Here is a 141,864-nt window from a genome sequence, read left to right on the forward strand (position 1 = left end):
TTAGTTTTAAAAAACTCAAAGTGATTTTGATACATTGCATATTTGAAAACTGTTGTGGGATAGCCACAAAGACTGCTCAGATATGGGTTTAAGCAAATAGAAAGTCTTTACTAGCTGGTCAGCAACTACACTGGGTGGGTCAAGTGAACTTTTAAGCACCAAATCCATATTTTGGGTTGACATAATTCAGTTAACAAGAACAATGAGCCAGAAGGCACTACAGATGCCCAAAGGCAAGGTTAGTACATTTAGAGACATTCCCAGAACTACAGACTATGATGATCAGTTCTTTGTTTTTATGTTGGCAGGTGGTACTGTCTACATGCTGAGTCTAATGGCCTGAATGGTACTCCCATCATGGAGTCAGTTGTGCTAAGGTCTGGGAGCCTATTAAACTCTGGGACCCTGTTACAAAAACCAAAGGATCTGATGACTCCCAAGATTGCCTTCAAATTAAAGTACTGGGCCTTAGATAAATACTCCAAATTCAATGCCTGTAGGGGCCAGGTGGTGGCTCAAGTGACTGAGATAGGGATAAGTTGTTTGGAGAAGTTGGGGTATAAGTGCCTGATTGTGGTTTGAATGTATTTAGCCCCCATAGGCACATAGGGAGTGGTACTATCAGATGTGGCTTTTTTGGAGTAGGTGTGGCTTTGTTGGAGGAACTATGTCACTGTGGGTGGGCTCTGAGGTCTTACGTCATGGAATATTAAGATGTGTTACATTCATTTATGCTGTGAAATAATTTGTTTAATGACGCAAAGATGTGTTGCATTTGTTTGATTAAATAAAATTAACTTGGGGTTAGGAGGCTGAGTCAGCAACTAGCTGACATGAAGTGATAGGGAGGAACTAAGTGTAGCAAGGGTTCTTTTGTGGGGGCTGAGCAGGAAGCCCTGTTTTTCGGGAGATGTGAGTTAGAGGAGAAAGTTAGATACTTGTTCTTCAGCCCCTCTGATTGAGCAGAACTTCACCTCAACGTTTGAACGTTTGAACCCTGAGTTCTATAGAGGGATAGAGATCTAAAAAAAGTTTGTTTTGGCTGCCATAATAGAGCTGGTGCCTGAAGGAACAGAATTCTCACCTGGCCAGTCACCACTGCTGGTAGCTGCAGAGCTACAATTGGCAATTAGGAGAGCAGTTGCTTAAGGGGTGACTGCTGAATTTAATGAAAAACAACAGTCTCATATATACTCAAGTTACATCCAGTGTGCCAGACCATTGGCTGTTGCATGTGGGATCAAGATGTAGTTCCTTCTCCACTCTCAGCTCCTTCTCCATCACCATGTCTGCCATCTTGCCACCATATTCTGCCATGATAATGGACTAAACCTCTGAAACTATAAGCCACCCAATTAAATGTTTTCCTTTATAACAGTTGTCATGTTCATGGTGTCTCTTCACAGCGATTGAAACCCTAAGACAGCAACCTAGAGCTTTGGAGATTAAAAACAAATACCTTTTCTGGTCAGACAAAACACCATCCAGCAGGAAGAGTTTGGAATTTGTCTGTTTATCCAGTATTTATTTTTGCTGTACTTGAAGTTGACCCTATAAAATTTGGAGGCTAATTTGAGTGCAACAGTGAGTTCCTAAAAGGCTTTAAACAAGAAAAAAAAGGCTTGTTTTAAAGAATTGGTGGCAGAGAAAAACATAAGAATGCTAGAGTTTAGAGTTTAGCTCCATAGCAGGGAACACGTACAAGGTCCTGAACTCAACCACAAGTACCAGCTGGGGGCAGGGTTAAGGGTCAAGATCAGATATGGAAAGCTGGATTAGAGAAAATGGTGAGAGGTAGTCGGGTAGGGCTGTTACTGTGAGCTGGGTGTGAAGCCAAAGTGGAAAGGATAACTCACAGATTTCTGGTTTGAGTGTTGAACAATCCAGTGGATGCTACTGTAATTTACTGAGCTGGGAACAAATCACGGAGGATATACTCTGTGAAGCACTCTCTATGATTAATACAGCTTCCTTGGAGCAGGGCACGTGTGATGTTCCAAATTGTTAACTCCAAAGGAAACTCCAGTTCCCAAAAACCCAAAAGGCAGTCAGTCCAAATACCCACAAATGGGCTCAACCTGAATACAGGAGGATTTCTGGTGGTTAGATAAAAGCTAGTATTCCTCAGGGACTTGCAATGCCAGTTCCCCTCTACCTATCACTGGCAGAAGGGACAAATGGCTTTCTGTGGTGCCTCTTAGCATATTAAAGCTCAAGCTGGCCTGGCTCCCTCAGTATCACAAATATGTGTTACACATTTCAAAAGTCCACCCTAACTCTTTTCATCTCCTCCCCTCCTTAAATTCCCTCCAGCTCTTGGGCTTCCCTCTTCAGATACTCAATTCTCCTTATAACCCTGCTAGTTTTGTGCTCCCTCCTCTTCCCCTTGTATAAACGGATGGTATAACCACTCTGTGGCACTGTTAAGGGGAAGGTTTTAATTGTAGAGATGAGAGAGTAGCAGAGTCTAGAGCCGATAGAGAAAGCAGCAGACTGAACAGCAGCAGCAGACTGGACCTGGCCAGGGGAGATACAGTAGAGCAGAGAGATGGGTGGGGGAGCAAGCATATCATAGCAGGGTTATGGGTAACTGAATGAGTAACTGTGGGACGGATGGAAGGAGTTTAAGGATAAGGGAGGCGGTGGTAAGAGCTACAAGACTAGCATGGACTTTGAAATATTTAACAGGTACTTGTAATACTGAGGGAGCCTGGAGGCTAGCATGTGCTTTGGTATGCTAATGGGCACCACAGATAGCCATTTGTGTTCCCCGCCTTTTGAAATTTGGGGGAATGAAGCTTCCTCTGGACTGGACACTTCTTTCACCCAGCTCCAGTCTGTTTGGCCATGTTCAGTCTACTTCTTTCTCTCTCTGCTCTGAACTCTTTCAGATTCTTCTGGCTGTTCTCTCTCTCATATCTATAATTTAAACCTCCCCGTTAACATATCATGGAAGTCATGTTGTCAGGTTATATACTAACGTCATAACTTGTTTTGAAAACTACTGATATTGACAGTAGACATGGGACGATGAGAATACAAATTTTTTGGTTTGGTCAAACTATTATGTTTGAAAAAAATTGTCTTGGGGATTGAACTCAAGGCTAAGCACAGGCTAGGGAAGCCCTCTACCACCAAGCTACATTCCTAGACTCAAAGACAAGACACCTGATGAGTGCAAACGGACCAATCTGCTGTGTTGACTGTAGAGATCAGAGTGACGGTGAGAAGAACCGGCAGACGTAGCTTGAGAAGGTGGTGACCGTGGCAGGTGGAAAATAGGAAAGACTAGCACTACATGTGCAAGCGGTCTTTCAGGAACGTGTTTAAATGTGGCACAACCTATGACGTGAAAATCTAATCCAGCCCTTCGTTCCCAGAGCTCTACATTCCAAAAAGTCTCTATTGTTACTGCTCACCGGAGCGAGGAGGGAAGCTTGAAGCAACATTAAGTATCATCTTCAACCTGAAGGAGTGAGACAGTTCTGAAAGGTGAGGTCGAGCTCGGTTAGAGCTCCGCCCTGTTACCTGACAGTCCCACATCCCTATCCCGAGCCTCTTAGCTTTCTGGTTTTGCAACCTCAGCCCCTACTTCCGGCTCCGGTGAGCTTGGCCGGAAGCAGTCCGTCCACCTCAGCGGATCCCCTTCCACCCTCCAGCCCCTAAGCCTCCAATCGGTTCCAACAGAGGACCCGCCGGTTGCGCTTGCGCGGGGGTCTCACGCAATCACGCGCGCCGTCCGCTTCCGGTGCGCCGCGCGGGCCGCCGGGACGGATCTCCCTGGCGATCCGTGGTGTGCTGTCGCCGCTGCCAGCAGCGCGCCGGTGCCGAGTAGACGCTCGCGTCCTTGCTGTCTTCCTCGGGCTTCCCGGGGCCTGACCCCCCGGGGCCCTCGGCAGGCGTCGGCCGAGCCTGTGCGCTAACCTGCGGTTTTCCGCTCGCTCTTCATACCCCGCAGCGCAACTCGGAGGGAGAGCGAGAGGGGCTTTGGCGACTCCGCGCCGTGTGTCGCCGGGCGGGGCCGCGGGGCCGGGGTTCCTCCAGCCCCCGGGATGCGTGCGCGAGCTCTCGCCTCCACTTTCTTTTTACCACTGTCACGACTGGAGCCGCCTCTCGCCTACAGCGGGGAGCGCGAGTGCACCGACCGGCACCCCTGTCCAGCCCGGTGGCCGGGTACCCTCGGGAATGTGAGCCGCCAGGCTCACAAACTCCTCCGGGTAAGTCCCGCCCACTAGGCTCACGCCGCGGGGCCGAACTGCCCAGCCACCTGAGTGCGGATCCTGCGGCTGCCTCTTCACCTTCTGTTGCCTCGTGCTACCCGGTGCACCATTTTCTTTAGTCTGTACCTCAGGGACAGCCCAGAGAGGGAAAGAAGGTAGCTCGTGGCTGAGCCGCCAGAAACCATCATCTGAGGTTCACGAAAGGTTTGGTAGGGTAGTGAAAGTGTCTCATTTCAAGAGTTACAGTTAAGATCTGTAAGAGTGCTTTTAGGTCTCACATCTTATATCCTCAAAAGACGCCCCACCCCTGCTCATCTTTTTTTGGTGTTTGAGACAGGGTTTCATGCGTCCCAGGCTGACTTCAAACTCATCAGTAGGTGAGATTAGCTTTCAACCACTCTGTTTTCCTGCATCCATCTCCTAAACCCTGGGGCTATAGGCACACCACCACACCCTGTTGTTTCTGACCTTCATATTTTTCTACACCTCTTTGCTTTGCTTTACCAAGGCCTAGGATCTGAAAACAAACTTGGACCCAGGTGTAGGACACTGTAGTCAAACAAACAGAAATCCAAGATAATCCTTTCATGCCCCAAGGTGTAACTAACTTGGTTAGTTCTGGCCGCTAAAACATGTTGTCCATTCTTTCCATACAGGCGCTCCGCTGGAGTAATACTGCTTTCTTCACAAGGCTGTTAAGGGCCAAGGAGTCGATTATATATAGGACAAAAAGTTTGACCCCCATATGCCCTTGACATGAACTGCCCCTGCCGTTAACCAATCTGCCGTTTGTTTATAGAGCCACAGTGTGGACTGCCTTGTTAGGTTTCACTATGACTGTTAGGAAGTGAGCTCCCCCCACCTCATTACATTTTTAGGGAAGAATGGAGGAAGAGAAGTCACAAGAATAAAACACCTTAGGAGTATGTTTGTAACCTGCCGTGTACCTTTAAGAGTGGGGCTGGAGAAATGTCTCAGCAGTTCAGAGAACTAGCTGTTCTAGAGGCCCCAGGTTCATTTCCCAGCACCCACACGGTAGCTCACAATTATCTGTAACCCAGGTCCCAGGGGACCTGATGAAGTCATCTGGACTTTGTGGGCCCCAGGCAGACGTGAGGTGCACAGACATACATGATGCAGGCAAAACCACCCATGCACATAAATAGTAATTTTTTAAAAGTGGGGTGAAATGTGTATTTAGGGGTAGCAGAAGAGGGGGGTTTAGTTTTTACATCAGAAGTATTGCTTGGCTGCTAGGAACATGGCAGGCAAAGCTCTTGTACAAGAGTGAGAGCTCGGATCCTAGAACCACATGTGTGTTGGGTGGGTGTGATGACCTATCTGTAATAGTAGCCCCGGGAAGCTAGTCATGGCCATCTCTGGTTTTGGGTGAGAGACCCTGCTTCAAAGAAAAGAAAGAGTGATTTGGTAAGATTTTGGACATTAATTTTGGGTCACCACATACTGCATACTTTCTTTCACTCACACCATGAACATGCATGCACACAGCACACACACACACCCCATTAAAAATAAGAAAAAGACCAAAAGGGGGGAGGGGCTCTTAACTCCCAGGGTTAGGCACACTTTATTCATCTTCAGCTCCTGAAAAAACAGCTGACATTTAAGGTATGGAACACACGTATCTCTGTTCAAGTGGTAGGAATTTCAGCTCGCATCCAGGTCTCCTGGATTCCCCTTTATCTTTATTCTCAGTTTTCTTTTGTGAGGGCTAAATTGTGTGTGAGCTTCATGCCACTCATGTGGGTCCTGTTCGTATTTACTGCCACAGCTCTATTTCCTGATATCTGTTTGGGAGATTTTCAAGAACAACTATGCTCCTCTCTCATAAAATTCAGGTGATTCTGGGATCTTTCTCCCTCTAAGGATTGAGAGGTGAAATTGCAATCTAGTGCTTGACCCCAGTGAACTATTCATTCAGATTTTTAGGCCTGTTTTTTTTTTTCTAGACAAAAGGAAATTCATTCTGCTTTGGTTTTGTTTGTTTGTTTGTTTTATTTTATTTTAGGCTAACAGCAGAGAGCTATGTTGTCAGATTACTGTTTATTTTTTGTCTTTGGTTTTTGAGGCAGTATCTGATTACCATGGTTTGGTCTTTAACTCCTGATCCTCCTGTCTCTACTTGCCAGGTGCTGGGATTACAAGTGTGCTCCAACATGTCAGTAAGATTTCTGATCTGTGTTGTCCTACACTATAGCCACTAGCCATACAGTTGCAGTTCATCATATTGAAAATTAGTTCATTTTTGGCTGCTAGTCCTATTCCAAGTGCCTAATAATGATCTGTGACTACTGGCTACAATATTGGACAAGATTAATAGACCATTTCCATTTATTGAGTTGTCCTTGTGTAAGAAACTGCTCGTCAAGTTTAGTGACAGCACAACGTTAAGAAAAAGACCAGGAGCTGAATTTTTTTTTTTTTAAATTACAAACCCATTTTCAATATTTGGGCCTCATGGCCCCGGGCAGGTTGCTAACTGTCTCACTACAGATGATAGTCTTTAATAATGAACTCTTTCATTAGTACAGTAGTTGGCCGTTCTCCAACAGTTATGTGACTTAAATTCTTTTGAGTCTTGCCTTGTGAATCTGTGGGAATGGGTCTGGTTGGTGAAAGGCTTATTGTGGGTCAGCATAGGAATCTGAGTTAAGAAAGTGCTGGGATCAAGAGCCGGCTGGCCTGGACAGTTTGGGGGGTTCCACATGCACACTCTTGCACCCACTCCCTTGCATGTCCTGCCGGCTAGTTTTTAATGTCAGCTCAAGAAAAGCTAGAGTTGTTTTGGAACCTCAATTGAGAAAATATCCCCACCAGGTCGTCCTGTGGACAAGTCTCCATTTTCTTGACTAATGAAGGATGTAGGAGGGCCCAGCTCACTGTGGGCAGGACTGCCGCTGGTGGTCCTGGGTGCTATAAGAAAACAGACTGAAGCAGTGGTGGCGCACGCCTTTAATCCCAGCACTCAAGAGGCAGAGGCAGGACGATCTCTGTGAGTTTGAGGCCAGCCTGGTCTACAGAGCAAATTCCAGGACTGCCAGAGAAAACTTGTCTCAAAAAAAAAAAAAGAAAAAGAAAGAAAGAAAGAAAGAAAGAAAGAAAAAGAAAACCTGAAGAAGAAAATAGAGTGAGCAATCTACGAGGAGCAAGCCAGTAAACCAGTAAGCAGTCCTCATCCATGGCTCTGTCTCAGTTTTTGTCCTGACTTCCATTAGTGATGGACTGTGATACAGAACTAAAAGCTAAAGTAAACTCTTCCTTCCCAAGTTGCTTTTGGTATTGATGTTATATTATACCAATAAATTCTTTAGTTAGGAACCCTAAGCCTTATGTGTACCCACAGGAAAACCCCCCAACATATACACAAGTCTGGGAAGATGAGACCTCTTGTAAATTTTTTAAATTGGATTTATTTATTGTATTTATTTTAGTGTTTCGCCTGCTATGTATGTGCGCCACGTGCATGCCTAATGCCTGTGGTGGAGGCCAGTCAGAAGAAAACATGACATCACTTGGAAATGAAGGTGTGGACGTTTGTGAGCTGCCACACAGATGCCAGGAACTGAATAACTGCTCTTAACCACTGAGCAGTCTTTCCAACCCCTACCCACTTTTTTAACATGCAGGAAAGGGGTAACAGAATCTAAAGTAGTTCGAAGACCTGCCTCAAATCACACAAGCTGGCAGAGTAATCTCTTCCATATAAAGTTCCTTAATAGACATTTAGTTGAAGCTGTTATTTAAAGTGATAAAACTATAAGGGTAGGGCCAGAATTTCTAACTCTTGGCCAGGTATTCTTTAAAAAAAAAGTTTGGTTTCTTAAGAAATTTTCATCAAAGACTCTCAAAAACCTGTGGTCCCTGATTTGCCTGAAGAAAAGATTAACTGAAAACATTCAATTTCCTGCCTTTTAGAGTCTCACCCAAGGCTGAAATGGAGCCCTCAAATCTGTGCTTGTTACCACATGTGCTTGTTAGATCTTTTGAACTGGGGAGATATCTAAACCTTTAGACCCTGGCAGAGTTGATTCGCCCTGCAGACTGCAGTTCCTTTTGCCTTGGATAACTAAAGCTTTCTGTTGGCTTCCCTCTTCTCTAGCCATGGATGCGCCGTATGATGGTGCTGAGGTAACTGTTGTGATGGAAGAAATCGAGGAAGCTTATTACACTTCCCCTGGGCCACCTAAGAAGAAGAAAAAGTACAAAATACAAGGAGAAAAGGCCAAGAAACCCAGGTTAGCTTTAATATTTTGGTTGTTGATGTTATTTCTCAACAGGTCAGCTTGGAGGACTGAGTTGAAGAAGATAAAGATTCATTTAGAATGCAGTTGTCAGAGTCTGAGTGCGCATGTTGTGGGGGAGAGAGAGACTGGGGGTGCAGAGGGACAGACTTTGCTTATCTTTCCAGACTGTTAGAGGAACTTGTACTTTGTAATGCTAGAATCTGTGGATTCTTTTTCGTGTTATTTTTTGCTCTGTCATTGTTTAAATATTTAAAATAAGCTTTAGTAACCTTGCAGTTATAAGTAATGCCAGCAGTTTCTACAGATATTATCCACTTTAATTTTCCTCTTCACTTTAAATACTAAAAGCTTCTGACTGATGTTACTAGCACTGGACCATTTCTGGCAATTACTTGCTTTCTTCTCTCAGCCTTGTTGAGATTTTTGATCAAAGACAGAAGAGTGATGTATGTGTGCAATAAACCTGGGTAGTCAGCTTCTGCTGTAACCTTGGCCTGCGAGTGGAATTACAGGACCCTGCATCTTTGACTACATTAGATTATATGACTGGGGGTGATACAGAGGTTTTTTGCTTGTCTAGAGACAGTGCTTTGAATTGAGAGGTTTGACTTTGCTTTACTTTGTTGGCCTTTGACTAACACTCCAACCAGCAAGTGCTAGATGAAGTAAGGGTCGTTCTTGCTTCTGCAGGTCTGCTTACCTTCTATACTACTATGACATCTACTTGAAAGTACAGCAGGAGCTCCCCCACCTACCACAGTCCGAGATCAATAAGAAGATAAGTGAGAGCTGGAGGCTCCTCAGTGTGGCCGAGAGAAGTTACTACTTGGAGAAAGCCAAACTAGAGAAAGAAGGTTTGGATCCTGTAAGTATTTTTTTTTCTTAGCGCCCCCCCCCCATTGTTTTAATGGGTAAAGACCTGGTGAGACCAGCTCCCCTGTTCTCATGACTCTTATTAGCTTCTTCAGAAGCTTTTAAATTATCTTTCTTGAGTCAGGTTTTGTGTCTGTTTTCATGATGCTCTGCATTCTTTTTAAATGCAACAGTACAGAAAGCTGACATTTTCTGAGTTCTGTATAATGAGCCTCTGATTCCTTTTCTGATCTTTACCATAACCTGAAGCTCCTTTTCCTCATACTAATATCTTTTCCTTGATACAGTGGCTTAGATAGGCATTTCTTCTATACTGTGTTTTTATATTACTAATTGAATGTAGTATAGTCCATCTGTTGTTTTGCCTGGCATAACAATCAGGAATTAGGTTTGTGTGAAAAGCAGTAAAGTAAAACTGCTTTGTGTGGTACCATGTGGTTTTGAACTATGCAGAGGAGACATGCAGGGTTAAAGCCAAGGTTGATGGTGGTGACTGGGGCTTTGAGTCCTTGAACTAAAGAACAAGTGAGGATGAATTTAGGTTGATGTCTATCTGCCATTTGTTATCTCTAATTCACAGTGACAGAATACACCTGTTTTGATGGTGCTGGTGGCAGAATCCAGGATTTCATTCATAGTAGACAAACTTCATGCCAGTGAGCTCTATGCCTCCCCCAACTGGATTTTTGGTTTTTGATTTTTTTTTTTTTTCCCAGTTTTTTGAGACAGCGTTTCTCTGTAGCTTTGGAGCCTGTCCTGGAACTAGCTCTTATAGACCAGGCTGGCCTGCAACTCAAAGGGATCTGTTTGCCTCTGCCTCCCGAGTGCTGGGATTAAAGGCTTGCGCCATCACCGCCTGGCCCCAACTGGGTTTTTTTAACATTGAAATTCTCATAGTAACTCTATCATGATTGCAGATCAAAACTTTTTAACCTAAACTTTTATTTATTATTTATTTTAAACTTAGACAATTGTTTCCTATTTCTTTTTTGGAAATGTAAAGATTAAAGATTTCAACAGTTATTCTGTAGTAGAACTGGACTTTTTCTTAACTGAATCTGTCACTGCCTGTCAGATTATTTTGTCTTTACTGTCTAGATATTCTTCTTCCTCCTTCTCCAGTAGCTTTGTGTTAACCTACTGTCCAGAAGATGCTAGTATATATTTCTGCTGCTAGATGATTTGTTTATAACAAGTTTAGGAAATAACCCCAGCAAAGGTAAGACTCAGAAGGTAAAATATAAGGAAAGTATACCTATTCCTTATGGCTTTCATAGTCTAAAATATGCAGTCTTAGGAGTTGGGAATTGAACTCAGTGGCAGAGCATATGCTTAGCATAATTGCCATGGGTTCCATCCTTAGAGCCAGCCTCTTTTAAAACAGTAAATAAAGGCAGCAAAACTTTTTTGTCTAATAATCTCAACTAACTCTGTAATGATTTTTTTTTTATCAAGACTGAATTTTTTACATCATTTGCGGTGATTTTTTTCCCAACTTATTTGTGTGCTTGTTTATATTTACTCATTTCCACCACTACCATCAGTAAATAATTTTGTAAGAATCACTTAAATTTTTGAACTGATAAGTTTTCTCATCTGCTAAATGGAACTCGTAGGCAATCATAATATTTAAAATGTATAATATAGGGCTGAAGTGATAGTCAAGAGTATGTGTTGTGCTTACAAAAGACCTGGGTTTGGGTCCCAGTACCCAGTGGTAGCTCACAGCATCTCTAACTTCAGTTCCAGGTGGATTAATCCTCCTACCCTTTTTTTTCTTTAAACTCTCTGAAGACATTAGGCACACATGTACTGCATAGACATCTAGGCAAAACACTCATAAAACTAAATAGATAAAGTTAAACTATATAATGCAAATCATTTATCTGAGTTCTTGGCAGATTTTGATCTAATCCATAAGTGTTACTCTTCAGTAGATTAAAAAAAAAATCCAGTACTAGGGGTGGTGAGATGGTGCAACAGTTAAGAATACCTGGCTATTTCTGTGGAGGATCCTGGTCTGCCCACATGGCAACTTATAACCATCTGTAGCTCCATTTTCAGGGGAGCTGATGCCCTTTTCTGACCTTGGACACCAAGCATACATGTGGTCACATACATACATGCCTGCAAAACACTTACACATGTAAAATAACTAAATATAAAATATAAATATAAAACATTTTTTAAAGATCCAGCCAGGCTGTGGTGGCACACATCTTTAATCCTAGCACCTAGGAAGCAGAGGGAGGCGAATCTCTTGAGTATGAGGCCAACCTGATCTACGGAGTGAGTTCCAGGATAGCCAGGGCTACACAGAGAAACCCTGTCTCGAAAAACAAAACAAAGAACCAGACAAACAACAAAAATCCAGTACCATGTAAGAAGAAAAAGTGCTGGTTAATGAGCACTGGGATGCAGTGAGACTTGGCAAAGTTTCTGTGTTGAGCTGTCCTCTATTGCCTGGTGTGCGGATTGGACTTTGCAGGATCAGACTTTGCATCTTGAGAGACTGATGGCCCTTCCCGCTCAATGCAGGACCTGTGATTTTTGCATTAGTCCTTCAAGTCTGTATAGTTTTGTCATGTAGTCCTGTTCTGTCTCTTTTAGTCCAGACAATTCTGTATTACTTGCCACCACTTAATCTTGTTACCCTAATGTGTCTTCTGAAGGTGTTTTGAAAATGCCATTTTCCTTTACCTCTGCAGTTCTATAAAGGACCCAGTTCTGTCTACCTTCACATTTCGTCTGAGTGCCTCTTTAACTCTTACCTTTGAGTGCTGCCTTTGAGCCTTAAGTAGTCCCATCGACCCTCCCTTTTGAGATCTCCAAAGATGTTCTTGTAATTGATTTTAGTGTGTCTTTAAAAGGTACTTTGGAATTTTTTTTCCCATTAAACTTGGGTTTTTATTTAACCATTCACTTTGTTCTGTTTCTCTTACTGGATGACTTTTAGTTTAAGTTCAAAAAAAAAATCAAACATTAATTTCCCTTTTGAGTATGGATTTGCTTTGTGGGGCTGTTTCTAGGAACTGGTCTTTATCTTTTAAAAGAAAAATAAAAAGCAGAGTTCAGGTTTTTACTTATTACTAATTTTATGTCTTGGACTTTTAGCCTCATGAATTTTGACTTTGATTTTCTCATGTATTAGCTGATAATACTAATAGTATTATTTTGGAGAAAAATTAAGTCACAAATTTCTGAGTTTTAAGATGTTAGGTCTCCTCCCTGCACCTCGTTAACATATTCAGGGCCTTACCATATAGTCCTCATCATACATAATTCATTTCTCTCACAAAGCTTTCTTAGCTTTGTGGCCTGCTCATCCTTGTAAGTTTGGAAGAATTACTGAGGTCAGAATCCTGATGTGCCATCTTGAGTTCCATCTCAATCTTCTGTATAGTTGCTTTTCATACTTATTTAAACCATCTGCTACTCTACTAATACTTGTTTTGTTTTGTTTTTTCCTTAAAAAGAAAACTTCTAAAAAACAGACAGGTGGTTGCTGAGGCTTCAAGAAGGAAAAGAATTTGCTCAAGACTGTGTAGACTCGGTGTTCATGCTCCCAGTTTTGGAAGCTGAGATCTGTGCCCTACCCAGAGTTCAGTGCCATAGATGTAGCGCATTTTCTCAGGATGTGCAAGCCCCTCAATTCAATCCCTAGAACTTTGAAAAGACCTACCAACAGAGTCTAATCCATTCTACAGTTTCTTGAGCAAGTGAAGTACATTCATTCCCATGAAGATGACACTGCTGTTGACAGCAACTGATCTTCTGAGATAGGGCAGGCAGTAGAGTCTGGTTCCTTTTGAAAAAAAGAAAAAGGGGCTAATATAAACAACTTGGTGAGCTCCTCATCCATTCATCTCTGGTTATTTCTCTCATTCTCAGAACTCTAAGCTCTCTGCACTGACTGCTGTGGTTCCGGACATCCCAGGTTTCCGAAAGATCCTTCCCCGATCGGATTACATCATCATTCCCAAGAGCACCCTGCAGGAAGACAGGAGCTGCCCTCAGCTAGAGCTGTGTGTGGCTCAGAACCAGATGTCCCCTAAAGGATCTGCTCTCATGTCTCATGCTTCCCCGGATATAGTAACCAGCCATGCAGGCATGGCCGAGCAGTGCCTCGCTGTGGAGGCCCTGACTGAGGAGGTGGGAGCCCTCTCCCAGCCAGGTGCTGTGCAGGAGATTGCCACCTCAGAGATCCTCAGCCAGGATATGCTCCTGGAGGAGGCATCCTTGGAGGTAGGAGAGAGCCACCAACCTTACCAGACAAGCCTGGTAATTGAAGAGACCTTAGTAAATGGCTCACCAGATGTCTCCACTGGAAGCCTGACTGTGCCACACTCCCAGGTTGGAGAGAGCTTGTCAGTGGTAACAGTCATGAGGGTAAGTGGCTTTACACGAATGTCTTTTGCTTTGCTGGCATTCTTATAATGGAGGGTATAGGTGTAGTAGTAACTCAATGTTTCTAGGCCTTGGGCTTGCTCCAGAGTTCTCAGCTTCTCAGGCATCTTACCACCTCTCAGTCTAACCCAATGAGAGTTTTCCTCACATAAGATAGTGTGTGAGGTACATTAGCAAGAGAGCTGGAAATGGATTTAAGCTGTCTGTGAGTCAAAACCAAGAACTGCATGCTGTTAGTGCCATTCAGGATTTTGTGCCCTGAAGTCTCTTTCAAAAAAAAAAAAAGGCTGGAGAGATGACTCAGTGATTAAGAGCACTGGCTGCTCTTCCAGAGGTCCTGAGTTCAATTCCCAGCAACCACATGGTGGCTCACAACCATCTATAATGAGATCTGGTGCCCTCCTCTGGCATGCGGGTATACATGGAGGCAGAATGTTGTATACATAATAAACAAATCTTTTAAAAAAAAAAAACCCACAATGGCATCTTGAACCATATGTGAGAATTACTGGAGGAAACTTTGGATTTAGATGGGAATAAGAAGAAAAGTTCTCTTTAAGGACAAGGTTATGGAACTAAGACCTGAGAAAGTCAGACAACTCTGGGGCTAGTGAGATGGCTCAGTGGATAAAGGTGCTTATTGCCCAAATTTTTAATTAAAAAGGAGAAAAAAATAAGTTCTTCTCCACTATACCAAGGGATTCTTGATTAAGATGAAAGCAAAAATCTCATTGATTCTGGGAAAACTGCCACAATGTCCTAATTACAGTGTCCCTCTTCTTCCCTCGATAGGATAGCATCGTAGAGGAGTGGCAGTCCCCTTCAGGATAAGGGGACAGTGTGTTGTAGCATCCATGATGACGTGGGCACAAGAGAACAGGTGTCCTAAAGAGCTCTATCCTAGATCTATTATATCTGTTTTATTTGTTGCGTGGTGCTATTTTATGATTGTAAATCATTGTCTCTGATCTGGTGGAGGCACTAAAGAATGATTTTGAGCTACCTTGTGGGTTCTGGGAACAAATCCAGGTCCGCTGGAAGAGCAGCCAGCTCTTTACCACAGAGCCATGGTTCCAGTACCACTATTAGAATATGTTAATAGGGTCAGAAGAACTGGATTTTTTTACTAAGTGCTTATGAGGTCTTGGGGGTCCCTAAGCCATCACTGCTCTAGTTTTCTCACCTGTGAAATGATCATAGCACATCTTCTGTGGTAGTAATTTTCTCTTCGTTTCAGTGTTATCTTATTTTGAGATAACTGTGCTTGTTTATTTTGCTGAGCATGCTGGATGAGCACATTGTCGGCGCTTTGTGCGTGATGCAGCCTTCCAGTACTGTGGATGCCCTTGGGTGTTCTGCACACTTAATTGTCCTCTCCATTGTGCACAGGATTCCAGTGAGAATAGCTCCTCTGCTCCAACCACTCAGTTCATCATGCTGCCTCTGCCTGCTTACTCGGTTGTGGAGAACCCTTCCTCCATCAAACTGGTCAGTAGTGGGGAATTAGGGCTCTAGGCATTCTCTACTACTAAAAATAGTTTTCCAAGGTCTTAAAGCCTTAGAACATGGAAGCCAGCAGTTTGGAATTCCCCGGGCCACATGTTGACGGTCAGGAGCCCTGTAGGTACAGCTCCCCAGTACCTGTGAACTCCCCGAAGTATATAGACTTCTTGAAACACCCTGAGGGTAGGTTTCAGAATCCTGTGGAACCACTGATCTAGTTAAGCATTATCACTGCACAGATGCTAAAGCAGCCCTGCTAAAGCAGCCCAGAGAAAGAGGAGTTGAAATCCTCGAGAACATAAACTAGGGCTCTGGCTTCTTGACTCAGTTGGTGTTTTCCCATCACATGCTGCAACTTCTGGGCTGAGATGTATCCCTAAATATATCATAATTTTGATGCTATTATAAATGTTATTCTGAACCTCTTAGTCCCTGGCAGTATGTAGTAAAAAGGGGGACTTTTTAGAAATTAATTTTGTTTTGTTTTGAGACAAGGTCTCATTGTGTTGTCATGGATCTCATTTTGTAGACCAGGCCTCCACCTGTCTCTACCTCCCAATGCTAGGATTAAAGACATGTGATGCCACACCTGGCTGAAGTGGTAGATTTCATTGTTTATTTAGTAGAATGTTGCGTTCATATCAGATTAGGTCAGGATAATTGATAATATTATTCAACTCCTTTATATCCATGCTGATCTTTGATCTGTCTGTCCTGTCAGCTATTGGGAGAAGGCATTCAACTGCCACTGTGGATGTTCTGTTTCTTCTTAAAGCCCTGTTAGTTTTTATTCCATACCTTTGGACTTTATTTACATAAATATTAGGATTTTTATGTCATCTGCATAAATTGCCACTTCATTATTATGAAATGACCTTGAGTAATGTTATTTGCTCTGAAGCCTACTGTGCTCTTTAGTTTGGGTTTTATTAGTTACTATTAGCAACTAGTTTGTTTCCATTCTTTTTTAGCCATTTTGTAACTTTATATTTAAGGTTTTGTTCTGTTTTATAGGCAGCATGTAGTTAGATGTAAAACAAAGACAGTCTGATGAAAAGCATTTATATTTGATATGGTTAGGTGTTTTTGTTTTTTTGCCTCAGTCATGGTGGGAAAGCATGGCAGCAAGAGTGTGAGGCTACTGGTCATACGCCATCGCTAGTCAGAATACAGACAGCTGAATGATGGTCCTCAGCTCAGTTTCTTCTTTTTCCCTTTGTATTCAGCAGGACTCCAGTCCTTGGGATGGTGCTGCCCACATTTAAGTTGGGTCTTCCTCTAGTTAAATCTGTCCAGAAATGTTCCTACCGCCATGCCCAGAGGTGTCTCCTATTTGATTATGAATCTAGCCAAGTTGACATGAAAATTAATGTTCCCAAGTCTACCTCTTGCCACTGTGACACCGAGACACAGTCACTGTTTTTTTGTTTTGTTTTGTTTTTCAAGACAGAGTTTCTCCTTGTAGCTCTGACTGTCCTGGAACTTGCTCTGTAGACTCGACTGACTTCCAGCTCAGAGATCCATCTGCCTCTGCTTCCCGAGTGCTGAGATTAAAGGCATGCACAACCACCCAGCTCACAACCACTTAAGAAATTTTTGTTTTTGTTGTTATTTTTGAGACAGAATATCTCTATGTAGATTTGACTGGGGCTGGCCTCTTAATTCAGAGAGATCCCCCTGCCTCTGCCTTCCCAAGTGCTGTGATTAAAGGTGTGTGCCACTCTACTGGGCCCTCAGTCATCTTTAAATCATAACATTCTACCCCAGCCCTCAAAAGGTTTATGGCCATCTGATAATGCAGAATGCATTTGGTTTATCTCCCAGGAGTCCCAGAGTCTTACCCATTCTAACACGGAGTCCAGAGTCTGTTCCAAGAGCTCAGGGCGGTCTCTTAACTATGGGCCCTTGCAAAACCAAAGGTATTTCCAGCATATAGTGGTGCAGAGTAAAGTGGCAGGAGGAGTGGCAGGATAGCAAGGACAGGTTCGGTGAAAACCAAGCAGGACAAACACTGTACCCTGTAGCTCCATGTCCAAGAGCTAGGATTTATCTTGGCATCATTATGGCTCCAACAGGCTTGGGCAGACCTTCTCTTCAGTTCTACTGCCTGCAGAGCATGTGGCCTTTCTCCTAGGCAAGTGCCAGTCTGTGCCAGAAGTCTTAGCAGGCATCCCACAATCCTAGCATCTCCAGCATTCTGAGGTCTCCATTGCATCTTTACCTTCACACAGGAGTTTCTGGGCCTCCTTGCAGGGACTCTGGTCTTGCTACATGTTACCTGGCAACAGAGGCGTTCAGGAACCTTGGTGCAGGCCTCTATGACCCCATAAATCTTTGATTTTGCATGTCTACAAAACCATGTAGAAAGTGTTGCTACATTGTCTTGCTCAGTCAAGATGTAGTCCTGCCTACATAATGCCAAAGCTTTAGTGGCCTCTATGTGTCTTGGCAGCAGGACCTGGGAAAACTTCTCCAGGTGATTATTTTTGAGTAGAGAACTCTTTTAGCCTATCTCCCAGTCTAGACTGACTCCTGAATTTGCATTTTTCGGAGTTTGAGCCTTTGAGGTAGGGTCTTGCCTTCAGGCCACTTTGCCTGTGTCCCAGTTTAGAGCTAAAGGTTTCTCATTAAGAGTTACAGCTACTTTCTCTATCCCTGCCTAGCTCATTTCCTCTCCATTTGTATATTCATATCTTTGCTCCCCCTCACTGTAGATCTGAATCAGAGCTGTGGGCAATAGCTATGCTGCAGCCTGAATGCTGTGGTGTCCTGAGATTTCCTCTGCTAAAGAAATGGTCCATTATGTTTAATTCAGCCTTATTCAAGTTACCAGGACAAAGGCAGACTGCAGATGTATTTTCTGACTATAACAGAATGGACTCTAGCCCAGTTCTCATAGCCCTTGGTCTTCTCTGAAACCTGATAGATCAGGCCATCACTGCCTGCATTTCTGTTGGCATACTGTTCTGAACTTCTACCAGAATTGCTCAGTGAGCTTCGCTTACAAGATTCTAGAGCTTTTTTGCCCATAGGTCTAAACTTCTTGATTTTTTGCATAAACCAGGCCTAAAGGCCTCTAAACCACATGGTCATATAGTCTAGAAATATTTAGCTCCATTCCTGGTACTAAAATATATATTAAGGTTCTCTAGAGCAGTGAAATCAATAGGTATGTGTGTGTGTGTATATATATATTATAAAGGGGGACTTACATGGTGGGGGGTGGATAGTCCTATAGTGACTGTCTTCATGCTGAAGAGGTAGAGAACCTGGTAGTTGTTCAATCCAAAAAGCTGAAGGTGCCTCAGCAGTCTCAGTGAGGCACTGAAGGCCTAGAGTGTCCTTGGAAAGTCTTAGCTGTTAGGCTTACATTGACAGACTAAAGTCTTGATTTCAGTGGAGATGTTGGCGTGACAGTAGACACTCACTCAAAGGCAAGTGGACATGAAGTGCTTTTCCCCTAGATCCCTTTATATCTGAGCTGCCATTTATAAGGTCCTACCACTTTGAGGGTAAACCTTACTCCCACCTCAGTTAATCCTCTGTGGGCTCACCCACCCTTTACAGAAATACCGAGATGTATCTCCTGGGTAGTTGGTTCTATGTCCTATAAAATTGATGGTCAGAGCTGGCCATCATAATCTGTTATCTTATTTGTTCCATCAGTTTTTCTGTTTTGTTCTGTTTCTTTGATTTTAATTGAATTTTTGTGATTTCCATCTTTTTTTTCCTTCCCCAACTCCTTACTCACCTTCCCCTTCTTTCCCCCTTTTTGAGATCTCTGTTTTACCTTGTAGCCCAGACTGGCCTTCAATTCATGATCCTTTGGCTTCACTTTTCTCTCCATGTAATGGTTTAGCTCTAAACTGGAACACAGTCAAGGAGTCCTGAAGGCAAAACCCCACCTCAAAGCTCTTGAAAATGCAAAATCAGGAGAAAGTGTGGACTGGGAGATATGCTGGAAGAGTTCTCTACCTTTGTTTTGGTTATTTTTGTAGTGTTGTTTTTTTTTTTAAAGAGCTAATAGTATATATTTTCACCTTAACTCCAGTCTGACTTTCAACAACCTTTGCTGTAGACAAACTGTATATTTGATATTTTCTGTCTTGAGATGAGGTTTTAACTGTGTTGCCCAGACTGATCTGGAACTCATGGACTCAAATGGTCCTCCTGTCTTAGTTTATAAGTAGCCAGGAATACAGGTATGTGCCATTGTGCCCAGCTAAGCAGTATATCCTTGGATGAGAGAGTTGCTGCAGTTGTGTGTATGTATACACATATACATGTGTGTGCAAGGAAATTAAAAGTTGATGTCACATGTCTTCCTGTCGCTTTGTACCTTACTTGCTGAGACTGAGATCTCTCTGATCCTGGAGCTCACCAATTTGCTATACTCAGTGTCAGGCTTAACCTTTGTCCTCTTCCAGCTCTGGGACGCTAGAAACACACCTTTCTGCACTGGTGCTGGAATCTAAACTCAGATCCTAATGTTTGTGTAGCAGCATCTTAAAATAGGACCTTCCACTGCAGCTTGATTGACGGAGACATTGGCTATTTTTCTGGAAACCTTATCTTCCTGGAAGTGGCTGTTCTATAAAGAGCCAGGCTCTTCTAGAAAAGTGTTTCATGGCACTTTTCTGTGTTTTAAGGCTGAAATAGCCTTAAGCATCAGCATTTTTGTTTAGTGTTACTCTTCCTTCAGGCTGCTGTTGAGGAGTGTTCCCAAGTTCACAGTAACTATTTCTAGGACTGCCTTCTGTAGGTATTTGACATGCAGAGTCTTTGTTAGTATTGGATTAGTCTGGGAAAAGATGAGAGGTTTTGTCCTGATTATAATAATCTCAGAACTGTAAAATCCTTTACAGTTTACTTACTATGCATGTTTCCCCATTCTTGACTTTTGCCCCTTGGCATACCTCTGACCAGAAGAAGATGTGCTTTTTTCCAGAGGAGAAAACCCATGTGACTTTACCTAGGTCATTCAGTGTGTCGATGGCAAAGTTGGAACCTAAAGCTTGGTGTCTTTACTAAGTGCTACTCCACCTGGCATTTATTCTTGACCTGGTGCCTCAATGATGGGCAGCTTTTCCTTATGCCTCCTGGCAGAAGTGGCTAGTGGCAGTTTAGTATTTTAGGGGAATTATTGCTTTTGGCTGGGCTAGAGAAATTATGGATTAGCAGTTTAATAAACATTTCACCATGTTTAAGGCCAAGCAGGCCTTAAACGCAGAGATCTGCCTACCAAGTGCTGGGATTACAGGTTTAAAAGGTGTACGGCACTACATCCAACTAAAATCTCCTTGATGATGTTTTTGTTGTTTTTGTGTGTTTGTGTGTATTCCCTGCGTGTATGTCTGTGTGCCACATCTGCACCTGGTGCCCAAGGAGGACAGAAGAGGGTGTCAGATCCTCTGGAATTGAAGTTATAGACAGTTGTAATCCCACCATATAGGTGCTGGGAATCAAACCTGAGTCCATGGTAGAGCAGCCAGTGCTCTTAATCACTGAGCCATTACTCCAACCCTACTATATGATTTGAGGCAAAACATCTCAACAGTATTAGCCACAATAGCAAACATTGCTAAGGGGATAGAATGAGATTCTGATACAGTGTTGAGCACTGTGTGCTACCATGTTCATTAACAGCCATCACCTGTGTAGCCCTGGGGAGTTTGTACCAAAGGACCTTTCTAACAGATCTTCTATGGTGTCATGAATGTTTAAGCTGTTGTCCTCTAGATATTGTGGTTATAGTAGTCAGTAGTCTTGGACTGGATTCTTGGTCTTAACTCTTGTTCGTTTGTTTGTTTATAGACTACTACATATACCCGCCGGGGTCATGGGGCGTGCACGAGCCCAGGTTGTTCCTTTACCTATGTCACTAGGCACAAGCCACCTAAGTGCCCAACTTGTGGTAACTTCCTGGGAGGGAAGTGGATACCAAAGGTAAGATTCATTCAGTGTTTTTGTTTGTTCATTTGTTTTTAAGTTAACCCTGACTTGTTTTCAATCTTTGTAAAGTGTGTGTACCTGTTACTTTGAGTCAGTTCAAGTTCATGCATGCTGTGCACACATGGCGGTCAGAAAACACCGTGGGTGTTGGTCCTTGCTTTTCACTTTGAGACAGGATCTCTTTTGGTGTTCACTTCTGATCTGTCAGGATAAACTGGTCCTCAAGCTTCTAGGATTTCCACTCCTCATCTGTCTATCCATAGGAACCCTAGGATTATAGATGCAAGTCCCTACACTTGGTTTATGTGGAGCTGGGCTGACAAACTCAGGTCCTCACATTTGTGCTCAAGTGCCCGGCCACCTTTTTCGTTTTTAGTATTGCAGGTAAATCATTTTGCTTATCAATAGTTTCTTCAATGAAAAGAAAAGTTAAAAAGTTAAACACAATCTTGTGTCATCAAAAGAAAAGTCATCTGTTAATATTTTAATGTGGTTTTTTTTGTTAGTCATTTTCTTGTGTTTAAGTTATATAGCTTTTTTCCCATTTATTTTATGCCACTAAGTTGGTTGTTTTTTCAGCATATTTATATATCTTATGTGTAAGTGTGAGGGCCTAGCCATTACACACACATGGAGGAAGGGGGCAACTTCTGGAAGTTGGGTCTCTCCTTTTCCCATGTGTATGCAGTGGATCAGATTCATCAAACATGGTGACAAGTAACCTAAGCAATCTTCTTGGCCCACCATTAAGCATTCTTAAAACTATTATCTTTAGCCAGGTATAGTGGTGCATACCTGCAATCCCAGCACTAGGGAGATAGGCAGTGGTTGGAAACCACTTTGGGCTACATAGTGAGTTCAAAGCTACCTGAGCTGCATAATTGCTGCAGAATTTTTCCACAAATGACTACAATGTGGTAATTTATTCACTTCCAATTAAATTAATTTTGAATTTTAACAGTGTACACTCACTACATAGTTCTCTCTGATGATGGCTTGCTTGTATCTTTTCATTCTTTAGCTCAAGATCCCCCCCTTTCTCTCTCTCTCTCTCTCTCTCTCTCTCTCTCTCTCTCTCTTTGTTTTGTTTTGTTTTTTGTTTTTGTTTTTGAAGACAGGGTTTCCCTGTAGCTTTGGACCTTGGATCCTGTCCTGGAATCCCTCTGTAGACCAGTCTGGCCTCAAACTCACAGAGATCAGCCTGCCTCTGCCTCTTGAGTGCTGGGATTAAAAACTGCATCACCACTGTCCTGCTCAAGATCTTTTTAAATAGCTGCTATTGAAAATGAAAGTCCTTAAGCTGATATTCAGAGTCCATTCTGGGTATGCTTGCTCTCTCCCTGCACCCCATACCCCCCACTCCACACCCTCCACTAGCCTTCTTTCTTTCTTCCTCCTCCTCCTCTTCCTCCTTCCTCCTTTCATTTTTTTTTTTTTTGAGAGAGAGTTTGGCTTCAAACTGGTGAACATCTAAACTTTGTACCTCTGCCTCAAGTACTGAGGTTACAAGTGTTCACCATCGTGCTCAGTTTCCATGGTGCTGGGGATTAAGCCCAGGGCCTTTCATATGCCAGGCAAGCACTCTGACAACTGAGTTATATCCTCAGCACCTACTATTCCATACTTTCTGTAATCAAATTCTGACTTTACAGTGTACACCCTTCCCGCCATCCCTTCTTCCTCCTATCTCTCTGTCTGTTTCTGTAGCCAGAAACAGGTTTTGTATGCTTAAGAAGAGTGCACAGTGATGAATGTCAGTCTTGCATGAAGCACCTTGGCTTCCTGAGGGAAGAATAAGTGGCTGTCTCTATAGGCCCTTAACGCATTTATTCAACAGTTGTCACAGTTTAAAAAAAAAAAAAAGATTATTATTATTTTTTAAATTTTCTCTGCATGAGTGTTTTGCCTGCATGTATGTAAGTATACTACATGTATGCAGTGCTGAAGGAGACCAGAGGAGGGAACTGGAGTTGTGAGCCATTGTTGGGTGCTGGGAATCAAACCCTGGTTCTCTGGAAGCACAGCCAGTGCTCTTAACTGCCAAGCCATCTCTCTAGCACACTTTTATTTTCTTTAAATTATATGCATATGTATGTGTTAGTATGTGGGTATGTACCCTTAGAGGTCATAATATGGGTTTCTGATCCTCTGGAGCTGGACTTCCAGGCATCTGCATGATCAGTGAGCATCATAGGTCAGTACTGTGTGTTTGTTGTTGTTTTAAGATTTATTTATTTCATGTACGTGAGTGCTCTATCTTCATGTACACCTGCATGCCAGAAGAGGGCATCAGATCCCTTCATGGATGGCTGAGAGCCACCATATGGTTGCTGGGAATTGAAGTCAGGACCTCTGGAAGAACAACTGGTCCTTTTCACCACTGAGCCATTCCTCCAACCCCCAGAAAGGTTTTTTATAGAAGCATTAATGCCATTATGTAGGTAAAAAAGGAAAGAGGACTTGTGAACCATTTCTCTTATGGCCAGGAAGCAAGAAAGGATCCCACAGTCCCTTCAACAGCATGTTTCTAGTGGCCTAAAACTTCCCTCTAGACCTCACCTGGTAGGGTTCACCACCTCCTAATAGTGGCCTCCCTTGGACCTTTGGGAGACACCTGAGATAGAAATAATGCAAAAATGTAGTTCTAGAGTTTACTCCTAGAGTTCAAACTTCTGCTTTCCCAGTTTTTAGCTATGTAACTGTCTTAGGGTTTTTATTACTGTGAAGAGATACCAATACCGTGACAACTCTTATAAAGAAACCATTTAATTGAGTGGACTTGCTTACAGTTTCAGAGGTTCATCAGTTCATTCATGGCGGGGAGCTTGACTGCATGCAGGCATACACAGTGATAGAGCTGAGAGTCCTTCATCTTGACTGAGAGTCCTATATGTAAGAGTTTGAGGCCAAACTAGTATATGAATCTATATAGCAAGTTTTAGACTAGCTTAGGGTACATAGTGAGACCCTATTTAACTTATAAGATAATTAATGTGTGTGGATTAATTTGAGTTTTAGAAATGTGTAAGTCATTCATATATGACTTACCTGAAAAATTCTGGGGCTAAAGATTTTCTCCAAGAGAGTGGAAACAATGTGAACCTGGGCACATTGGGATGAACTGAGTCTCATAAAAGGGCTACCAAGGTAAACCACTTAGGACTACAAGATAACAGCTTCTTTCTAGATGGGAGAAGTGGACATGGAATAGTCAGAGCCAATACATGATGAAAAGGAAAGTTTAGATTAGTTCCTGAGATGTCCAACACTCTAGTGAACAGAAACCGTAAAGTCAATTTTATCCTGACTCTTCACTGACCTGACTCAGTGTCATTATTTATTACTCATGTGTTCTTAAGGGAATCAAACTAGAGAATATTTTGAATGTCATTGTCATCTGCAAGATGCCATTATACGAATAAGGTCTTCTTGTTCTTTCTAGGAAAAGGCAGGCAAAGTCAAAGTGGAACTGGCTCCCGGTATCCCCTCCAAAGGCTCTGTGATCAAACGAGGTCAGCAGCCTGTCACCACAGAGCAAAAGCCCTCTCCGGAAAATGCCTCAAAACTGACTCTGGAGAACTCAGAGGCTGTAAGCCAGCTCTTAACTGTAGCTCCTCCAAGAGAAGTAGGCGAGGAGAATGAGTGGGAGGAAGTGATTATCTCCGATGATCATCTTTTTGTCAAGGAAGTTCCCGGGAATGGTGCAGCAGTAACTAAGACATCAATTGTCAAGAGTGGTATCCAGGCTGATGTCACGTTGGGGACAACTGAGAATGACAGTCTTGGACCAGACATACCACCATCGGCAGAGGGGACCAGCACCTCCACTTTACTTCCAGCTCAGAAAAAGTCTCCAGGGTATGCCAGTGTAATTATATATTATTGGGACTGTGTTTAGAACAGCAGCTAAGCAAGGGCCCCATGTTTGCTCTGTGAATGTCATTACAGCATTCCCGAGAGGCAGCAGGGCCCGAGAGACATGGTGTGATTTACCTTTCCCTCACACTCTGCCATCCATACGTTGCTATTATATTCCTTGCACATCTTTTCTTGTCGGTCTTCCTAAAGCAGCAGTACAAGATGTGGTCAGAGATTAAAAAGCAAAAACAAAAAAACCCACCATGTGTTACCAATCCAGAATACAGGATTAGAAAGAGGACTTATTTTGGCATCCTTTGGTAGGATTCCTTGCCTGGTGGTCAGACTCAGTGAGTCCTGACCATCTCTGGCTTCTGTTTGATCTTTGGCGTAGTCACCTGATGTCTCTTGAGTAGTACTGAAAAACCTTGAGTTGGATACTTAAAAATAAATAAATAAATAATAGTATTTCATAGAGTAGGTTAGGAAAGATTGCATTTAAAGCATTCAGGCTGGTATCTTCCAAATAGAAAGTCAGTAAGTTTGGGCTTTTTCTCTCCCCTCCTTTCTTAGAGGCTTAAGTGGCTTCCACATGTAGCCATAACAGAATCTGTTATGTTCTGTAACTGAACACTCCTTGCTCATCTCAGTAGTTCTCAGCTGGGAAGAGCTTTGCCCACCAGAGATCTTTTGGTGGTGTTGGGAGGTATTTTGATTGTCACAGCTGGGGAGAGGTTTGCTGCTAGTGCCTAAGTAGGGAAGAATTACTAAACATCCTGGCATACACAGGACAGCCTTCTCGTAGTTCCACATGTGGTTTCCTTTTTTTAATAATTTATTTATTTTTAGTTTATGTGCATTGCTGTGCATGTATATCTGTGTGAGGGTGTCCGATCTTGGAGTTACAGTTGTGAGCTGCCTTATGGGTACTGGGAATTGAACTCGAGAACTCTAGGGAAAAAAGTCAGTTCTCTTAAATGCTGAGCCATTTCTCCAACTCCCCACTTATGGTTTCTATTGGGATTTATAAAGTTTTTTTGATTGAATGACTAGAAAATTTTTTCACATAGCTCATATTTTAAAAGTATAAGAAATAAACATTTTTTAAAATCTTCTTTCTGTCCCATTATGTAGTCATTATTTCCTAGGGATAGTCAATATTTCCAGTTCTCCACTGTGTAGAGTTAATTTTAAACAAGCATGTTTATGTATGCATGTGTTTCCTACTTGCATTTTTAAAGAATTTATTTTTATTGTATGTGTGCAGATATTTGCCTGCATGTATGTCTGTGAACCATGTGTCTGCCTGGTGCCCGTGGACACCAGAATAGGGCATCAGGCCTTTGAAACTGGTGTTAGCCACCATGTGGGTGCAGGGATAGAACTTGGGGGTCCTTTTCAAGAGCAGCAAATGCTAGCTACTGGATCTCTTCAGCTCCTATACTAGCATAGTTGGTGTACTTCTAAATCCATCCCTCTTTTCCCTTAAGCAAGTCTACTTTGGAGATAGTTTAATATACTAAAGCATGAAGCTGTGGCCTTTGGACTGGTATTTGGGACGTGCATGGGACACGCATCTCTTTAGGAGCTGACTATCGGGCTTTCCATGATTCAGCCCTTGTGCTTAACACTGGCACTGCAGAAATTAAGAACAGGTGAGGTGTATTAGCCAAGATGTCTTTGCTGCCCTCATGTGGGAGCTTGATAGACTTCAAGTAGTACTGTCCTAATTAGAGGCAAATTATATGTTACAACTATATGTTACAACTATAATGCCTGTTGCTATTACATACTGTAGATGTTTCTCTATACTTTATATTATTTATTTATTTGGTTTTTGAGATAGAGTTTCATGTAGCCTAGGTTAGCCTTGGACTCATTGTGTAGCTAAAGATGACTTGAATCCCTCATCTTCTAGGATTATGTACACCACAATACTCATTTAATTTGTGTCTTTGTGGTGACTGATACAGATATTTACTTCTCATTTTGTGTTTAAAAACTGTAGGTTAACAGGAGTAAAATTGCTTGTCTAGAGCCCTACAGATTCATAAAGGCTAAGTTTGTTGGGATGTTTTTGTTGTTGTTGTTTTGTTTTTCGAGACAGGGTTTCTCTGTGTTGCTTTAGAGCGTGTTCTGGAACTAGCTTTTGTAGACCAGGCTGTCCTCGAACTCAAAGAGATCCACCTGCCTCTGCCTCCCAAGTGCTGGGATTAAAGGTGTGTGCCACCACCGCCTGACCTATAAAGGCTAAATTTGCATTCAATTTGTGTAAAGCCTACTGGCTTAGTCATTATAACTGCCTCTTAAAAAGTATTAATTTGGATATTATGCATTATACTTTGGTTTCCTTCCTTTGTTGTAGTGATGTTTCAATTGTATTTTAATAAATAAAGCTTGCCTGAAGTTCAGAGAGTAAAACAGCTGCACTGGTCAGCCTTACCGACCAGGCAGTGGTGACACACACCTTTAATTCCAATAGCCACACTAGTTTGCCATAGAAACCGGACAGTAGTGGTGCGTGCCTTTAATCCCTGCCCTAGAGAGAAATATAAAATGGGAGGAGACAGCTCTCACACACAGTCTCATTCTGAGATTCCTGGAGGCAGGATCACTATTTCAGACTGAGATAGAGGTAAGAGCCAGTGGCTGGCTGCTTTGCTTTTCTGACCTTCAGGTTGAGCCCCAATTTCTGTTTCTGGGCTTTTATTAATCATGCTGTACTTTGTCCAGATTTTCTGACTTTCTTTCATGGTTGTTTTTTTTCCTCCCTCTCTCCAGAGTTGACCTGTTCACCACTGTACCCAAAGGCAGACCACGGGGCAAACCCTCATTACTGGCTGCAGCAAGACCTATGAGAGCAATACTGCCAGCCCCAGCAAGTGTGGGACGGGGCAGCAGCATGGAACTGCCCAGGACCAGACAGGCTTTCCCCCTGGGTAAGAACTAGTTGAGACCTGGTGGGAGGGACTGTCTGACGGTAAGGATCCAGGCGGGGTAGTGGAGGATTTGAGGGGAGAGCTGGGGAAGCTGAATGGCTTTAAGTAACCAGGTTGACTTCTGGTTCTCCCAGATAAAACGCCCTCTGTGAGAACTTGTGGCCTGAAGCCAAGCACACTGAAACAGCTGGGCCAACCCATCCAACAGCCGTCTAGCACTGGTGAAGTAAAGGTAAGACCCAATCCCAAGAGGAGCACTGGAAACCTGTTCCCTGTGTTTAATGTTTCAGAGTCAAAGGGCATAGACAAAAGATAGACATCAGTTTCTACAATGATAGGTCTGAGAGATATTAATAAAAAAATAGAATTTTATTTTCTATTTTAAGCTTTTAAGCCTTTTATTTAGATAATAGATTTAAAATATACAAAAATAAAAGTAATATAATGAATACCCATAAAATCTTTACCTAGGATCACCTGTTAACATGTGACCTGGTGTCAGCAAGCTGGCTCAGCACTTGCTGTTAAACCTGAAGACTTGTTCAGTCCGCAGGACCTACATGATAGAAGGAGGGCATCAACTCTTGAATTGTCCTCTAGCCTCAACATGTCTGCTCCTGCCATATGTGCACGCATGTGCAAAAGTGTCAGGATCCCAAGCACAGACCAGTGTAGACACCTGAATACTAACACTCCTTCCTTTTGCTTATCATAAAAAGGTGAGGAATTAGAAAGGGGTAGCAGGTGAGGCAGGGATGACGATGCTGTATTCTTGAGACTCTGCTTTATGCTGGCCTGGGGACATCACAATCTTTGGGGGACCTGAGAAAGCTGGGGTGCTGGCCAAGTACAGAAATAGCTGGCTATTTCACCTCGTTCTCATTAGGATGTGTTTTGGAGACCCATTGACAGCTCCTTTCAAATCAAATCTGGCCTCAGTATTCCTTGGATCAGGCAGTCAGGAAACTGTGAAAGAGTTCTCCCCTTTCTTTTTCTGTCTGCTCTCCCTCTCTAAATATCCTGTTTGTTTGCTGCAATGTGAGGGTCAGATGGAGAAAGCAGCTTCCACTTGTTCAGCACACACCGGTTCTCCCTTTCTTTCTAGTTACTCAGCTCCCGTTTCCATCTGGCCCTGGTGATCTTTCCTCTGTCACTTTGCCTTCTCAGGAAGACAGTCTTACCAGTTTAGTACAGATCTGTTCTGTTTCACTTTTTCCTTTTGACTGCCCTCAGTCAGTAATCAGCCACCTGTGTCTCAGATACAAAGAGAGTGTCTCTTTCTCTCTTCCTCTCTTTCTCCGTCTCTGTGCTTCTCTGCCTGTCTCTCTTTCCTCCCTCTCTCTGCCTCTCTTCTGCTGTTCCTGTCCCCAGAGGCCAGTCTCTCCCCTTTTCTCTCCCCTTTTCCCCATTTCCTTTCCCCCGGTAAAAAACCCCTCCACATGACCTCTGTTGCATGATGTCTTTCTCTCTTGTGCCAGTTTTTAAATTATAACACTAACAGTATTCAATTGTGTGTCTATATGGATAGCTATTACTGTTGTATTGCCCCAAAGCAGCTGTAAATCTGATCTGAAATGTAGTGGCCCATAGACTTGAATCTGATGCTCAGTCTTTGTACTGGTGATCACCAGTAAGCATTTGGAGCATGAGTCTATAGTTTCCCTGGGAATTATTTCAGGTTATTTTAGGGGCTCAGAACCTGAGGATTTTGCCTAAGGTATAGAACAACACTGATTTGTTCTAATCCACAGCTATCAAATTGCGCAAGCAGCAGAACACCTCAGGTCAAAGTTGTGGAGGTCAAGCCGGATGTATTTCCTCCATACAAATACAGCTGCACTGTCACATTGGTAAGTGTGTGCCCTGGTGGTGGGAAGTTGTTTTGATTTTTGTGGTTGAAGGTTTGTAGGAGCCAGGAGCAAAGCAGAGGATGAGCTTAGCAAGGTCAGAAATGAATGGCTGGTACTAAATACCCTATTGCTGGTACAAATGATGGCTGCTGGGTGAATCCGCTGAGTTATATTGGTTTGTTTCAGGTAGATACGAAGTATGAGCCAGGACATTTTTGTTAAGACTAAGTAGAGATCAGAGTCCAGTCTAGAGTTGGTATGTTAGCGTAGAAAGTGGGTCCGGAGCTGGAGAGATGGCTCAGTGCTTAAGAGCACTGGCTGCTCATCCAGAGGATCCGGATTCAGTTCCCAACACTCACATGGTGACTCACAGCTGTTAGTAACTCCAGTCCCAGGGAATCTGATACCTTCTGGCCTCCGCAGGCACCAGTCACATATGCAGTGGTGCACAGACAGACATGCAGACAAAATAGTTGCATACATAAAATTAAAGAAAGAATGGGGCTGGGTGGAGGCAGAGGCAGGCAGATCTCAGTGAGTTCTAGACCAGCGTGTTCTATGAAATGAGTTCCAGGACAGCCAGGACTGTTACACAGAGAAACCTTGTCTCGAAAAACCAAGAGGGAGGGAGGGAGAGAGAGAGAGGGAGAGGGGGAGAGAGAGAGAGAGAGAGAGAGAGAGAGAGAGAGAGAGATCCACAGGTAAGTTTAGGCAGTAATGCACTTTTTTCTCTAAAGCACGAACATCAAACACAATCATCTTCATGGGTTTGAGAACTGTGCTGATAGAGCAGCTCATGTGGCTCCTGTAGCCTCCCCACAAGGGTTTCCCCATCCTCCATTTCTGTACTGTTTATGGAGCTGGGGGTTGAACCCATAACCTCACATGCTCAGCAAGTACTCCAGTACTGTCATCCCCAGCACTTTTTAAGATTTTGAGGCAAGGTCTCACTAAGCTTTTTAGCCCGGCCTTGAGCTCACTCTTTAGCCCTAGCCTAGCCAGCCTTGAAAGTGTGTTTGAGCATCCATGTGTGAGTGCATGCATGCATATGTATATGACTGCCGAACGTTGATGTTCATACTTTTCCTCAATTGCTCTCCATCTTATTCTTGAGGTAAGTTTTCAGTCAGATACTGTGATCACTGGCTAGTGAGCTTGTTCTGGGAAGTCCAGCTCTGCCTTCCATTGCTGGAATTACAGGGGAGCTGCTGTGCTTACCTGGAATTTATTTGGAAGCTGGGGTTCTGAACTTTGGTCATTTTGCTTGCAGGTGCTTTCACTGCTGAACCATCTGTCCCTCCCTTTTGTGAAGCAGGGTTTTGTGTATGAGTTTAAACATGGGTCTCCCTTTTGTAGGATTTGGGCCTGGCTACATCAAGAGGACGGGGAAAGTGCAAAAATCCTTCTTGTAGCTATGTCTACACCAACCGGCATAAACCTCGAATTTGTCCCAGCTGTGGTTTTAACCTTGCCAAAGACAGGACTGAGAAAACCACGAAGCCCGTGAGTTCCTTGCCCAAACACTTGCCTTAGACTTGAGTTGTGCTTTGGATTCTAGTACATGATTAGGTGGTTAGAGTCAGGATTGGGACCAGGTTGTATGTTCTGACTTGACAAAATGCCTCCTCTCTGGGCCTTTCCTCAGTGCTAAAGTGGGGTTGATCCATATCCTAGTCTGTTTTCTGCTTCTCTAACAAAATATCTTGGATGGATAATTTAACATAGAAGTAGGTTGTGTATTTTACAGTTTTGGAGGCCGAGAAGTCGAGAACATGGTGCTGGTTGATATCTGCTTAGCATGGAATGTATTGTGTCTCACTGTATCATGATGTGGTAGAGGGCATCTAAGACAAAATGAGGAGCTAGAGGAAACTTGTTTCATAACTAAGCCACAATTAATCCATTCATGAATTAATCCATTTGTAACCATATCCTTTCAATTTCCATTAGTATGTGATTCGGGATTACTTAATACATGACCTTTGTGGCTTGTTGACTACACATTGACCACTGAGACCCAAGAGTTCAAGCACTGAAAAGAAAGACACATCAAGGCCTTACACAGCGAGCATGAGAAACTGTCTTAGGACAGTTTTTTTGCTGTGACAAAGCTCCACCACCAGGGCAACTTATAAAAGAAAGCATTTAATTGGTTAGTCCATAACTGTCATGGCAGGGAGCATGGTAGCATGGTGTTGAAAGCTTACATGTTAGGAGAGCAACCACAAGACTGAGAGAGAGCTAACTGGGAATAATGTATACTTTTGAAACCTCAAAGCCTACCCTCAATGACATGTCCTCCAACAAGGCCACACCTCCTAGTCCTTCCCAAACAGTTCCACCAACTGCCAAACAAGCATTCAAATATTACAGAAGCCTAGCTCAGATCTGAAAGTTGGTTTATTCCTTCTGAAGTCACTACCAGCCCCAAGACAAGTGAGGGGAAATGGGAGTGTCACTTAGAGCAGGTTAAAAATTAAAGATGAAGTAGGGCCCACTCCAGGATTAAATTGTATCTCTAAAGAAGGACAAAATTTTGATGGCCAGAGAAGACATGCTCAAAAACAAGCATCTTAGGTTTGGGGTTTATTTTTTTTTTTGTTGCTGTTTTATTTTTCTTGTCATGGTGGGAATCAAATCCAGAGCTTCCCAGAGGCCAAGCAAGAGCTATTGACTAAGCTACAGCCCCAGCCAGTGACCAACATGGAAAGTAAAGAGTTTTCCATTGGCTAGAGAAGGTATTTTAGGGTGGCAGGAGTCAGATAGAAAAGCCATATTGGGACTGTTGCATGGAGAATCTTCCAGCCAAGGAGAGGCCTAGAAGAAGTTATTTGAAAAAGGAGACAGAATTTAGAGAGACATTTCAGAGTTTAGAAGTACTGAGTGCACTTGCAAAGGGTCTGAGGGCCTGAGTTCAATTCCCAGCATCCACATGACAGCTGTAACTCCAGGTCCAGCTCCAGATGCCCTTTGCAGATGCTTGCTAGTGATATATATATAAATGTGTGTGTGTGTGTGTGTGTGTGTGTGTGTGTGTGTATGGCAAAACATCTAAACACATAAAGTAAAAAGAAATAGATCTTTTTTTTAAAAAAAATCTGAAATGGTCAGGCAGTGGTGGAGTAGTGGGACATGCCTTTCTTTAATCCCAGCACTTGGGAGACAGAGGCAGGTGGATCTCTGAGTTCGAGGCCAGTCTAGTCTACAAGGGCTAGTTCCAGAACAGGCTCCAAAGCTACAGAGAAACCCTGTCTCAAAATTGAAAAAGGAAAAATTAAAAAAAAAAAAGAGAGAGAGAGAGAGACTTAACAAGATTAGGGAGTATTGGGGAGTAGTTAAGACTATAAAGATGGGGAAGCTGCTTCAGGCCTCAGTTCTTTCTGCATATGGAGGGAACCTTTATGGTGATGAGCTTTGCTCTCTGGTCTCCACATCTGTTTCCAGTCTGAGGTGTAATTCATGGTCATTGACCTTCTGAAAAGGGGAGTGGAACTAATTTGGGAATGAGATGCTATTAGGATTGGGAACTGAGAGTCCTGACTGGCAGTGCTCCTGAGTTGGAAGCTTAACTTCTGAGATTTAGTTTCCCATTAGTGAAACAAAAGAGGGAGGTGAGCTAAATTAAAAAAATCAGCATTTTACTCAGAGAACCAGAAGTCCAAGGGAATGGTTCCTTGAGCTTCCAGGAGTCTACTTTAAAGGCCTGCTGTGGGAACGTAGATTTATAGCCTTCCTCTGGTTCTCTTGCCCTACCACAATCCCTCACCAGAAGTGAGCTTTCTATCCTGGATTCTGTGAGCGTGCATTGTGCTCCTCTTCTCATGGGGCTGATTGTACCCTGTGTTGCCTGCTTCACTCAGCTCACTACAGAACATATCTCTTCTAGACAGGCATTGAAGTTTTCTCCACATCCTACTCTAGAGTCTCAATACACATATGTGTTCAGAAAAATAAAGCTGGTCAGACACTGGAACATTTATGTCTAGCCTTTGGAGCCCCAGGTGGCAGTACATTCTCTTTGCACTTTGTTTGCAGCTCTTGTAATTAAAACTGTACCCTCTCTTGGCTGCTATGGCCTTCAGTCCTTTCTGTCCTTGTCTCTGGTTCCAGAGAGATAGTGTGGCTCAATGTCATCACAGCAAGGAATACATAACCTTCCAGGACGGCCTGTCCTGATCTTACTTGTTCTTTTGTTGTTATTCATTTATTTATCAAGCATATGTTTAATGCCATATGAACCAGGTGTTCAGAAGTGACTGTATCTGGCCCTTTTCCTGAGGAGCTTACACTCTAGTGCAAGAGAAAGTCAACCGTAGATTTACAGACAGGGAGACAGAGTGCTCTTAGTCAAGAAAACACACTCTTGCTACTCTGCAGTTAGCTTCTAAAGAGGATTGTGACACAGGTCTCTTGCTGGTTTGAAGAATAAATAGGCAAGTAGGTGCCTGTCCTCACCGATGAGAGGCCAGTGACTGTATTAGTTACTTCTCTCATTGCTATGACCTGACAAGAACCAGCTTAAAGGAAGAAAGAGACCTGGTGTGGTAGGCCATGTAGGCAGATGAATCTCTGGAGTTTGAGGCTAGCCAGGGCTACAGAAGGAGTTCTAGACTAGCCAGGGTTACACAAAGAAACCCTTCTCTGTAGGCGAAGGCTGCTTGTTCTTTTCCCAGCCACCCAGCCCTGAAATAATCACACAGAAACTTTTACAACACTGTTTGGCAAGTAGTTTAAGCATATTTCTAGCTAGCTCTTACATCTTAAATTAACCCATTTCTATTATTCTGTGTATTGCCACGAGGCTCGTGGTTTATCAATAAGGTTCTGGCTGGCAACCAGGCATCTTTCTACTTAGGCAGCTACATGACGTCTCTCTTACTCCGCTTACTTTCTCCCAGCATTCAGTTTAATTTTCCCACCTAGCCCTATTCTGCCCTGCTGTAGGCCAAAGCAGCTTTATCCATTAACCAATAAAAGCAGCATATGTATAGAAGGATTTCCCACACCATTTTCCTTTTCTGCCCAAATAAAAAGGAAGGTTTTAACTTTAACATAGTAAAATTACTTATACAAAACAGGAATTAAGCAAGAATTACAGTTACAATGTATGTGTCTTCTTTATCTTTTATCATAACTAAGGAAAACTATAATTATAACTATCTATTCTTCAACCCCATCAAAGACTTCAGAAGGATATAATATTACCTAAGTAAACAGAAAGTACATCATAAGCAAATTCTAAAACTCTAGAATTGACAGAAACATCTTGCTGCCTGGACAGCCAACCAAAGTTTTTCTGTATTTTTGGAGTATCCATATTCAGCCTACAGGCTCATAGTATCTAGTAGACTTTTCCATGAAACAGGAAATTTCAAAAACAGTTTGGCCTATATTGGCAGTTTGTCAGTTACTTTCTTCTGTGTCCTGCAGAAAAATGTCTGACAGACTCTTTCATGAAGCAGGAACCCTGAAGAACTGTCTCACCTTTTGGCAAGTTCAGCAGTCATTTTTCTGTGGGTCCTGAATGTCCAGTTCATACAGCATAACGTCAAGCAGTCCAGGCAAGAGCAGTGTTTTGCCCAAATAGCTAACCAACTCTGTAAAGAGCCTCTTCAGTGTCCATCATCCTCTTGAAATAGATCAGTGCTGCCAGGAGCAGATGTGTCTAATTGTCATGAAAAGTCCTCAGTTCTTAAAACATTTAAATGTCATATTCTGTACGTCTTTGAAAGATTTGAAGAATACCCATCTGAAATATATCTCTGTACATCTAGAAAACCTAACTAGTATGACTACAAGATTGACTATTATAGATAACTATCTATTAACCTGTATTTTTTAAATATACATTTCATTTTAAAATGAGCTGCTCAACACAATACCTTAATCGAGCAGAAATATATATAACAAAATTGACCTCAAATTTGTATCATTAAACCAAGATCCATACCAATACAAAGTATTCATCTCTATAGCATATCCACCTTTAAATGTAAACAAACATTTATAGACAATCATTTTGAGAATTTGGGCGTAGTTTTCTCCAAACTGCTTCCTGCTGGTTTTTGGGCAAAGTATTTTTAGGGGTTCATGAAGACTTTTCAGGGTGTGTTGGTCCATCAAATCACATTAGTCTGGAAGGAATCCACAGGTTCACATCCTCTATGGAATCAAAAGCAAAACCTCTTTTCCAAAGCAATATATCCTTAGACCCAAATTTTGAAGTCATGATATCTTTAAAGTATATATGTTGGTTTAGTTTAGTAACCCATACAATGAAATGTCTCTTAGTACTTAGCTCATTCATAGTCAAAAAATTAACAAACAAACAAACACAATAGTATACATAATCCAGACTCTCTTGTATATATTCCATCCTTTTTTTAAAAGATTTATTTATTTATTATGTACACAATGTTCTGCCTGCTTGTGTCCCTGTAGGCCAGAAGTTGGCACTAGATCTTATTACAGGTGGTTATGAGCCACCATGTGGTTGCTGGGAATTGAACTCAGGACCTCTGGAAGAACAATCCATGCTCTTAACCGCTGAGCCATCTCTCCAGCCCTATATATTCCATCTTTATGTGGCATATTTTTCTTACTCAGTTATTTTTTTCTACAAGTTTAATATTTAATTATCTTTACTCCTTTAATCTATGACTGTCTGTACTCTTTTATATTGTAACTGTCTACTCTTTTTCCTCTCCCAAGCCTACGTACATTTATCCAGCACTGTGACCCATTCAGAGGTCTTTTTCATCTGAATGCTGTCTTTATTGCATATCTGTAATTATTTTTTGACCAGGAGTGCTCTTTTTTTTTTTTTTCAATGCTAAGCAGGCATGGCTAGGACCAAGGCTGCTTTGCCTTTTGATTCCGCCCAGTCTAACATGGCTGAGGTCCGTTTACTGTCAGCTCTACAAGCCATGCTCTCCACCCCAGCTCCAGGGATGGGGGGCGGGGGGGGGTGTCTATGTTTCCTTTAAGCAATTTGTAACATGCTGCTCATAGACCCCATTTAAGTGCAGGACCTCCTGAAAGAGCCAGAGGTCGTTCTGCCAGCACAAACCAGGAAGCCCTTTTTTAAAGAAGCCATGCAGTTTTTGCCACAAAAGATGAATCAAGAAACCTCTTAAAGGAGCCTTGGTGCTCCTGCTCACCACCAGCAAACAGAGCCCATCCCCCCCCCCCAAAAAAAAATGCGGCTGCTAAGAAGCTGTGCTAAACTCTGTTCTTTTGTGTCTAGAACTCCTTTCCAAGTTCTCGGGTTTTACATGGATGTAGTTGCCCACATTAGGTGCCATTTGTAGATGGGCACAATAAAGTAATCCCACACTAGTTTCGAATAGGGTATAATAAAGGATTCTTTATTTAGGGGGAGACTCACGGTTCAACAGTCCTGCACAAGTGGGGAACAGGAACTGAATCCAATAGCCAAGAGACTGAACGCGCAAGCTTTATGGCTGCATTTATAGTCTAAGAGATGATGCCCAAGTGGGCTGGTATCTTAAAGGCTATTGGCTGAATGAGTTCCCACAGCACTGGTCTCCCCACCACCACCACCAGCAGCGAGAGAGAGAGAGAGAGAGAGAGAGAGAGAGAGAGAGAGAGAGAGAGAAGAAAGAGGGTAGCTTTATTTTGCTCAAGGTTTGGTTTAAGGGGCATAGTTTGTCAGAGCCCATAGGCCCCAACATAGAAACTATTTTCCCTAACTGGACCAGTATGGAGGCGCGAGAAATAACCAGACACAGTTCACACAGTCATCATGGAAGGGCGTCTCAAACTTCCTCCATCCTGAAGATCTACCTGCATTTATTATACAAAACTCCTCTATCTGCTAGGTAAAACAAGGTGGATCCTCATTAATATTCTCTTTCTGGGGACATGGGGCTAGGGAAATACCTGCAACTTAATTCACCAGCTTTGGAAAACATCTCTCCCCAGGTGATCTACCTTTTAACAAAGGTGAAGGAGCCATATATCCTGGCCTTTGTTTGGTGACTGTCTTGCTTGTTTGGCAGGATTACAGCTGCCTAGTGGCCAGTGAGCCTGCCTGTAAATTATCTTATATGAAATATGGGCCCACAATAGTTTATGGCAAGAAAGGCGTGGTGACAGAGTAGCCTAAGACTGTGCTATGGGGATCTCGGCAGATCAAGATGAGTACTAGTGTTCAGCAGACTGGCACCTTGTAGCTTATGGGATCTATTTTCTCCTTCTACCATGTGGATTCCTGGGATCACACTCCAGTTGTCACAGTTAGCGTGGCAAGTGTCTTTACCCGCTGAGCCTTCTCTCTAGTCTCCTTTTCCCTTTTTCATTCAGTGTAGCACTCTAGCCTGTGGGTTGGAAGGGGAATCTAGATACACACTTTCAGATAGATATTCCCTCCAAACACCATCACATCCAGAGGTGTATCTCCTAGGTGGTTCCAATGACTGAAGAGCAACGGTGAAGGAATGCACTCAAGGAACACAGAGGAGGCATCTACCTGAGAGCCTTGTCCCAGTAGTGTAGGAGCAGGCTGCTTGTTGGTTCCTGGCTGCCTAACCCCAAAGAAATCACACAGAAACTGTTAATTAAATCACTGCTCGGCCCATTACCTCTAGCTTCTTATTGGCTAAATCTTACATATTAATTTAACCCATTTCTATTAATCTGTATATCACCACGAGGTCATGGCCTACCAGCAAAGTTTCAGCACATCTCTGCGGCAACAGCTCCATGGCTTCTCCCTGACTCTGCCTCCTTTCTCCCAACATTCTGTTTTTGTTTTCCCAGTCTAGCTCTGTTCTCCTATAGCTCTACTATAGGCCCAAAGCAGTTTCTTTATTCATTAACCAATAAAAGCAACACATAGACAGAAGGACCTCCCATACCACAGTAGTGTATGACACTCCCTTTGATCCTGAAGCCACACAGAATTAAAGACAGAGTTTTTACATATTTAGGCATCAGTAGGTTCTCACTGAGTCACAGCACTTTGCTGATTGACTTTCAGTATCTCCATTAATCTGTACAGTGGTGTTGAAAGATTACAAGATGTGTTTTGTTGATAGAAAAAATGAGCTCCAGAGTGGTGTGGGGAGTTATTAGCTGAACTTTACTGATAGGAACTTCTTTCCCACCCCAGGTGTGGGCCCATCCCTCTGCTCTTTGTAGAATGATGGTTTTGGCCTGAGGCTGTCTCTCTACCCCTGCTTAATGATTTGATCCACTCCTTTCTCAGGAGGCGAGCTCACCACACCCAGATGTGCCAAGTACCACAGAAGCTCTGAGCACAGCCCAGAGGGAGATCCAGCGTCAGTCCACGCTGCAGCTGCTGCGAAAAGTTCTGCAGATTCCTGAGAATGAGTCGGAGCTGGCTGAAGTCTTCGCCTTGATTCATGAACTAAACAGCTCTCGACTTATCCTGTCCAACGTGAGTGAGGAGACAGTCACCATCGAGCAGACCTCTTGGTCGAATTATTATGAGTCTCCATCCACGCAGTGCCTTCTCTGTAGCAGCCCATTATTCAAGGGGGGACAAAAGTAAGCACCACTTTACCCTGCCCCTAGCTGCCCCCTCCCACTTAGCACACGTTGCCTCTTTCTTCAGACAGCTTTACAGTTATAACTCGTGCTTTCCTTACGTTTTTTCCTTTACCTTCTCAATTACTAATGGTAAAATAATTAGCAATCAGCGACCGGAGAGTTTGCTCAAATATTAAGAGCAATTTTTGCTCTTGTAAAAGACCCGGGTTCATTTCCCATCACCCACATGGCAGCTCACAACTGTCTGTAACTCTAGTTCCAAAGGATCTGATGCCCTTTTCTCCATGGGGCACTAGACAGCACACATATGGTGCACATACATACATGCAGGCAAACCATACCACTTATAAATATTATAAATAAATAAATAAATCTTTTTTTTCTTCTTGAATTGGTAGTTTTAGAGATACCTAAACCTTATTGTCACCAGCCTAGGATTTAGATTATGTCTGGTCTGCACAGTGAAGCCTTGGAGTTTTCAGGCCTATAACAACTTGAGAGTCAGATCACCTTGTAAGTACAATTTCACAGCCCTGATCCCAATGAAATGGAGACGTTCAGCTAGACAGTCTTGGAAATACATATCCAGCACCTTTCGTTGGTTGCAGTAAAGTCTGGAGAATTTTGCTTCTGACTACAAGCCTGTCGCTTGCAGAAAGAGACTGACTTCTCTTCTGGTTTTTGTTCTGGCTTTTAGCTCTCTGGCTGGGCCTCAGGAATGCTGGCTCCTGACAGCTAACCGGCTGCAGGTGGTGACTGCTCAGGTGAAGATGTGTCTGAACCCTCATTGTTTGGCCCTGCACAGCTTCATGGACATCTACACGGGTAGGTGCTAGCCTTCTCTGTCCTTACCACCCCAGAACAAGTTTGAAAACACCATATTGATTGTAGCTTTGCCCCTCTTTGCACTGCATCTATTCTTAGCAGCTTCTGAAGAAACAGTCTTTTTCCTGATTACCTCAGCCCCAGTCACAGTTTCCTCAGGTGGGATCCTTCTCTGGAGTCTTTAATTTAAAAGTAGCAACTCTCAACATACTTTTAATCCCAGCATTCAGAAAGCAGACAGGTGGAGCTCTGTGAGTTTGGGTCCAGCCTGGACACATAGTGAGTTCTTGGCCAACCAGGCCTACAGAACAAGACCCTGTCTCAAAACAAAGCCCAAATCTTCGTTGTAGAAAAGCCGGTCAATGCAGACAAGTTTAAAAGACGGCAGTGCTCCCGCCTGAGGTCAAACCCTTGACACCACTCTCTGATCCTCAGACCCATTCATTGTCTATAGAACATCAGGAGCTAGAGAACATTCTAGGTTTTCTTTGAACAGAGGTGGAGCGGGCTGGGTATTGAGGAATATGCTATTGTAATTTAGCACCACACCGTCGTCATCTCTACCAGCAGGTAGAGAAGCTACCTTTTAATAAAGATGTTTGTATTCCATTTTACAGTTTTGCTTATAATTAAATAATTATGCGTGTCTTTCTTTTGGGCAAATTCTCAAAAGTGGAAATGCTGTATTTTTACTCTCCTCTTTATTCAGCACTATTAGACCATATACAGCGTTTCTTTTCCCTTTTCTAAACTTGCCTTGTCTGGTGCTTTGGACTTCCTTACTCTGCCTAAAGCTCTCCTCCACATACAGTTGCTTATCCGACTTGTAGTTGGCCAACCTCCACATCAGCTTACACAGGGGCTTGGCTTTTCCCCCTTCTTCAGTCTCTGTGGGCAGCTCTGAGATTTACAGCTTCCTGCCCTGATGTTTTTCTTTAAACACACAAATAAAACTCTTTTTGAACCTCAAAGACACAACAAAACCCATGTACCAATTTTGAGAGTGTGAATCCTGAATTGACATGTAAAATTTGTGCTGAAGATTAAGATGTAGTTGTTTTTTGTCTAGACAAGGTTTCTCTGTAGCTTTGGAGCCTGTCCTGGAACTAGCTCTTATAGACCAGGCTGGACTCAAACTCAAAGAGATCCACCTGCCTCTGCCTCCCTAGTACTGGGATTAAAGTCATGTGCCACCACCACCCACCTTGTGAAGTCTTACATTGCCCATTAGCACTTAATATTATTTTGTGTTCCTACCCAAAGTTAAAGTGCCCATTTTTCTCCAGTGTAATCTATGTAGGCCAGTGCTCAGGATTGTATATGTTTTGATTAAAATTCTTTAAATTTGCATAGAGTACCCAGCATTTAAAAGGCAAAAGCAGAGAGATCTCTGTGAGCCAACCTAGTCTGATCTACATAGTTCAGGACAATCAGAGCCACATAGAGAGAACCTGTCCTGAAAAAGAAGAAGAAAAGAGAAGTTACATAGAGTAGATGTTCTTTGTTGCCATTCTATGAGTTTCGTCTTAAACATGCACTGAGTCCCGAAATAGTCAAGCCTCTTGTTTTATTCCCTTATAGTTGAACTCACTTCATTTGATAGTGTTATGACCAAGTTTCTGGTCCTCAAATGAACTCATGGAGCCAGATTTCTGATGCAAATTACATGAGGGTTTTTTATTCAAGCTCAAGTTTGGGCCAGCACTTTTCCAGCACCCCAGCATGGTGGGTGCAGAAAGTGTGGCAGGTTAGAACTTTTTAAAGAGGAAACACCGTAATCAGGGGAGTTTGTGTCCTTTCATCTTGAGATTAGGTAAGAAGGGCATAGGATAAGGTAGTTTCTGAAACCATTGGTCAGTTTTTGGGTACAAAAACCTAACAAAGAGCTGTTAATAACTGACAAGGTATCTTCAAGGACAGGATGCCTCCTAGGAACATCTGGACTTCATTAAATTTTATGACCCTGCTCCCTATCTCCTTAATTGACTATTTTTAGCGTTTCTGTTCATATTTCTGCTGTCGCGGCACATTTCTGGAGCTGAGATCGCCCCTCCCCCAACTCATTATATGGCTTAAGATGAAGCCCCTCTTTAAAATGGAGTTTGCAAAGTCAGGTCCTCATAGTAACTGCTTCATTCTCATCCTCACAGTTCCTCTACCAAAAAATGCTGTGTAAACACAACGATAGTGTGTAGTCCTCTGACTTGTTTCCCGGGCTCTGTTGTGCGTTAGTGTATGCCTTTTCAGCAGTGACTGGTCTTCCCTGTGTGGATGTGCTAGTCTGTCCATTCATCTGCTGAAGTCACGAATAGAGCTGCTCCAAACCTTCATTTACAGGATTGTTTGTGAGCAGCCGTTTTCACTTCTAAGTGAATACATGATGATCCAAACGGTAAGTGTATGTTTAGTTTTATAATTGATTGCCAAATCATTTCCAAAGAGGCTTTATCATTTTGCATTCTTTCCATTAGTGTGTGAGAATTTTTGCCTGAGGTGATGTTTTTAGCCATCCTAATTGGTGTATGCAATGCATTATAGTTCTCCAATGACCAGTGGTGGATGCGTGATTTTGAAGAAGTATTTATTTTTAGCCTTTCTCTGTGTATTTGTGTTTGCCATGGTGCACATAGGGAAGTCAGAGGACAACCTCGGGTGTCAGTCCTCACTTTCTGCCTTGTTTGAGACAGTTTCTCGTTGGCGGCTGCCTCGGACAGGCTGGTTGGTCCAGGAATTCCCAGGAATTCATTCTCTCTGCCTCCTATCTGGGAGTGCCGAGGCCACAGATACACTGCCATACCACCTTTTCCTGGGTTGTGGGGATCCAGATTCAGGTCCTAACTCTTACATAGTATATACTTTACCCACTGAAACACCTTTCCAGTCCTTAATGTCTTTCTAGCCTGAGGTCTGTCTGTTATGTGATTTTAGGGTGGCTGGCTCACAAGCCTCAGGGTCTGCCAGTTTCTGCTTCTCCTGGGTTAACAAATGTGTAATACCATGCCCAACTTCCTGTTAGTCTACACATGGGTTCTAAGGATTTAACCCAGAACAGATAGTCACCTTATTGACTGAACTGTGTTCCCAACCCATATGATCCATATCTGTTTAACTGTTTGTTTTATGTATTTATTTTTATGTCATGTGTATATATGAGTGCCTGCATAAATGTATGTGCCCCTTATGGGTACTAGTATCAACAGAGGCCAGAGAGCATTGGATCCCCTGAAACAGAAGTTATATAAGGCAGTTGTGAGCTATAACATCGGTGCTGGGAACTAAACCCAGGTCCTCTGCCAGGGTAGTAAATGCTCTTAACTGCTGAACCATCTCCCCAGCTCCTTATTTTTTTTTAACTTTTATATAAAGTGTAAGGTTTAGATTTAACTTATTTGTTGGATATAGATGTCCATTGTCCCATTACTGAAAATTCCTAGCCTATGTATGTGAGACTGCTTTGAGACATTAGATTGTTCCATTGTTTATCTTTGCCAATATATACTGCCTTCTGTTGTTGTTTTGTCTTTTTCTTTTTCATTTTTGTGGCAGCCCTAGCTGTCATGGAATTTGCTATGTAGAACAGGTTGACCTCTAACTTAAAAGAGATCTATCTACCTGCGTCTGCTTGGATTAATGGGTCATACTGATTTTTTTTTCATTCATCAAGAGAATAGAGATTTTTTACATGACCTTAGGGGAGTAGGAGTATTACTCTATTGTGAATTATATTTGTGAATTTACTATATAGAACAGGTTGGCCTCAAACTTACAGAGATCTATCTGCCTCTGGTTTCCGTTTTTCTTGGCTTTCTGCAAGTTTTCTCTGTTTATTGTCTTTTAAGTTTGTGTGTGATGATTTGGGGGATACAAAAGGTTTTTATTTGTTTGTTTTCTCTTTTTAATTTAATACCAGAGTTTTGGTATTATGTTTTCAGCCTTTGCTGTCATACCTAGAAAGGCCCGGGAGTACACGTTCTAGAATTTGTTTTTGTCATGGTGATGCTTAAGTTGAATACATGAAAAAAAAAAAACCCTCTCATTTTACTGGTCTGGATTGCACTTAAATTCACCTTACTTTTTATCCCCAGTGTGATCTTAGAGCCTGTGCTAGACCCACGACATCCTGCGCTAAGAGGTCCCTAACATCCATGGTGCAGCTGTGTGAGAGCAGGGAAGAGTGGCTCCTCTGGGCCTGAACACTGAGACAGAGATAGAGAAAGGCTTCTTGTTTTAATTAAGATTTTTAAAAAAAATGCTATAAATTGTGTTTCATTCAACAGTGGCTTATAGACAACTTGAGAACACTTAGGTCTACTTCCCTGTTGTAAAATGTGTTGTTCAGTTTTAGGACTGTACTGTGACTTACTCCCCTGTAGTCGACATTGTTTGCAGTGTTAATGCTATAGTAATCCCTTTGCCTGTTTTCAACCTGCAGGTCTTTTTAACGTGGGGAATAAGTTGCTAGTAAGCCTGGATTTACTTTTTGCAATTCGGAACCAGATTAAGTTGGGAGAGGACCCAAGAATGTCTGTCAATGTTGTGCTGAAGTCTGTGCAGGAACAGACAGGTAAGGTCTTTCCAGGTTCAGTCCTGAACACTGAACTGAATTTTAGTGATAGGCTTCAATTAGAATGAGAGTCTGGTATTTTGGAAAGGAGATATTTCTGATTTTCTAATAATATATTCTTCCTTCAGAATTTTATAAACTGACTTTGGAAAATGTTTTATGCATATAGGGCCTTTAGCAAGAAATTACAACTGACTTTTAGAATCATATCCTTCAGTTATATGTGGATTTGGCTTTATGGTATATTAGTTGGGCTCATTCTAAGTACAGAGCTCCTTGATGTCTTCCAGTTCCAAGGCTCGTGTGGAGACCCAGGTTTAGGGATCTGGGTCTTTGCTATCTAGAAATTCTTTGCTTGTATGCATTCCTTCTGCTTGGCCTTGGTCTATCCCATTTCTACAAGCTTCACTTCTGCGCTTTGTCTTCTGTGGTGAGACAGGCGGCCATGTAGGCTTGTGTTTGAGACTTGACTCTGCCACATAGTGGCAGTTTGATTTTGAGCAACTTGTTCTGATTATCTAACCATAAAAGAAGACAGTAATAGCTCCTGACTCATAAAGAATTGAAGCCATGTAAGAATTAGTCTAAGTACTATATTCTAAACCTTCAGACTAACATCTAGTACCTAGGAGGTATTAGTTCAAAGCAACTGTCCTTTGACTGGAGCTGCCTACTGGGTTGCCACCAGAACACTTGCAGGTTGCTGTTCTTGCTGTCTTCTGGCTCATCTGGTACTTTCAGGGTCTTTTTCTGTGACCTCTTCCTGTCCTTCCAGAGAAGACACTGACCTCAGAGGAGCTGAGCCAGCTGCAGGAGCTGTTGTGCAATGGCTATTGGGCTTTTGAGTGTCTCACTGTTCGTGACTACAATGATATGATCTGTGGGATCTGCGGTGTGGCCCCCAAAGTGGAAATGGCACATAGGAATGAAGAGAATGTGCTGGCACTGAAGAGTGTGGAAGTAAGTCCCTCTCAGCCACCATAGCCACTTTCAGAACTCTCCTGTCATTGGGCAGCTTCCCTCCTGCATGCTGTTCCCAAGAATACATGGCTCCAGTCCTGTGTAGGTGAGGCCAGTGGCTTTTTCCTCCTACAGCCAGTATTTCATTTGAGAATGATCAGAAAGAAACAGGGTTGGTTGGTTTGTTTTCCTTTTTTATTCTCCCTCTCCACCCCCTTTCTTTTAATGATGCTGGAGATCAAACCCCAAGTCTCCTGTATGCTAGGCAAACACGCTCACAGGAAAATTACACCCCTGATGCTTATTTGTTTCCTTTATCTAAGAATTGAACCAGGAACTATGTACATATTAAGCATGCGTTCTGTAGCTGAGCTACAATCCTAGCCCTTACATGCACTTTTTAGGCTTCTTTGAAAGTAGTTTAAAAATGATCCCCAAAACTTCTGTCCTCATGGAGCCCTTATTAGCTGCTTTGGGAAAGATGGGTAGGGAAGAGATTATGTTCAGTAGTAATGGAACAGGATGGCGAGAAAGGGTTTCTCTTTATAGAGGGGAGTCAGGGGAGGTCTCTGACAAATGACATGAACAGAGCTGTAGAAGCAAGGAGATTGTCCAGAGCATACTATGGTGTGAGACGGAGTGAGGGTGTATCCTGGCTGTCAGGTTCTTGGTCTCCCCAAAGCCCTGCTTTCCTGATAAATAATAAAGGGTGCACACTGTATTATTCCTAATCAGTAGCTCATAAATTTTGCCCTATTTTTTTAATCTTTATTTTGTTTTTTTCTTTGCCATTTTTATCTTGACCACTTTATCTTGTAGTTTACCTGGCCAGAATTCTTGGGCTCCAGTGAAGTAAATGTGGAGGACTTTTGGACTACCATGGAGACAGAGGTGATTGAGCAGGTTGCCTTCCCCACAAGCATCCCCATCACCAAATTCGACGCCTCTGTTATCGCTCCCTTTTTCCCACCACTCATGAGAGGAACTGTGGTCGTCAACACTGAAAAAGACAAAAATCTGGATGTGCATCCAGTACCTGGTAAGACCACTTGGTTTCTCTTTGGTATTAAACATTGGCCATGGCCAGAAAGAGCAGTGGCGGAGTGCCAGACCCAACTCAGGGATTGTCTTCAGTACAAAGACCTGGCTGGGCATAGTAGTAAAACCTTTTAATTCTACCACTCGGAAGGCAGAGGCAGTTGGATCTCTGTGAGTTCAAGGCCAGCCAGCCAGGACTACAAAATAAACTCTGTCTCTAAAAAGGAAAGTTAATTTTGTGTTATAACCCAAAATGATACGTCACATCTGTAGTTAGAAACTTGCAAAGAACAGTCATTTTCCTATGCCGAGTATAATGCACCTTATTTTTGTTTTAATTTTTAAAAGCCTGGAAATGAAGTATTAATTTTGTCAGGGCTCTGTGTGATACACTGGCTGCAAATATTGTTTCTTTTTTGGCTTTTTTTTAATTGATATTTATTGAACTATACATTTTTCTCTGCTCCTCTCCCTGCCTTTCCCCTCCCCCTTCAACCCTCCCCCAAGGTCCCCATGTTCCCAATTTACTCAGGAGATCTTGTCTTTTTCTACTTTCTACTTCCCGTGTAGATTAGATCTATGTATGTCTCTCTTAGTGTCCTCATTGTTGTCTAAGTTCTCTGGGATTGTGGTTTGTAGGCTGGCTTTCTTTGCTTTATGTTTAAAAAACACCCTTGAGTGAGTACATGTGATAATTGTCTTTCTGGGTCTGGGTTACCTCACTCAAAATAATGTTTTCTAACTCCATCCATTTTCCTGCAAAATTCAAGATGTCATTATTTTTTTCTGCTGTGTAGTACTCCATTGTGTAAATGTACCACATTTTCTTTATTCATTCTTCGGTCGAGGGGCATTTAGGTTGTTTCCATGTTCTGGTTATGACAAACAAAGCTGCTGTGAACATAGTTGAGCACATGCCCTTGTGGCACGATTGAGCATCCTTTGGATATATACCCAAAAGTGGTATTACTGGGTCTTGAGGAAGGTTGTTTCCTAATTTTCTGAGAAATCACCATACCAGCTTGCATTCCCACCAGCAATGCAGAAGTGTTCCCTTTACCCCACAACCTCTCCAGCATAAGTTGTCACCAGTGTTTTTGATCTTGGCCATTCTTAGAGGTGTAAGATGGAATCTCAGAGTTGTTTTGATTTGCATTTCTCTGATGACTAAGGATGTTGAACGTTTCCTTAAGTGTCTTTCAGCCATTTTAGATTCCACTGTTGAGAGTTCTCTGTTTAGGTCTGTATTCCATTTTTTTTTATTGGATTATGTGATCTTTTGGTGTCCAGTTTCTTGAGTTCTTTGTATATTTTGGAGACCTCTGTCTGATGTGGGGTTAGTGAAGATCTTTTCCCATTCTGTAGGCTGTCGTTTTGTCTTGTTGACCGTGTCCTTTGCTTTACAGAAGCTTTTCAGTTTCAGGAGGTCCCATTTATTGTTTCTCTTAGTGTCCGTGCTGCTGGGGTTCTATTTAGGAAGTGGTCCCCTGTGCCAATACGTTGAAGTGTACTTCTCACTTTCTCTTCTGTAAGGTTCAGTGTAGCTGGCTTTATGTTGAGGTCTTTGATCCATTTGGACTTGAGTTTTGTGCATGGTGATAGACATGGGTCTATTTTCATTCTTCTACATGTTGATATACAGTTATGCCAGCACCACTTGTTAAATATGCTTTCCTTTTTCCATTTGATATTTTTTGCTTCCTTGTCAAAAATCAGGTGTTCAAAGTTGTGTGGATTGATATCCGGGTCTTCTATTCAGTTCTATTGGTCCTCCTGTCTGTTCTCATGCCAATACCAGGCTGTTTTCAGTACTGTAGCTCTGTAGTAGAGTTTGAAGTCAGGGATTGTGATACCTCCAGAAGTTCTTTTATTGTACAGGATTGTTTTGGCTATCCTGGGTTTTTTGCTTTTCCATATGAAGTTAAGTACCATTCTTTCGAGGTCTTTGAAGAATTTTGCTGGAATTTTGAGGGGGCAAATATTGTGTCTTAACATTAGATACTCCTTCCCTTCAGCTACTTCATCTCTGAGCTCTGCTCTCTTTGGGCTAGGTCAGGAGTATAGTATATAAAGAGCATTTTTTAAATGACAGCTATTGCCTAGGCCTCAGTGGTTAAGAACACTTGTTGCTCTTGTGGAGGAAACCCTCATGGTGACTCATCAGTGGTAACTCCAGTTCCAAGGGATCTTATGCCCTTTCTGACTTCTGTAAGCACCAGGCATATACATGGTTCACATATGTACATGCATGTGATGTGGGATTCCTCTCTGTATGCTGTGAATATCATGGTTAATAAAGAAACTGTTTTGGCGTATAGCAGAGCTATAGGGGAATAGAGCTAGGTGGGAAAAACCTAGACAGAATGCTGGGAGAAAGAAGGGCAGAGTCAGAGAGATGCCATGTAGCCCCACTGGAGACAGACACTGGAACTTTAGCCGGTAAGCCACAGCCACGTGGTGATACACAGATTAATAGAGATGAGTTAAATATGTAAGAGTCAGCCAATAAGAAGCTAGAGCTAATGGGCCAAGCCGTGATTTAATTAATATGGTTTCTGTATGATTATTTCAGTTCGGGGCAGCTGGGACAAACAAGTATCCTTCCAATATGCATGCACTCACAGGTAGAAAAATTTAAAGTAATAGCTTGTGTTCCTCTTGTTGCATATGAAGCATCTGTGCTCTTGGTTCTGAAAACAGTATTTGTGGGTTAAAAGGTGACTTGTTTCAGGGTTCTTGGCAATGACTTTTTCTGTTGTCAGAAGTAGGTATTTTAGGGGCACTGCCCAGTTCTGAAATTGTAGACCTGCCTACTACCCCACCTCTATGCTGGGGAGTGCTGCGTAGAGTTAGCTTTCGCTGCTTGCCTGCCACCTTTCATACCAGCACCCTGGTTCTCATTCTCAAGCATGAAGAACCAGCCATGGTATCAGGGACTGTCAGCAGCACCTTCCATCGCTTTATTATGTGTTGCAGGTAATGGCAGTGCCTTGGTGAGATTGCTGCAGGAGGGTACCTGCAAGCTTGAGGAACTTAGCTCCTATGGTGGGGAGGAACTACAGTACCTACTGGAGCAGTGTGGCATCCCATTTGGCCCGGAAGACTCCAGGGTGAGTGTCGGGAACAGCTGTGGAGACCGGCTTTGGGAACAGGAAGGATAATCTTTTTTCTGTACAAGTGATAAAGCCCATATCATTGAGCCCTTGTGCTGGACATTGGGTTTTAGAAGTGATGAAACCAAAGAAATAGAGGGAACCAGATGGTGGCATGTATGTGGTGCCTAGACTAGACTCAGGTGACTTTAAATTTGATTAACCTCATTTACAAAATCAAAACAACTGGAAATTTACAAGGCTCTTATAAAGAACACTTCACACAGAGACTGGTTTTAGGCTCAAAAATGACTGTCGTTAACATAGATTGTATGCTGTGTGTGGATTTTAGCAGTACCTTACTTGCTTTCTGTGCTATTGAAAATATGTTTTTTTTAAATCCAGATTTCTATGGTTCCTCCTCTTTCAATGTTTCTCTGACAAGATAGGCTGGCAGCAACCTGTGGCTTCCTGAAGTTTACCTGTACTTAGAGGAGGGGCTGCTGAGTCTCTAAGGCCTAGCAGCAGATCCCTGTGCCTTGGGTTTGGAGGGTTGTTTGATACTGAGTAACTTAGCATCTGTGCCTGAATTTTAGTCTTTTCCTCTCTCCAGGATCAGCTCTGCTTCTCCTTATTGGCCCTCTACGAATCTGTGCAGAATGGAGCCAGAGCTAGACCACCCCCCACTCACTTCACAGGGGGTAAAATCTACAAAGTGTGCCCCCATCAGGTAAGAAAGTAGCATGAATGAAGCATGGCTTGAGCTTGCTAATGCTGAACTACTTACGGAGGATCCAACTGATCCCTTTGGGACTAAGACTTAAGTCATTATGCACCCAGGGAATAATTGCCATTTTGGGGGCTGGAGAGGGAGCTTGGATCATTCAGTAATATATATTACACACCCTACTACGTGCTGACCTTGAGTTGCCCAGTTGTACAGTGATAAAAGACAGGGATAATTGTTCTTCTTTAGTTGACCTCCAGTTGTCATGGAGAAAGAAAGTTACCACAGCTTGTGATGTTGGCTCTGGAGGAACTGAAGAACTAAGGTAGAAAGTAGGTGCACCTGCAATCTGTAGGCAGCCAGAGAAGACCAGGCCCTGGGGATAAAGGAAGAGCCCAGAGGAGAGCCAGAGAAGTGACTCCTGAGACTTTATTAAGAGACTTTAGGATAGTGTTGAACAGGAAATAGGGCGGTGAAATCAGTCCAGATGCCCTAGAAGGAGATGGCGAGGGTAGATAGAAAAGGCTACAAGATAGGTCATGTATGGGAGAATTGGCCTGGAAAGATACCAGAATGGAAAACCCAGGACTGAGTGGGCATTGTCAACAGACAGATTCAGTTCATAATGGCATGAGTGTCAGGCTGAACTGGCCATAAAAGGAGGGTGAAGCAGCCAAGCACTGAACAAAGCTGGGGGCAGGGACTTTGAAGCTTGCTCTCTGGCAGATGAACACCACTGAGGGAGTGTGTCCAGATGTGCCCATTGTCATCTTCTGAGAAGACATGGACAGTACAGGGATTCAAGTGCTTTGTTGGGACTATGGTAGGGAGCATTTCATATGGCCATGACTGAGAAGTAAGTGTGAAGGCAGAGTTCTCCAGGATGCTCAGATCTACGCAGCACAGGAGTGACTGGGAAGTGTTGGTGGACGTGCTTACTCGGCTCCAGCAAAGGCTGCTGTTTGGGCAGCCTGTTGAGGTCTAATGGGAACCTTGCTCAGAATACTAGTGACTCAGTCCAGTGGCCCTAAGCCTTGTGTTACATTGCCAGGATGGTTGGTAGGGTGATATGGATGGTGCAGGGTTTAGAGGTGTTCTGAGGTACCTTTCAGCCTAATCTAAGTCCTAGCTGTTCTCAGGACAAGGATGAACTGGTGACTTCCTTCAGTGATAGAACTGGGGAGAGGAGGGGGGCACAGTGACTCATTGGCTAAAGGTGCTTGCCAGGCAAACCCACCAACCTGAGTTCACCTCTGAATCCAGTGTGGAAGAAGAGAACCAACTGAGCCGTCCTCGGTCTCCCTATGTGTGCTGTGGCATGCACAAGCCTGTGTTCATAGTAGTAATCCTTTTTGAGAGGAGGAGGAGGGGAGGGACCAAATGTCATAGTCCCTGGCTTCAGTCATGAGGCTAGTCTTTCTCAAAAGAAGTGAATGAGGGCCTCCTCCAGCCCCTGCGTGCCGGCCCCTTACCTCTGAACTACACTCGTCTCCCACAGGTTGTCTGCGGTTCCAAGTATCTTGTCCGAGGTGAAAGTGCTCGTGACCATGTGGATCTGCTTGCCTCTTCCCGCCACTGGCCACCTGTCTATGTGGTAGATATGGCCACACCGGTGGCCCTGTGTGCTGACCTCTGCTACCCAGAGCTGACTAGTCAGATGTGGGGGAAGAACCAGGGCTGTTTCTCCAGCCCTACAGAGCCAGCTGTGGTGAGTTCCCTCCTAAGAGCAGGTAGAAATCCTTGGCTACAGGAAGACCACCCCCAGTTATCAAGAGGGCCCGCCTGGGAACTGTCTTCTAACTTTCTTTCTCTCCATCAGTACTTTATCCTGATGCACCAGTCACCTCTACTGACTTACCACAGTAGAGGCCATAGTGTGTCGTTTGGTGTGCTTGGAGTAGTCTACACAGGCATCTTGTGTGAAAAGAGCTTGCTTTCCACAGAAACCAGGAAATTGCCACCTTGGGGAAGGTGTGGTCACTGTACATACTGATCACCCTGGAGCACGCTGTTTAATTCCACTATGAGTGTGCTATGGGGGCACTCCGGTTGAGGTGTAGATACAGTGGTCTTAGAAAACACTCACTTTGCCTCCAGAACTGTAAGCAAAATCTAATTTTTTTTTTTTTAAGATTTTTAAGAGCAGTGGGGTCTGAGGTTCAGCACTCAGCACCAATCTTCTCTGACCCTCTCCTTTGATTAGAAAAGGAAACTGAGACCCAGGGAGGGGCTCGAACTTGATCTGGTCATATAGCAGGTCAGTAACAGAGTCCTGCGTGTGTATCTTGGTGTGTTGTACCAGGACGTAGTCCCTATGAGGGGCGTGTGCACTGTAAGGCTTGCCTTTGGCCTTGATTAGAAGAGACATTAGAGCTGATACTAGGTGAGAAGAGTCACGGGAAGTGAGTGCTTCTGCACAAGTGCATTATGGGAGGTGAAAGCTTCTGGCTTGCTTTGGAGCAGACATTCTCCTCATTCTCTAGGGTTCTTGGGCTCCAAGAACTTATAGAAACCCCAAAAGTTGTCTGAAGTATCCCTCAAAGCCACTCCCTTGTGTTCCTCTGGTTCCTAAATTGTCCAGGAGCAATGAGGACAGCTGAAGCAATGCAGCATCTGTGCTGGGATGACCCGTTTCCTGTTCTCATTCCTATGAGAAGAAATGGAGGCACAAGAGACAGTATGCAAGGGCTCTGGGATTTAAACAAGGCTGCTGACTCCACGGCTCCTGCTCTCTCCCACAAGGTTCTCCCTCAATCATTCCCTCTTACAAAGTGTTTCTCTTCTCTCCTCTAGAGTGTGTCCTGCCCTGAACTGGACCAGCATTATTCTGTGGATGTGCCAGAGGCTGAAAACTCTGTCCAGCATCCAGTCACCAAGACTGCCACACGGCGTATTGTCCATGCAAACACGAAGCCCGATCCCAGTGATCCTAGTGCTGGCCACCATTCCTTATCACTGTGCCCTGAGTTGGCACCCTATGCCTCCATCATGGACTGCAAACTCCACCATGTCCGCCAGCGGCCCATTGCCTTTGATAATGCCACCCACTATTACCTCTACAACCGCCTCATGGACTTCCTCACCAGCCGAGAAATTGTCAACCGGCAGATTCATGACGTTGTGCAGACCTGCCAGCCTGGCGAGGTGGTCATTCGTGATAACCTCTATCGCCTTGGGGTTGCTCAGATCAAGACAGAGGCACAGGAGGATGGGGAGGAAGAGGAGGGAGCCTCGGTGGCACAATAAGCCAGGTTGTCATGTACTGGGCCTATACCATCTCTCTCAAGCCATAATATGGCCCTTGCCCAAGGCAGACCTATCAAGGGGACCTACAGTCCCCTGTAGGGAGGGCCTCTGACTGCTGGAACTGACCAAAGAGCTTCCATTTCATGAGCACAGTAGGGCCCTCAACCTCTGGGGCTCAGGAGAGGTGCTGGGAAACCTCTACTGGACCTGAGAGAGCATGTTAAGGGCATGATATTTTTAAGGAGAATGACTGGGAGCTGGTTGTCCAGGCCCACCACCACCTGTGGTCCCTGTACCAGGTGGGGAGGCCATTGAACTAGGCTGTCCCGTGGGGAAGAGCTCTGGCTCCAGTCATACGGGTTTCCTAGCCTGTTGCCTTTGACTAGGAGCCTTAATGGCTTCTTCATTCTTGGGGTCCCTTTGGGCTCTTCCTCCTAAAGGAGGGGTGCATTCTCTTTTCCTTTAACTCTCCCTGTTCCCACTACTTGGGATGGCTGAGGAACGAGGAACAGTCAGTTACAGCTCCCTCCAGGACTGTCCTCTGCCCTGGGTTTTGGGGAAGAGAATCCTTCCTCCTTTCTCTGGCCACTGCTACTGTACCCTACATCCTCCGGGCCCTTGGACCCTCACCGCAGAGGGGATGTGGCCCATAGTTGTGACATAGCTGGCAAGCAGTAGGAAAACTCCCTTCTGTGAAGGGGAAGCAGATAGGGCCATAAGCAAACAGCAACACTGGCTCGGGTGCCCGTGGTTTGCTCAGGGCCCAGGGAATGGCTGAGTGCTCTTTAATTTATTGAGAGGGTGGGATAGGTGGTTTTCCCTCTCGCTCTTCCCCCAACAAGAATAAAGTTTATTAAATTATCTGGTTTTGATGAAGCAAGAGCCAGTTCAATACTCATTGTGTCCTTTTGCTGTGGAAGCAGGCGCTTGTTGCTCACTTCTCGTAAGGGGTTGATGGAAGGAGGTCCCAGGGAACTGGTAGGCACTTGTGTGGTGCAAAGAACCAGACACTGCTGGCTGTGTTAATGCTATTAGTTTAATGTTGACTGTTAATGAGGACAAATCACTTGGAGAGGAGCTTGCAGTATTTGCTTGGTGTGGCCAGCCTTGCACCAAGGCCCCATGCCTTCTAGCTTAGAATAACAGGGTACTAGATAGAACACCCCTCACTTTTAGCTGCCACTTGGCTCATTCTAGCAGTACAAGATCCAGGATGAGGTGGGACTATATAGAGTAAAGGTCAAGAGTAGAGACCAGTCCTGTGAGCTTCTTAGGAAGGAGCCATCCTGCCTCAAGAAACCAGTAGTCTTTGAGCATGGCAGGGAGGCAGGCCCTCTGCTTACCTACAGCCTTGGGAGCCTTGTCTTTCTGAGACATAAAGTCAGTCTTTCCATTGAAACACAAGAGAGTTGGGAACAGGATGAAGATAGTGATCTAGGGGTGCATGAATTGGCATAGTAAATACAGGCTAGCGCTGTGGAAACCCCATTGGCAGTGATGGCCCAGGCTCTGGGAATGGGAGCCTCTGACCTCCCAAGACCCCTCATGTTCTGAAGTTTCAGAGCTGGACCAAGCTGAGGACAAAGTTCATATGTTCTCCCCATGTCGCCCGTCTATGGAGGAGGTAGAGCTGGGAAGTTAGGAGCAGCAGCGCTCCACTGTCCCGCTTTAGCAGAACTGGTAATTGTTGGGCTGCAGCAGGGGCTGGGCGATATCCCCTGGCTCACAGCAGGCCAGTTGCTCACTGGAGCTCTCCTCTGGCTCACTGCTGCTGCTGCTGCTGCTGCCACCACCTCTGTCACTGCCACTGCTGCTGCTGCTTGGCAGGTTAGCATAGTCCTGAGGAGGAAGAAAGAAGCCAGAGACAGTGAGCTGAGGACTTGGAGGAGCAGCCCAGCCTGCTCTAGCCAGCCAGGCGGCCATTCCATCCTTCTCACCTGCTCTTTCCTGTCCTGTTGGGCCTGCTCCTGAAGGAGGAAACAGATCTGCTGGAAGGTGGGTCTCTTGGTAGGCTCCAGGTCCCAGCAGGACTGCATGATGCTGTATCTGGAGACAGAACAAAGTTTGCCCATGTCAGGGCATATCACTAGGGAGATCTACCTAGTGAAGGACCCCCAAAACTAGTCAGAAGTAAGTTCGGGGCTAGAGGTATGGCCCAGTGGTACAGCACATGGTCATCTAACAAACCACCCAAACCCTAGAATCCATTTGCCTCCCTTAGGTGCCTTTGCATACATGTTCTTTGGCGCGAATACAGGCTGGGCCATTTGGTATCCATCCTTCACCAGTTTGTAGAACTTGCTGTTCACCAGGATGCCTGGGTAGGGATTCAGTCCTGCAAAGACCAGGCGTGTATAAGAGACCACACTTGCTTTCCCCTTCCCCACACACATGCATCTCAGGCAGCATGTAAAGGCCCTATCCCAGCTGTAGTCCTAGAGCAGAAACTACTCACATGCCCAGGACTTCCTAGGTGAGGTTTACGCGGTAAGCATGCTTAGGCTTTGGGAACCCACAGCCTTCAGCCCCTCATTACCAAGCACAGAGGGTCCAGCATAGACTTTGGAAGTAGATGGAACAAAGCCTGGATTGCGAATCAGCAAAGAGGTGATGCCTCATGACTTGGTAGTACAGTTACAGACTCAGCACAAGGGTGTAAATGGGAGCTAGATGGTGACTAGCTGCATGGCATCTTCAATGGCATTTGGCAGGTGGCATTCTAAATAACAGCTACTGCCAACCAAGCAGAGGAAGTGAAGGAAGGACTCAGGAAATGTGCATTGTTGGGGCGGGGGGGGGGGGGGGGGTTCTGGATTGCATACCGGTACTGGTGCGCTGGTTCAAGAGCCCTTGCCAGCCCTTGCTGTGTCTTGGACACCAGGCGTCTTTGAATAGATTTCATCCACAAGGCTCAAGACATTAGTCAAGTAGCCAAAGACAGGTGAGCTCTAGACTGCCAGAAGCAGGTTTAACAACTCACCAAGTGAGAAAATCTCCCAGAGGAGGATTCCGTAGGACCACACATCACTCTGAACTGTGTAGACGCAATCGAAGATGCTCTCTGGGGCCATCCACTTTACAGGCAGGCGTGCCTGACAAGACAGTCCCACGTCACTTTGGGCTGTGGCTCTCCACAGCCTGCCCGACCAGTCACACTAGCTCTCAGCACTCACGTTGCCCTTGACGACATAGTTGGAATCATTCATGATGTCCCTCGCCAGCCCAAAGTCCCCAATCTTGGCCACGTGTCCACTGGTCAATAGCACGTTTCGAGCTGCTACATCCCGGTGGATGCACTGAGGAAAACACAAGCCAGGAAGGGGAGCGTGAGCTCTTGGGTCTCTGATGAGGGAGTAGATGACAGGTTTTGGTAGTCTCCTCTCTACTCCTGTTCAAACTTGTGCAGGCCTGAGCTCTGAGAGAATTTAATGTGGCCAGTTGAACATTTAGAAAGCCCCACAGCCCTGTCTCCCACACTCCTCTTGCCCTCTGAGCGGCAGTAACAACTGGGCGGCTGCTGCCTCAGAAGCAACCGTCCCTATGCTGCGAGCACCGGCCCACATCATTCCTAACACCGACAGCTGCCACCTCCGAACGTACAGTACCAGGTGCTTCTCCAAGCATTTGCATACACAATAACCTATCAGACCCCCTAAACAGTTCGTGAGAGTACCCATTTTTGTAGGCACAGACCTTGAGGCTTATGGAATCTGAACTGTCACAGCAAAGAGTGGAACCAGCAGACCTTTTGCCCTCAAGTCTGCTCTGGGGGTGGCGGAATGAGCCCTTGAGTTCTGACATCCTTATAGCTCAGCCAGCAAGACTAAGTGCTTCATGAGGAAAAACAACTGTTACAGTTGTTAAGCTGTTAAGCCTGTCCGTGCTCACGTAGGGAAACCAAACAGGCTTGCAAAGGCCGGGGGCCAGGCCTCCAGGAGGAGCCTGCCTCAGCACCATTATCTCCCACCACCTTCTCAGTAAACTGCCCCCTTACTCTCTCACACTCCCACCCCTCCACTGCTTCTCCCCGGGCCCCCTCCCCTTCCCTTCTTCCTTCTCACGGTCAGAAGGAAGTTCAGCCTCTCCTCACCCAGACTCACGTTTTTAGAAGCCAGGAAAGCCATGCCCTGAGCCACTTGGCTGGAGAAGTGGAGAAGGTCCCAGAGCTCCAGTGGCCGACTGGCCTCTTTGTTCAGATCTAGGAAAAGGCATCCAGGCAACCCCGTCACACTTTGTTCCTCCTCAGCCCCAGTCCCCAGCCCCTAAACACACCCCTGTCCTGCTACCTCCGCACCTTGTTCAAAGAAGGAGTCATTTGAAGACGTAGAGACAGGCCTCATCTCCACATAGGTGTCTACGCCCTGACTGGAGAAGCCACTGTCCCTGGATGGGAAAGAGAATTGGGAAGTGATCAATGCCCAGCCCTGCAGAGCCTAGCCCAGGCATTGTCCTCCAGTTGCCCTGTGGACTCCCCTGAGTCACTCAGCAGAGGGGAAGGAACCTAAAGGTCAGCCTGAGTGTCCCTCTCTGATAAGGAAGGCCCCATGCCATATTCTACTTAAGCAATCATTGTGCCCTGCTTAGCCATCCCCAGTGCCAGAGACACCCCATCCTGTCATTGGGCAGCTCTGCCTGATGAAGGGCTTTGCTGCTGCTAATACCTACGTGCTTCTGGGAGTTCCTTCTCTCTCCTCAAAAGTTGGGAGAAGTTTCTCTGGCCGCCCTGCTGGAATATGAGTACATTCCAGGCCCCTTCCCTGATCTTGCCCTACAGTATCTCACCAGCTGGTTTCTCATTAAATATTACTCCAGGAGGGTGGCACTATGGCTCAGTGTAAAGGCACTTATGGGCTGAGCCCAATCCCAGAGACCCATATGATGGAGAGAGACCCAGCTTATATATCAACATTACAAATAAATGTAAAAAGAAAAAAATTTTAAAAATTTAAAAGTCATACAGGAAGGGGCCTGGAGAGATGGCTCAGTGTGCTTAGTTGGAGAATCTGGGTTTGGTTCATGAACCACAGAGGACTCACAACTGCCTGTAACCCCAGTTCCAGGGTATCTGACACCATCCTGGCCTCTGTGTGAACCAGAAACACATATAGTACTCACACACACACACACACACACACACACACACACACACACACACAAGCACACACACTCATACATACTTAAAACCAATTGCTTTGAGGGGTTTTAACATTACCCATGCTGCCTGGCAGCCACTAATAGCATTAAATTTGAGAGAGCAGAGCTTAAACTGGCTTAGGGCATCTGAGCCCCAGGGAGACGGTTTTGTTGTTGTTGTTGTTTTGTTTGCTTGCTTTGTGAAGACTGTGTCTGTGGGTTTGATCACCAGGCAACACCCAGGGATACCCAGGCTTTCTCCGTAGATGTTGAGCCACCTGTAGACGCACAGCCCTGTCCTGAACAGCCACTGCCGAAGCTAAGCAGCCAGCCAGATCTGGTTTGCCAGCAATCTGCTGCCCATACTCTCGGGCTTCCCGAAAGAGAAACTCGGGTCTCCATTAGGATCCTTCCATGGCAGTCAGCATCTCCTCGTTCTGGAAACCACACTGCTGTAATAGCATAACTTGGGGGCCCTAGGTAGGTCCCATTTAGATGCCACTTGCTCCGGACATGTCCCACTGTAGGGACGCTTTGATTGTCTGTACACTTAAAGAAGGAAGCTAGGGAACCTCCTTTTCCTTTGGCTCCCCCAGGCTCAGCAGCAGCCAGGGCCTTCACTATAAGCACAGAGTAGACTCCCTTGGTTCTGAGCATGGCCTGATCCCAGTACTGCTGCACTTACAGCCCCACACACCATGACCCAAAACGGAGACTCCAACGTAAAACATAGGTTTAGCCAGGTTCCCTCTCTGCCCATCATGGGCAACAGGAAACTTGTTTCTTCCTCTCTCTGCTTCCCCATGTGGCTCTGTCCATAGCCTCTGGTGGCTTCCAAAAATCACAGGAGAGCAGAAGACCCCAAGAGATTCAACACTGTTGGCTTACCAGGGGAAACTGAGGCCTGAGCGGACCAGGAACCTCACCACAGGCAGGCTGTTTTGTTACCTCCATCCCACAACTCTGTTCTCACTTCCCCATGGGGATGTGGAGACAGGTTAGCCATTCCTGAGGGGACTGACTACGTGTCCCGCAACCCCCACAGATATGCTGTGAGACAAACAGGAACACGCAATTGCCCCAAGTCTTCCATGTGAGGGCCTAGGAGAACCTTTCCACATTTAAAGGTGATGGATTCATGAACCAAGCCATCCACTTCCACATTCATGGAGCATGCTAAGTGTTCAGAATGATAAGGCTAAGTTGTTGAATGATAGGAATGTGTTGTAAGAAATCAGAGTTTCTGTAAAGCCTGGGGTAGGTACTCCTCATGATACAAACAGGCTGCGTGGGACCCCTTCCCGTCCTGGCCCACCCTTTGCCAGGAGCTACCTGCGCACGTATTTCTTCTCCAAGTGGATGTTCTTGTAGCCGGAGTCCCCCTCGGGATCCTGACCAGGACTCAGGCTGGGTCCCAGCATGGCCTCGGCTTTCCGTCGCAGGAAGTTGAGTAGGTCGCCATAGCAACAGTATTCAGTGATGACCAGCACTGGCCCTAAGGCAGCCAGAAGAGGGAGTGAGAAAGATGCACCCCAAGGTTCCACTCCCCATGTGAACAAGGGCCTCTGAGTTCTAATCCTACCTCTGGGAGCAAGCTTCTCAGTGTTTTAATAACCTTATTTGTATAAAGCCACTAAAAATTTAACAAAACTCCTCAAAAAGCCTAGCCTAGCCTAGCCTAGGGTAATGACGCTTGCTTATCATCCTGGCCCTTGCAAAGCTAAAACAAGATGGTGAGTTTAAGGCCAGCTTAGGCTACACAGCAAATTCCAAACCAGCCTGGATTAAAATGAGACCATCTCAAAAAAGTAAAAAAAAAAAAAAAAAAAATAGTTCAAAAAGTCTGTTTTTCAGAGAATGTCAGTTCTGTACAGGACAACGCTGCTATAATGAAGAGGAGAGAGATGAGTTGGACCTTGGGGGCATGGATGTCTGGGGTAGGAGCTCTTTAAAAGGTAGATCTAAACCACATGCCTTTAATCCTAGCACCCTGCTGGCAGAGGCAGGTGGATCTCTGTAAGTACAAGGCCAGCCTGGACGATAAAGTTCATTCCAGGACAACCAGGACTACACAGAAAAGCCCTGTCTCAAAAAACAAAAAACAAGCAAACAAACAAAAAAACAACGATAGTAAATCTTGAGGGGTGGGGAGAAAGGGCTTCATGATAAATTCCTTGTAAGTGGGCTTAGTGGGGGCTGTGCATAGATTTCTGCATCACCCACCCACGAGCAGCTCCTGCTCTGTCTATAAATCTAGGCTGAGACTATCAGGAATTTGGAGGCAGGAGTCCTACAGGCACTTACAGCTCAAGGGGACCTTGAAGCCAGATGTCCAGGCACCCTCAGATACCCAAGCCCATAAATATACCCCTTCCTGCCCAGCTCTCACCTCCGTGAGTGCAGGCTCCCAAGAGGTTGACTATGTTCTCATGCTGTCCCAGGTGACTCATGATCTTCAGTTCTGACATGAGGGCCTCCTTCTCATCAGCATGAGCCGTGGCTGGGAAAAGAAGCGCCCGGAGAACCAGAGGGATCAGAATCCAAAAGAAGGAGGAGAAATACAGACATACAAATGGGAGGGAGGGAGAAAGACAGAAGGAGAGGAAGGACGGGCCTGTTATTGAGCTAATCTGGAGGGGAGGAAGCCAAGCCGTGACAGGGTCATTTCCTGGGTGGCTTCTGTTCACCCTAACTTCCCTTGGGCTCAGTCAGAAGGCCCATTCCTCCTCAAAGGTTGACAGAGACCCTCAGAACCAGGAAACGCAAGGAGCCTGGAGCTCAGTCAGGAAGTCAAGTCCCAACTTAACCACCGCCCCGCCCGTCCCCGTGCCAACAGGTTGAGAGTGTGGACAGACAGCACCTCTTGGGACAGCGGTGCCAGCCCACTCCCCATCCCCCACGCTGCACCTCCTCCGACTCACACTTCAGCATCTTCACAGCCACCTTCAGCACGGCATCTTCTTTGCCCAGACCAAAGGCTGTGGCCTCCACCACCTTCCCAAAGGCGCCAGCTCCGAGCGTCTTTCCTATCACACAAACAGGCTCCTTAGGCTCCTGAGGCCAACTGGGTCCCTGCAGCCCCCATCATCAGCCCCGGGATGGAAGATCACAGAGTGCTGAGACCACTCTCACCAAATTGCAGGTTGTTCCGGGGGAATTCCCACTTCTCATTGTAGGGCAGCTGGGTGGGGTCGATGAAGGTGTAGTTGTTGCCTTCGTAGCTCTCAATGATCTTCCAGCGCACCTGGTACTTAGGCTTCTGCAGAAAGAAAGGGAAGCATGGCGGTGGGCTGATGGGCTGGCAGACGGACCTTGCATCTCACCTCCTGAGAGCACGAGAAGACAACGCTCTTCTCTCAGCCTGTTGTGAGTTGAAAGGGAGCGAGGCATCTTGTGGGCATAGTGGCAAAAGCTAGTCCATGCTGGATTCTGCCTTACTGTGTGACCTTCCCTTCTCCAAACCTCAGTTTCCTTAGCTGTTCATTCAAAGATTTGGATAAGATAATTCCTGGAGGCCTTGATGCCTCTGAATTTGATAATTCCTGGGCCAAAGTGGAGGGTGGATGTTGAGAACTATCCATTAGTTCACACACTATTCTCTCATCCAAATAGTTTATGTTGGTGGTTTTGTTCTAGGGACTGGACCAGGGCCTTATGTATACAGAAGTACATACTGTACAACTAAGCTATCCTCCTCCAGCCCTACATTTATTTTCAATCGTAATCAAATATACAGAAAATGTACCACTCCAAACATTTTCAACTATACACCTCAGTGGCATTAAGTGCATTCACGCTGATAGGAAACCAATTTCCAGAACTCTTTTGATCTTGTAAAATGAGTTCTGTACCCAGGGAATAGCAGTTTCCCACCGCCTCCCCCTTTAGAGCCCCTGGAAGACACAGCTCTACTTTGTCTCGAATCATTTTGTTTCCCTGGGTATTTCATACGGTATTTTTTTTGTGACTGAGAATCATGTTGTCATCACATCTATGCTGAGGTCAGAATCACTCTTTTTCCAGCTGAATAATACAGCCATGCAGTAAAAGAATACATTTTACTGAGCATTCACTTCTATCAAGCATGATAGATTCATTATTGAACAAGGCAGACACTTGATCCCATGAGGCTAGCATTTGCGTGGCTAAGAGAGGTGTTCAACTTAAATATATAGATAGGCAACCTTCAAATAATGCTGTGAAAGATGCTCCCATAGGTGCAAATAGTGTCAAGTCTGTTATGGGGTGATCATCCACTTTCTGATTGGAATTGGGGGTACAGGAAGGAATCCACTTCTGGTACTGTCATCTTGGTCAAAAGTTCCTGGCTAGGGAGGTTCTTAACCCTAGTGGGGAATATACAGTTGCCGTTTTGCTAAATGGATCTGATATGCCTGTCCGTTAACCTCCAAAACAATTCTATTTATCCCCGTAGCTCAGCGTTGTTCTTAGCTTTGGGCAGAGGAGCTGCTGGTTGCAATAGTCAGCAGTAACTGCAGAGACTCATGACGAGTCAAAATGCTGCGAGTAAGGGATTGGTGACTGCTCAGCCGCAAATGAGACATCTGTGTTCCTCCGAGGCCCAGAGGACACCGTAGAAAAGACAGGAAGAGCCAGAGTGGGGTGGCGTGTTACAAAGACTGTCTTCCAGGCATGGCACGGCTAATGGATTCTTGAATTCACAGCAGGTCTGAGTACCTGCATAAGACCTGGACAGTTTGGGCCTGCCAACAACCTGTCACGGAGGACAAAGAGGCTCACAAGTGCCCACTCCCTGTCAAACTTTAGGCAATTACTGGTTATGGGGGTGGAGAGACGTTTTTCTAAGTTATACAGCCCATCTCCGTAGTAACTTCTCACCTACACTTCTGTCAGAAGCCCTAACAAAACATATTGGAACACACATGCATGCAAACACACAAATATACACACATACATATGTACACATACACACATAGTCTCTCTCTCTCTCTCTCTCTCTCTCTCTCTCTCTCTCACACACACACACACACACACACACACACACACACACACTAAAGTGAAAGAGTTTGGAGAAAGAAAGGGGACCAGCAAGTATGAGAGAGGTGAACGAGAGAGAATAATGAAGGTGAAAATGATTAATAGCATCAATGTACATTATGTCCATGCTTGAAAACATCATATTGAAACTCACTATCACATATAAGTAATAGATTATAACAAACCTTTTTAAACGTTTGAAAAATAACATCATGAAGTCAGCAAAGCAGGGTGACGTGACCGAGAGTGGTGTGAGATGAGCCAGAGAGCCCATGAGGAGCCAGCCCGAGAATTGTCCAGGCAGAGAGTGCACAGATGCTGAAGAGCTTGCATGGGGTAAGATCCTGACAAACTCAGGCAGGTGACCAATGCAGCTCAGGGGATGAGAGGGGAGCTTCTACGCAGGAAGGCCAGGAGGGCTGTAAGAAGTGGGCTATCTCCTAACTCTAGGGGAAGGAAGAGGTGGTGAGGCAGAGCCCTCTGACAGAGGGGGTGCCCACATATTACACCCTATACTGGCTCCAGTTCCCTTTCGGGTTCTCTGTGCCTCCCCCCCATACATCTGGGGTCTGGATAGAAGCGGGTGATTGTTTCACCTTCTCTTGCTCCAGGGCAGCTGCTTGAGGGTACCACATCATGAATTAACCTGAGAAGTGTTGAGGGGAGGTCCCATTTATGGGAAAGTGGAAGCTGGGGTAGTGGAGGACACTGGGTCAACAGACCAACTGGATGTCCAGTCAGGTCTTGGGGACAGGGTCTAAGCCTTGGATGCTTCAGCGAGAAGAACTAAAGGATGCATGAGTGTTGGAGAAGGAAGGGCTTCCGGTTGGACATTTGAGACAAAAGTTAGACATAAAGAACACACCCGACTGGTCACGACGGCACACACTGTAATCCTAACACTTGGGAGATGGAAGCAGGAGGATGGAGTGTTCAAGGCCTTAGCTACGGAAGGAGTTTGAGGCCATCCTGGAAGCTATAAAGACCCAGTCCTCAAGCAAACAAACAACAATAACAAATAAAAACAAGCAAGCAAACACAAAAACCCAACAACAACAAAACATCTGCACATTATGGCTTGGGGAAAGAGGCTGAAAGGAGATTTCGGGAGGAAACTCTCCTGGGCTGGGAGACCCCTCCTGCCCCTTGCATCCTGCATCTCTAGGAGTCTCTGTGGCTGCGACTATTTTTCTCCCAGCCACTTCTGCTTCCCTGTTTTTCTGCAGCTGGGCTGACTCAGCCCTCCCACCTCCGCTAGGGCCTTGCTGGAAGGGATGAAGGGAAGAGAGAAGGGTGGGGGAAGGGAGGTTGCCTGAAAGCTCCCAGGGCTGAATCTATGATTTTAGTGCTGGACACCCCTCCCCGCCACCAACCTCAGGGATTTCTGCTATCCCAGAGACTTGGGAGGGGGGGGCATCCTTATAAAAGTGAGTGGCCTACAAGGTTTCTTCTTATCAGGAGCGGTGCCTGGAAGGCCAGTTGCAGGGGCTTCCTAAGCCTTTCCTGGAAACTGAGCCTGGCTAAATTCTCACTGCGTTATCAATCAATTTACCAATTGCTCATACTAGCCCTAAGTCTGGGTCCTCCCTTGATCTTCTGACGTGGACTGAAGAGAGCTTGGAAACATCAGCTCTTGGCCACTCCCCTGATCAGGCCTCTGGCTCTGTGGGATCAATTTTGAGCCTGGGGAAGGTGGAGACCTGAACACTTTCCACTGGAAGCTCTGCAGACACTCCTGCCTCAATTAGGCCTGGTCCCAGCATCTCTCCAATCCTCTTTCTGATTCTGCCCTCCCCTCCTCTGAGCCCACCTCTCTCCCTTCCTTTGTCCCTGTCCTCAGGGCCCGCTGACTCCTGCTCTTTCCTCTTCCCCTGTTTCTTCCTGGACTGTTGTGGTTTCTTTTGGTGACAGAAGGTGATGACTCAGCCCTGAGCAGAAGCAACCCTTCCACAGGCAGGCCCCTTCTCACCCAGATCTGGGCGATAGAAAAGTGGGGGATGGACAGGTGGCACCAAGTCACCTGGGCAGAATCTGTGCAGAAGAGAACTGCCTCTTGTCCTGACCCTCAGGGTGCCTCAGCCAGGGGACACCAAAGGGCGTGTGGAAGAAGGCAGCCTAGCGCTGCAGCTCTCCTGGCCTTAGATTGCTTAAGAAGCAGTTAAATTTCCTGCATGGAACATGAGAAGGTACTTGGAGCACAATACTCAAAGCATGGTGCCGTAGAGAGAGTCAGCTGAGGTGTTCTAGACCTCCATCAGGTGATGCCAGACAGCCAAGGCAGAAAGGCCTGAGGGAGCCTGTGGCTCATGGGGTACCAGAGAAAGTTTTTTTAGGTTAAAATAAGGAAGAATTTTGTATATCTCCGAGGACCCGGTAGCCGTGACAGTGACTAAGCCATGTCTGGGTGGTGAGCAGCACCCAGCAACCACTTTGGCGTGTGGTCAAGGAGATGCCAACTTTAGCCACGCTCCTATCCCAACGTGCATGAGTTGGGTCTGCAGCCAACTTCCTCCTTGCATGGAAACACAAGCTCCACCACCAAGTCCTGTCTTTCTTCAACAACCCACCCCGACTCTATACATACAGGGTAGAGGATCTTGGTGATGAACCCCAAATTACAGGTAGAGAAAGGAGCTTGAACATACCCATTGCCCTGCGGTTCCGCCCCCGGCAGAGCCAGGCAGAGCTAGGCACCTTAAAAGGTAATTTTATACCTTTTTTTATACCTTCTCCTCCCTGCCACCTCCACCCCCAATGGTCAAGCATAGGATTATGGCACCGGGAACTTCTTGGTGCTAGCCCGTGTTGACACACAGTAGACAGCTAATGAACAGCCCTGGTTGCGTGACAGCCTGTCAGAACGAGCATGAGCAGGGCTCTTCCTCCTCTGCTCTCTCAGGGGCCCGGCCCAGCTCCGTGGCCCAGCTCCGTGGCCCAGCTCCGTGGCCTAGCTCACCTGCTTGTACTTGTACAGGAGCAGCAGCAGCAGCAGCAGCAGCAGAGACATGACAGACATGCAGGCTATCACCACCGGAGTGAACAGGTACTCATCAGGGATCTGTGTTCTGGTTTTTTCTGGAAGGGGAGGGGCAGAGGAGTGAGCAAGCGGGGAGACTGTATTCAGTCCCATCCCTCTGCCAGAGCGTGAAAACTCTCTGAAGCAGGCTGGCTCTCTGGCCAGCTACCGTTTGGACCCAAATCCTAGTGTTGGGGCTTTATTGCTTGCACCTGTGGGCAGAGAGGCCTTGGCGGGGAAATCCTCCTCAGCTTTCCTGTGGCTTCCTCAGGTGCCCTGTGTGACTTCAGCAGCTTTCTGAGAGCCAGCTTAGGGCCCTCGGGTCTCCCCTCCCTGACCCCTAGTTATCTTCATGTGGTCGGAAGGACACAGTCCATTTCCACATCCAGCTAGGACTTGGGTCCCTTAGGTGATGCGTGACACCAAACTGGAACTCCTCTAAGCATTTCAGGTGTATTGTCCTTCCAAAATGAAGGAAGGAGGGACTTTGCTGCTAGTGGGTGAGGGGTCATAGAGGCAATGCCTGGTACAGTGCCAGCATTTGTCACCGTGGGGCTTCGCTCTTTAAAACTGCCCCCACCGCCAGTGACACAGCATTCCCGGATAGCAGGGCCCATGGGTCTGCCAACAGCTGCTCCAGGTTAGTGGCTGGAGGACATGAGTGACATGATCCCTGAGCCAAGCAGAAGCCAAGGATTGGGAGCTTCACCCAGGCCCCAGCACAGTAGCAGTTTAGGGGCTCGGGGAGGCTGTGGGCTTCTGAGTGAGACTAGGCCCAACTGCAGGCTCCATATCAGCACTGGGCAAATCCTCGCACTGGGGCCCTGAGTGAGGACTGTGTCTCGGCAAGGTTCGGGCAGGGCAGACAACAAGGTGGGGCTGGAGAGGAAGGGAGGAAGCATCCCTCCAGCCGTGGACTTGGGATGAACTGTCTTTCTTCACTCCGTCATTTTTCCCCTCGTGTGAGTTCAAATGCAGGGAGGAGCCAAAGGCCCAGACTAGTAGACCAGCTTGCTGGTGTCTCTCGTATCTCTCAGTCTCTCTCGGTCCTCTATAAGCCTCTGTCTGGGGTATCTTTGCCTCATTCTTTTTTGCCATTCCCTGATCCTGCCCTTTCCTCTTCAGTCCCCAGTAAGGGATGCTGGACTTCTCCATGTCGCTATGTCCAGAGTTCTGTGACCCAGAGGTGGAACTCAGGATGGCTGGGATCTCCTCCAAGTGGAAATCCCTGGGTCGGGGGTGAGGGGTCAAGTAGTCTCTACACATCGGATGCCCATGCTGACTGAGGAGGATGGATTACCTGAAGAAACAGCCCTGAAGGCCTGGGAGCTGTTCCCCACATCGTTGTGGGCCCTGCAAATATAACTTGTGTTGTGTTTCAAGGTCCCAATGGGCAGCTGGTTCTGAATGGTCACTTTGTGGAAGGGCTCCTGACTCAGGACTTCAGAGGGGACATCACTCCAAACTTGCAAGGCCTGGGCCTCATCACACCTGGAAAGAATAGATTTTGACTCAGGGCTTTGGGGGTCTCCCAGATCAACATGCCCTTCCCACTCATGGGCACCTCCCGGATGCTCAGCTTAGGGAGGGGAGTCAAGCCTGCTGACCTGTCAGTGTGGCCCCTGCATAGTATCCATGTCACATTGGGCTGAGGGTACCCAGAGACATCACAGAGCAAGACATCAGAGCCGTTCACAACGATCCACGAAACACTGACCTCTGGGAGATCTGCGGAAGAGGGGAAGGATGAACAAAGGCAGGATCAGCCTTAGGGGTGAGGTCTCTGTCTCTTGACCACCTGCCCTGAGCCTGCTACCCTCACCCTCCCTGCCCCCGCCCAGTATACCCAATCCTGGGCAGCCTCCCTGTCACTCACATCGCAGGGTGAGTTCAAAGGTCACATTGTTCCAGCCTGCCTTGTTGTGGACCATTAAGGAGTATTGGCCAGCCTCCAGGGGCTTTACACGGTTCAGGGTGAGCGTGGATGTGTACCTGCAAGACACCCAAGAGACACTACTGTTGTGAACTGGTATCCTGTGATACCAGTGATACCTTCTTGACTCAGGGTGATTCTGATGGGGTTTTTGTTTGGTTTGGTTTAATGCGCCGGACTGGTTTGAGGGTTGAAGGGATGAGCATTTAGAATGCTGAACACTCAATAATAAGCACTTAATTTAATGGTTCTCTTTACTATAGAAAAGTCTAAAAACAATGCTAAAGCAAAAAGTCACCTTTGGTTGATTCCAGGTAATTTTCTTAGTCTCTAATGGATAATTTGTCCATTATGAGTTTACTTGCTGTTGTGATTTGAGACAGGATCTGATATAGCCCAGACTGGCCTCTAAATTGCTGTGCTGCCTCTAGAGCTGGCCTTGAATCCCAATTCCTCTGCCTCTGTTGCCAAGCACTGAGATAATAGACATCTGCTAATGAACGTCCAGCTAATGAATGCAGCACTGTTTAGGTAATGAACACATTTTTAAACAGGGCTGGAGAGCTGACTCACTGGCTTAGAGCACTGTGCTCTTGCAGAGAACCCGGGATTTGGTTCCTAGCACAAACATAGTGACTCGCAGCCATCTATAAATCCACTGCTAGAGGATTTGGTGCCCTCTTCTGACTTCTGCAGGCACAAGGCACACAAGTGGTGTACAGATATACATACAAGCAAAATATACACATTGAATAAAATGAATATTTAAGATGCAGTTTTAAAGGTATATTTTTATATTTTATGTGTATAAGTGTCTTGCCTGCTTGTATGTGTGTTTACCACATGTGTGTCTGCTGCCCATGGAGGGGAGAAGAGGGCCACAGATCTGTTGGAACTTGATTTACAGACAGTTAACGCTTATGGGTGCTAGAAATAGAACCTGGGTCCTCTGCAAGAGCAGCAAGTGCTCTTTAACCCCTGATCCATCTCTCCAGCAATAATGATAGCCAAATACCAATCCTTGCTTGGACAAAAATCTATGATCACTGCTGGACTAAAGTTTGCTTCTTTGGAAAGGAGTCTCAGGTTGAGGTTTGACTCTGCGGTGGAGTGCTCAACTAGCAAACTTCAGGCCCTAGGTCAGGAGAGTAAGACCCTCACAGACACACTTCATTCAGAGACAGGCAGTATCTCTCTACATCGGTGGACCCATGACCAACCCAAGCTTTAGGAGTAGAATGGTGCCAGCAGAGTGGAGGTGGGGGGAACATGCACCCCGAAAATATCCCAGAGCCTGCAAATGCATACTGTGTCTCTCTGCCCCGACCCCATGTGGACATGGTAGGTGCTTTGCAAGGCCATAAAAAGGACAGGAGGTGAAGCTAAGAGGTCCCAAGGGACCTTGAGAACATGTACCCCCAAACGGTAGAGCAGATCCTGGGAAACAGTATAGAAACTCACTGGGCGACCCAGAGACACAGTGCAGAGACAAGGACAAATAACATAGAGGACTAATACTCTCACAGTCAGGGAAATGAGATGAAGAACAGGAAGGGGGGCGGCACGGATGGGACAGGACCCAAGCATCCCCATTTCTGGCTGAAACCCCCGACACACACACACACACACACACACACACACACTGTCTGTGGTCTGACAGGCAGTACCTGTACGAGGTGGTTTTTTGGGTGATAAAGTCAAGGTTGTGCTCGTCTTCAAAGAATGGCCCCAGGTAGGTCCAGTTATAGCTCTGGAGGCCAGGGTAGGCGTCTACGTTGACTGTGAGGGTGAGGCTCTCACCCACAGCCACCTCCTGCAAGAGGCTCTGCTCAGAGGTCAGGTTTAAGTAGGCGCTCTCTGGAAATCAACACAGAAGATCTGGGGTTAGTGGGGAGATGGCCTCCTCTTTCTGTCCACTGGACCCTCCACCCCTTGACCTGATCTGAGGGTCTGAGCACACCTCTGCTCCAGGCTCTCAGTGTCCAGCCCCTGCCAGGACTCACCTCTGTCACCTGTCTTTCCACTATTGATCCACTCAGCTGTCCAGACCCTTCCGGCCTCCTCCACTATCACTCGAGTCTGGAGTTATCACCTTGGACCACTTGAGTTCAGATCACTGGGATAGCCTCCTAACTTACTTCCTCCTCTTTCTCTCCCCATAGACGGTCCCCCACGGAGCACCAGAAAGCCCTGCTAATCTCCTGCGCCCAAATCTGACCATGATGCTGCTTTTACTCAAACCTTCTAACGGCTTCTCACCTCCTCCAAGAAAAAAAGGCCTAGTTCCCATACATGGGATCTCAGGACCATTGTACCAACTACCTGCCCGATTTACCTCTCTGATCTCATATGGTACCTCTCTCTTACACCACCCCAGCCCTACTGGCAAACTCATTCCTTGAATATGGCATGCAGACCTATCTTAATGGCACAACAGCTGCTCTATGAACCAGAACTCTCTTGCCCAAAGTATCTGAGCTTGCCCTCTGCCCTGCCACCTTCAAGTCTGAATACAGATCTGGCCAAAAGTTGAAATAGTATGCATTTCTTTTTCTTTCTTTCTTTCTTTTTAATTTATTTTTATTTTATGTGCATTGGTGTTTTGCCTACGTGTATGTCTGTGTGAGGGTGCTTGATCCCCTGGTGCTGGAGTAATAGACAGATGTGAGCTGCCATGTGGGTGCTGGGAATTGAACCCAGGTCCTCTGGAAGAGCAGCCAGTGCTCTTAACTGCTGAGCCATCTCTCCAGATCAAGTATGCATTTCTTGCATTTACTGAGCGACCACTGAATGCCCGAACTGGGAGGCAGATTGGCTAGAGCCCTAGTAGAGGGCTGACATTGCGTGAGTCATGTCACTCTGCCTCTCTTCCCTTTACCTGGCAGAGTTCTGAGGAGTTCCCTGTGTGTGTTCTGAGGCCAGTGATTCATGCTTCCCTCCTCTCCTCCCCTCTGACTCTCAACACTTTAGCAGGCCACACTGCTAGACCACACTCAGAACCCCTTCGCACACTGTAGAACTGCTTTGTTGTGGGGTACTCTGTCTGTGGAGTGCACCGCTTCCCTCTCAATGGCCAGGCAATGGGAGGGCATCTTACACCCATCCTCCTTCATCCCCATGGTTGGCACCCTCGCCACCTTCTGTAGCTTCCTACATCCCCTCTTGTGGCTGCTCCCAGCTCCCCTCCACCCACCGCCAGGACGAGTCTTCTACTGTGGTATTTGCTCACACGCTCCAGCAGTGTGAATCTGACCAGGGCTTCTTCTGGGCTGTCCAAATACAGTCATTTACTACTAATCCCTCATTTTCTTTCAGGTAAAGGAATTGAGATGTAAAGAGGTTGGTGGACACACTATTTGGCAGAGCCAGGTTTGATGACACCCAGGAGTGGGTGCTCCTGACTCTCAGTCCCCTCTGGGTAAGCTGAGTCATGCGGAGACCTCAGCTCCCCACTTTATAACCTTCACGACCTCTCAAAGAGTGGGATGCAAATTCTCCTCTTACTCTGTTAAGGCTCCTTTGCCACCTGGCTCCTGCCTCATCTCCCCTCCCCTCGAGTCATCGCTCACACCCCACTCACATCTCTGGTATTCTCAGCTGCTTTTGGTATCTCAGAGATGCTTGGGCTCTTTTCCCTTGGGGCCTGCACATGCTGTTCCTTCTTCAAGACGTCCTGTTCCCTTCCTTTCTCATTGAGGCCCAACAACTTCACTCTCATGCCTCCTGCCCCAGCTTGTAAGCCCCAGTAAGAAGGAGCGTTGGTTTTTAGAGATATAATGTTTCCTTCACAATCCCGGCAGAGAAGCGCTATCTGTGTGTCCATGTGACACAAATATCCCCCGCTCTCAGGAATGAGTGAGCCAGCATGATCTGCCCTAGGGAGCTGCTGGGCTCCAATTCCAGCCCGGATGAGACTGGGTTACAGTGAAGAACCACCCACCTCTCCAAGGGCTTGGAGGAAGTGGAGGGTCTAGGGAGTCTCCTAAGATGGGGCTCCAGGACCAAGGCATCCTATCCCCCAACAGCCACAGGCTTCTCCCACTACCTGATGCTCACCCACCACCTGGAAGGTCATGGAGGTCGTGCGTGTGCCGAAATCATTGCCGCCCACACAGGAATATTTGCCAGCATCTTGGAAGTCCACGGCACTGAGGCTGAGGGTCCGGACTTTTTTATAATAGTCATTTTGGAAGTCGCTGCTTAGGGGGATTTCAAGCTGTAGACAGAAGGAATAGAGGTGACATACCAAAATTGTTTAGGATCTGAATTCAAATCCTCCACCTTTAAAATGATGATCAGCCTGTACTTGGTAAGGGTCTAAACACTGAGTCTCAAATGCTTCATCTATAAAATGGGATGAATACTGGTCCCTTACCCCTGGGTTAAAATGAGAGTGGATAGACACACAGCAAGGGCTCACGGCTGCATCTCACACATGATGCACGTGAGGTGAAGAATCTAGGAGGCAGCCTTTCTGTTCCTTCCTGGGGATCCTCACTTTCCCTCTTACTAAAGCCTTTCTGAAATAGCCAACATAGCTCGTGCTTCTACGGGAGACAGGAATCCTCATTCTGTCGGAAGGGAGTGTCCTCTAAGCTGTAGCAAAGGGATAGGGTAATCCCTGAAAGGGACTGGATTGCCACCCCTTTCCCCAAGACCTAGCAACCTGAGCAGCTGCTGCTGGCCCGGGGTCTCAGGCCCCTCTTCTCTGTCCTTCTCTGTCCTCTGGGCCACAGCCATGTCTCCATCCCAGAAAGCCACTCTGAGGTGAGGATGCCTCTCAGTGCTGAGAAGACGGGCAGACTTCACCATGTCCTCTCCTTTCCCTGGGGACTGACCTTGGTGTCTCCACGTTTGAGATAAACATTAAATTCGGGCTCTATGTTAGTGGCAGAGCACACAATCTTGGCAGCCTCCCCGCGAATCCGCACCAGCTCTGTAGGCTCCAATTGTACATTTGGGGGCCCTGAGGGGACTGAGACCAGAAATACAACCCGTGAACACCTAGACTTGCTGGCACTGTGCCCGACACCATGGGATCAGTTATCCTGGTTAGTTCATCACAGTTGGTCTCACGGTCAGAGTCCCACCCAACACACCTCACCCCATTTACCCTGGCGAGAAATGAGTGATTGAAAGAAGAGAGAGAATTGTCTCTGCCCTCCCCACACCCATGGCTGCCAGCTCTCCTTCCCGCCTCCATGCCCGGGCAGACTTTTTCCATCCTACGTACCTTTCTCCACTTTAAGTCGGATGCCGATGGAGAGGGATTCCTTACCATCCACCATAGCTTTGCACTGATAGTCGTAGCTGTCAATAAACTTCACCTTGTGGATGGTGAACCCTTGCCACGGGGAGAAGGAGTAGGTTATTCTGCGTGGGACCGGCCTGCCCCCGGCTCGCACGAGTGAGACGTGGGACTGCAGGGTGGGGTCGGTGATCAGGCAGGGCAGCACAGCGTCCTGGCCCTCGGTCGCTGTCACCTTCTGTGCTAGCAAATTCCAGGGCCGGACTGGATCTGAGAAGAGGATTCAAGGTGACAACTGACCATTAGTGACAGGGAGGCTCAGAAGCTTGAGCATTTGCCCAAAGTCGTCCTGTAGAAGGACCATACAGAGAGTGTTCCAGGTTGGCTTCTGTACCCTCGGGCACTTGCTGCTGTGTGATTTCAGACATAAAACAAACAAACAACAACAACAAAAAAACCTTCAACCCTTGTAAACCCCTGGAAAATGGAGGTAATCATAGCAACTACCGCATAGGGTTATTGTGAGGCCTGCCCTAAATTGTAAAACTGGATAAAGTTTGTTCATGGCCAATGCTCAAACTCACAAACTCGGATCTGGCTTACTATGCATGCTAATGCCAGGAGCTAGCCCTCCTGCCCAATACAGGGAATTTGGTATCCTCACCTTTGACATACAAGTGGATGGTGGTACTGCCCCCCAGGGGGTCGTCAAGCTCAGTACAACGATAGATTCCGGTGTTTTTGAAGGTGGCATTTCTTGTGGTCAGGATGTTTCCAGGAGATTCAGGATCCAGGGTCCAGTGGGGAGAGATGGGGCCATCCCATTCCACACTGCCGTTGCTCACACACCGTAGTGTCACCGCTGCACCTGGCTCTACAACCAGCTCTGGGCCACTGGGCTCGATGACAGGGGCCCCATGACCTAAAGGAGGTGGCAGACAGAAGTGAGGCCTGGGGTGTAGCCCTGCTACCCCCCAGTTGAGCTCGACCATGCTCTGGCAGCGAGAGTTCTGGTACTGTGGAGTCTGTATCACCTAACCCTTTATTCAGCTCCCAAATCTGTAGACATCTGCCCAGGGACTCTCCTCTGAGACTGGGTTGGGAGCCACCTCAACCTCACATGTAGACGTTCCCATAGAGCCACAGGGACCCAGCCTTCTGCATCATTTCCCACCCCAGGACAGGACCTCATCAATCCCATGTACAAAGCCATCTGTGACCGCAGAGCCAAGCCCAGGGCCCCGTTCAAGCGCAACAAGTTTCAAAGAAGCAAATGGAGAAACAGATGGCCAAGTCCTGACTTCCCTCACTTGGGAAAGAAGAAAAGATGTGAGTTCTTAGCCCAGTAGAGAGAAGCTCCATATGTCTCCTGCTGGGCCCTCTCCCACCACTGCACACCAGGTCCATGCCTTGTGGGGTGACCTGAGGCCATCCATCCTCCTCACTTTGTCCCCTCGCCTACAGATGCAGACAGTGATCACGCCTCTCCAGCACGTCAGGTTGTCCAGGTGCCGGGAAGTCTTGGCAGTATCACCTGTTGCCAAGTAAAGACTCTGTGTGTCCTGCCTGTGAATGAAACTGTTCTCACTTCTCCGGACCTGCCGGGTTTCTTAGCAGCCAATCACTTTTAAGGAAAATTTGCTTGAAGGAGAAAGGAGAACTTAAAACCCTTGTCAGGTCTTAAGGAAGGAGGGTAGCTGCCTCTGTAGTGTCAGCAATTTTTCCCAGGCCTGAAATAGGGGTGAAGGAGGGAAGTGAGAACTGATTCACAGCCTCTGAGGGGCCGGCAGGCACCCTAGGCCTGTGTGGGCGGAAACACATTGCTGGCACCCGGCTGGCCCCGGTTTCCGCCCAGCCTATGGCCCCTTCTAGACTGGCGCTCTCACTTCTGCTTCCCTGCCCTCCTGGCCATTGGTCCTCTCCACACAATGAGGGAGTCCGGGAGTCCGGGGGACAGTGTGCTGGGTCTCAGAACACTCTGTACAAAGAGTGCATGTGTCACTGTCCTGTTTGCTGGCCGCCGCAAGTCAACCCCTCCAACTCCAGCTATTGATATCGACACAGTGACATGGCAGCCCCAAGGGCATCAGGCCCTCACAGTATTCCAGTGGTTCCTAAAACCACTCCTCAGAGGGTATCCCCACACACACCCAAACGTGAGCCCAGAAAAGGAATGTCTCTTCACGCAAATGATTTCAGCCTGCTTTAAGGTCTGCTCTGATTTCAAACCCATGGGAAACATGCAGCCTATATCTGCCCGAGCTTCCGATCAGCCAGATGTAGAATAGAGAGAACACTGCCACTGCTGATGTAGATTTGTGGCTTTCCTGTGCAGTGTGACTAGCAGGAAGAGGGACAAGTTATTTCACCCTGGCCTGGGCTCACGCTGACTAGGGCTAGGGACCCTGACTGTTCTTTCCAGATGGGGAAGTTGTTGACCCTTGGGGCTTCAGACTCTCCTCTGTCTGATAGGACCAATCCCAGTGTTCACCTGGAAGACGGCAGAGCCCGAGAGGCCTCCTTGAACCAGCCAGATGGTAACTAAAGAGTTTAACCCTTAAGGTCACAGGATTCGACCTTGGGTTCTATGTCCCTGATCCTGCCTTTTCTCCCGGTAGGTTTGGTTGCTTTTCCCTTTCCCTCCCCGGAGCTACTCTGCTCCCCGTATCTTGGTCTCCTGTCTTGACCTCCAGATGTACTCTGGAGGCTTCTGCCTTACTTCTTCCTAGCCTGTTTTCCTGGATATTTACGCAGAACAGGGTTGACACACTCCACGTCCACCGCACGGCTTTCTCACTTCCCGCTGGCATGGTTGGCAGGAAGGGAAGCCCACTCATCACCTCTCCCTTTCCTTGGATAAGCGCTGATGGCCACTGACCCTGTGCCTGTCCCTTCTTCATCTCACACGTCCTTGCTCAAATTCTTCCCCCGACCCAAACCTCCTCCTTTTTGTACCTACATACTAGACTCTCATCAGCAGCTCCAGCAGGCACCCCCACAACCTCCTGTACTCATGACCACCAGCCAAAGAGAAGAGGCTGATCTCTTTCTCCCTCTAAGTGCTTCGACACTATTCCTACCCCTTTAGAAGCCCCCATGGTCCCAATCACCAGTAACATGTTAGGCTAAAAACTTAGGTTTCCCACCGATGCCTCTCACCTTCTCTTCCTTCTGGAGCTGGACATTGAACTGGGACACACACACACACACACACACACAGTGCCCCATAAGCAGTACTTGAGATAAAGCCTTGAAGGGGCAGTGACTCAAATCCACAGGACTTTCTGAGGTGAGAAGGTCTTATTCTCAAGAATGTGTGTTTCCTAACGTTTAGCACTCACATTCTAATAGGAAAGTGCCAGGACACACGACAGTGAGACTCGCTGAGCCAGCAAAGTATCCTCAGCGGACTGTTATATCACCAGAGGCCAGCAGCACCAATTCCCTAGGGACCACAGTGAGCCTGTCCTTCCCCACCAAGTTCCATCCTCCCTCCAAATAAGCAGGTGGCATGAAATAAAACAGTTGTGCTAGGCCAGGTAGAGCCAGACGAGCTTGCCGGGCCACTGAGCCATGTTTGCCAGTCCTCACCCTTAGCCTGACACCCTCCGAGATGGTAGTTTCAAAGCAACTTCTGCTGCCCAAGAAGTTAAGGGGGGCAGCGTTTAGGAAGACAATGGCTGGGGAGACCCTTTCTGGCTTCCCTGGTCCCCCTCTAGCATTCTTGCTTGTTTACTCACATAACGAGTTCACGTGTGTTCTCTTCTAACCTCCTCCGAACTCCCCACCCTCAAACCCTGGGCCAGAAAGGCCAACCTCTCATCCCGCCCCCCCCGACACCTTTACCCAAGCCTTTCCATGAAAGGGCCTTTCTGAACCGGGTCCTGCCTAATCATGGCTACCTGGGCTGTCCAACTAGTGAGACCACTCAAGGAAGAACTACGGAAGCCACTGAGCAGTCGGGGACTCCTAAGATTCTCTCAGATATGCAATCTCAGTCCTGCCCAAGACCTCTCAGCATCTGCCTTGAAGGAGTTTCCCAGGTAATTTCCTGCAGGCACACCATCCGAAACCGTTGCCCTTGAGTTTCACCCATGCCCACTTTCCCACCTGCCAATGAGTGTGGGTAGCGGCCCCCAAAGTAGCAGGGACACACTGGAGATGCACTGTGAGCCAAAGGCTACACTCGGCTCCCTCACAGCGCTGGCCAGACTGGTTCCACTTCACTCTCACCTTCTTTTCTCTCCAGATAAAAACAAATGTGCGCTCCAGCACTAGGGAAGACGGAAGCAGAGAGTGGGGGCTGCTAGTGTGGGGCGGCGACACTCAGGGTCCTTTCGCGGGCCCTCTCTGTAACACCCTCACGAACACCCCCTTTTCTGCTCTTACCATGCCAAACTGTGGCCAGCAGCAGGACCAATGGAGCCCCCAGCTCCATAGTCTCCCCGGGGCAGCGTGGGCTGATGCAGGTTGGAGGGTCGGCTGAGCACAGGGCTCCTAGCTGCTAGTTGTGCGCGGATGAGGACAGCTGAACACTCTTGTCCGCTGCACTGGCTGCCGGTCTTGTTTTCCTTTTCTTCCTCCTCGTTGGCCTGGTCCTCTTCCCCTTTTTTCTTTCTCTTTTTTTTTATGAAGCTAGGCTGAAAGGGAACTACAGAGTTTGGAAATATCAGGTCTCTAGAAAAAAACAAAGCATCACCCCTAAGGGAGAGGCAGAATGAGGCAGACTCTGGAGCAGAGCTGAACTGATCCTGCAGGGAAGTGTTTAAGTGTGAGGGACTTAAGAAGCCACCTCTGAGAAAACTTGGGAGAAGAATTATGCTCCAGAGCAAGGGTCAAGGAGCCAGTAGCACAGATAGGAGTCTCCCAGAAGCCCAATGAGTCTGCCTGAGACACGCTAGGTTGATTGATACTAAATTCTTCTGGCCTTTCTCATTTGCCTTCCAGGTTGAAGGCATCAAGATAAGGGCCACTGGGGAACTGGGTTTCTATGGTATCCAGTCTCTACAGAAGTGACTGGAAGTTTCCATCTCTTGTCCTAAACCAAACTCAACCTGGGTTCTAGAAATAGCAAGCCCTGCAGACAGATGACCCCATGATGAGATTGTTCCCACTTAGTGGTAGTGGTAGGGTCGCCATATGAGAAGAAATGAGGCTGCTCCTAAGTAGGAACCAAATTGTCCACTGAAGCTTTTAAGCCAAGAAAGACCCCTCGGGGGCTGATTGGTAGAATGCAAACAGAGATGCCATCAATCCGACAGCACTGTGCCATTAGCAGGACCTCTTGCCCCCACACCAGGCCTTCTTGTATTTAATCCTGTACCCTTTCCCAGAAGACAGGCCCACAGTTGCTTAAATTTCTTTACTACCTTTAGCCGTTGCCTTTTCTATTCAATTTCTAGGTCAAGTGGTCAGACCCTGATTTGTTGAAATTTGTCCTGATTACCTAGGACTCTGGTAATGATATCATGAACTCGTATTTGCTGACGCTCAATCCCTAACATCTTTGAGAGCATCAAGACCGTATCTTTTATGAACCATTGAGTTGACTAGCAGCTGACAGCCCTCAGGCAACTTCAGGATAGGGTCTGGTTACCTGAAAGACTAAGGGAAACTAGATGTCTCTGGTTAAAATAGAGGTTCCTAGAGGAGGGCATGGCTCCTTACCCCAGATCTCCATCGGGGGACAGGGTCTCTAGTTCTTTGTCATATCCTGCATAACAAATCAGTAAACATGTTTCCCAGACTTTTCTGTGAGCTGTTCTAGTGAATTAAAGAAATCCATGGAGGAGGTTGTGATACCTCTAATCAAGGAGTGGGGTAAAGTGGAGACTGAGTCCCTAAGTCTAGATCTGAGCTCTCTCCAAGCAGATGGTGTCAGCACCAAGTAGACTTAAAAGACAAACCGGTGTCTGCTGAGAATGGGTAGTTTGTTTGACGTGTGACGTAATCCACTCCCACCACACACATTTGGTCGCAGAGTCTTCTGGGCTGATAGAGAACACAGGAGAGCTAGGGTCTGCGGGTTTCTAAATCCCCAGTGTTAAGGACTGTGACCAGTCTTATTCCGCAGCTGCAGAACCCGAGCTCAGAGAGGGCAAATACCTTTAAGCTTGTTCACGGACTCACAGCCTCCAAGGCGATAAGGGTGTAGAACTTTCTGTGATTTTTTTTTACAAGACATCTAAACATTCTTCTACTTAAAAAGAGCATTCACTTGTTCTTCTTTTTGTCTGTGTGATATATATGTGTCTGTGTTCATGTCTATACACATGGGTGTACATACATGTGCCAGTACATGGGTGTGGGTATGGTGTGAGTGGAGGTCAGAGGTCAATTCTGGGAGTCTGCCTCAGTGCCTCGTCACCTTGTTGGCTAGACTGACTGACCAGAAAGCCCCAGGGATCCTCCTGTCTTTGCTTCTCCAGTGCTGAGATTATAGGATTGTGTCACCCGGCCTGGTTTTTACATGGGTGCAGGGGATCTGAAGTCGGATCCTCTTTACTGACTGAATCACCACCCCAGAACATCCTCACTTTTTAAAGGCAATCCATTTTGTATGTTTTAGTTTATTCTTTTATGATTTTCTGTCTAAGTAATATGGTTATAAACTTATATTTGGAAACTGAAAATAATCTGAATGTAACACTGACCCAAGAAAATGGTCATTGTTCCTTTATATGCGCATGCGGATTTATGAAGCTATATGCTTTTCTCAGGAAAGTGCTAGCCAAAAAATGGCAAGAAAATAAAACTACAAGTTAAGTGTGGCGGTTCATGCCTATGATGCCAGAACTCAGCAGGGAGAAGCAAGAAGATCATCACAAATCCAACGCCAGCCTGGGCTATATAATGAGACCCTATATCAAAAATGAAAAAGAAAAAAAAAACAAGAGGGAGGGGGGCAAATGTACATGTGCACTGTATATGCAGAAAATACTAGCAAATCAAATCCAGAGACAAATGTTACTGAAGCTATGCCAGCCTCACACCGCACAAGACATGCCAAGGGGAATTTGCATGGGAATACCAAACTCACTCAGAGTGTGAGAACTCAGGGTAGCACGTTGATGGAGCGAACACACAACCCCACCTGAGCATCTCCAGGGCTGCAGAGAAAGAATCCTTGACAAAATCCAACACACATTCAAGATTTTAAAAATTTCAACAAAGATGGAGCAAAAGGGAACAGCCTCAGTGTGAGTTGGTGCTTGCATGTAAAGGGACGGTTCATTTTGTGGCCGCACAAGAAGCCCTTCCTGCTAGATCATGGCTGCCTCCTCCTCCTCCTTCTATTCAACACTGCATGAATATCTTAGCAAGAGTAACCAGGAAGGAAAAGAGACAGAAGAACTCTAAATGAAAAAGGAGAAAGCAAAATCATCTCTATTTATAGATAACATGAAAGACATATATATATATATATTCTAAAGAAGTCATAAAAATAAACTATTAGATATAACAATGAATTCAACAAAGGATTCAGAACTAAGGTGTATGCCTGTATACTAGCAATGATCAAAAAGGAAACTAAGACAATTACAATTTTAATATTTATTTTATTTTCAGTTATGCACATGTGTGTAGACCTGTGTACATGAGTGCAGGTGCCCACAGAGGCCAAAGGCATTGGCTCTCCTGCACAGCTGGAGTTAAAGGTGGCTGTGAGTCACCTGACATAGTTGCCAGGAAGTAAGCCCAGGTCTTCTGCAAAGCTCTCTTAAACACGAAGTCATCTATATCTCCAGCACACAGTTTTATCTAGTTTATAATGGTATCAAAAGTTAACTTCAAATGGGTCTGGTAAGATTGCTCATTGGATAAAGGTGCTTGCTGCCAAGCATGATGACCTGTGTTTGATGCCCAACTCCTACACAATGGATGAAGAGGATTGACTCTCACAAGTTGTGCTTTAACTTCCACACATGATGCAGCAACACCACACACACACACACACACACACATGCATGCACACGCGTGCAAATAAATAAGTATAACTAATTTTTTTCAATTAGGAATAAATGTAACCAAGGAAGTGCAGGACTTACAAACTGAATCATAAAGCTGCCCTGGGGTTCAGAATACCTTAATGGAAAGATTTTACTGTAAGTCAATCATATTGTCAAGATGGCAATTATGCATCAGTGAAATTCCTATCCAAAGTCTAGTAGTCATTTTTCTGCTCAAATAGAAAGGCTGGCTGAAATTCACGTAGAATTTTAAGGGACATAAAGTAATTAAACCATTTTGAAAAGAAGAACTAAGTTGGAGGAGTCACACATCTCAATTTCAAAACTTATTACAAACATATTGGAACCAAAGCTGTATGGTACTGGTCTAAGAGTAGACGCCAATCAGTAGAAAAAAAAAAAAAACAGGAATTGAGAAGTAAACCCTCACGAGAGTGGCAAGACCATTCAGTGGGGGAAAGAGCATTCTTTCAACAAATCTACAGAGCAACCTGGGTACCTGTGGCTCAAAGGACAAATGTGGACTCTTCTCACCATATACAAAAATTAGCCAAATTTGAAACAAATCAAAGGCAAATGATAAAACTCTTAGAATAAAGTTGGGGGGAGGGCTGGAGAGATGGCTCAGGGATTAAGAGCACTGGCTGCTCTTCTAGAGGTCTGAAATTCAATTCCCAGCACCCACATGGTGACTCACAACCATCTGTAAGAGAATCTGATGACCTCTTCTGGCCTGCAGGTGTACATGCAGAGTACTCATACGTAAAATAAAATGAAATAATAGAGTTCAGGGTAATGTTCATCACCAAACTAAGAAATGGCCCTATCTTATCCGTATCACTCAAAACACAGGCAATCTATGAAAAATTAGATAAACTGGACTTCGTCGAAACTGAACATTTTGGGACACTAAAGGACAATATCAAGGGAATGAAAAAGTGACATGGGAACAGAAGACAATGCTTGCCAATCACATGCTGAGCAAGGCTGTATGTAGAATGAACAGATACACACATACACACACACACACACACACACACACGTATATGAATAAAAGCTGTAAACTACAACTCAGTAACTAAAGGGCAAACAACTCAAATTTTAAATGGGCAAAAACATTAAGTAGACATTTCTCCAGAGACTATACACAAACGGCCAACTCTTCACATGGAAAGATACTCAGCCGCATAAGTCACTAAGGAAGTTTAGGCTAAAACCACAATGAGAGGATGTGTCACATTTACTACTTGGTCATCATTTAAAAAAAATATTCGGAGAGCCGTGTTGTACAGTGGCACATGCTTTTAATCCCAGCACTAGGGAGGCAGAGGCAGACAGGTCTCTGTGAGGGCCAAGCCAGCCAGGGCTACAAGGTAAGACCTTGTCTCAAAAACAAAACAAAATAAACCCCAGAAAGTAACAAGTATTGTTGCAGATACAGACAAACCAGAACGCCCACACGTTGCTAGTGGAAACGTAACATGGTGAGGCTTCTATGGAAATTAATTTGCTAGTTCCTCAAAAAGTTAGCAACAGAAGACAAGCTTGGTGGTGAATGCCTTTAATCCCAGTGGTTGGGAGGCCGGAGCAGGTGTATCTTTGTGAGTTCAAGGCCAGCGTGGTCTACAAAGCGAGTAAACACAGTCAGGGCTACACAGAGAAACCCTGTCTCAAACAACAACAAAGTAGCAACAGATTTACCATATGACCAAGTATTATGGTTGGTTTTAATGTCACTTGCCACATTTAAGAATCACCGAAGTAGAGAGGTTTACCAGAAGAATTGTACCAATTGCCTTAATTGATATGCCCTGGGTTGGGGAATATTATTTTGAGGTGTGTGACTTTTGTTTATGCTGCATTTGTTTAACTCTGTGAAGCTGTGTTACTGTGCCTGTCTAAAGCACCTGCTGGTCCTAAGAGCCAAACGGCCAATAGTGAGGCAGGAGCAAGGATAGGCGGGGCTGGCAGGCAGAGAGGATAACTAGAAGGAGACCCAAGGAAGAAGAAGAGCAAGAGAACAAGGAGAGGAGGACACCACGGACCAGCCACCCAGCTACACAGCAAAGACCCGGGGAAAAAAGTAAAGTAAGATATACAGACATAGAGAAAGATAAAAGTCCAGAGGCAAAAGGTAGTCAGAATAATTTAGGTTAAGAAAAACTGGTAGGAAACAAGCCAAGCTAAGGCCGGGCATTCATTACTGGAAATAAGCCTCTGTGTGTGATTTATTTGAGAGCTGGGCCCCCCAAAGAGTCAAAAGAGCTTAACATCATACAATAGCCCTGACTGTGACTGGCACCTTCTGGTCACAGTTCAGATAAAAGAGCGTGGACAGAGGAAGATTCCTCGCCCTTTGCTCCCTTGTCTTTCTCTCCGGCTGCCAGGTTGTTGATTCTGTTGTTGCGGCTGCCCAAGTTCTAAGATGTTATCAGAACCAGTGTGTCCAGGTTTTCATTGTGCATTAATGACCAGCAGCTCTCCAGGAACCTTCTAGGCACCCAGCCTTGTGAACTGAGTAACTACCAGGTTGTCCACCTCCGCAGTGAGAGACAGTTTACTCTGGGACTATTCCGATTGCTGAGGCTCCTAGCCTCCGGGACTGAGCAACTAGGGCTCTCAGCTCTCAGGTGTGTTTCGGTTGTTGTTACTGTTTTAATATGTATTTAATAAACCAAATATATTCATATATACTAATAAATCACATATAGATGACTATATGTATTAATCCCATTGGTTCTGTTCCTCTAGAGAACCTTCACTAATACACTCAGGTGTAATCAACAGAACTGAAAACAGGGACTCAAACCAATGCTTACACATGGATGTTCGACTCAGCACTATATCCGATAGCCAAAAGGTGAAATCAGCTAACAAATACATAACAGAATGTGGCACCGCCATACGTGGAATATTGCTCAGCTACAAAAGGAATGAAGTACCAACAGCTGTTCAAGATGAAGGACTCCCAGGCTGGCAAGATGACTCACCTGGTAAAGGTGCTTGCCACAAAGCCTGACAACGTGAGTTGGTCCCCAGGACCCACATGATAGAAGGAGAGGGTAGACTCCTGGGAGCTGCCCTTTGAACCCTCTGTGTTCAAATGTGCTCTCTCTCATCCTCTCTCAATAAATAACTTAAAAAGTGATGATTAAGTATGGAAAATACAGAGCCAAGTAAAAGAAGCCAGGCACAAAATGCAGCGTATGACATAACCCCATTCACCTGAAACACTCAGAATAAGCAAGTCCATAAAGACAGGCAGCCAACTGGTGGTTGCCAGGGGCCGAAGGGAGAAATGGGAAGGGACTGCTTGATGGGCAGTGGCCACTGACTTAGTGTGAGGGACGAAAAGGTCTTGGAACCATGTGGAAATGCTAGACCTAAAGTGACCACTTAGGAACAGAGCAAACAAGAAGATCTTGGACAAAAGCTGACTCTGACTCTGGTTGTTGCCAAGCTCACAAGCGCACAGTGGTGGTCGTGGTGGGGAACCCCTCAAGTGAAAGACTGGGAGACAAACCAGAAACTTCGCTATTTACCTAAAAGAATAGATGGAAAAAAATTGCTAAGAATGTAATAAGAATCGCTAAAAAACAACTCCCACTTAATTGCTGAAAAGACAATTAGCTAAGCAAACTTTGGAGCATTTTAGGTCTTCAGGCCAAATCAGCCTTCTCACAGCTACTTTGCCATGGTGGCCTCTTGGCCCATGCACGGCACAGATGATGTGTAAACCATTAAGAGTAACTGACAACTGTTTTCAAACACAAAAAACGGGAAGCAGTCTCCATTTGGTCCAAAGGCCACTGCGTGCCGATGTCTGTTAGAGCAAATCCAGCAATCACGGTGCTGGGCTTTTCTGCCCAGGCAAAAGGGAAATGAATGACAGCCGTGTCCCAAAGGGTGGAGGGGGCACTGCTGCGTGGTCTTCGGGGCTGGGGTTAATTCAACGTAATATTTAGGTAGACGTTTCGGAACTAAAGTCATACGCTTGTTTTAAACCCAAGACAACCACTGAAAACTGTCAATGTTGTAAGCCAAGAGTGAGGCAAAACTAAAACACAGTTAATACAAATGGAGACAGGCAGACAGAGAGAGAAAAGAGGGCCAGAGGGCCAGAGAGATCTGAAAAGGTGGCAGATTTAAATCTGTTGTATTAATTATCGCTGCAAGTGTAAGTAGTCTAAATGCATTCGTCGAAAGGCACAGATACTCTTTGGGTAAGAAAGTAAAAATCAAACTATTTTTTGGTCTATAAGAAATTCACTTTAGAGTCCCCCCCCCCAGGGGGGGTGTTGTCAAGGCTTCTGTAAACAACCCTAATCACCACTTGTCCACTCCTGATCTTTAAAATCTCTCATAAGACAGACATGGTGGCTCACATCTGTAATTCCAGCACTTGAGAGCTGAGGCAGGAGGATTATAAGATTTCAAGGCCAGCTACACACTGCTTCCCCCTCTCTCCTCTCTCTCTCTCCTCTCTCTCTTTCTCTCTCTCTCTCTCTCTCTCTCTCTCTCTCTCTCTCTCACACACACACACACACACACACACACACGCACACACACACCATCTGAAAAAGAACATCAAACCAAATGGTGACAGAGTGAATACTTTCCTCCTAAAAATAAGAAACAAGGCCAGACGTCTATTCTCCTTTTAAATACTATACTAGAGACCTTAGACACTGCAGTGAGGCCAAAAAATAAATAAAAGACACACACACTTGAAAAAAAAGAAATGAAATATCTCTATAAGAAAATAAAATATCCTTACAAAAAATTTAGACCTACTAAAACTAATAAGAAAGGTTAATAAAATTAAGGGCACAGAAACAAAACCAATGCACAAAAATCAATTGCATTAAAATACCCTGGTCCAGCAAGAACTAGGCCAATAGGGGTTGTATAGACAGAGAAAAATAAAAACCCTGATATTTATTTTTTAGAAAAATACTGTTTTACTTATATATGAATATATTCTTTTTAGAAACAAGCTTGCTGAGTGTATACTGCAAGAGACAGAAGCTTGAGGAAAGTAACAGGGGCACCTGCCTCCAGCCAAAGCTGCCATTTCTAACAGAGACATATTCAAACTTAACTATGTATAAAATCTGCAGATCAAATACAAACACTGAAGAAGACATAACTAAACACTGAGATGCATACCATGTTCATGGACTGCAAGCTTAGTTTTGCTCAGCATGTCAGTTCGGTCCCACTTGAAGCCCTAAAATGTATATATACACAAAGGAGGGCTGGGGACATGGCTCAGCGGATGCAGGGCTAGCTGTGCTGGTGTGAGCATCTGAGTTCAGGTTTCTAGTGCTCACATAGATGCTGAGTGGGCTTGGTGGCTCATCTGTTAATTCAGCACAGGCAAGGTGGAGACAAGCAATCCCTGCTAGATTCGTTAAGTCAGCAATCCCTGTGTCACGTGGAAAGACCGTTCCTTAGTATATAAGGTACAGAGTGATCTAGTAAAGCCCTGATGTCAACTTAATTCCACACATACACAAACATACAAACATGTACATACTCACGCCACACACAGAGATGTGTAAAAAGAGAGAAAGAAAGTGGTGGCAGACAGTGATGGCACATGCTTTTAATCCCATTACTCAGGAAACAGCGGTAGGCGGATCTTTGTGAGTTCAAAGCCAACCTGGTCTACAGAGCTAGTTCTAGGACAGCCAAGGTTACACAAAGAAACTCTATCTTGAAAAACAAAACCAAAAACAAAACAAAAAAAAAGGAAGGGAAGGAAAGACAAGACAAGAAAAGAAAAATGAAGGAGCAAGAATAGACAAGCCAGGAAGAAACCAACAAAGTTGGAAGACTTGTACTGTCATCAACAGTGGAAGTCAACTTGATGTGCAGACTGAGGACTCCCTATGGGTTCCCCAGGGGCCTCCACAGAGATGCAGACAGGATTCTTGATTTACACTAAAACAGAAAAGAAATCTGGGGCAAGGCAAACTGAAGCCCTGTCAGTGTGGCTTGTTAATTACGAGAAGGGACAGAGATGCACGCAGAGAGTCATGTTTGAACGTCAGAGCACACCTAAGGGCTTCAGCTGCAGCCCGGGAGTTACACTGTTTAAAGAGGTAACAGGTAACTGAGGTCGAGAGAAGAGAAAATGTGTTGGTTTACTCTGGTCATCTTGACCATCTTGTCTGTGGTAGTCCTGGGGAGTGCATGCTGCGGGTTCTGTCATGTGTAGGAAGAAACTTCTGGCTTGGGCAGCAAGAAGTAAGCCAAGTCCGTGTGGGGGATGGGAGGAGGATGGCTCTTTTTATTCCCCATGCCCTCCTCACTTATCCCTGTATTTCTCTCCTGCCTCAATATCACCCTGTTTATAGACTCCCAGAAAGCTGCCCTGCGGCACTGTTAAAGGAACAGACAGAAACGTGTAGGAACTCACCATAATGGAACCCGGAATCAGACGCACACACAACAATCAGCACATTTTAGAAATCTTTCCGTATCGTTATGTGGAAACTGTGGAGGAAATGTCCTGTCTTTTCTATCAAAGGGGTTCATTTAAAAAGGGATTGTAAAAATGACACTAGGCAGAAGCTCAAATTCTCCCAAGTTCAGTGTCTTAGGCTCCCATTGCTGTGACGAAACACCATGACCGAAGGCAAATTGGGGAGGAAGGGGTTTTTATTTTGCTTACACTGCCAGTCAGGGAAGGAACTCAAGGCAGGAACCTGGAGATGCAAAGACCATGGAGGAACGCTGATTACTGACTTGTTTCCCATGGCTTGTTCAGCCTACTTTCTTATAGCACCCAGGACCACCACCCCAGGGTGACACCACCCACGTGAGCTGAACCCTCCCACATGGAGTATTAATCAAGAAAAGGCACCACAGGCCAATCTGGCAGGGATATAATCTCCTCTTCGGAAATGACTCTAGCTTGGGTCACGTCTAGTAGCATCAGCTAGCCAGCAGTCAGGAGTTCTTGAAATCAAAGTATGTGTTCAAGGTTACACTCAGTGCTCAGAATGTATTCTGCTTGTCAACTGCCACATTTTTAATCACCAAATCATGTAATAACTGGAGGCTGATCTCTGATCGCTCACAGGGCACAGGACCCCTTTGTGTTAGGAATAAAAACTCAATGGGACCCTCTTGCCTTCTTGATTTGACACAGCTAGGCCACCTTCTACAGAAGCCAAGCTTTTGCATTGCCAAAATACGCTGGATGTGATGGTCATTTTCTTGAGACAAGGGACCCATTTCAGTACAGAGATTTACCTTGCTGGTCTTATTGCTTCGGTTTAGGTTTTATTCCTTGAGACAGTTTCCTGCTAGATTGCCAGGCTGGTTAAACCCGATGATCATTCTACCTCAGTCTCTGGCATGCTGGAATTATGGGAACACACCACCACATATCCAGGGTACTAGTTTCTTTACATGGCTGCATTTGAGATTTCTCTAACCCAATGGTCACTTTCATTCCTTCTGGTTTTTCTCTATTGTAAACAATACCACAGTGAATACGTGAACCTTTGGGCACAAAGGCAGTCATTTGAGCTGGACCTGTTTCTAGGAAAGTGATGTCTGGCCAGCGTAGATACTTGAGATGTGGAAATACTGTTCTCTGAAAGAGGCAGTACGCTTGTACACTTCCACAGCCGTGTGGGAAACCAGCATCACTGTATTCCTGCTGACACTGAACATTACTGGTCTTTACATTTTTTTTCCCAGGCCTGGGGGTGCTGATAACTGTTAGAGAATATGCCTAGTATGTGTGAGATCCTAGATTCCCTCCCCAGCACTATACACACACACACACACACACACACATATACAATTTTCTAAAACAAACGTTAATTTACTAGTGTCTTAATATTGTTTTCCTGGATTTGCAATGAAATAAACACTTGATTCCGTGTGTTCACTCTCCATCCTTCTACAGAGATCTTTTGTCTACTTTTCTATTTTCCCCTTTTGTCTTTCATTGATTTGCTGGGACTGTTTGTTTGTAAGCCAGACTATTAACCCTAGGGCCGCAGACGTTGAAAACGTTTTCTCGCAGTCTGCCACATCTCTTTTCGTGTTCTTTGGACAGTGTCACGCACGCAGGACTTTCTACTCTGTAGTCAAACCTCCCCATCTCTTCATCTGTGCTGAGCTTGCGTTGTTTACGAGACACTTTCATTTCCATTTTCCCATGCAGGCTGGGGACACAGGGGATCGCTGTCCTGCCTTTTAGCGGCTGTATAGATGAGAGAGGGAAAGATGGGAGGGCAGGTGTCTTATCTGGGGGTCTCACAACTGCTTTGGGAAGACTTGGGTGCAGAATTGAGTCTCCCAGGGGCTGGAGAGATGGCTCGTGGTTAAGAGCACTGGTTGCTCTTCCAAAGGACCCGGGTTCAATTCCCAGTGCCCACATGGCAGCTCACAACTGTCTGTAACTCCAGTCCCAGATCATTTAGCACCCTTACACAGATATACATGCAGGCAAAACACCAAGGCACATAAAATAAAAATAAATAAATAATAAAGAAGAATCTTCTGTGACAAGATTGGTTTAAAAAAAAAAAAAAAGAATTGCGTCTCTCAGACCCAGGTAAGGAGTTGTTGTCCCGGCTATGCAGGTGAGATTGCCGGTACATTTCTCCTACACAACTTCTACTGCTGGAAAGCTGTGGGCCTGCACGTCCTTAGTGAGGGCACACTACCTCCCCAGGGCACCCACCCGTCCCGCTGCTGTCCTGTGGATCCCCAGAAATCCTGTTTCCTGCTCTGAGACAACTCTGCAGTGTTGGAATGACAGACCCTGTGGTTATCCTGGCTGTGTCCTTAGACCCTTCGGAACAGGCTCTCCAAGCACATCCGGTCTCCGCACCCCTCATCACATCTCCAGTAATATGCTGGCTCGTCCGTGCCACACTCCCTTCTTACTGTCTGACACGCTTGGCGGCCAGCAAGTGTGGCTGTGACAGAGACAGGAGATTCTGTGGAGGTTTCCGGAGCAGCGGCGCCTGAGCTGGCATTAAGGAGGGAAGGGGTCCTCTGTTCCAGAGGGCTGTCTCAGAGAAGGGATCTTGTTGGGACAGAGTCTAGTCAGAGTAGGAGTAATGAGAGGAAGAGGAGGGTGCGGCGCACGTGCAAAGACTTCTGACCCACCTAGGATCTCAGGCTTAATCATGTAAGTGATGGCATCTCAATGGCCCAGAGGTCTCCAAGAGCATTGTGGGAACACGCATCCAAAAGCCGCAGGCACATACAGCAGACACTAGGACCAGCCAGCTCTGCGTCCTTAGAGGAGGATGGGGAGGATGCAACGTGCCCAGCCAATCTCTAGGGGTCCTTATTGCTGAGGCCACTGCCCACCCACATCTACGGGCACTTGGCACACTCACTAGTGCGAAGACCCCAGGTCACTGTGTTTCCTGGTGTTTTATCAGCACAGGCTAGCTGCCTGGTTTCAGTTAACTCTGCCATCCCCAGGAATTTGGGTAAGGGACCACACCTCTCTGGGTCTTGATTTCATTATTCACAAAGTGCTGATCACAAAAAGAAGGAGCCTTGTGGGCTGAGATTGTTGTGTGAGATAATCCCACAGAGGGCCTGGCACGGGGCCTGGCACAAAGTCTCAGTGGGTGGCCCTGGGTGAGAAGGTCTCAGTGATGCTGTTGGGAGGATGACAGACAAGGACCGTATTGTTCTTCCTGAGGTGGGGTAGAGTTGAATCTGAGTCCAAGGATTAGGAAAACCTGCTGAGAGTAAAGGGGCACACTGTGCTTCTGCACGTGTGGAGAGACCAGCCTTCACCTCCGTTTGGCTCCTAGAACCTCTAGGTGCCATGCGCCACCCCACCCCTCTGGAACCACTAGATGCCATGTGCCACTCCACCCCTCTGGAACCCTCTGGGCCAGAAACCAGACAACCAACATCAGGGTGGCTTGGCAGCTGGTTTTGTATCAGCTCCAGGCCAGAGGGGCCTAGCCACACCTGGCTCTGGGGGGGGTGAGCGTTAAGTGGGTTCCACTGGAGGATGATGGGTATCTCCAGTCTTCCAAGCCTTGGAAGGGGCCTCACAAGCACCTTTATGCCCTACCCCCTGCTGAATGGCCTCTTCATCTCCGTCCCTCCTACACACAGCCCTGAGTAGTGTATTTTCAGCTTCTTCCTGTGCCACTGCGCCTTGTTCCTGCCTCTGTCTTGACTGTGGACACCCTTCTTTCTAGATCTTCTAGCTGTGTGTCCGTCTTTGACCTCCCCGTGGCTTTTCAGCTTCAAAGTGCTCTCACCCAGCGAGCACAGTTGTGAGGGTGGTCACTGATACCCTGCGAAGGTGACACACACCTGCCCAGCAGGAGCTCCCTGGTTGGAGCTGCAACAGCTTTTGTCTTTGGCCATGTCTGGCAAAGGAGAACTCAGCCCCCACCAGATCGCATGAGTAAATGCATCAAGGGTGAACAAGCCAAGCAGAACAAGGCTTCCTCATTTCCAGTAGCCAATTCACTTAATGAATACTTCGTATGTTAGGCCTTGCTTGGGGATTGGGGAGCCCAGGGTTCAGCACTGGTCCCTGCATATAGAGCCTTTACCGACCTGGGAGATGGAAGAGCAAGTTGCTAGGTGAGGGCAGTTATGACAACAAACTGGTACCACTAAGCATCTAGATAGAAAGAGACAAATGAGACTGAGTTCCAGCCACGGAGTCTGGAGGTTCCAAGAACCAAAGGGGGAGAAGATGACTGGGCTCAACACATCTGGCGACAGATGCATCTTACCTAAATGAAGATCTTGGAGACCGAAAGGGTGATGCGAACGTTGCGCCGATGCAGAAAGAAAGAGTTCTGAGACTACGCAATGGTGCCAGTCTCTCTACTGAGCTCATTTGGTCTCTGTCTTCTGGAACTCACAGTCATTGTGGAACCGGAATGGAGGCATGGGTGTGTTGCAGGCGATCCTGAGGGCACCAGAAACTGTGTTGAGGAAGGGCTAATCAAAGCTAAACAGGTGGTGAGAGTGAGCAGGAGCGTGGAATGTTCTAGCAAAGAAAAAAAGCGTGGCAGAGGCTTGGTAGTAAGAGTGCTGAGGGCATCAGAGGTCAAAGTCACTAGAAAACAAAACAAAAACCAAAACAAAACACCAACAACAACGACAAAAACAGCCCTCAGAAGGGCCACACTCAGCACAAAGACAGGAAAGCTTGCTGCCTTAGGACTTCAGCAAGATGACCCTTTATCACAGAGGCTAGGAAGGCCAGGTGGTTGGTGACATGCAAGGGTCAGCAAGTATGTGTCTCACATAGGAAGGATAGACTTTGAAAGGACGGAGGTGGGAGAGGGAACAGCAGGGGGTGGGTTCATGGCCAGGATGGAGCTGTGAGGAGCCACTGAAGGTGTCTGAGGAAGGAGAGTAGGTGTCACCTCTGTGTCACGGGTAGATAACCAGGAAGCAGAGGAACACAGCCCTAGGAGCTCCCTCTGGCCTCTGAGGAGGGGAGGGGACGCTGACAAGCTGCAGATCTTCCACAAGCTTTGTTACTCCCCTGTGTGTGACTTTTCTGATGTCTTGCAGTGACTGCCCACAAAACCCAATCCAGGAATCTGTGGAACTGCAGTGATAGAACCAGAGAAGTTAACAAGGGGCAGCCTGCTCCACGCCTGCCAGGAAAACGGCAGGCCCTCAAGTGGACACAGAGAAGGAACTGGAGGGTATGGACCTGCATGTCATTAGACACAAGACAGGGAAATGATACTGGAAGATTGTATGGCTTCCAACTCCCCTACCCCTAAATCCCTGATCAGAGCGGGGACCCCTGACCAGGCTCTGAAGCACCTGGAAAATTATACTCTCGGTTGTTAACACACACCTCCATAGCCCAGAGTGGGCTGAGAACCCCGTCTCATAGAGGAACCACCCCTCAGCTTCATCCCAGTCGGCACCATAACCCTAGGCTCCACCCACTGTCGTTAAGGAGTTTTGGCCTGAGCTAGGAAGGTAATGACAAAGATATGGGCAACCCACCCAGACTCTAAGGTTCTAGGCCATCTGGATGTCTTTCTTCCGTTTCCCTCCTCAGCTCATGATGAGGACTGGGTAGTCCCCAGAACTTTAAAGTGTGAGATGGGGTGCCCCCTGAAACCTGGGAGGGAGGCCCAACCTGGAAGCATCAGATGCCGCAGGGGGTCATCTGCCTGGTCAGTGGCCCTGGGGCTTTGGTCAGTGAGATCTTGGTCTCTTTGCTGCTGGCTGTTTACAGTAAACCTGACAGGTTCCAGACTTCTGGTGAGGCCAGGGCACCTTGCTAGATTCAGTATTGTTCTCGTCCTCATGTTGAATTTTATTTTATTTTATTTGGTTTTTTGAGGCAGGGTTTCTCTGTGTAACAGCCCTGGCTGTTCTGGAACTCACTCTGTAGACCAGGCTGGCCTCAAACTCACAGAAATCTACCTGCCTCTGCCTCTCAAGCACTGGGATTAAAGGTGTGCACCACCATTTCCAGTGGACTTTTTTTTTTCCTTAAGCTTCCTAGAGGCACTATGACTTTGAGTATTTTAATTCTTTTTTTAAAAATACGCTTATTTATTTTTCATTTTACATGTACTCATGTCTTGTTTCATGTGTGCCATGTGCATTGCAATGCTCTGTGGGGGCCAAAAGAGAGTGTTGGATCCCTTGGACCTGGAATTACACACGGCTGTGAGCCACCATGTAGGTGCTGGAAGCCAAAGCGGGGTCCTTTTTCTGTAAGAGCAACAAGGATTCTTAACTTCAGAGCCATTCCTTGAGTTCTAACTTTGTGTATTTTAAAGGGAACTTTCAGTGGAGTGTGGTGCTTTGTGCAGCAGAAGGATCAGAAGTTCAAGGCCATTCTCAGCTACCTTGAAAGTTGTAGGCCAGCCTGAGTTACATTGGGACCCTATCTCAAAAGCCCAGGTGCTAGGAGTGTGGACTTTGGGTTCCAGTAACTCTTTGATGTTGTTGTTTACTGGAAGAAGGAGTCTTTCTATGAAGATCAGCCTAGTCTAGATTATACTATCCTGCTCTCACTTCCTGAGTGCTGGAATTACAGGTATATGCTACCATACCCAATGCCAGGAGAGAGAGAGAGAGAGAGAGAGAGAGAGAGAGAGAGAGAGAGAGAGAGAAAGAAGAAGAAGAAGAAGAAGAAGAAGAAGAAGAAGAAGAAGAAGAAGAAGAAGAAAGAGGAGGTGGAGGAGAGAGATGAAGAGAGTGAGACAGAGAGAGACAGATAGACAGAGAGATTAAGAGAGAGAGAGAGTGACAGAAAGAAAGAGACAGAGACAGACAGACAGAGACATGGTCTTACTATGATGATCCTCCTGCCTCTACTTTCTGAGTTCTTGGATTATTGGTGTGTGCCTCCTCTCCTGTATTTTTAAATAGGTTATCCTCTACTCAGTAATTCTGGCAGGAGATATATCCTACGGAAACAAACACAAATTTGTAAACGCAGCATGTTTTAAGTCAGGGTTTTTGCAGTGTAATTTATAGGTGGGAAATCAGAAATGACATAAGTGTTCATCAGTGGCTACTTGATGGCCCAGGGCTACTTTAAACCGCATGCAGCTCTAAGGATGGATGGATTTATGTCTGTATGTTTCCCTGAGTTGAACTACTGTAAAGAAAAAACCAAAAAGGTGAAAAAATGCTAGTGGTAGCTTTAAAAATGATTATAACTTAATTATTTCCAATGCAAAAATGTTAACGTGAATACAAAGAAGGAAAAATCCTAGATAAATGTAACTAAATTTTGCAACGAGAAAATAAAAGACATTCCTGTAAGATAGTTTTCTATCCCTGGGTAAGCAGAGAGAGGAAGCGTTTACAGTGTTAGCAGAATTTCAACCATGAGAACACATAAGAGGGTTCGAGGGTGGTGGTGTAAATTCTAATAGTTATAAACTTAAAGCATGTCCACAAAATGAATGAATTGATGCAAACATAAATAACATATTCAGATAAACAAGGCCTTATGGAGACAGGGCCCTAACCTGGAGAAGGGGTGCTGATGGGAAGGGGCTGAGAAGACTTCATCGGGGCACACAGGGGCCCCACAGTCACAGCCTGTTTCAGCATTTCCTTCTTTTTTCCAGGAAAAAAGGACTCCTGGCTTAGGGTAGAATTTGGAAGAACTGAATGGCCCAAGTGGCTCATTAGTCTGGGAGGAAAATTCCAGCTCACTTATTTTCCCTGTGTGGCCAGGCTAAGAAGCAGGAACCCAAACAGGCCTCGGAGATTCAAGCCGGTCTTCAAATATTTTTCATGATTTTTTTACCCAACCTCAGTGGCACTGGACAGAAACGTGGAAAAGGGCAAAGCATACACAAGGAAGAGTCGCGCCCACCCCCACTTTGACCTTTGGTGGCCTGAGTCAGGAGTTTCTACATACAGACTAGAAACTTCCCTACACAGAAACCATATGCAGAACTATACTCTCTTCCTAAGAATACCACAAACAAGGATATAAACACAGCTGACAGCACATGCTTGGGTTAAAAACACAAGTCTTCATCTCTTGCTGGAATCTGTGTAAAGCAAAACTACTTTAGTTTTTAAATTTTGATCTCCGTGGCTGGAGCGAGGGGTTAAGAGCACTGACTGCTCTTGCAGAGGACCTGAGTTCAATTCCCAGCACCCACATGGTGACTCACAACCGTCTGTCACTTCAGCTCCAGGGGAGCTAACGTCCTCTTCTGGCCTCTGCAGGCACTGCATGCACAGGCAAGCCAAACACCCTTACACATAAATGAAAAAAGTAAATGGTGGGGAGCAGAGGAAGCCCTGAGTATATGAAGGTCTGAGTGAATGTGTGTTATTGACGTGAACATAGCCATGTCAAAGGCCCTAGAGCTGCAGACCTGGCAAAGCTTGCCTCTAGTTCCTGTGTGGATGTTGACCATGTACGCAGAAAAGGACCACCATTCTTCCGTGGATGTTTACCACCTGAAGACAGTTCCATCAAGAGGCCGCTCCTACTGAAATTAGCCTAGACCACCTGATCCAAGGTATTTCTGCATGTCTGTCTGTCTTTTCTTCATTGCCTTGACTCCCCAGTCAGGTCACTTCTGGGAGCCTTGCAAGGATGAGACAATGTGTGTGTGTGTGTGTGTGTGTGTGTGTGTGTGTGTGTGTGTGTTTATGTATATATGATGGAGAGAGAGAGAGAATTTCTACTTTTTCCCAGCATCCACAGAACAGTTCAAGATGGTCCATTACTCCAGTTATTGAAGGGGGAAGGGGTTCCCGATGCCATCTTGTGGTCTCTGTAAGTATTGCATGCAAATGACGGCCATACCCCGTATACATAAAAAAGAAAAAGAAAAAAGTCAGCATTGTGGTACCTGCCTTTAATCTCAGTAGAGGCAGAAGTGGGTGGGTTTAAGTCTTTGTCTTAGCTGAAGTTCTTCCTGGAGTGTATGCCTGAGGAAGTAACCACATGAGCCACCGTGTGATTCCATTCGTCAACATAAAGATGTTTCCAGTAAAGATGTGAGGAGGACAACACACTTTTCTTCCCCCTCGCCTCAGTTCGGGGTTACCTGCCTTAAACGGTGTAACTCTAAGAGCTCAGATCCCTTACACAGCTGCTGCAGGAGCCTTGATGTGTGTTCTTCTGGCGCTCACACGGCTCTTCAAGGGTCTGTCCTTTTGCCTAGTCAATGCACTCTGATTTTGTTGCATTTTGACTTGTGCTGAAACCCTGCTGCTCTCTGGAAGTCAAGAATCCCTTCTGTGTAGAGGCCCCTGGGATCTGATGGGCACTCCTCAAGCTGTGTTTAGCTGGACTCCCCTTGGAAGCTGGTGACACTACAGGTCACTTATCTTCCCCCACCTTCTACCCAGCACTTTTGACTCATTCTTTTAGGGGACACACAGATCCAGAAAGACCTTGAGTCAGGAGATAAGAATTGGGTCCCCAGCTATCAGATATCTGTTTCCTTACCCACCTAAGTTGAGGTGGAAGGCAACCAGATCACAGTTTCTTGTCAGTCTGTCATAGCAACCGCACTGGGAAAGTCGCTTGGAATTCTCATCTCACTTGGACTAAGTAGTGTCCGTGGGGCTGAGATGGGGGCGAGAGGATAACATACAGGCTACAGTCAGCCAGCCTTGGCATACCAGCTGTTGGGTGAATGGCAGCCGAGGCTCTAGCGTGCTTCACTCTCAGTGACCTTGACAGTTCCATATCCTGTCTAGAAACTAAGGTCTGAGGGGTGTCATACACCTCCAGTCCTTAAGAAGTAGTCTGAAATGGGCAGCTGGGGCTCCTGACTTCCAAGACCAGGGCAAGGGCATCTCAGACACAGAAAGTCTCGTCTGAAATGTGAGTTTTTCTCTTTGCAAGGCAGATTGGGGTATTGCTTTATTCCATGCCTACCACAGCCAGGGGAGAAGGGTGTCACCGCCTTGGGGTGTCCTCTAGAGCTAGGAGTCCCGAGAGAGGTAGCAGTGTGTAGCTAGGTTCTCTTGTCAGGTGGTTTTCCCTGCGGTGTCTCAGCTGCCTCTGAGCCAGCAGCTGTCTGTGAGTCAGGGCTATCGCATAGCATAAGTCAACTCTTACTCACCCTGGGAGCCATGGCCCGAAGCTCCAAAATCCAGAGTTGCCCTCCCCTCAGTTCACATCGAGTGAGGGAAGGCCAGACAGACAACAAGGGATGCCTCAGGCTGAAACTTGCTCCCATCTCAAGTGACCCCGCCAAACAGCTGAGGTGGGAGGGTCTGGGAACCCCAGCCTGAGTTGGAACCCTTCCCCCATTGCCTGTCCCAGAAGCTCTAATGTCCCTGGTTCCAAACTGCTGTCAGTGTCCCACAGGCCAGTGTGCTCTAACTGAGATCAGCAGAGTAACCTAAAGCCGGGACCCAGCAGGAACCAGGTTGCTTATCTCATGCCACCGACCCCATAATCTCTGGGATGCTGAAACCACCTGGGTCTGCACCCCTCCGTCCTCAGTCAGCGTGGTTCTTCCCCTCCTGCTGCCCCACTCCACCACACTGCCCCTCAGCACGTCCTCTCTCCCCCACCCCTAATCCTTCCTTTCTTTCTCTTGCTCTCTGGGCCTCCTGGGTATTCGGTCTGAGCTGCTCCTACCTGGGTTCCAGTGAAGACTCTCAAGGACCTAGGATTCGGACTCTGGTAGGACCTCTCCATAAGCTACCCCAGCTCAAATCTGGTTGTGGGCAGCAAGAAGTGGGACAGGGAGGGTGACTCAGCTTAGTGGCCAAAGCCAGAGCACATGGCGAGGCGGCCAGGGTGGAGGGACTTGGGCATCTCTGTAAGCCCATGCTCTCCTTCCAGATACCATGGTCAAAAAAGCCTCGCTTCACACCTGCAGACCCAAGCACAAGGCCTAGGTGGTCACCCAACCACTTCCCGGGATGGGAGGAAATGAAACTCACTTTAAAAAAAAAAAAAAAAAAAAAGGTAACTGTGAGTCGGAGCCAAAGGGATGAACCTGTCTGGAACACTGTCTCCCCAATCCTCGACACATAGACCGAAACCCAAGAGAACAGTCTCTCAGTGAGAAGCACCAAGTTTAATATTACATTTTTTTTCCTTAAAAAAAGTACAGATAGGAAAACTTAACAGCATATAAAATAGCACTTCCGGTGTCTAAATGTGGGTTATTGTGAGTCCTACAAGTACTTGTAAACCTAGGGGATTACATCTTTGGTCGTTGTGAGCTGTGCTCTCCATCTCCCAGCCGCCTCTGCTGCTCCGGGCAGGGAGCTGTCAGCCAGCAACCCAGCATGGGAGGGCCCCCAGAAGGGCTGACTTCCGCTACACTGTCCCATCCCACCCCTCACTCCCCAGGGTCCTCCAGTGTCTATTGGCTCAGGGTGAGTGAGAAGCCAGTGAGGAAACATTCCCGTGTGGTGCTGCCTGAGGCCGGGGACAGCTGCCGGTCGAGATGGCAGCTCCTAGAGCGTCACGCCCACCTCAAGCCCCCCTCTGTCCTCACTCACTCTCCATCACATCTGTCCACACTCCTGGTGACAGTGGCCTGAGGTGACCTGGCTTGCCTTCTCTGACACTCTTGCTGACTCCGGAGTTTACCATGGCATAAGTAGGGTCTCGTGGTCCTTCTGTGTCCTCAGCTGTAGGGGGTTTCCCTAGGACGCTGACTGTTTGGCCAAGTCAAGGCCTGGGCAGTTACACTTGGGGACCTGAAGAAGAGGCTCAGTTCCTGAATCCCCAGATGTGGCGTGTTTCTGGAGTCTTTCCAGAGTTCAGCTGACTCCCAGAGAGGTGGCTTAGGGACTTAACCCCACTTTGCCTGGACAACTGCAAATCCCTGGGACACTCTGGAATTATAGCATTGACAGGGCACTCAGTGTCAATGAGTCCAACTTGTTCATTTTTCAAAGGGGAAAGAACACTGGTACCCAGAGAGAACAAGGCACCCTCCAAGGTCTCACTGCAAGTCCAGTGCAGAGTCAGGGCTCCCAGTGAGGCCCACTTCAGGGAGATACAGCTTACTTCAATGAGGCATATTCCAGGCGTGGGCTAGAGGGCCTGCAGACTCTGGTGGGCAGGTCGGCTGAGAGCGAGAAGGGCCATGCTCCAGGACTGAGGAGGATGAAAGATGTGGGTTCTTCTTGTGGCCAGCTGTGTCCTGAGAGATGCAGGCCAGAGCATCCTGTACTCAGCTCTACCTTCACCCCTAACCATGTTCATTAAGCATGGCTGGCCCCAGACCAGCTTGGGCCTAGGAAGCCTAAGATTGGCACCAGGGCAGGTGGGTTCTGAATGAAATGACCTTGTCCGAGACTGGCCTCTGTTTGACCAGGAGCCAGGCACCAGGTTCTTGCCCAGCTCTTGTGAAGATCGAAGAGGAGTGATCTGTGTGTTGGCTACACAGGAGGAAACGATGAACACATCGCCTCACACCCAGCACTCTCTCCAGGAATTCAGGCTCCATACCTGTCTGAGAGCCAAATCCAATTCTTCCTCTTAACATCTGGGGAAACTGAATCCCTTGGAGGAGCCCTGGCTCAGAGTCTCATGGCCTTCCAGAGGCAGAGGCTCGATCCCCACAGTTCTCTTGCCTCCTAAGCTAAATTGGTCCCTGGACCTTGGGGGCCGCACACCAGGGGCCTTCTTCAAGCAGCTGGTGGCAGTGCAACAGCTTGGTGGCCAGGCCAGGCCAGGAGGGTTGGGTGCTGGGAGGCATACGGGAGTTTTGGACAGGGTGGGGTGGGTCCAGTCCCTACAGGAAGCTGTCCTCTGCTTCGGCCAGGGGTTCCTGGCAGCCCGAACCCTGTGGCTGCTCTGGGTCTGCCTCGGGCTCTGCCTGTGGCTCTTCTTGGAGCTCCAGGGGACTGTCACAGGAGATGGTCGAGGAAGTGTTGACTTCGTTCAAGGTGGAGCTGGAGGAAGGAAGCAAGTCAGAAAGGAGCTGGGGAGAGCCCAGGGAGATACTAGCAGTATTATCTCAGAGCTTTCTGTGTATTGACTTTCCACACTGAGAGGCCTGCACCACTGGGCAGCACAGCTTTGAGAGTTTATATCATCGCTCCCCAACACACAGTGATGGAGTACAGAAGCCAGAACTTGAGGGCAGGACCACCAAGCTCTCGAGATTCTTTCTCATCCCTCACCTGCCTTCAGGGCCTGCTAAGGCCTACATGTACTGCGAGTTCCTATGGAGAAACGGAGGCTCACAGAGGCAAGGCCTGTCCACATTTCATAATGACAGGCTAGAAATGAAAACCAGCATGTCTCCTTCCACTCTTCCATGGGCTGAATCTTGATTTGGGGAGTCCCCACTCCAGCTTGACATCTGTCTAGGAAGCAATGAGGCTCCCCTACAGCCCACCCCACAATGGAATCACCACAACCCAAGGCAGACCTCGGGTCTCTTCCGCTGCCTGAATTCTAAGCTGAATTTGCGGCACCTCCATCTCCTACAACCAAGTTCTCTGGAGCCCTCTGGACATGGTCTCAAGAGCAGCCATGACCCACACTAGCAGCTAGGAAATGTTAAATGTTTCCTCTCTGTGCTCAGGACTAACACAGCACCTGAGAAGAGTCAGCTGGGTACACCTTTCAAAGGAAGAGCTATCTTGCAAATGGGTTCTTGAATATCTTATTTCGTTCTAGAATGCCCTTCCCACCTGCAGCTTCAAGGGCTGAATAAAGTCCAGCCTCTGCTGGCTACTGGGCAGGAGTTAGTCCTTACTCTAGCTAGCTGCCAGTTTTTCCGTGGCGAGTGTAATAAGTGTGCATGCATGCTCACACACACACACACACACACACACACACACACACACACACACACACACGCACGCACTATCTGCATGATGTCTGGGAACAAAGGGTTAGGGTAGCTACCTGGCAAGGCTGGGGGAACCTTCCAGGAGGCCCTCATCAGCAGCATCAGGCTTGGGGTCAGGCAAGGGGATGATGTAGTCATTGTCACCCTCGTTGGGCTGCACAGCGGTGTAGAGGACAGAGCTGGTGTCCAGGGGAGATCGGAGGCCGTGGAATCCTGGCAAGCGGGCTTGAGACCTCAGGATGGCTGGGTGGTCGCTTCTCAGAAACTCCTCATCGACCTGCTGGTACTTCTGCTCCACAGGGACAGGGAGAGAAGGAAAAAGCTGGGTGAGAGACAGGCAACGTCCTAGAGACCCTCTCCCCCGGCTGGTACACAGAGAAAGGGTTCTGCTCAAAGCCACACCAGTGAGCTGCCTTCCTGCCTGGTATCCCAAGACAAGGCACATGCTCAGAGTCCTAGGGAGGGCGGGTAGTCAGGCAGCACCATGACCCTGGCTCCTACCCTACTTCAGAGTAACTGATATGGACTCTTATCCTGTTGTAGTCTCCCATAGTCATCTGTTGGGGCTGGGAGGTCAGTGCTCCTTGCTATGAAATAGTGGTGAGTCCGTTCTGCCTTGATCTCCCCAGATGGGAAGAAGTAAGAAGCTCCACTGGCCTCGTATAAACCTGGGACAAGATTTAAGTGGTTGGTGCGAGAGCTCGGGAGAGCCTAGGGTTGCTCACACTTCAGAAGGGGGCCCCAGGGTTGTCATGGTGCACAGGTTTGACAGGGTTTCTCAACCGACTGCACCGCCCTGGCTCAAATTCATCAGTTTCTACATCTTGGTTTTACTAAAATAAATTCCTAACTCTGGCATGACTCTTTCTAGTACCAGCTAGGAAACTGAGGCCCACTGTGTGTGAAGAATATTTCCTCCCAAATACCAGCGCATCACCCCAAGCCCAGCGCACAGGGTTGGGACCAGGACTCTGTCTCCCAGCCCGCCTTGTCTCCATACCTTTTTATAACCCTCGCCCAGCAGCCTCTCCAGGAGCAGCACCAGCTGGGAGAAGGGGGGTCGAGTCTCAAACTTCTCTTCCCAGCACTTCTGCATGATCTCATAGCTAGGGGAGGCAAAGACAGGGTCAGAGTCTCTGCCTTAGAGGCAGGGCCATGCAGTAGGGTTCAGAGCAAGGTGAAGGCAGAAGATGCTGGGAAGGAGCAGCATCATTGTTAACACCATCATTGCTTCTCACCGATCCCTTGGGACGTCTTCCCAGCTTCCCTCACCCATGTGATTCTGTGTGGTCCAAGACCCCACGGTGAGCACGTGACCCAAATTCGGCTAATAGGAATTTTCATCTTCCCAGCTAAGGCCTGGATCTGATGTCATGTGACCAAACTGAGCCCTTAAAGTTCAGCTCTGGGTCAGGCTGGAGAGATGGCTCAATGGTTAAGAGTACTTGTTGTTAAAAAAAAAAAAAAAAGGTACTTGTTGTTCTTACAGAGTAGCTGGGTTCAATTCCCAGCACATGCTGGCTCACAGCCATCTGTAACTCAAGTCCCAGAGGATCTGACACCGTCTTCTGATCTCTGAGGGCATCAGACATGGATGCAATGCACACACAGGCATGCAGACAAAACACTCATACACTTAAATTTTTAAAAAAAAAAAATGGTCAGCTTTGGGTCTTTTGCTGGAGCAAGGCAAGCAGTAAGATGTTAGGGCAGTACTAACGGCAGCCACATGAACAGGACAGGCTTGAATTTGAAATCAGCCTTGAGAAAGTGGAGACCTGGGCTGGGAGAGAACTTTCTGGTGGCGTCATTTTGAACAGCTTGATCCAGTTCTAACAGGATTTGTCTAGCCTCTGAGCTGGAGATGCACACCCCCTGAACCCTCAAATTCCTCCCAAGTGCACAAGGTTCCACTCACATCTCGTCAGAGGCATGAGCAGGCTGGGCCATGCGGTAGCCCCTCTTGATGGCATTGTAGAACTGGTCATTCATAGGCAGCTCTGGATAAGGGGTGCCACCTGTCATGGAACAGAGACAGGAACATTAGTGTCTCAGCATGTGGGAAGTGGCAGGGTGTCCTCTCAGGCACACTGTCCTGGCATAGACGAGAGCACAATTCCCTTGGCATTGGAGACAGAGATGGAACTAGAGAAGCCATAGATACCCAAGCAGGATCTGTGTCTGTGCTTGCTTTGTTTGTCAAAGATGGAGTCTCTGTGTAGCCCAAGCTGGCCTAAAACGTTCCATCTTCTTGACTTCCAAGTATCGGGATTACAGATGTACACCGTTATAGCTGGCTTCAAGCATGCCTTTAGATATGTCTAACTCCTTTGATGCTTGAATGGGAAGATACTGACCCAGGATAGGCAAAGAACTTGCCAAAGCCATACAAGCGAAAGAGAGGCACAGCCTGGCCTTGCTCCTGAGTCCCTGCTCATGTTCCAGTGTCTGCCCCACAGTCCCCTGCTTCTGGCCTGAGGAGCAGTCAGGAGGGAGGTGGGAGCAGGAGGGTAGCTAGCTGCTCTGGTGTATAGCTTGGGGCCATGGGAAGAAGTGGCTCACCCAGCGTGAAGATCTCCCACAGCAGGATCCCGAAAGACCACACATCACTCAGCGTGGTGTAGAGGCTGTTGAAGATGCTCTCTGGGGCCATCCACTTTAGAGGCAGGAAGGTCTGCAAGGGCAAGGCAGGTGCTGAGCGGCTGAAGGGTCCTCATGGCCAGTCTCTCAGCCCCACCTCACCTGGGAAGGAGGAGGCCCAGCATCTCCCACACCAATTCCATTTCACTCCACTCCAAGGCTCTAAGCCCATTCCTGGCCAGAGTACTGCGAAGCTGTTTCCTAACTGACTAGCTAAAGACATGGCAGCCTGTGTTCCTGGGGGAAGCCTCTAGGGTGTGCTGTGCATAAAAGTGAGCAGTCGTGGTCATGGCCAGGAGTTCTCTTTGGTCTCTGGGGTCTGCAGCCCTTCTACCCCTGGGCTTCACGACTTAACCTATCTTATCACATCTTCTGGGCTCTTCCTCTGCTCCTCTACCTTACATCTCGTAAAAAGGGGTGTCTATACCTCCTTCCCATTAACCCCAAGCCCACTGTGGCTGGTTCCATGGTCCTGACCCTCTCGCAGTCTCTCTCCACTGTGCACAAAGCTAGGCCCCTTGTCCTGTCCCTGCTCATAGCTAGGCAGCATTGACAATTCTGCTGGTAGGATAAGCTACCAGTGGCCCCATACTGAGCTGAGGCCACATAAATCAGGAGACAACCATGTCTAGGGTGAGAGGCACCTGGGGCCAACCCCACGGATGATGAAGGCACTCACACTGCCTTTGGAGATGTAGTTTGAGTCGCGCATGATGTCTCGAGCCAGGCCAAAGTCACAGATCTTGACCAGCTTCCCTTCGCAGATAAGCACATTCCGGGCCGCCAGGTCTCGATGAACACACTGGGCAGGGAAAAGGGAAGTTGAAACTAAGGGGCAACTGTGGGAGAAGATCCTCTGGGACAGAGATTTAGGAGAAATCCATGCCTGCCTGGGTGTGAGGTTTCTCAATGTCCTGCCCACCAGAGGGTTGGGAGCTATCTCACCCATAAATGTGGGAGAGTCTAGATGGCTAGATGACCCCCTCTCCTCATAATTCTGCCTTCCCCATCAGGACCACACTTACGTTCTTAGATGCCAAGAACTCCATGCCATTGGCCACCTGGTAGCTGAAGCCCACGAGGTCTGTGTAACTAAGCACCGGTGACTCATTGATCAAGGTGGCCCGATATGTCCTTTCAGGGGCTAGAGAGCACAGAGGATTATGGGTTACTTTGTGGACACCACGGGTCTAGAAGACTCCTATCTTTAGGCTTGTAGGTGGCTGAGACTTCAATACAAATGGCTACTAATTTTCTAAGTGTTCCCTTAGAAGAATGAGTTTTGTTTTTGTTTGTTTGTTTGGTTGGTTTTTGGTTTTTTTTTTTGAGATAGGGTTTCACTGTAGCTTTGAAGAGTAGCTTGTATGAGTCCTGGCCTTCAGCTGCTCTTCCCTCCTAGAACCTTCTAATTAAAGTCACTAGAAGCTGTGCCTGGTTTAGAGGATCAGAGGATGGGATTATCACCTGTTGGCCATGGACTGCAGTGTATTTAAGCCTACATGGTGTTAATAAAAGGGGCTTTCTGAACCAGCGTTTGGTAGGTCCATGTGTCGGTCTGTCTCTGCGTGTGTCGGTTTGTCTCTGCGTGTGTATTTTCAACCTCCAGCCCCTTGCCCGGAGCTCGCGAACTGGGTTCTAGCACACAGAGTGCAGACATGGGGGCGCAGTGCGCGGCACTTGTAGACTAGGCTAGCCTCGAACTCATAGAGATCTGCCTGCTTCTGCCTCCTGAGTGCTGGGATTAAAGGTGTGTGCCACCACTGCCTGGCGAGAACGAGTTCTTAAGTGTCTAACCTGAACCTCTTCTGCTTCCACTGTCCTCACTGACAAGAAAAGCCCTAGTCCCGAAACCACGAGCTAAGGCTTGCCTGCCTTTTTCTCAGGACATTAGATGATCATGTGGCCAACCCAGAGCTCATCTGTCTTCCTCCAGGCCCTAGAAGGCCAGCTTCACCCGGCTCGCTCTCCCCTTCTTGCCAGCAGTGTGCATGCTTCTGGAATCAGTTACAGGACTCGGGCCAGGGCTCCACTGCACAGCAGCACTGGGCAGTCACCTGGCCTCAGTTTCCACATGCATGAAATGAGCTATCTTCTTTCCAGGGTTGCCACAAGACTGAGTACATGAAGGGCTTCGAAAGGAAAGCATCACCGTGCACGTGGGATGAGCCTGCACATGTGTGACAGCGCCGCATCCACTTACCAGAAGGGACATAGTTGTCATAAGGGGCCATGTAGTTGGAGGACTCGATGTCTGCATATTTGATGTCTCCTTTCATGTCCAGCATAGGCACGTAGTCTACAGATTCGTCCTTGCTCATGTCCATGTAGCCACCATCGCTGTCCCCAGTCAGGGACAAGTGGCTGTAGGTGAGAGGAAGGAGTCAGGAGAAGCCATGAATTTCTCTTCCCTCCTGCTCCTGGCCCTTGCTCAGCCTGAGCCCATGCGGCCTTGTCATCTGTAGATCTCCTCAGCCACTGGACCCACTGTCCTATGGTCTGCCACAATACACATGACTGAATCAACCCTTTCAACTAATCTGTGTGGCCCTGAACTGGACCCTGGGGCTGCCGGGATGATAGGAGACCCAGCATGTGTTCCAGGGGCCCTGAGTTCAATTCCCAGCAACCACACGGTGGCACACAACCATGTAATGACATCTGGCGCCCTCTTGAGGAAGAGACCTGGTCAGTCGTCATCATCAACTTGGACCATGAAATCCAATATGGACAAGTTCAACAGAACCCATGCATGCCTCAGCATTGCCAGGGCATAAATTTCAAATTTCGATTTCATGTGTTCTCAGAGTTCACACCCGGGAGAGATTACAGCAGCCAGGAAAAGGGTCATACATGGATGGGTCTGCAGAGTGGTTCCTTTCTGGGCCTTTCCAGCACCTGTCCATGCCTACAGACCAGCGAGGTGCATAGTCTAGGGTGGCAACAAGGCCTCGCTTGGACCTCTCAGGTACAGCCTCAGTTCCCCAGGGAATAGTGGAACCAAACACGCATAAGCAGGAACATGTCACAGTGTTAGGACGGGGTGCATTTTTATATCCTTGAGTACACTTTTGCAAAGTTATTCTCTTTGTTTTTTAACAAACAACAACAACCAAACAAAGTAAGCGGGGCTGAAAATATGGCTCAGCAGTTAAGAGCACTGACTGCTCTTCCAGAGGACCAAGGTTCAGTTCCCAGCACCCACATGGCAGCTCACAGCTGTCTGTAATTCCAGAATCCAATACCCCCACACAGATATACATACAGGCAAAACACCAATAAAATAAAAACAAATAAATTAAAAAACAAAAAAATAAACAGATGAAAAACAAAATAAGAAATGTTCTTTATGAAATAATCAGAAAAAAAAAGAGTTGAGTTGCCTGTAGGGGACTGGGGAGGCTGGCATGTGGAGGGTGGGGAGCTAAGACCCAGAGCCTAGTATGTAGAGCATCTTAGAACCTGGTTCTCAGTTTATCACTGCCTCTTCCCCTATGTGGCTAAGGAAAGTAAAAAGGACACCCATGCCACAAGAATAGCATGTGGGTTCAAGAAGTCACATCTTCAGAAGGTTTAGGATGGAGCCTGCCTCGCTGAGATGACACAGAATGACAGCCGATCCCCCTCTCCCTCCCATCATCATTGTCTGTCTGGTTACAGCCTTGTCTCCGGGAAGTGGCTCTGCCCCGACGCTCACACCGTCATCTTTGTGCTTCTGAACACCAGTGCCCATATGCTTGGCAGGTACTCACTCGGGGCTCCCTCCCTCATACCTGGGTAGGGAGAGCCCCACTGGCAGGGCATTGCTGTAGAGCTCAGCACTGGGTGGGCGTGGCTTGTTGGAATGGCGCTGCAAGAAGGTATGCTTGTTGCGGTGCAGGTAGTCCACCAGGTCACCGTAGCGGCAGTATTCGGTGATGAGGTAGATGGGCCCTGCAGAAGGACAGGCTCAGGGACGGACTCTGGGAGAGGCCTCATTCTTTCCAGCGTGGCCACAAGGCCAATCAAGAGTCTTGGGTGTGGAGACACAGATGGCAAAGAGGGCTGGCACCTTGCAAGCCTGAATCCTCTCTCTGCCCTCTGTGACTGTAAGCTATTAGTCTCCCAGGGCCTTCTTCTGCCCATCTAGCCAGGGGCTAACAACACCCACCCTTGGGGTTGACATGAAGACCCCTGAGATGATGTCTTTGAGGGCTCGGCACGGGGCAAGCCTATGACATCAGTTACTATTGCTCTTTTCAGACTCTTGGATTCTGACCTACAAAAAGTAGGTAAACGTCTCTGTCAGCACAATTTACCAGTCACACTTAAGTTCAATGCACCGAAAGCCACCCAAAAGATGAAGACACTTTTGAAATATGTTCAGGACAGGCACGGACAACGGTCTGTGTGCAATGTACTTCTGTATTTAGACTGATTACACAATACTGAGGAAAATCCCAGATCTCACAACAGGCAGCTGCAAATGGCAACAACTTCACTATTATTACTCTGTCCACAGCCCAAAGGTCCCCAAACCCTCAAGTAAACACAGTTGGCCAGAGTGACTTTCAACACCCATGTGAACAAAAGCCAGCTCCTGGTGAGCTCGCTGATGAGCTCCGCTGTCTCCAAGGTGTAGAAGCTGTTACTTTCTCACGGTTTCCAAAAAGTAGTGTGAAAATACAAAAACGGAGATTGGAGAGATGGGCAGCAGTTAGGAGCCTTGTTAAGAGCTCTACAGAGGACCCTGGTTCCATACCCCGCACCTACATGATGGCTCACAACCATCCATAACTCCAGCTCCAGAGGATCTGATGCCCTCTTCTGGCCACCTCAGGCACCAGCACACACATAGTGCACAGACATACCAGCAAACATGTACTCACATAAAACTTAAGAATCTGAAGAAAATAATGGTCTGGAGAGACTTGGGTTTGGAAGCTGCTGGAACTAGTGGCCCGAAGAATCTCTCTGCCCTGAAGATATGGTGATTCTGAGTTTCTAAAACCAACCCCAGAGGCTGGAGAGATGGCTCAGTGGTTAAGAGCACTGGCTGCTTTTCCAGAGGTCCTGGGTTCAATTTCTAGCAACCACATGGTGGCTCACAGCCATCTAGAATGAGATCTAGTGCTCTTATTTGGCATGTAAGCATACATGACAGCAGAACACTGTATGCATAATAAATAAATAAATTTTTTTTTTAAAAGCAAAAACTGAACTCATCTGGGAAGTAAAAGTAAACGTCACTATTATCACTGTATCAGCAGCCCAATGGGTAACCAATTGGCATGCTGGGTAGAAGGTGTGTGGACACTCCTGCAAGGGTGTCCTGTCGGTGGTTGACTGAGTGAGAACAGGGAAGAGAGGAGCCTTAGAGTCCCCCCGGGGTATGGCTTGAGTACCTCCTTTGGTACAGGCTCCCAGCAGGTTGACCACATTCAGGTGGGGTCCGAGGTGACTCATGATCTTCAGCTCTGACATGAGGGCTTGCTTCTCACTGCTTCGGGCTGTAGCTGAGGAGGAAAAGGGACTCAGTCTGAGTGGGCCACTAAGGCAGTGTAGCCTCCTCTGTTCCACTCTGTAGGACTAGTGTCCTAGGATGGTGAGGACCTCAGTGGAGCAGGAAGAAGGTGGAAGGAGGGGAGAGAAGAAAGAGGAATCCAAAGAGGACACAGTGAGGAGCCTTTCTGTCTCACAAATCCAAGACCAGGGCCCTTCAGAAGAAACCAAATGTACAGAGAAGGGTAAGGCAGAGTGGGACCCTAGGGGTGAGGAAGGGGTGGGCTGGCTCACATTTCAAGACTCACATTTCAGCATCTTGACAGCCACTTTCATGGTGGCGTGTGAATGGCTCAGACCATGAGCCGTGGCCTCCACCACTTGTCCGAAGGCCCCAGAGCCTAGTGTGCGTCCTGGCATGGAAAGAAACTCTCAGCTCCTGGGAACGAGGACCCTTACTCACCTTCCCACTCAGAACGGGGGACGATTCTCTTAGGTCATCCTCCATATCCTTCCAACCGCCTCATTGTGCTCCCTCTCAGGAAGCTTCCCATCCTTTGGGTCTCCTCTAGATCCTGCCTGCTGTCTGCCTCCCCTAGAGCCCCTGGAAGACCTCCTGCCTCCTCAGGAAATCACAGCTCCCCTGCACCCGCCTCAGACTCCCTAGCCTATCTCTGGTACTTCCTCTTTGGCCTGGAGGGGCCCCATATCAATCTCAGGTTCCTAGGGCTTTCATGCTATCAGGGATCATCTTGTCTTCACCATATAAAGAGGATACTGAGAGCCAGAGAAGACAAGATATCAGCTCCAGGCCTCAGCTAGAAGCAACTACGCTGGGAGCATATCTCAGGATCCCCGTTGCCACTGAAAACTTCTTAGGACTGACCGAGTACGAGCTGGTCCCGTGGCAGCTCCCAGGTGGAGTCATAAGGCAACTGTACAGGGTCCACGTAGATGTATTCGTGGCCATCAGAGCTCACAGACTCAATCACCTTCCATCGGATCTCATAGCGTGGTTTCTGCAGGACAAGACCAACAGATGAGCTGGTTGGTCAGAAGGCATCTTTGGCCTTGAGCCTATCAGGTCCAGCCCTTAGATGGCAGATGGGACGGGAGACTTTGAGACCAAGAGAGGGCAGGAACATATTTAAAGGGATACAGCGAGTGACCAGCAAAACCAAGATCTCCATGAATTCAGAAGCAACTGGTACTAAGGGGCCCCTGAAGGTGGAAAGTGTGGCTGAGCCACCCTGAGGACGCTGCCTCTGGAGAGCAGCTGACAGGGTGGCCCTCACTCACAAGAATTGCTTTATCAGCTTCTCCCTGAGCCCCAGTTACTCCTCAGATGGAAAGGGTATGACATAGGACAGATGTCAAATGTGGGGGCCCCTCCTCATGTCAGGTCTGTCTCCATGGGATCTCAAAAGGATGTGGTCTTTGAATGTGGAAATCGTAGATGCTGGAGTCACAGGATTGGAATCTTCTAATGACAGGATGAAGGGCACTAAAGTCCCAGTTCAGAAATTGTAAGCGTTTGGAGCTTACAGAACGGGAAAATGCCAGAACAGAGCATTGAAGCTTTAGATTTGTGGGGTCAGATGGCATTCTAGTGACTCATGGGTAAGAGCTGGAAGAATCATGGGGGCCAGGGTAGTCCACCCACAAAGTGCCATTTGTCCCAGGACTGGATTGAACAGGAAAGACCTAGGCAGAGGAAACAGCAGGAGTCAGCACAGCCCGCTGGGGATGGAGGGAGATGGGGACCCAGTGCTGCTCTGAGTCAGCTGAGCTCCATGCTCGGTCCTTCGTATGTGGCAGGCTGTGTGACACTCAGGGCAGACCGTGAGGAAACAGGGGCGCTACTTTGCACCGACAGGCTAGAGGCGCTTACCTTCTGCCACAGCATGATGAGGATGATGAGCGAGATGACGGTAAGGACCACCAAGGCCAGGATGGCTGAGATCACCACCACTTTGAAAGGCAGGGCTGAAGACAGAGACCAGAGGAGCCATAAGCAAACAGCGGCTGGCGGTTGCTCTCCCCCATCTTGCTGTGGGCATCACAGATCCACTGGACTTGCTCTGCCTAACACAGAAGCCCCTTACTCTCTAGATAGCTGGCCTCGGGACCCTCGCTCTGGCCTCACCTGCAACCCCCAGTGCCCCTCAATGACTCCCCTTCTTAGATCATGGCCAGGCTCAGGCTGGCCTCTGCAGCATCCTGCTAGGCTGTGAAAAGCCTCTTCTGGTTCCTGATCATTCTCTGTGCCTCTCACGGCATGAGGCACCCTGAGGACCAGGTCATGCCTTCCTTTCTTCCAGGCCGATGCCCTGGTGGGTTGACATGCCTGGGTCATAGATTTAAGTGCCATTTCTAACCCAATGGTTGAGGCATTCACTAAGTGACTGCTCGAAAGAGCCAACTCTGAACTTCAGCAGCCTGATGAATCCACACCCTGAAAGGAGTTCGTTCCTTCCAGTTCTTCCTTGGGGACCAGCTGGTGGGTGTGTTAGGGCGGTCATAGAGTGCACTATCCACGGCACTGAGGTGAACACACAGCTCTACCTGGGTCCCTGAGCCCTGAGTCTTCTCTAGCCTAAGGTTTCAGTTTTGTTGATACCTAGTCACCCTGGTTGAACCCTTGTCCTTCCCCACTTAGCAATAGCTGTTGTCTTCTGGGAATTTGTTTCCTCCTCCTAAGTCCCCTTCCTGCCCTCCTCTGTTCCCCAAGGAGCCTTCCTCTGGCTCACTCCACATCCTTTCCTTCTGAGGGTCACGGACTGACATTTTTGTCCTCTCTCCCCAACAGTCTTGCAAAGGGAGCCTGAAGCCTCCAGGGATCCATTAGAGTCATCCTCTGTGTGATAGTACACGGTGTCCTGTCCAGGCGTCACACAGTGACTTTCTTCCTGCCTTTACTCAGGCCTAGAGTGGGTCTACATGTCAGGCTGTGCACACTCTGCTGTGCCCACTTGCTCAGGGATGCATGTGCACATACAAGAGTGTGGGGAAAATAAGAGTATTTTATTTTTATGTATGTGTATATGTGTGCATTTGTATGCCTGAATGCCATGCACATGAATGCTGATGCAGGCCAGAAGAAAGCGTTAAATCCATGGGCACTGGAGCCACGGGTGGTCGTGAGCCCCCTGGCATGGGCGCTGGGAATGGAACCGAGGTCCTTTAGAAAAGCAGCAAGTGCACTTAAGCCCTGAACATCTCTCCAGCCCAATAGGATATTTACAAAGCTCACTCATCTTCTAGGGCAGGTGACAGGGATGTACATAGCCAAACCTGTACAAGGCTGTGGAGCAGGCCGTGTATGTGCATGCGTGCTTGTGTGCGTGCGTGCGTGCATGCATGCATGTGTGTGTGTGAAATGCCTTTTGAAGCTCTGATTTTTCTGACTTCTGTGTCCCGTATCCCCACTCCTTACCACTTCCTTCCCTATTACTTCCCCTGCCTCAGATCCACATACAGCTTGCCTTCCAGACGGTCTGGTTTCCTTGAACTTCTCAGAAACTAATCTACCGCTAAGCTTTTCCACAGGCCTCCTTGCCTGCAACACCAACCCTCCCAGGCTAACACCTAGCCATCTTTCAGCGTTTGATGTAAAGCTTCTTTTTCCTGGGGTACTTCCTCAACCCGACCATTGGCATAGAGCTTCTCTCTCAGGGCTGCTTCCTGAATGTAGTGATTCAGCCCGGGCTGGTTTACTCCCTTGTCGGCCTCCTCTGTACTGGCCCATTGGCCTCAGTGAGTTTGGGTCCCCATAACTTACTGAGTAGGAAATAGGTGAGTGATGAAGCGTGCACACACGTGTGCAGGCAGGGATGAGTGACACACACATCTGGACTCTGGCAAGCACTGTTCATATGTGCAATAACCATGCACATATGTGTACCTGCTGTATACATTGTCTGGAGGTGTATGTCTACAGACTTGTGCTCAATGCTTTTTTCTGTTTTATATGTTGCAATTAGTTGAGTGCAGATAAGCACAATGCCAATTTCACACATGCACAAGATTTGTGCATGCATGGTTTATACACATGTATGGGGATTACACTCCCACATGTACCTGCATAGAGATATTCATTTCATGGATTTACATACAAGTCTTAGATTTGGGCAGGCTTATATACACAGCTTTCAAAAGCATATCCTGCAGCTTTATATACACAGACAGTATTGTGCTTGCTGGAGCACATACTAACATGTGTATTCTCTGGGGATTAAGCATCCTCTGCACAGATTGTATGTGCACATGAAGAGTGTACGCCCAAGTCCCAAGATCAGTCTACTCATGTTTACATCATGCTTACAGCATGTGTCACGCATACCAGTTCATTTCCTATAGATATATCAATGTTTTTCATGTCTGTGCTGTATAGACTTGTGTTTGTGCACCTGTGCCCACATAATATGTTGTGTATGTGCATAGGAACATACACTGGTGGGTTTTGTAATGTTCCTATGGGCTTTCTGAGCATGTTGACTTGACCCAGTTTGGGCATGCAGGATCAAAGAAAGGGTGAAAGGTCATCAGAGCAACCCAAAGCTGGGGCACTCACAATGTGGTACCACGGTGACCTCCTGCGAATCTCTGCCCATCGAGTTCTGCAGCATACAGCGTACTGACAGTGGCTGATCCACGTGACGCAGGCGCAGCGTGCTCACCACCTCATATACCTGTTCTTCCTCCCAGAAAGTCACGTTAGTCTCTAGCTGGTTCTCCTCCTTGGAACCGTTCCCCAAGGGTATGGGTGACAGCTTTCGTGGACACCTGCTAGGAGACACAAGGGCAAGAGCTTTCAGCCTCTCTTAGTTCCCCTCTGCAGATGGAGAAACTGAGGCTCAAAGCAGGCTGTACACTGAGTGGTGGTATTAAGAAGGAAAGCATGCTTCCTTTCTATGATTGCTTGGTTCTTAAGCAGGTTCCTACTGTGTTGTCTAGATGGACCAGCAGGGGGCGCTAGTACTCCAGAACTGAGACTCCTAAATGGCAAAATTCACTTATTTGACCCTCAAGGTTAACCAGTGTATCCGGGTTGGAAGTAAACCCTGAACACTCTCTCTCTCTCTCTCTCTCTCTCTCTCTCTCTCTCTTTCTCTCTACTATTTCTCTCTACTTGGTCAGGGGTATAAAACAACTACTGGATGAGTTAGACACCTCTAGGGACCAGACCCTGAATCTTCCAGGGCAGAGGATGGCTCGGGGTCAAGGGCAGTGTGGTGCACGCCTTTAATCCCAGCACTCGGAAGGCAGAGGCTCTTTTGTGAGTTTGAAGCCAGCCTGGTCTACTACAAGAGCTAGTTCCAGAACAAGCTCCAAAGCTACAGAGAAACCCTGTCTCTAAAACAAACAAACAAATAAAAATTGCTGGTTGTGGTGGCGCATGCCAGTAGGATTTGTGAAGCAGGCAGAGGCAGGAGGATCACGAGTTCAAGGCCAGCCTGGGCTACACATTTTAAAAAAAAGAAAGAAAGAAAGAAAAAGAAAAGGATCTACTTAGGTTATGTACAGTATCTCCAGGAAGGCAGAGGACTGGTCTAGGATGTGGCCTGGACCTCTCAGGAGAAGAGGCTCATCTGAATTACCCTGCACTGGGTCATTCTAGGCAGCTGAGGGTATTCTGGAAGGCTGAGGCTCAGGTATGCTCACCTTTTGAGGTCTCTGCAGGTAGACCAGGTGACGTTTGGCTGAGGCATGCCCCAGCCACGACAGCGGATGGTCTGCTCCCCGTTGGCAGGGTGGCTCTCACTCAGCTCCAGCACACGGACAGGAACTGAACAGTCAGAGAGTACAGGGTCAGGGAGTGGGGTGGTCAGAGCAGACCTCGGGGGAGATGCTCCAGAGTTTCCCCAAGGCAGGGGACTGCAGGGGAAACGGTATACACCAGGAGCCACAGTGTGAAAAGTGACAGGTTCCTCTCGGGGACTTCAAAGGGCAAGGCTCAGAGTTTGTCTCTAACATCAGTCTGAGACTTGCTCTTCCCTTAATAGAGAGAGAACAGGTCCGGAGACCAGGGCCCTGGGCAGCCAGGCTCATGAAGCTAGACTTAGACAGCATTGCTTTGGTTTTTGTCTTTCTTTCTGATTTTATTTTCGTGATTGTTTTATATTTATGTCCTATGGCATTGAATTTATATCTGCAACCAAGATGCTAAATTTTGTCTTTCAAAATAGATTTATTTTTAGAAAGCTAATTGACAAAACATTAAGTCTTTACCCTGTCCTTTCTGTGCGTGAATCCTTCATTTCAGTCGCAATGGAAGCCAAAGCTGTACCAAGCCCACAAACACTCACCCAAGTACCCCCTCCATCCTTCCTTCATTTCTGCTCTGACCTCATGACCCTCCATATATGCCAGAGCCCTCTGTTTGGGTCACACCCACCTTCCCACTATTTCTCAGGCAATGTGACCCATGATCTGGAGTGCCCTTCCCTAAATATCCACTTATCTAATGCCCTCCCTTCCTCAAGTCTTCTCACAAAGGCCGACTCCAGAATGAGGTCAACCCTGATCACCACACTGGAAACTACAACCCTCACCCTCACCACCAGGCTCCTCTGTCTGTCTGTCTGTCTGTCTGTCTGTCTGTCTGTCTCCCTCCTTCCCTGCCCCCTACAGTTACTTCTTCTCTTCTAACCTTCTTCCTTTCCCCCACTAGGATGCAAGCTATAAAATGTAGAACTCTGAACAGACCACCATATTGAAATTACTCACCAAAGTATGAATCGTGTAAGCAAAGTAAAATTGTGGCATTGACTGACAAATTACTCAGATTTGGGAGAACACCAAAATAATCTGATGGTCATATTTTGCTGCTGGGGAAACTGGGGCCCAGAAAGGGGACACACCAGATCAGCTGTCTAGAATGCAGCCTCCTCGGTTCCGGGCCCTTTCCCCAGCCTCTCCCATGGGTGGATGGGCAAAGAAGGAAGGGAAAGGTTTTAATGGGGAGGGAGGGAAAGATGGAGAAGGCAGGAGCGAAAGGGAGGTGATGTTTACCATTGACCTGCAGCTTGAACGAGAGTTGGGCCTCTGCATTCTCGTGGAAGGCCCGCATAGTGTAGTAGCCAGCTTCTGTCACCTTCACACGTACCAAGGTCAGTTCGGACACGTACCTGTGGAGCGGGCCAAGCCAGGGGACTTCAGTCAGAGCTGCAGAAACCCCTACAGCATTCTCACCTTCCTATAGTCTGTCAGGGAAGGGATGTGCTTGCCAAGGCCACGTGGGAGACGGCAGCAGAGTAAGCATTCACACCGAGTCTCCTGAATCCCACCCGCAGGCAGTTCCACTAATCTAAGAGGAAAGTTTGGGGAGGATCAGTGTGTCCCTCTTTCCACAACCCACCCCCTTCAGACGGGCACCGTCTGGTCAATCTGCCCCAGGGATACCCACTTTCCACCCAGTCATTTTGCTTTTGGCTGTCACCTGCTGTCTCTTCTCATCACAAAGGTAACTAAACCTCTAAGCGGCCAAGCCACCAGTGTGTTTCCCCCTCCAGGAGGGGCAGAGCGGCTTACTCTGGTCCTGAGCATCCCTGGCAGCTGGCACGAGCCTAGCACACAGCAGATTCTCAGACAAAAAGTTCGTGGTATCTGAAGGCCCCTGAGCTGCCTGGCAGCTTTGAAAGTTGCAAAACAAGCGGACTTGCTGGTGCTCACCTGGTCTCAGACACGTTGCGGGTGGACAGAACCATCTCACCGGCGCTGGAGTCACCCAAGGTACGGTTGTCCTTGAGCCACAGGACAGTGGGTGGCGGATAAGCCTCAAACACCACCTGCAGTGTCCGGCTCCGGTGCAGCTCAGCAATTTGTACATCACCCAGTGTTCCCAGCAGCCTTACGTAGCCGTTCTCTGTGAAGGTATACAACAGTCAAGGGCGGGTCTTATGGGCGGGGCTATGCCCAGACACCAGTGAGGGTATGGATCCAGCTAGTGGGATGTTCCTGGTGGCCTGTACCAACTAAAGGTCAGAGAAGTACCTCCGAGGGGCAGGGCTTCTTGAAGTAACAGACCAGGAGTTCAAGCTTGAGCTAGAATGGGAGCAGGAATAGAATTTGGTGCTCTTAGTGTTGGGGTCAGCGCTGAGCTTGGAACTGGAGTTGAAGCTTTTCTGTTCTGGCTCTGTATCACATACAGGATACATTGGAACTTCAAACTAGCACAAGGTTGACTTTGGCAATGGGACTACCAAGGCCGGCATCGAGGGGTTGGCAATGAACTAGGAGTCTGGCTAGGTAAGAAGTCTAGGTTGGGCTCAGAGCTAAGTCTGGGGCTGACGCTACATTTTATTTGAAGCTAATGCTGAAATAGACCCAAGCCTGTGCCAGAGTCTGGTCCAGCTCAGGGTGGGGTAGGGGACTGAGCCCCAGGTACCCACCAATCACAGTGATGTTGATGGCCTTCTCATCTCCGTGGTCATTCACGCTCACGGAGACATTGCAAATATAGGTTCCCGAATCACTCAGCTCAGCAGCCGGGATGTGCAGGATGGAGCCAATTCGGGAGGGCACCCCGAAGAGGTAGTCTGTCACTGGCTCCACCAGTCGCCCACTCTGCAAGGACAAGTCCCCAGATGAGAAGCCGGGGCAAGCCGGGACATCTGTCCTGCCTTCCAACCCTGGCCCAGCGGTACCTTCATGCGGGGGTATGTCCACTGAAAGTTGACCACATCGTTGCCCATCACGATGCACTTGATGGTGATGCTCTCCCCCTGGCGGACCAGCGTCTGTGCTGCGCTCACAGAGACATTGATGGATGACACTGGAGTGGGGCGAGGACATTGAATTAGGGCCAAGGAGGTCATCAACAGCCACCAGCACTGAGCTTGGGAATGGGGAGTGGGTGGCTGTTGTGAACGATTCGTTCATGGGTCCTATCAATAGTAATTAAACACTACTATATACAAGCACTATGCTAGACACGGGGGCTAGAGGAGTGAACACCACAGACAGAATCTCTTTCTTCATGGCGCTGACATGGGATGACCATCTCAGAAACCACAATCCTCTAGAAACCCAGAGACATTCACCAAGCACCTACTACATGCTAGCACCTTAACCTCTTATTTTACCTTCCCCTAAATCTGTGTGGAAGGCAATCATAGCCACCCTCATCTTATTGGAGGAGAGGGAATCAGGCTCATGGGGACCACAAGTCTTGTGCAAAATGGTCCAAATGGGAAGTGACCAAGTTGGGATCCAAACCCAGAGGTCTGCAAGCCTGTGCCTTTGTCCCCACCTTATGAAGCCCAGACTGGCTCTTAGTGAACTATGACTGTGGACCAACTTCATCCTTTCTCTGAGCCTCGGTTTCCATGGATATAAAAGGGAGAGAATGCTAACTAGCTCTCTCCCAAAACTACAGGAGAATCCAACGAGATATGAGGCTGTGCACTTAGTAAACCGAGGGATTGTTCCCCCAGAAAGGGAGCTCACCCTGCAGGCTGTAGACATAGTAGGTATCGGAGTCCACTTCCCTGTCCCCAATGGTGGTTTTGCAGATGTAAGTCTTGTCCTCAAATGTACCAATGAAACCTCGCTGGTGGTCGTAGGGTATGTGCAGGGGGATATCCACCTTCTTCTCATGCAGAGTCACCTCCAGCTGGGGGTCTGTCACTCGGCACGGAATTGTCGTCTCAGTGACATCCGTGACAAAAATGAATAGGTCCTCGGAGTCCATAGGGAGGAAGCCCATGGTGGGATCTGTCAGGAGTAGAGCCAAGGAAAGAAAGTCCTGGCTAGTTTTTTTTTTTTTCCAACTTTGACGTAAGCTAGAGTCCTCTGGGAAGAAGGAACCTGAACTGAGAGAATGCCTCCGTCAGTTTGTCTGTGGGGCTTTTTCTTGATTAATGATTGATGTGGGAAGGCCCAGCCCACTGTGGGTGGTACCCCTCCTGGGCAAGTAATATAAGAAAGGTAATATAATACCTTTGGGTAATATAAGAAAGCAGGCTGAGCAAGCCGTGAGGAGCAGGGTAGTAAGCAGTGTTCCTCCATGGTCTCTGCTTCAGTCCCTGCCTGACTTCTCTTCCTGATGGACTACGAGCTATAAGATGAAATAAACCTTTCCCTTCCTGAATTGCTTTGGATCATGGTGTTTAATCGCAGCCAGGATAGTGAGTTTCTAGCTGTCCGGTGAATTGGTGTTTGACTTTGAACAGTCTCTTCTCTCTCTGGCCCTCAGTCCCCTCAATACAGAATAAGGATGCTGCTAGAGTTCTGATGTTGGTCCCCTTCCAAACTGCACTGAAATGTAATTGTCACTGTAACAGTTCTTACGGGTAGGATTTTTAAATGATAATTGTCAGCGGGGTAGTGAAGACCTATCATCATCACCATCATCATCATCATCATTATTCCCAGCCTCTTGTGAAGCTCATGCAAGATGTCAGAGGACTGATTTGAGACGTGCTAAATCTACAGAGAGAATTCAAGGCCAGCTATGGCAACCTAGGGAGATTATGTCTCAAAACAAAAAAGTTAAATAGCAATAGTAAAAACTGGAGAAATGGCTCAGGGGTTGAGAGCACTCACTGCTCTTCCAGAGAATTTGAATTTATTTCTTAGTACCTACATCAGGTAGTTCACAATAGCCTGTAACTCTAGCTCCAGGGGATTCAACACCCTCTTCTGGCCGTCTTGTGGCTGGCACACACACACACACACACACACACACACACACACACACACACACACACACCACAGTGCATTCACAAACACATAAATAAAAATAGCTAATTAATTTAAAAAATAATCACAGTAGAGAGGTCTGGGGATGTAGTTCAGTGGTAAAGTCCCTGCTTAGTATGCAAGACCTTGGGTTCAATCCCCAGCACCAAAAAGAAAAAGGCGTATGTGTATGGAGGTGGGGGTGATTAGCCATGAGGGCTTCATGGATTGATGCTGTTACAGAAGCGTAAGTTCAGGCCCCTCTTGCTCTTGTGCTCTCTTGCCTTCCTGCTTTTTTCATGGTATAAAGTTGCAAGAAGGCTTTCGCTGGGTCAGGGGTGTGGCTCAATGGGCAGATTGCATGCCTAGCATGCATTAAGGGGTGCACTAGCGCATGCATGTGATCCCAGCGCTCAAGTGGTAGAGGAAACAGAATCAGAGGTTCAAGGACATCTTTGGCCATTTACCAAATAGACATTGCCTCAAAAATAAAGGAAAAGAAGCTGAGTGTGAAGGCGCACACCTTCAATTCCAGCTCTCAGGAGGCAGAGGGAGATGGATTTCTATTTTTGAGGCCAACCTGGATCACAGAGGGAGTTAGTTCCATGCCAGCCAGAGTTACATGGGCAACCCACCCCTAGGGTGGATGGGGAGAGAAGTGGGGCGGGGGGAGAAAGTGTTCTTGCCAGATGCTGGCCCCTGCCTCCAGAACTGTGTCTTCTGTTATAGTAGCACAATGGCATTCAGGAAGATGTTCTCAGAGGCCGTTGTTTCCTGCTCTTTGTTTGATGTTGCTAGTACTGGCGTTGGAGGGAGGGGGTAAAAAGTCGTAAACTAAAGAGTAGCTGCACCTGGATCTCAGAGAACAGGGCAGTGGGATATGGAAGCCGAATGGAACAGGTTGGGACCAGCTGAGAATGCGGAAATCTTGGGAGGCACGAGTGGGAGACAGGCAGGAGAGAACAGACAATGAGTGGACCGATTGTGCTCCTGGACTGCCCCAGGCTGGGTGCAGCTTTTTGCCTGTGTCACACGGCTGCATCTCACTGTGTCCTCGAGATACTTCCTTTGGTACTATGCGCCACGGATATGAGGGTGCGGGAGTAGGCACCCAGGTAAGGTCCTTACCTGGCACAAAGATATAGATGCGCTTCCGTTCACCGAGCGCTGGTTCCAGGGAGTTGTTGTAGGCACAAAAGTATTCTCCAGTGTCGCTCCCGGTGACGTTAGTCAGTATCAGCACACTGGAGAAGATGCCGTCCTGATTCATGCTTGTCTCTTGCCAGGACACCTGGGGCATCTGTTGCCATATCACCGGTGCTGAGCCCGTGCAGGTCAGAACAAAGGTGCTGGAGATGTTGAGGATGAACTCTGGCCCAGGGGGCGTGATGACTAGGCTTTGACAGGTCGGTGGTCCCAGGAGCAACAGCAGAGACAGCAACAACTGGCCTTTGTGGCAGGAAGGGTCACATGTCAGGGAAAAGAGATCTTAGCCACTCCCCCAGAGTTGTCCTGGAGGCCTGTCAAGAACACATCTTCCCATTCATTCAACACAGGCTACTTGGCCACTGTCAGGCCCTCAAGGGTTCCTGTCCTGGGTCTCTGCCTCTTTTGACCTGGCCTCTGAGCCGTTCAGCTATGCTATGTGTAGGCGGTAAGCAGGAGAACAGGGCAGGAAATCCTGTGGAAGCAATCCCTAGGCCTCCAGTTCCTGCATTGCCATCCAGGTCACTCGCTAGACCTCTCTGTAGCTCCTCAGTGAGCCACTGAGGCCCCTGAGGCTTGAAGGATGGGGCTGGGTGAGGGGGTTAAAATAAGTATGTTAGCGGATTGGTGACATCCCCTGGCGGAGGACTGGAAGAAGCAGCCGCCTTCACCGCTATACATCAGTGTTCACAGGGAGGGTTTTAAAAGCCACACCCTCATGTCCCCTGGTAATGAAAATTCGGACAGGTGCAGCCAGTCAGCAGGGTCATCAAACCACGGTCAGTAGGGCAGGTCACTGGCTCATCCCTGGTTGCCTGGGCATTTGCCCAGATCTTGGAGAGCTTACGGCAGGTATCCAACTGGACCGAAACGGGATGGGGGACTGTCTCAGAGGCACTGTGGGTGCAGAGGGATAGGTGAGGAACTTGAGCTGGTGCTTCTGGATGAGGAGTGACCTACTGAGGGGATCTAACAGACCACCTCCAAATACAGGGAAACTGAGGCTCGAGCGTACTATAGAGCTTCCAGATTCTCAAGACTTGGTGCTACTGAGCATCACCACTGCCGGCTCCCTAGGGCATCCCTGGGACCCTCATCCTTGTCTCCACCCTCCTTACCTTTGAGGATTGAAGCTGGCATCACATCAGGAAACCCCATGGTGCCCTGTAAAATTAAACAGAGATCAGGGCCCAGGGTGGGCAAAGGCAGTGCCAGGCCCACCTTAGACCTGGTTCCTGCAGAGTCAGCCCTGCTTGGGTTTCCAACATTATGTCTCAAGGCTACAAAGACATCCAGGGCCCCAAGCCCTCTCCCTTCTGTTTCCAACCCTCACATAGCCTTGGCTGAGTCCTTTGCCTATGGGCCTTAGCTTCCCTATGTATTACCCTGGAGGTGGGGAAATTGGGCTAGCTAGGGGACTGCCAGCTCTGACAGCCTGTCCTCTGGGTGACAGTTCCAATACCAGGCACTTATCTGCCAGGACAAATATTTGGGAAAGTGTGATGAAAGGCCTGGAGGAGTGGGAGGGGGCGAGCCAGAGCCTGGAGAACTCCCGCAGCTCCCTCCGCAAGCACAACAGGAAATGGGACGGCTGTGGGAAGGGAAGTGGGGAGGGGGTGGGGGTCAGAACTGAGGAATGTGAGAGTGGGCTGAACACCCCTCACACACATACACACACAGCGCGCACACACAGCGCGCACACACACACACACACACACACACACAGAGCACAGCGCTGCCCAGGAGGCCCAGGAGAGAGAGGAACCAGGTTCTCAGCCCTATCTAATTTATCAGGTTTTGAGGTCCTTGGGGACCACTGAAGTCAAACTTTCAACGTCCATATGGGGAAACTGAGGCCCCGAGGAGCAAAGACATTTTCCCAAGGTTCCTAGCAGAGCCCATCAGAGAGGGAAACAGAGAGTTAAATTGTGGGAGTCGAGGAAGACAGAGAGGAGATCTGAGAACCAGGGTGCTAGAGCAGGGACACAGACGGGTGAATCTTTGATTGGTCCTTCCTTCACCAGCAGTCAATCAGCAATACCCAGGTATGGTCAGAGTCACAGAAGGAAAAGCACAGGAGGCAATCACGTGACAGGCAACAAGGAGCACCCTGAGATTGTGGGACTAAACATCCTGGCCCAGTTTGTCTCTGCTCCGCCATGTTGCCCTTTCTAGGTTCCTACCCAGGGCTGAGGAGTCAGCTCTCATGAACTCCACTGCCATCTCATGTGCCAACACTGTGCCTGTGGACAGAGCCGCTAGCCAGCAAGGAGCTGATGAGTGTGCCACCAGTGAGGGCTATGGTTACACACGGTGCGTGAGACACAGGCAGAGCCCACCGAAGTTCTGTTTAACACAGGCTTACTCTGTAGACTGCTTCTCCTCCTTTACCCTATCTCCAGACAGCCTGCCTGCGTGCCCCCTCAGGCTCCGGGTCACCCCTCTCAGAATTATTACTTGTCGAAACCTTCCTGGTGCCCCCTCTACAGTCATTCCCCTCGCATCCCTCCAGGACTGGCCCTTGCAGCTGGACACCAGGCCTCCTTCGGCAGCACAGACAGCATCAGGTACCCAGGCAGAGCCAACAGGCCCTACAGAAGTCCATATTCCCCTTGGTGGGTGCCCCTCTGGCTCCCCACTTCCTGCCAGAGATGCGGGCCAAAGAAAATCATTAACAGCCCAGGCTGGGGGAGGGTTCACCCTAGCCTTCTTCCCCTCCTCTCAAAGCCTCCCTGGCTGGCCACACTGTTTATTATTCTAAAGAAGGAATTTGGCCTGCTGGCCAGGAGTTGGGAGGTCACTGTAAGGAGGCTGGCCTGGCTCTGGCAGGCTGTGCTCACCATGTAGGTTAGAAACTCATGGCATGCAGACCCCAGCCCTACGACTTGATAGCACTCCATGGTCTCTTCTCAGGCCCTCCCCTGCAGGGAAGAAGGCTGAGGGGGCTGAAAGAAAGACTCTAAGCTGGGAAGGAGTCTTCCCAAGTGGGAAGTCGAGACCCAGAGAAGCCCAGAATCATGACCAGGTCACATAGACACAAAGTGGGTTCCAGCTGTGGGGAGGACAGACTAGGCAAATGAGCTTCCGGAGGGAGAATGCAAGTCAGTACCAGCATCGGGCTGGCTTGATTGTCTCTTGAAACAAGCACTCCTCACCAGATCACCAGATCCTTGAACCCACTGTGACAATGACTGGATCTCCTGCCTGCTCTGGGACTCATTTGCATATTCACTCACAGAGAGGTTGTGATGGTCATCTGTTTTGTTTGTTTGTTTTGGTTTTTTTTTTTTTTTTTGAGACAGGGTCTCTCTGTATAGCCCTGGTGGTCCTGGAACTAGCTCTGTAGACCAGGCTGGCCTTGAACTCAGAGATCCACCTGCCTCTGTCTCTACCTTTTTTGACTACTCAAAGAGAAGGTTCCAACTACCATTAATCTCAATGGGATGACCTGAGGAAGTAATGATTGGTCAGGAATGTAGATGACATGTTTGAGGCTACAGTACCTGGGAATCCATGACCCACATCCCACTGACCTAGTGTGTAGATTCAGACACATTGCCTAAATGGCCTCAGTTTCTTCCCCTGTACAACTGGGAGTTGGATGGCTTTTCAGGTGACTTCCCATCAGTTGAACCTGGGGTATCTCCGGGATGTCATGGACAGCAAACTACACGTCGAGGACTCATCAGAATGGAGCCCAGGCACCCAGCATAACCTCCTGGCCATCTCAATGTCTCTGGACAATCTTAGCTTTCCATTTGGTGCTTTATGGAATATTTTGTGCTTCTAGCCGCTGTGTTCTGAGCAACCCCAGGAAGGACCAGGCAGCTAGCTGACTTGCCCTGGTGGCATGCCTCTGACAACTTCCTTTCTTCAAGAAAAGGAGTTGCACTTCAGAAAAGAGTTACCTAGGTTACCATGGTCACCACATCAAAAAGCAGGCACCCCTACCTGCCATGCTATCCTGCCCAGTAAGTCCCCTATAGTAAAGAAAATGCCTAAATCCCACTCCTTGCAGTCAGAAAACCCTCAGCATTGCTCCCATTCAGGCAAGATCTAGAGAGGGGGTCAGCTCAGCTTCTCAAAACAGAGCTGAGGCACTCCTTAGGGAATCAGCGTGAGGCCCCAAGCCCAAGGGAGCAAGCATGCTTGGGAGTCATCCTCAGAGCCTCAGCCTTCCCGCTCACAGGCACACACAATTCCCCACTCCTTTCCCACCAACTTAATCTAAATAAATCCAGCCCATCTTGGCCACATCCGCCAGCATCAGCTTTCCTCCCTCGGGGTCCCGAGGCTCCCACGACACAAGTAGTCTGGGAAGGAGGAGGGGACGCCGCACTGCTGCCAGAGGGAGGCCTGCACACGGTGAACACATGCACACAGCCCAGATGCTGCCTACGCTCTCTCTCTCACACGCTCTTCTCAAGCGTACACATGTGTAGCTATTCGGATGTGTGCCCAACCCTCAGGCAGGCACGAACCATGTGCATGCCCACACAGGACACACGTGCACACAGCTCCCCCAGTGCTCAGCACATGTGCCCACTGTACAGGATGTCTGGGTGCTTTGCCACATGTCCATCAGAGATGCAGTCGTCCATGACAGTCACATGTACCTCAGTCACCTGTGTCTGTACACAGCATTGCATACGGAGCTAAAAGCCTCATTTGTTGTGGTACTTGGCATGCACTGTCTCACTTTATCCTCTGACAGCTCGGGGGCAGGGAATAATTATGCCCATTTTATAGCTAAGAAGACCAAGGCGGAGACTGCTTTGGCAAATTGCCGAGAAATACAGACCAGACAAGAGGAAAGTAGAGACCAAAATAAGGCAGCATGTCTCTCCACTGCCTGCCACCCCCTGCAAGCTGGGCAGAGGGCAGTGGGTGGGGCCTGACGAAACAGATGGCTTTGAGATTAATGTGGCTGAGAGTCCATGGGACTTGGTGACTGCATGTCAGAGGGGCCCAAGGGGCAAATTTCAGAGATGAACTATGGAGGGCAGGAGGGCAGATGACAGGGAGATAAAGTCGCATTCTAAGAATGAGACTGTGCACAGGCTTAAGAGATGTTTCTGAGCTGGTTTCAAATGTGCAAGGTTCTGTTGGCACGGACTGGAGGCAGAAAGCAGGCCGGGCAGAAATGTACATGGGAGGGGGAAAAGCCAGTTGTGGCTCAAAGGGGCACTTGGTGCACTTGGTGTCACCAGCTTCAGTTCCATCACGTTCTGAATAAACAAGATACCCAAGCAAGAGGCTCGGTCCTGGGGTCACAAGGTCGGAATCTTGGAATGTCAGTGCTCTGCAGCTAGGAAACATCTAACTGATCCCTTCCTGAGGCTCACTGTACAGGTAGGGAAAGGAAGGCATGGGGCAGGGAAATGAGAAGTCCCACCCAGTCTCAGCAGGACGGGTTCTGTGTCCACCTGCCTGGAGTCCCGCTCCCAGCACCTGCTCGCTGGCTGGAGTCTAGCTCCGCAAGGGTTCCTCCCCTTCAAAGACCAGTCACTTTCCTTAACCTGTCCCAGGTTGAGGACAGACTCAGAGGTGTGACCTGCTCAATTGCTAGCAAAAGGGGGACACAAACTTGTTTCCTGGTCTTGTCTGTCTTACAAATCAGGGGCCCTTCACAGCCCCTGGATAAATGACAGGATGGATAAACCTGGTTATTATTTTCTCTCTGAGACTCAGCACAAGAAAGTGGAAGAACTTTCCAGGCTGGTGGTGTGACTCTCGGGACCCTTGCCCTGTGGACTTGGAATGCCGGGTTAAGGGTGGAGGTGGAGTGAGTCTCCCTAACCCCGACTGGGATGCCATGACTCAGCTCAGAAGAGGCAGCTCTAGGCTGGGAGTGTGCGGGGGCAAGAGGAATCTGCAGCCAGGGACAGAATCCTTGGCGAGCGGCTGGACAGCGAGCAAGTGACAACAGCCTTCTCTGGACCTGACAGAGTTTGGCACATCTAGCCTTCCCCTAGCCAGCTGATGTGGGTGTAGCCTTATAGTACCAGTCAGGGAGCCCTACCCTGGGAGCCAGAGAAGGGTCCGGAGGGTGAGGATACCATTACACGAGGGAAGAGAAAGTCTTAGTATGCTATCACTGCTCTGCAGGGGCACTCCCCAGGAGCCTCGGAGGACCACTAAGGACTAAGGATGGTGGACAAGCCCGCCCCCCCCCCCCGGGCAGTCTCTGACTGTTTGTGTTCTTGCCCACTCGTGACTCCTCAGTTTCCCTTTCCCCCTCACCTGTTCTCTCTCTCTCTCTCTCTCTCTCTCTCTCTCTCTCTCTCTCTCTCTCTCTCTCCCTCTCTCTCCCTCCCTGCAGTATCCATCTGACTCTGTCATTTCCCACCTGCCTGAGGCTCTGTGGCACTCAGGTAAAGGCGGCTTCTGAGCCATGGCTGTAGGAACGTAGGAACCATCTCTCACACTCAGGCCACTGCTCCTCACTGCTGAGAGAGGAAGGTCACCGTCCACTCAGTGGACAGTGTCCCCAGGGTCCCACACTCATCCTGTCTTCCTCTCCCCCAGGAGGCCTCCCCAGGGACACGATGGAAAAGAAATGGCCTATTTTCTGGAAGTCCAAAATAAAACGAAACATCTGTCTGGAAGGGAGCCAGGCAGATAAAGAACGAACCGATCCCCCCTGCAACGGCTCCCCCCACCCCCACAGTGTGTGTGCTGGGATTGGGTGGCGGGTGGAAGGGCCTGTGGGAAAGTGTTCAGTGTGTGCTAGGGGCCCCAAGGAGGGAGCAGCCTGGGAAGGAGGTCCGAGAGGAGGATGGGAGGCCCAGTCATGCCCCTGCCCACAACCCAGACGCCTGCAGAGCAAGCCCTTCCTGCCCCCTGCCTCAGGCACCTTGCTGGCCTCAGGCTCAGCCCCCACTACTTTATTCCAGGCCAGATAGCCTGGTTCTGGAGATGCCCTGGGACCGCAGGATCTCACTCCAGCCCTCAGAAGATACCAGGGACGTAGAGGGCCTTGGAGAGTTCCAGAATGGCAGCAGCTCTACCTTAGGTCATTCCCCACTGGACCCACCAACCCTTGGCACAGTCACGGGGGTCCTGTTTAAGGCCTTGTCTGTCACCAGGGCCAGGCTACTCCTGAGAATGATCTTGTCAGGTTCTCAGCCCAGTCCACCAGGTCCTGCTGCGTTCCTGTCTCACAGGTGAGGAAACTGAGGTACAGGAAGGACTCCTGTTATTTGCTCAGCTGTGGCTAGCGTGCAAAACCCTTGGCAGACTGACCCCGCCCCTGCCAACACACAGGCTGAATCCCACCAATCCACCCACCCACTCACCCACCTACTCATTCACCTTTCTTGCAGGACTAACAGCTACAGGCCTACAGAAAGGACAGCGGGAGCCCGGGCAGCACCAGGCACATACTAGCCTCGAGTCTGCAGTCTGCTTATTCCCATATCTGAACTTCTCCACACTGTCTTTTGAACTAGGCCAAACCAAAGTTGACAGTCATTGAGGCAACAATCTTAGGGCCAGTAGGGGCCACACATGCCATGTTCCCCATCTCCTCAGAATTGCATACAGCCTGTGACAGGAATCTTATCACTTCCCCTGGAGCCCTTTATACCCAGCAGTCCAGAAACCTCAGAGGCCAGGCTAGCACCGTGGTCTTATACTAAGCACAGCCTCTTTCCCTATGTCCCCTTCCTCTCGGTTGGTCCTGCTTCTGTCCACCAGCTTCCCGTAACCACTGAACAATACTTTTCTTCTCGCTCACTGTTTCAATCTGAAAACCAAGAAAAGTCCCAACTAATTTGGAGCCAGACATTCTGCTCAGTGAAGTGATCCAGGAATTCTGTTATATCCACACAGTAGTAGTTGGGAAATGTACTCATTATACCCATTTCACAGAGGAGAACACTGAATCTCATGGAGGTTTGGTGACTTGTTCAAGGTCAAGTGGCCAATAATCAGAGGAGCTAGAACAGTATGCAAACCCAGGCTGGTTTGGGTCCAAAGCCTGCTTTCTTAACTGCTGAGTCAGTTGATCTCTGAACTAAGAGCAACTCTGTCCACAGGAAACTGGTCCTACCGGAAGTTCCCAGGGACAGGAGGATCCTCCAAGGTCAGGGCCCTGCCCCTCTCCTCACTGAGGGCAGTGTGCAGGGAACTGGTACCCGCATGTCCATCCAACAACTTGAGAGACAAAGTAGAGACAGAAATCAAAGCCCTTTGGAGACGTCACAGTAGAACTCAGGAGAGGGGTGACTGGCACAAACCATTAATCCCAGCACTTGGGAGGCAGAGGAAGGAAGATCTCTATGATGTTGCAAGTTCTAGGCTGGCCAAGACTGTACAGAAAGACCGTCTAAAACTCAGAGAGATATCCTTGCAGGGAAAAACCCAGTTTGGTCTCGTCACTAAGGTCTCTGAGACAGATAATCTAGGCAGTCTGGCTCAGTGTGCTGCCTCTGCACAGGGCCTGCGGATCTGCCTCTACTGGCCTAGCACCCCTAGCATAGCCACAGAACACCAGAGCCTGGGAATCCAGAGTTCCAGCCTTCACCTCCCCAGGCTGCCCTCCCTTCCCCCCACTCTCTCGAGCTTCATCTTGGGCTGGTGCCATGGCAACTGAGAGCACCAGGCCCTGGCAGCTGAAAGAGCCCCTGAGAGGGGTCCCAGGCTGGGGCTGGGAGGGTGCAGCAGGCACAGACAAGCAAACCTTCTGTTTCCCTGGCCGCTGCCATCGGGACCAGCCATAGGCTGGGGGGCCTCGGGGAGAATGCGCTCTCAGAGCCAAGTGGGCAGGGGGCAGGCCTCAAATCCCACTCCTACTGACCCACCAGCGCGCGCGGCCTTCCCCCACCAGCCTGTAAACCCGCAGACCAGGCAGGAACCACTGGTTACGGAGAAAGCCCGCCACAGGTCTGTGACAACTATAGAACATTGAGATTCCCCTCAGAGCCCTCCTGGGCAGTGAATTGGGAGGGAAAGCGTCCACGTTTCCGTCATCCCAGCATTTTCTCAGCATCTCTTCCCTATCCCTTCCTGAAGGCTCCGCCCTCTGGCTCTCGCTTGGACTGTCTCGTGTCTATTTCTCCAGGCTAGAATCAGGCCTGTGAGCTGAGTCACTGGGCCTGTGGATGAAGTTCACACAAGCAGATGCTTGGATAAGGGCCTGGTACCCCATAGGAAGTCAGAGACCACCTTCTCCCTCCCTCTCCACCCATGGGGGCGGAGTCACTGGCCAATCTGGAATGCATAGCTGACACCTGGTAGACTGGATTGGTCAGGGAGAGGATGCAGGTGATACATCAGATGGCGCAGGAGGCTCCAGGGGAGCTCTCCCATGTGTTACACTGAGGCTCAGTTAGGAGTTTGTTCAGCTATTATTCCTAAATAAGCTAAGTCTGATGATGTCTCCCAGTCCATGGCTGTCAACTAAGTCTTCTTTGTCCCTCGAATTTGACTCCCCACAGTTCAGGGACCATACCTAATGATTAAGTGGGACCTTTCCAAATTCCCAGTATGGGACTGAGCCTATAGTAGGTACTCCATTGATGCTTACGCAGCATGGGATAGAACGGCAATGTGGAGGGAGCTCCTCCATCCTGCAGGCCTTGTCCTCAGCTGTCCCCTAGTGACACTGTCTAGGTTGGGGACTGGGCTGGGCAGACAAGGGTGACTCTTTCCTCTTGGCAGCTGGTGGGAGCAGAACAGACAGACTTACGATGTCCCAAAGCCAGTGAGCTGTCCCTGATGTCACCTAGGACAAGGAAACGGCATGGGAGCTCAGGCAGGTTGGGAGAGCTTCTCCATCTCAGAGCCATTTAATCCACACCCACATCCCAGTCCTCACATCTGACAGCTGTGTGATCACTCTGCGTTTAACTTGACTGAGCGTGTTTTCTGAAGAGCAGTATGACAGCCTTCTGCTATGGCTGTGACTGCTCAAGATGGTGCCTGTGGCATGCTGTCCCAATCAGTACATGGTAGCGACTATGATTCCGTGGGCTCCAGGACAGATGATGTCAGGGCAGGCTACTCCACCGTGCTCTTGTATGAGCACTGAGGAAGCGGAAAGGCATCTGGGGGAAAGGGCAGCGACGAGTCTGTTAGATTAGAGCCGAGGTTTATCAGCCAGGTGATAAGTGACCAGCAGGAAAAGAGGGCAAGCCTTTGGGAAAGGCTCAGGGTACTGAGTGACAATTTGGGCTTTGCCCTGAGTTTATCAATATACCGACTTCCAGGGGTTCAGCAGTGATGGTGAATGGCTAGCCACTGATCAAGTCATAATGGTAAGCACGGGTCGGGGTGGGGCCTGGAGGAGAGGCATGAGCAGGTAGGTATATGGGGTGTGTTGTGAGCTGGCATAAGGATGGTGGAGTCAGAGACTCCAGTTTCCAGAATGAGGCCATGCCAAACCCAGACAGAAGTCCCCAGCAGGAGCAGCTATGTAGTTTGTGGAGCAGGTGTAAAGCAAGGGGCGGGGTAATTTCCAAAAGTTATCTGTAGCTTCAAAATGCTGCTTTGAGGGCATTACGCTAAGTGTGGGCCCTTCTCAGCACAGGGTCCTCATGAGGGCCAGAGCTGATAAAGTCACCTTTATGTCCTGGAATAAAGGGAAGGTCACCTGTCCATCTGTCCATCTATCCACCCATCCATCTTGATGGTCATTAATTTCCTATTCACCACAGCACTACAGTTCAGTAGACAGACCCAGGCTGGGCATTGGCAAAGACACAGGTAATATAATCTTGACGTATTCTTAATACAGGTAAGATTAGAATGGTTTATATCGTCGAGCCTGGATGTTTACTTTCAAGCCCAATGCTAAGGGTTAAGAAGAGTCAGGGCATCTGTGACAAGTTTAGAAAGCTGGTTCTTGTCCCTCTGGAGTGGTCTGGGCATTCCTGCTGTCTCTGTACCTTTTATGCTCAGGAGAAGAAGAGCTAGTGGTACCACAGTTCTCATTTCCAGGAAATGAGAGTAACAAGGTCACCAACGAAATGTGGCAAACAGCCATAGTAAGCCTAGCAGAAGGGCCAGGGGTGTCAGCCAGAGTGCTTGCTTAGCATGGAAAAAACTCTGGGTTTGATCCCCAGCACCACGTATATTGGGCATGGTGGTGCACGCCTGAATCTTCACCACACAGGACATGGAGGCAGGAAGGTCTGACATTCTTCAAGTACATATCAAGCAAGCGTGGGCTACAGAAGACATTGTCCAGAGGAGGAGGAAGAGACTGCAGCCATGACACATGAAAGGGGGGCTGAGTGCTGAAAGCAGAGCTGGATGGGCCTCTGCAGCAACCCCTTTCCCTCCTCTTTCCTTCTTCATAGAAGAGAAAACTATGGTCAGAATGGAGAAGTGAAGGGCCTGGAAGCCTTCTGACCCGGAAAACCACACCCGGGGGTTCACATCCTTCAGGCTCTTTGGGTTGCGTCTGAGTGAGCAGCGCGCTTGCCCTGCAAGAAATCTTGGTCCCCAGAACTGCATAAAACTGAGCACAGCAGGGCATGCTTACAATCCTAGCACTCAGGGAGTGGAGGCAGGAGGATCAGAAGTGCATGGTCAGCCATGGCTACAAAGCCAGTTCGAGGCCAGCCTCAGATACCTGAGACCATGAGAGAAGGGAGGGGTGGGGGAGAGCTTTGTTCCCCTTCTGCACATATCTGTCCTGTAGCCTCACCCCAGAGGGTCGAGGAGCCTGGTCCACAGATAGCAGGTGGTGCTGGGATCCCTCTTTCCTTTGGGTGATGATATGGACACGGGCATGCCCCATCACCTGTGTGATCTGCATAGCTTGAGATATATCCTTTCCTTTTTTTCTGGCTTTGGGTCCACCCCCATGCCATAGTGAAATCAAACCAAATGAGCCCCGAAATCCTTTTCATCTCTGACACTCAGGCAATTCTTGAGCCTCTGACCCTCCCCAGGGACAGTGCTGTCCATCACAGAGCGGAGAAGCTGGACCTCCAGCAGATGAAAGCGTCAAGCATCAAGACATCAAACAGGCGTACGCTGAGGCCGGAGTGAGGGTATTAATGTGATTAAAGCTATACACAGACATACTTTGATTTTTCTCACCCACCTGCATCAGGCTGAGCATTATCTGAGCCCCCAAGAAAGTGCTTGGGAGTAGAAGAGCCTTAGAGCCAAGTCTGGGGGTTCAGAAAGCTGTTTTCTGAGTCTCTGGATTCAAGACTTGGTGGTGGAGGGGTTACCAGGTGGGCTTCTGTACAGAAAGTAGCAAGTGTATGAATTCTAAATCTGATCCCACAGAGGTGGGTCCCTGGGCATCCATTCCCACCACTTCTGCTAATACCCCTCTTTGTTTGGGGCCCAAGCCTACTTCCTCTTCAAACCAAAGCTCAGCCCTGAAAAGGACATACAGGATCTTTCTTGTACAGCCCTCACACCCTACTTCCCAGACCTCCTCGCTCTCAGGAAAACAGGCTGCAGGAATATGTCCTGGGACGGGAAACTGAGCACATTACAGGGCCCTCTCCTATTTAGAAAGTTCTCCTCCTTATTATAGGTTAAGGTTTTCCATTAGCAGCCATTGATCCAGACCTCTTTCTGCAATGTGTAGAGACAGGGTAAGAAAAAACTCTTTCATTGTAAAGTTAAATATGCATGATCCCTGAGTACACAGCAGGGCCTGTGCGGCTGCCAATCTGGTCTGGCAGGGCTTGGAATCCTGGGATTGTTCTGTGGTGGCAGGGAGCTTAGTGATCATCGAGGTCAACCTCTTTGTTCAACTGAGGGAGGACTGAGGCCGTGGTCACATGGTATTCTGGGACTTGAGGCCCCGCTCTGGAATGCTGAGGACAGATGAGGCCAGTCCTTGGAGTTTATACTGGGTCCCAGGCCCCACCCAGCCTCTCCTCACAAGGCTCTGAAATCAGAAAACCCAAATGTTGATCCTAGATCCTCTACTTCCTATCTGTGGGATTCTGGGCCACTGATTTAGTCTCTTTGGGCACTTCACCATCTGTAAAATGGGAAGAATTTGTATCTACTCCTCGAGATGGCAAGATTTTGTTAACCTAACAGATATGTATGAGCTTCCTGAATGCCAAGCACTGAGGACCAAAGAGAGAACGTCAAAATTTCTTCAAGGCAGGAACGTGGTTAAAACACACATAACAACTAACTGTTAAGGACTTGGTTCTGCTCACATTAGCTGAGGTGCCACAGAGGGACCTGGGGAGGTGCCACTCCCTTCTCCCATCTCCCTGCTTCCACAGTGAGTTGTCTATGGAAAAAGTCCCATTCCAGGGTCCTACTGCTCGGGATCCAGAACCATCTGGAAGAAATAGAAGGGCCTTTCTGGAATGTCTAGCGATTCTCTCTCTCTCTCTCTCTCTCTCTCTCTCTCTCTCTCTCTGTCTCTCTCTCTCTCTCTGTCTCTGTCTCTCTCTCTCTCTGTCTCTCTCTCTCTCTCTCTCTCTCTCTGTGTGTGTGTGTCTCTATCTGTCTGTCTGTCTGTCTCTTCTCTCTCCACACCACAAGGCCTAACCAGAACAAAAGCCAGATTCCTTCTTACAGCCCGAGGGCATCTAGTCTCAGAGTCAGCCTGTGTACTGACTGTGTACTGTGATCTGGAGAAAGAGGTATTAGATATGGGTCCCTTCCATAGTCAAAGGTCTTTAGGGTTGCACATCATTTTTCTAGCCGGATGCTCATGCACAGAAAGTGGGGGGGGGGCGCATGTTCTGCTCTCAGCTGTGGTCACAGGTCTACCCCACAGGTTACAGAGATCAGGCTCACACCTTGTATCTTGGTAAACCCTCTGTTCACAGAGAAGACAGAGAGGCCCAGAGAGGCAAAGTGCTGGCTGGGGCCACACACTCAGCCAACAGCAGAATCAAAAGTCAACAACTGGCTACGCTTGGTAAGACACAGTTTTGGTCCCAGCACTCTGGGAGATGTAGGCAGGGGATTTCTGTGAGTTCAAGGGCAACCTGGTCTACAGAGTGAGTTCCAGGACAGCCAGGCCCTGCCTCAAAACAAACACCTGGTGTTGATCATAGGGCTCACAACCTCTAGGTATGGAGCAGCCCAGGGATGCCAGGTTACTACACGCAGGGTGCTCATGCAAGAACAGGCTCGGATTTGGATCCCCTGGGCTTTCTGCTGCCTCCCTACATCTGCTAGCAATTACATGTCCATCTTTTTCCCCCAACAGAGGAAAGAGGGCTGCTGATAACATTTCACTGCCGTGCTGTGGTCTGAAGTGCCTCCCAGACAGCCTCCCTCCTTGCTCAGGACCAGAGATGGGTGATCTTGGGGCATCTAGGCCTGATGCTACAGCTTCTGTTGGGGATGATGGAGGCCGGGAGGAAGCACTGCAGGAGGAGACTGCCCAGATGATGCAATGCCAGGATGTACGGGGCACAGCGTTTGCTTTGCTTCCCGCTCAGCCTAAACACTAGCGCTGATGTGTGAGCCTAGAGTCACTTAGTTTTCTCATTCTGCAAACAGGGATAACAAAACTGACTCTGAAGTCTTGTCGCAAGGCATAGGAAGTGGGTGTGCACCCGGCTCGCCCGTGACAGGGCCACTGTGACGGCATGCCCCCTATGCTGGGGCTCCAGGGTCTCATGCCTGGAGACAGGAGGGGACAGATCACTTTAGAAAGACCTGTTGGAGGATTAGGGAATCCTGGCCACCACATTCTCACTTCCCAGCCAGGGTCAGGCACTGAGGCTGCAAAGCAGCCAGAGCTGGTTCCAAACAGGCCGTGGTGTGTAAACAGTGAGCAGAGGAGAGGCCGGGTGTCAGGGTGCTAGTAGGAAAGGCATGGCAAGAAACTGAAGACCAGAGGAAGCAGGGAGGGCTCCCTGGAAGAGGTATGGTTGGAGGGACCAGGAGAAGGAAATGAGGAGGAAGCTCATTCCAAGCAAGAGGGATGGAGGGGCGGGCAAATGCCCACAGGCAGGGTGGTGCAAATTCCTTTCACAGACCCTGGAATCTAACCATCTGGAACCAAGAAACCAGGCTACAACCAAGGGTCCCAGTCTGTCTGGGGCAGTGGGGTAGAGGAAATTTAGAGTCACTTCAGCCCTGGTACTGGGCTGCGCTATGGTTAGGTGGTCATCACATCAAGGTAGAGGAAGAAACCATCCCTGCATCCCAGAGGACATTCAGAGTGCTGGGACATTCCTTCTGCAACAAGGAAGCTGCAGAGAGATCTGGGCAAAGAGGAATTGTGATTTTAGGATAGAGTAGAGGGGAAGGAGCAGAGTCCTGAGGGAGAGAGCGAACCGGGAAACAGACCTAGAACAGCAAGAAATGGGCCAGTCACCACCCCCTTCACAGAGCAGCCCCCCAACCTGATAGCCCAGAACTAGATCCCACCCCAGTCACCCGACCACTAGGCGGGTTGGTAAACTTCCCTCCATCCAAAACTTTGGGACCCAGAATGTTCTCAGTGGCTAGGGATTTGGAAGGACATCTTAGGAATCTGGAAAATTTGCAAATCTATTTAAAATCTCTAAAGTCTGCCCGGCAGTTGACTGGCCTAAATCCAGACTAAGTCTTGGGCACAAGACTTAGTCCAAGGGGCAGGGGCTAGGATCCTGAGGTCCCCACTTCTGCGAAAGCTATTAGCCACCTCTGGATTACCCTCCCCTGGCCCTGCTACCTCTCCCCATCCTCCACAGTCTTTGCTGTGCCTTGGAGGTCCTGCTCAATTGGCACCCAGAAAGCTCTGGGGGTGTCGGAAGAGGTCTGGCAGGCAGCAGAATTGAGGGAGCAGCAGGTAACCATGGTGGGAGGGAGAGGGACAGCCCTGCTATCAGGGGGAGTTCCTGCCCTCCTCCCATCTGATTTTGTTGCAATTTTTCCCGTTTTTCCCCCGCTGCATAAAGAGGCACAGGCTGGGGCAGTGAGCGGCAATGACAAGACATGGGATGGGTTTTCTGCTCCCTGAACTTACCAGGCTACAGATGGTTTCGGGTGCGGGCTATCACCCCCTCCAGGAAGTCCTCCTCGCTGTCCTCAGTTATTCTCCTGGACCCAAAATGGACAGCAGTAGAAGGGCTGGCCTGATTGCGGTAAGCCCTGGGAGAGTCAGGAGAACCGAGAGGGTGCTCAGGGGCGAGTTGCAGCCCGGCCCCTCCTCACTCCAAATGCATCCTTTGGGAGGAGCGGAACAGCCTGGAGGGGCCGCCCTGGGTCTCGCTGGCGGGCAGAAGGCTGACGACTGGTCTGGGCCCGGTCAGGCTCTGGCCTCCTCTCTGTTCTCCTCTTTCTCAAAGTTACTCCCAGAGAAAGCTTAAGTCTCAGATAGGGCAGCCGGGACTGTGACCACAGTCAGCCCCAGCGCTCACACCACTGTGGGCTTTACGTGCCCCCCCCCCCAACACCACACACTTTGGGGGAAAGGCTGCAGGGCCGATTCTGATTGGCCAAGCTGGGGGAAGGGGGGGAGGTGGAGCAGGGAGGGTGGACGGCGTGTGTCTGTTTTCAATTTCAGGTTTTTTTTTCCCCTCTCTCTTTCTTTTCCCCCAAGTTTCTTGTTTTTCTTCCTCCTTTCTCTCTGCTCCCTCCCTCCTCCACCGGCTTGCTCAGGATGTGAGGGGATGTTTAGAAATTCCGCTGCCCACGCCAGCCACTGAGTCACTGTATTAGAGTGGCCTGCTCTACTTGCCTGCTGCCTGTCAAAAGGAGTCTCCCTTCAGCACAGCACCTGGGGTAGGAGGGGGTGTGCGGTGTTCTCTATGCCTTAGTTTCTCCATCTGTAAAGGAAGGGCTGATGAGCTGTGTAGTGAACTCAGCTCTGACTCGGTGAACAAGCCCACTGACCATTCGCCCTGTGTGAGGAACTGTACTATAGTAAAAGACCACCTGAGTCAGAGAGACAGTCCCAGACAAGCAGGTACCCCCTAGAGGAGTGGCTGACAACCCCATAGAGGAGACCTGAAGGAGGCCCGAGGTGATCAGATAGCATTTGGTTTTAGGGCCTTCAAGACTGCTACCGGGGAGTTCTGACTCTTCACCTGGGGCTGGAGCTGTCTCCAGGCTGCCTTACGCTCTGGGTCTGATTCCTGTCCATCTCTGCATACAGATGAGTCAATCATCCAGAGGAGTGTCTGACTAAACACTCGTTGCAAGATAAGAGCCACTAAGCCGCTGAGAGTGGTGGAGCATGTCTGTGACCCCAGACAGGCACACCAGAAGACCAGTCTTAACTACACAGGGAGACACTGTCAGAAAAAAAAAAAAGCATACTCCTAGATTCCAGAAACAGAAAGTCTTACAGGCAGACCACCCCAAGCATAATGGGATCCTCGCAAGCTGCGGCAACCTCCCAGAAGCCAGTGGGACCCTACAGGACCAGCCCCAAGAGCATGAGGAGCCGGAACACGGGATGGTGGGAGACAGCCTGGTTTGTGCATCCCCTCCTCTTGGTCCCTGCTGTAGATTATTCCCCTCTAGCCCTTAGTTCCACAGGCACGGCTTAGGAGGACAGTGCCCATCCCTGCCTGGTGTGACCTCCCTGGAGATACAAAGGCTTTTCTTGCTTCACTGCCACGTTTCTGACTGGACTCTCCAGGCGACTCTGGCAGAGCCTGGCGTGTTAGGCTCTGGTGTCAAGTCTCTGGCCTGGGGCCCCTGAAACTCTCCCAAGAAGGATAACATCAGCCTTGTTTCCACCAGAAGAAACAAAGGCCCAGAGGTGAACTGGCACAGGAGGGAACAAGACTTGCCCAAGTTCACCCAGCACATTGCCTCACGTGTTCATGCCTACCCGCTTTTAACACCTTAAAGTCCCCGAGGAAATAGGAAAGGGATTATTTGCCCTGTTTTAGGGCAAGGAAACTGAGTGCAAGTTCAATGCGCTTCTTGAGCTCCACGGCAACAGCAAGGGTGGAACTAGGTTGTCTGGGACCACACTTGTAGAGACAGGAGCCCTGACCTGCCTTTCTCCTAGCACACCCTGCTTAGCTGCTGAGCAAGGTACCACCTATGGTGTTCCTGTCCATCTCACTGCCCTTCTTCCCCAGAGCCCCTGGCTGTTTCTCTTCCACATCCACCTCCCTAATTCCTGGTCTTTGTTGTTGTTGTTGTTGTTTTTCAAGACAGGGTTTCTCTGTTGCTTTAGAGTCTATCCTGGAACTAGCTTTTATAGACCAAACTGGCCTTGAACTCACAGAGATTCCCTGCCTCTGCCTCCCAAGTGCTGGGATTAAAGGCATGCGCCACCACTGCCGGGCTGATTCCCTGGTCTTAAACCCCTAGTCCTCAAAGGTTAGCTGGGTATTATTTCAAAAGCACTTGGAGACTTGAATAGATCCACCTGCCCCCAGCCCTGGGGAAGCTGGGTTCCAGGATGTGGAGAAGGGGTGTTCCAGGCCATGCACAAGTAAGTTCTGTCCTCTTTCGACTTTATCTTCTGTGTCCCTATACCACAACTCCCCCATCTCTTCTCCAGTCCCACCAAGGTCTGGAATCAGGGGCATCTGAGATTCCATTATTTAACTTGCCACCTCCCCTTGGTCTCATCACAAAAGCAATTGCTCAACAGAGTACTGGGCCGGACTGTGTGGAAGAGGGGACTCTGACTGGCCCAGAGCATGTAGGGCAATGAGTTTCTAGAAGGTGAGCCTGTCCCAGGGCTTGGTGTCCACACAGGGTCATGGGGGAGCATGGATGATGCCGAAGGTCACAGGGTCAAGCCTACACAGGAATTTCCTGTGCCAAAGACTCCACCAGAAATTTGTCAACTCCTCCAAATCACAAAGCAGAGAGAAAGAGAGGTGAAGAGAAGAGGGGGGGACTGTACCCTAGAATTTCACTTGGTTGTGCTCATCTGGACTCTCAGACCAATTGCAGAGACCAGAATAACTTACAGGAAGCAAAGAGTTCCACTCCATAGTCCCAAAGGAAGTGAGGGCACCTGGCCCTGGACTTTCAGTCACTGGATGGGTCCCTATCTTATCTGAGCCTCAGTTTCTCAGTTGGGGATCACTGTTGCGCAGGACTTTGGGATGTTCTTCTACAGGTCCCCTTCATGACTGGACTAGGCTGGACCTGGCATGACTAGGGAGGGGAGGCTGACAGGCGCTGGAACAGGGGACAGCTGGGGGCCAAAGATGCAGCACAAAGGGGAGGAGTGGTGGTGGCGGCTCCCCAGGGAAAGCTGGGGGCTGCCATTTCCGGCCAGCCCAGCCGTCCACTGGCCCATCTGGAATCACTTAGCTCTACCACCATTAACCCTTGGTGGGCACAGGAGCAGTTTCTCCTCCCACTGATGGGGGTGGGTGGGGGCGGGGCGGGCAGGAGATCCAGAACTACACAGAGTGCCACAGGATCCTTCCGAAGGCCTGGATCATGAGGCTAAACTGGCACGCTGAGGGTAGATTTGGCACTCAGAGACTAAAGTTGGGTCAGATTCCAGCCTCTCCGTTCCAGGCTGGAGGACCTGAATGAGTCCCTGA

At 47.8% G+C, this 141,864-nt stretch overlaps 3 protein-coding genes across 5 annotated transcripts; 1 reads left to right on the forward strand and 2 right to left on the reverse strand.

The window, feature by feature from the left end:
• The first annotated feature begins 3,847 nt into the window (after window positions 1-3,847).
• Window positions 3,848-54,729, forward strand: Hmgxb3 (HMG-box containing 3). Of its 2 annotated transcripts, none has more exons than XM_048419427.3 (20): window positions 3,848-4,217; window positions 8,341-8,476; window positions 9,176-9,350; window positions 13,250-13,747; window positions 15,155-15,253; window positions 21,083-21,214; window positions 24,663-25,078; window positions 27,860-28,017; window positions 28,152-28,249; window positions 29,769-29,867; window positions 31,224-31,370; window positions 39,097-39,398; window positions 40,099-40,226; window positions 44,659-44,790; window positions 45,566-45,750; window positions 46,570-46,789; window positions 49,765-49,898; window positions 50,494-50,610; window positions 52,106-52,315; window positions 53,401-54,729. In XM_048419427.3, the coding sequence occupies exons 2-20, from the start codon at window positions 8,343-8,345 to the stop codon at window positions 53,851-53,853; spliced, it is 3,837 nt and encodes a 1,278-aa protein (XP_048275384.1). In that variant the 5' UTR covers window positions 3,848-4,217; window positions 8,341-8,342; the 3' UTR covers window positions 53,854-54,729. The 2 variants fall into 2 exon arrangements, with proteins under 2 accessions (XP_048275384.1, XP_048275385.1); XM_048419428.3 differs by lacking the exon at window positions 3,848-4,217 and adding an exon at window positions 7,384-7,402.
• Window positions 54,730-54,871: 142 nt separating this feature from the next.
• Csf1r (colony stimulating factor 1 receptor) lies at window positions 54,872-78,841 on the reverse strand. The gene is made up of 21 exons (XM_087896029.1): window positions 78,592-78,841; window positions 74,867-75,124; window positions 74,188-74,472; window positions 73,793-73,929; window positions 73,011-73,170; window positions 70,622-70,811; window positions 68,898-69,013; window positions 68,629-68,749; window positions 68,322-68,512; window positions 66,962-67,080; window positions 62,119-62,245; window positions 61,908-62,012; window positions 61,376-61,486; window positions 60,319-60,481; window positions 58,148-58,236; window positions 57,954-58,051; window positions 57,027-57,149; window positions 56,834-56,945; window positions 56,089-56,188; window positions 55,791-55,899; window positions 54,872-55,692 (listed from the first exon to the last, which is right to left on the reverse strand). The coding sequence occupies exons 1-21, from the start codon at window positions 78,638-78,640 to the stop codon at window positions 55,522-55,524; spliced, it is 2,934 nt and encodes a 977-aa protein (XP_087752155.1). The 5' UTR covers window positions 78,641-78,841; the 3' UTR covers window positions 54,872-55,521.
• Window positions 78,842-99,682: 20,841 nt separating this feature from the next.
• On the reverse strand, window positions 99,683-138,766 carry Pdgfrb (platelet derived growth factor receptor beta). 2 transcript variants are annotated; one of them, XM_048419254.3, is made up of 23 exons: window positions 138,360-138,766; window positions 123,571-123,616; window positions 122,375-122,695; window positions 120,014-120,280; window positions 119,212-119,339; window positions 118,957-119,131; window positions 118,238-118,430; window positions 117,578-117,693; window positions 116,228-116,351; window positions 115,137-115,348; window positions 112,455-112,549; window positions 111,450-111,582; window positions 110,872-110,976; window positions 110,467-110,577; window positions 108,856-109,015; window positions 107,286-107,446; window positions 106,111-106,229; window positions 105,765-105,887; window positions 105,008-105,119; window positions 104,364-104,463; window positions 103,446-103,551; window positions 102,502-102,734; window positions 99,683-101,537 (listed from the first exon to the last, which is right to left on the reverse strand). In XM_048419254.3, exons 2-23 carry the CDS (start codon window positions 123,608-123,610, stop codon window positions 101,378-101,380), a joined length of 3,294 nt encoding a protein of 1,097 aa, XP_048275211.3. In that variant the 5' UTR covers window positions 123,611-123,616; window positions 138,360-138,766; the 3' UTR covers window positions 99,683-101,377. The 2 variants fall into 2 exon arrangements, with proteins under 2 accessions (XP_048275211.3, XP_048275210.3); XM_048419253.3 differs by having other exon boundaries at window positions 115,137-115,351.
• Between the last annotated feature and the right edge of the window lie 3,098 nt (window positions 138,767-141,864).

This window comes from Myodes glareolus, chromosome 13, assembly GCF_982192425.1.
Source record: "Myodes glareolus chromosome 13, mMyoGla1.1, whole genome shotgun sequence".
NCBI classification, from domain to species: Eukaryota; Metazoa; Chordata; class Mammalia; order Rodentia; family Cricetidae; genus Myodes; species Myodes glareolus.

Bases quoted from the DNA above. Each gene is read 5' to 3' on its own strand.
- Csf1r (XM_087896029.1), bottom strand. From the start codon at position 78,640: ATGGAGCTGGGGGCTCCATTGGTCCTGCTGCTGGCCACAGTTTGGCAT. The intron at 67,081-68,321 runs GTAATCCATCCT...CTCCCCTTCCAG, and splicing joins CTTCAGGGCTGTTTCTTCAG to AAAAAACCAGAACACAGATC. The intron at 58,052-58,147 runs GTGCGGAGGTAG...GCCTTTTCCTAG, and splicing joins TGACTCCTTCTTTGAACAAG to ATCTGAACAAAGAGGCCAGT.
- Pdgfrb (XM_048419253.3), bottom strand. From the start codon at position 123,610: ATGGGGTTTCCTGATGTGATGCCAGCTTCAATCCTCAAAG. The intron at 118,431-118,956 runs GTGGGTACCTGG...ATACCTTCACAG, and splicing joins CATCAACATCACTGTGATTG to AGAACGGCTACGTAAGGCTG. The intron at 116,352-117,577 runs GTAAACATCACC...CTGACTGTTCAG, and splicing joins GTTCAAGCTGCAGGTCAATG to TTCCTGTCCGTGTGCTGGAG.
- Hmgxb3 (XM_048419427.3), top strand. From the start codon at position 8,343: ATGGATGCGCCGTATGATGGTGCTGAGGTAACTGTTGTGATGGAAGAA. The intron at 9,351-13,249 runs GTAAGTATTTTT...TCTCATTCTCAG, and splicing joins AGAAAGAAGGTTTGGATCCT to AACTCTAAGCTCTCTGCACT. The intron at 44,791-45,565 runs GTAAGGTCTTTC...CTGTCCTTCCAG, and splicing joins GTCTGTGCAGGAACAGACAG to AGAAGACACTGACCTCAGAG.